General features: G+C 43.5%; 1 protein-coding gene across 3 annotated transcripts; it reads left to right on the top strand.

The window, feature by feature from the left end:
* Positions 1 to 30191: 30191 nt before the first annotated feature.
* Positions 30192 to 124527, top strand: LOC115658017 (amine oxidase [flavin-containing] B-like). Of its 3 annotated transcripts, none has more exons than XR_004002120.1 (16): positions 30192 to 30257; positions 63936 to 64030; positions 64517 to 64654; positions 92081 to 92185; positions 94046 to 94137; positions 99434 to 99575; positions 100795 to 100944; positions 101605 to 101764; positions 102855 to 102951; positions 104375 to 104428; positions 110673 to 110730; positions 111952 to 112049; positions 113304 to 113415; positions 115427 to 115489; positions 116387 to 116768; positions 117114 to 124527. XR_004002120.1 is itself a non-coding variant. In XM_030576473.1 (15 exons), exons 1-15 carry the CDS (start codon positions 30212 to 30214, stop codon positions 116540 to 116542), a joined length of 1566 nt encoding a protein of 521 aa, XP_030432333.1. In that variant the 5' UTR covers positions 30192 to 30211; the 3' UTR covers positions 116543 to 116933. The 3 variants fall into 3 exon arrangements, 1 of the variants encoding a protein (XP_030432333.1); XR_004002113.1 differs by lacking the exon at positions 117114 to 124527 and having other exon boundaries at positions 116387 to 116702; positions 116752 to 116933; XM_030576473.1 differs by lacking the exon at positions 117114 to 124527 and having other exon boundaries at positions 116387 to 116933.
* The last annotated feature ends 5974 nt before the right edge of the window (positions 124528 to 130501 follow it).

Raw genomic sequence — 130501 nt, 5'->3', positions numbered from 1 at the left:
TTTTATTTGGGCATAAGCTTTCATGGGTAATAAAACCTCACTTCTTCAGATGCATGGATGCATGATTCCATGCATCTGAAGAAGTGAGGTTTTTTACCCACAAAAACTTATGCCCAAATAAATCTGTTTGTCTTTAAGGTGCCACCGGACTCCTTGTTTTTGTGGAACAGACTAACACGGCTACCCCCTGATACTAGACACTGTTTACTTTATTCATGGATAGTCACAGCTACATAGCTTCTGAGGGAGAGAGCTGCCATTTTACAAAATACTGTCCTAGCTCTTTAACATTCCTCCTGACCTAATGGAAGGAAGTGTAGTTTTTTTCAGCAGGAACTCAGCATTGTTCCATGGAGTTTATCCAACAGGGCAGGAAACGCTTTGCAGGGCAGGAGGAATTTTAAAGAGCTAAGACAGGGCTATGTTAGATAACTAGAAACATGCTATTCAGACCCTACACATTTGGCCTGTTAAACCCAGGGTTAGGAGTTCAATCCTTGAGGCAACCATTTAGAGAACTGGGGTTTATAAAAAACAAACAAGCCTAGGGATTTGTCCTGCTTTGAGCAGGGGGTTGGACTAGATGATCTCCTGAGGTCCCTTCCAACTCTGATATTCTATGATTATTACTAAATAAAAAATAAAATTAAAAAAAAAATTCGCAGTCTAATTCAACATTGACCCCTTTGGGAATGGAGTTGCAGAAACTCATATGTGTGTCCTGAAAATTAGCTATTACTCGCAGAATTTTGGAATAGAACACCACCCACACCTGTGAAGTGAGGGGCATGCACAGGAATTTACATTCTCCAGCTTTTGGAAGGGCATGTTTTGTGGCCCTGGGACTGAGGAGCTGATTCCGCCTGCGGTGTCCCTAGGCTGGAAGAGTTCTGTGCCCCCGCCAATTATTGGGGGCGAGGGGAGAACCTGCCCCTGCTTGCCCCGACTTTTGCATGCCCCTGTGTAAAGTAAATGCTTTCTCTGCCACAAGATACCTTGAGAAGGATTTTCTTATTCATATTATTTCTTATACAAACATGAGGATTAATTGTGATTATCTCAGTGCTCCATGGCTCCCAGACTATGAGGTCTATTATTTTCCCATTTTCATATTTAAAATGTATCCTCTTAGATTACCCAGGATGGATTTTCTTTATGATGCATTTTGCATGTTCCTTTCCAGAACAGTCACGATGCAACACAGTTTCTACAATGTCTATATATATGGTGAAAGCACACATATCTTTGTGCAATTTAGATGGGATGTTTTATTCACAGAAATATGCATACGGAGTCAAGGGTAACATTTTCAAAAGTGCCTAAGGCATTGATTACACTGGGTGTGGCATGTAGGGTAGGTGTAGCCAAACACCACAGGCTGCCTCAGTGCTGCGGTGTGTAGCTGAAAGTGTTAGTGAAAGGCTCTGAGAGCTCCCCACTACCGGAGCCTTTCCCCACTGCTGGAGTCTTCCCCCTGTGTCAGGGAAAGTCTCCAGCCATGCCCTGTGGTGGGGAAAGGCTACAGCTGTAGGGGTCTAAGATGCCCTAATATTCTGTCATGTCTTTACTCTACTCACCTGAGCCATGCCTCACCACCTACATTGCTATTTATACCCGTGCTCGGGTGTATGTGCACAATGCATGTACTCCAGACCCCACCATCAATGAGTGTGTGGTATAGACACCGAAAGAGTGATTTGAAAATGACCTTAGGCTTCTAAATCTTAAGGGCTTGTCAACATGATGCCACAGTGTTCTCTACAGGGGTGTTAATTGTGTGTGTTGCACTCTAACTTCCCTGTGGAGACCCTGCTGGAATGAACGGAAAGGTACCTAGTTTGCACTGATGTAGTCCCTTTTCAAGCAAGACTACATTAACATCCATTAGGTGCCTCTTGGTTTGTGCCAGCAGAGTCTAAACGGGGCAATTAAGAGTGCAACATGTTAGAGCACTCTACAGTTACATCCCTGTAGAACAGTAGTTCCCACACTAGGGGCATCGCTTGTTCAGGGAAAGCCCTTGGTGGGTCGGGCTGGTTTGTTTACCTGCCATGTATGCAAGTTCGGGTGATCACAGTTCCCAGTAGCTGCAGTTTGCTGTTCTCGTCCAATGGGGGCTGCAGAGAGAGGCGTGGGTCGAGGGATGTGCTGGCCACTCTTCCCGCAGCCCCCATTGGCCTGGAGCGGTGGACTGTGGCCACTGGGAGCTGCAATCAGCCAAACCTGCGGACGTGGCAGGTAAACAGATTGGCCCAGCACATCAGGGTGCTTACTCCGAACAAGCTGTCATAAACAGATAGCTAAGGGTTAATGTCTCTTCCACCTGAAGCACCTGACCAGAGGACCAATCAGGAAACCGGATTTTTTCAACTCTGGGTGGAGGGAAGTTTGTGTCTGAGTCTTTGTTTTCTGCCTGCCTGCTTTCTCTGAGCTTTGGAGAAGTAGTTTCTACTTTCTAGTCTTCTGTTTCTAAAGTAAGGACAAAGAGATCAGATAGTAAGTTATATGGTTTCTTTTCTTTGGTATTTGCATGAATATAAGTGCTGGAGTGCTTTGATTTGTATTCTTTTTGAATAAGGCTGTTTATTCAATATTCTTTTAAGCAATCGACCCTGTATTCGTCACCTTAATACAGAGAGACCATTTGTATGTATTTTTTCTTTCTTTTTTATATAAAGCTTTCTTTTAAGACCTGTTGGAGTTTTTCTTTACTTCAGGGAAATTGAGTCTGTACTCACCAGGGAATTGGTGGGAGGAAGAAATCAGGGGAGATCTGTGTGTGTTGAATTGGCTAGCCTGATTTTGCATTCCCTCTGGGTGAAGAGGAAAGTACTTTTTGTTTCCAGGACTGGGAACAGAGAGGGGGAGTCACTCTGTGTAGTTTCACAGAGCTTGTGTCTGTGTATCTCTCCAGGAGCACCTGGAGGGGGGAAGGGAAAAAGGATTATTTCCCTTTGTTGTGAGACTCAAGGGATTTGGGTCTTGGGGTCCCCAGGGAAGGCTTTTCAAGGGGACCAGAGTGCCCCAAAACACTCTAATTTTTTGGGTGGTGGCAGCAAGTACCAGGTCCAAGCTGGTAGCTAAGCTTGGAGGTTTTCATGCTAACCCCCATATTTTGGACGCTAAGGTCCAAATCTGGGACTAAGGTTATAACACAAGCAGTGCCCCTAGTTTGGGAACCACTGCTGTAGAGTAACCTGCAGTGCTCTGTAGACAAGCCCTAAGGTACTTTGGAAATGATACCAAAAGATTCTTTGCAAGTTTCTGTTTCAGACAGAACCCTCCTCCCAATGGCTTCTATCATTGTAGAATTTCTTTCCTCAGAAAGTCCACATAGACCACAGAAAGAAGGACCTAGGTTTGTACCCTGGCTCCCTAGCCCACTTTATCCATAGCTATTTGGTCCCTCTGGGTCCCACATTTACCCCATACATAAGAGAGCTCCAAGCCTTTAGCCTCATCCTGGCACTGTTCTTATCATCCCACTATTTTCCATATGCCCCAACACAGCTCTAGTTTTGTTGCTCTTCTACCCTATTTGAGAAAGCTCTGGGGCCCCCACATCCCTTCCACACACACCCCAACTCCAATTTTTTTTATATCTCCCAAATGCAAGTGAATTTATCTATACAACACCTCTGAGAGATAAGGAACTAGTGTTATCGCCATTTTATAGAGTGGAAATTGAGGCACAGAGGTGAAAGCCAAAGATAGCAGCCACCTCCAAAAATTATAGTTAAAGTGACTTGCCCAAGATCACACAGGAGGGCTGCAGCAAAGACCATGGATGGAACCCAGTTCTCCTTGCTTCTCGTCCTTTGTATTAATCATGTGACTATTCTTTGTTTTCCCCTTACAGTGCCTCCTCGTTTAACTATTTTCAGGGATATCCTGGACCTTGCTTTATCTCTTCCTGTAGTCAAAAAAGCATTGTAAGAATACTGATTTTGTAAAATTAGGACATACTTTGAAGAGTTGTATCTCAGCTAAACCTTGAACAAATGGAATAAAAGATGCACCACAAGTTCTACGTCAATCCCTGAAATGACACTCTTATTTCCAAGTCTACCTGCCCACACACATTGATTTTAAAGAGGGTGCAAAATTCATATTTAAATAAAAACCACCCTGCAAACTTAACTGGTACATCTGTTGCTGGCCCAATATTGAAGAGCATGCTTTTTCATGCCATTTTTTTCTTATTTTCCTTTCCACATTTTCCCCTTAATTTGAGTTAAATAAAGATGTCACAGGAATGTTGGCAAAAGGCTAAACTTCATTTCCTGGCTCCAGTCACCATACACGGGTCGGGGCTGCAAAGGTTAATACCCTTTCACATGAGAGGGGTCACTGACAATGTTTATCATTACAGTAAATAATGATAGACTCTGTTGTTACCATATTATTCCATATTTATTGCTTTCAGCTGCTTTCCCCCAACCTCTAAAAACATGTGTCAAGCATGAATAAAAAAGTGAACACAGCATACTAACCTTGCCATTGGCTTGTGATCTGTCACTATACACTGAGTATAATGAGATATTACATCAGTAATTATTATTTGTATTGCAGTAGCACCTAGTACCCCCAGTCATGGACCAGGAACCCATTGTGCTAGGCGCAGTACAAACACAGGTCGAAAAGACAGTGTTTGCCCCAAAGAGTTTACAATCATAATATAACATGGCCCAGATCCTCTGAGGTATGTAGGTGCCATGAGAGTTAGCAGCCTCAATATCTTTGAGGGTCTGGAGTCATATGCATAACATCACATCATGATGATTTCTTAATCTGTATCACAAGTCGTGCAGGCTGAGCAGCGAAAGGGTCAGATAAACATTCAGACAGCAGGATACTTTATTATAGGGTGTATAGAGCATGGCTCAGCTTTGGCGAAGAGAGGGTCAGAGAAACCGGTTCCTGAGCAACGGAGTTACAAGTGTCTTGTCTCACTGCAGGGATTGCAGGGAAACTACTATTGAATGGGCATGAGCTCAGGTGATGATGATTCCTGTATCAGGAAGCAGGAATATGTATAAGAAGGGAGATCCAGTAGTGAATCAGTTTCTGAGGAAGCTGAGATAAAAGGATGGTAGAGATGTGATAACATTAAAAAGTGCTTCTACCACAGACTTATTGAACCTCAGGAGACTTGCTTTGTAGATTCCTTGCACCTTTTGCTTGTTTGCTTTGCTAGTGAATGGACTGAGAGAAGCTGTCTATTGGGTATTATATTTTGGCCACAGGAGGTCTGGTTTGAGCCTGAAGCTGCTGGGTAGTGAGCATGAGCCCTCAGTTTCTGCTGTAGATAGATAGCAGGTTGCCTATCCTACAATATGCTTAATGTACACTCTTTCAGGATCTTTAATCATGTCTTCTTGCACCTGCTCTTACCTGATTTTCCTTCTACCCTCTGACAGATGCTTAATTCTGTTCCAAATGACCTACATTTCCTTCTTCAGGCCTTTGGCTGTGCCCTGCATACTTTTCTAAGGTCTACAACACCCCCATCACATGCTGAGCAGGCTTATGAGTCTCTGAAGGCTTGACTTAATGGTTTCCAATTGCCCAAAAGGTTCTTGCTGCAATCGGTAACAATGATAGCACTTTTTTTACAACAGGGCCCAAGTAGAACAGTAGGCCATCTGTTTACTACGGTAACATGCAGGAGGGAAAAAATAAGACAGATAACTGTGTTCCTGAAGAAAGATACAAAGGTATCCATGCAAATAGCTGAATAAACACATAGGGGGAAAATACTTGGAATCCTCAGAAACAGAACAAAAATGTTTTGAGGTTGTAAGGCACAGGCCAGGCCTGTGACTCATAATCACACAATTCAAAGAAGAGGGAATGCTGGTTCAGTGGAGGATAGATAAATGGAATTACACGCAAAGTGAGGTTACTTGTTTTCTGGGAGTCTACCTAGTGAAAAAGAGTCTTGGATAAATGAACCAGTATTATGGAGCATTACCTCCTTCAATACTGGGCCCCTAGTGGAATTTTGGTGTAAGTTCGTTTACAAATATGTTATAGCTATGAGATTGTGGTTGCATGCTGCTCTGAGGAACACAAATACCAGCCTAAGGGCTTGGCCACATGTACAGCGCTGCACAGGTGTAGCTGCACCACTGTAGCGCTTTAGTGAAGATGCTACTACACTGATGGGAGAGCTTCTCCTGTAGGCATAGTTAATCCACCTCTGTGAGAGGCGGCAGCTATGTCAATGGGAGAAGTGTTTTTACAATTATTAATATGATATTGGGATCTGAACAAATCATGACAAGTGGTTAGGATGAGATCACAAAGTCACTTTCACTTACAACCTAAGTTAGGATTTGAACCTGCCAACTTTGCTATTTATGTAGTTTTCTTTAAAAAGGTGCACCAGGCAATGAAATACCTTTGGCTTATTTCTTTTAATTGCTATGTTGTACCTTTTAAATCTTGTACTGAAAATTACTGTGTACTGAGACCTAATTATTGGACACCTGTATAAACACTGTAGCCTCATGGGCCTGCAATTATAGTCGAAGCTTCAGTTTTTATTACAGTCTTAGGTTTCTGATTTCACTCAGCTGAGAATTATTGTTGCATAATGTTATCAGAAAAAACTACTGCAACTAGAATTGTGCAGAAAAAATATCTCCCGTTGGGCAAAGCTGCTGAAATTTACCCTATTGTTGCTTTTTGAAATAGGGTGAACAATTCACTTAATCCAGGCGGTTGCATCAGTTTCATGATAAGTAATTATCAGTCTGTCAGCAATTATAACATGTGCATCTCACCAGGGGAATTTTACTTCAATGGAAGAAGGATTAGACCAGGGGTCCGCAACCTTTCAGAAGTGGTGTGCCAAGGAGCTGCTAACAGGGAGTTTTGCAAGGGAGTTCTCCAGGTGAAGGAGGAGCACATACAGCATCTATGGGGTAAGTGACTGTCTGCAGTGTTTGGGTTTGTGTGTGTGTTTGGGGGTTACTTGCTGTGTGCTGAGCTTGTGTTTGTCAGTCTGTTTGGTTTGTTTGTTTGTTTGTTTGAAGGACCGTGTGCTGTAGCTGGCTGTTGGAGGTGGAGCTACTAGGAAGGTTTGAAAGCTAGAAGCCTCTGGTAATTGGCTGAACCTTAACCAGTGGGGCCAGGGCTTTATAAAGCTGCGCACAAGCGACCAGGGAGCTTAGCAAACAGGAGCTGCTAACAGGGAGTTTTGCAAGGGAGTTTGGAAGGGGAGTAGGAAGGGAGGGGGGTCCCTTGTTGGTCTCATCTGTGACCCATTGGTCCCCTGAACCCATAATCTGAGCCACATCGAAAACCTTTCTGTTTACAGCAGAGAGGAGCGGACAGGGAGCTGTAGACGAGAATTTGAGAGAGTTTGACAGAGGAAGGCTTATAATGGTGAGGAGGACCCGCAACACCTGTGGCAGCACTGCTTCTGTCTCCACCACCTGCGCCTGTAGCCAGACAGAGCACCAAAGCATGGATGCTTTTACCCAGATTCTGGTGTGGGCTTGCGAAGACTGTAATTTGCAATTTCCACTTACTGATATCCAGGCTGGGGGTGGCATCCAATGTGAAAGGTGCCTACTGGTGGAATCTCTCAGGCAGCAGGTGGAGGAGCTACAGGAGGAGGTGGCCAGGCTGAGGAACATCCATGTCCATGAGCAATTCCTGGACAGTATCCATGTGGAGACAGCTGATGGTGCTGTCCCAGTTGACAGGACTACTGACACTCCAGTGGAGGAGGAGATGCCTCAGGGTGTATCTGGCACACCAGTGGAGGAGGAGGCTCAGGGTGGACACAGCCAGCTGGTTACTTCTAGCAGCAGGCAGTGCTCCACCGCTTCTGCGAACCCTCCTGTTGTGGTAAAAGATAACCATTATGCTCTTCTTGATACAGGAGAGAAGAAATCACCCCCAACAGTTAAGGGGGTGAAGCCTCGTACCCCTAAGGCTGGGAGGTCTGCTGCCACCACTGATAAGAAACGTAGGGTAGTGGTGGTTGGAGACTCTCTGCTGAGGGGGATGGAGACACCCATCTGTCGCCCTGACCGTTCATCCCGGGAGGTATGCTGCCTGCCAGGGGCCCATATCCGAGATGTTACAGAGGCTTTGTCGAGGATTATCTGGCCTTCTGACTACTACCCCATGCTACTCATCCATGTGGGCACAAATGATACTGCGAGGTGTGATGCTGAGCAGATCAAGAGTGACTACAGGGCTCTGGGAGTATGGGTTAAGGAGTTTGGAGCGCAGGTGGTATTCTCTTCGATTCTTCCTGTTGAACGTAGGGGTCCGGGCAGAAACAGATGCATCGTGGAGGTGAACGCCTGGCTGCGAAGATGGTGTCGCCAGGAGGGCTTTGGCTTCCTCGACCACGGGATGCTATTTGAGGAAGGACTGCTAGGAACAGATGGCGTTCACCTTTCGAAGCGGGTAAAGGCCTTATTTGCGCACAGACTGGCTAACCTAGTAAGGAGGGCTTTAAACTAGGTTCGACGGGGACAGGTGAGCAAAGCCCACAGGTAAGTGGGGAACAAGACCTGGGAGATGGGTTGGAAACAGGAGGGAGCACGGGCTATAATAGCAGAGAGGAAGGAGGGTCAGGGCAAAGCTGGGAGGCAAGATCAAACCAGTATCCTAGATGCCTTTATACAAATGCAAGAAGTATGGGTAATAAGCAGGAAGAACTGGAAGTGCTAATAAATAAATACAACTATGACATTATTGGCATTACTGAAACTTGGTGGGATAATACACACGACTGGAATGTTGGTGTGGATGGGTATAGTTTGCTCAGGAAGGATAGACAGGGGAAAAAGGGAGGAGGTGTTGCCTTATATATTAAAAATGTACACACTTGGACTGAGGTGGAGATGGACATAGGAGACGGAAGGGTGGAGAGTCTCTGGGTTAGGCTAAAAGGGGTAAAAAACACAGGTGATGTCGTGCTGGGAGTCTACTACAGGCCACCTAATCAGGCGGAAGAGGTGGATGAGGCTTTTTTCAAACAACTAACAAAATCATCCAAAGCCCAAGATTTGGTGGTGATGGGGGACTTCAACTATCCAGATATATGTTGGGAAAATAACACCGCGGGGCACAGACTATCCAATAAGATCCTGGACTGCATTGCAGACAACTTTTTATTTCAGAAAGTTGAAAAAGCTACTAGGGGGGAAGCTGTTCTAGACTTGATTTTAACCAATAGGGAGGAACTTGTTGAGAATGTAAAAGTAGAAGGAAGCTTGGGTGAAAGTGATCATGAAATCATAGAATTTGCAATTCTAAGGAAGGGTAGAAAGGAGTACAGCAGAATAGAGACAATGGATTTCAGGAAGGCGGATTTTGGTAAGCTCAGAGAGCTGATAGGCAAGGTCCCATGGGAATTAAGACTGAGGGGAAAAACAACTGAGGAAAGTTGGCAGTTTTTCAAAGGGACGCTATTAAGGGCCCAAAAGCAAGTTATTCCGATGGTTAGGAAAGATAGGAAATGTGGCAAAAGACCACCTTGGCTTACCCTTGAGATCTTGCGTGACCTACAAAATAAAAAGGCGTCATATAAAAAATGGAAACTAGGTCAGATCACGAAGGATGAATATAGGCAAATAACACAGGAATGCAGAGGCAAGATTAGAAAAGCAAAGGCACAAAATGAACTCAAACTAGCTATGGGAATAAAGGGAAACAAGAAGACTTTTTATCAATACATTAGAAGCAAGAGGAAGACTAAGGACAGGGTAGGCCCACTGCTCAATGAGGAGGGGGTAACAGTAACGGGAGACTTGGAAATGGCAGAGATGCTTAATGACTTCTTTGTTTCAGTCTTCACTGAGAAGTCTGAAGGAATGTCTAGTATAGTGAATGCTTACGGGAAGAGGGTAGGTTTAGAAGAGAAAATAAGGAAAGAGCAAGTAAAAAATCACTTAGAAAAGTTAGATGCCTGCAAGTCACCAGGGCCTGATGGAATGCATCCTAGAATACTCAAGGAGTTAATGGAAGAGGTATCTGAGGCTCTAGCTATTATCTTTGGGAAATCATGGGAGACGGGGGAGATTCCAGAAGACTGGAAGGGGGCAAATATAGTGCCCATCTATAAAAAGGGAAATAAAAACAACCCAGGAAACTACAGACCAGTTAGTTTAACTTCTGTGCCAGGGAAGATAATGGAGCAGGTAATCAAAGAAATCATCTGCAAACACTTGGAAGGTGGTAAGGTGATAGGGAATAGCCAGCATGGATTTGTAAAGAACAAATCGTGTCAAACTAATCTGATAGCGTTCTTTGATAGGATAACGAGCCTTGTGGATAAGGGAGAAGCGGTGGATGTGATATACCTAGACTTTAGTAAGGCATTTGATACAGTTTCGCATGATATTCTTATAGATAAGCTAGGAAAGTACAATTTAGATGGGGCTACTATAAGGTGGGTGCATAACTGGCTGGATAACCGTACTCCGAGAGTAGTTGTTAATGGCTCCCAATCCTGCTGGAAAGGTATAACAAGTGGGGTTCCGCAGGGGTCTGTTTTGGGACCGGTTCTGTTCAATATCTTCATCAACGATTTAGATGTTGGCATAGAAAGTACGCTTATTAAGTTTGCGGACGATACCAAACTGGGAGGGATTGCAACTGCTCTGGAGGACAGGGTCAAAATTCAAAATGATCTGGACAAATTGGAGAAATGGTCTGAGGTAAACAGGATGAAGTTCAATAAAGATAAATGCAAAGTGCTCCACTTAGGAAGGAACAATCAGTTTCACACATACAGAATGGGAAGAGACTGTCTAGGAAGGAGTATGGCAGAAAGAGATCTAGGGGTCATAGTGGACCACAAGCTTAATATGAGTGAACAGTGTGATACTGTTGCAAAAAAAGCAAACATGATTCTGGGATGCATTAACAGGTGTGTTGTAAACAAGACATGAGAAGTCATTCTTCCGCTTTACTCTGCGCTGGTTAGGCCTCAACTGGAGTATTGTGTCCAGTTCTGGGCACCGCATTTCAAGAAAGATGTGGAGAAATTGGAGAGGGTCCAGAGAAGAGCAACAAGAATGATTAAAGGTCTTGAGAACATGACCTATGAAGGAAGGCTGAAGGAATTGGGTTTATTTAGTTTGGAAAAGAGAAGACTGAGAGGGGACCTGATATCAGTTTTCAGGTATCTAAAAGGGTGTCATCAGGAGGAGGGTGAAAACTTGTTCACCTTAGCCTCCAATGATAGAACAAGAAGCAATGGGCTTAAACTGCAGCAAGGGAGATTTAGGTTGGACATTAGGAAAAAGTTCCTAACTGTTAGGGTAGTTAAACACTGGAATAGATTGCCTAGGGAAGTTGTGGAATCTCCATCGCTGGAGATATTTAAGAGTAGGTTAGATAAATGTCTATTAGGGATGGTCTAGACAATATTTGGTCCTGCCATGAGGGCAGGGGACTGGACTCGATGACCTCTCAAGGTCCCTTCCAGTCCTAGAGTCTATGAGTCTATGAATATAGCAAGAGTTACAATATTTCTTTGCTAGAAACCCAGATGGCTCAGATTAGTCACAGGTATGTTTGTTTTACCCTGTAGTACTTAACTACCCATCCAGTTCTGGACTCCTGCAGTTTTTTGCCCAAAAGAAAATGAAAGTCTCTATTTCAGTTAAGTATCAGAGGGTAGCCGTGTTAGTCTGGATCTGTAAAAGCAGCAAAGAATCCTGTGGCACCTTATAGACTAACAGACGTTTTGGAGCATGAGCTTTCGTGGGTGAATACCCACTTCCTCAGATGCATCTGAGGAAGTGGGTATTCACCCACGAAAGCTCATGCTCCAAAACGTCTGTTAGTCTATAAGGTGCCACAGGATTCTTTGCTGCTATTTCAGTTAACTCCTCCACTGTGTTGTCAGAGGTGTGTTGTCAGAAGCTACCGGTGTAGTGCTCTGCTCTGCCCTCTCCTTGTTGGTATCACTCGGCTGCGTGCGTGTGTTCCCTCTGTGTGCTGCCCCAGCTCTGCGCAGATAGCTGACACAGCAGACCCGAAGAGAACCCCCAATGACCACAGAGTCTAGTAAGGTACGAAGGCACGTCGGCCAGGTTTATTGCCACATTGGATACAGTAGTAGTTCTCCGCAGATTACTTAGTCTACCGAGCATACTACAAATATGTACCCACGGTCAATGGACTCGGCTCAGTTAGTGGTGGGACTTTCCACTGCCCACAAATAGGCAATTTGTTTACCCAATTTGTAGTTACTATGTAACTTAATTTCCACTAGGCCGGACAAAGACATCGCCCCAAGGATGCATTCTTATACATAGGTACAAACAAGTTACACATCACTCCTGATGTATTGAGGTACAACCCTTCTACGTAGCAAGGTACAACCCCTCTACGTAGTAAGGTGCCGCCTCTCACCTTGTACATGTTGATTCGAACAAAACAACTCTATCCATCCTATTACCCTTTTGCCCCCGTCATTGGGATGGGTCAGTCTGTTCCTTGTTATCTGTGTGGAATGTGCAAGTATGTGAATGTTCTGATCTCTTGTGTTCAGTACCTTTTAGGTACGTATCTTCTTGCAGCATCAGCCCTTTCCTTGCCAGTTTCTGTGAGCAGGGCCTGCCTCTGGCTTACAGCCTCACTTTGCTTTATGTTAGCAAAGTCTTGGCCATTATTTTAGTTCAGGCCTCAGGCCTCATACTGGGCCTTTATCAGGGCCTTCACTTACTACACGCTGCATTACACATGTTGTGACCTAACAAATCAGCTTATCAAAACAGTGATTTCAAAACAACAATTAAGAGCACACAGTCTGAACCTGACAACCAAAGTTACACAGCACAGGATGACCAGAATTACTGGACCAATCAACTAGCAATGTGACAATATTGGTCCACTGAATACTCCATATTGTAAGGGTAACTTCTGACACATTGGTTATATGACTCCCATTGAAGTCCATGAGAGACGTGTTTTATTCCAGTGAACCTCAGACATCTAGCTGAAATCTCACTGTAATGGGAGATTAAAGAGACAACAGCAGAAACACCACACTTAGACAGTGAGGGTCCAGAAAGCCAAATATCCTTGGCACATTGTATGGCTTTATTCATGGTATCAAAAGGTTTATTACAGGTCAGGTGCAGCTAGATTAATCATGCATGATCGTTTTGCTATTGCCAGTCCATAGCTGGGCAATGTCCCTTCCTGACAAGAAGTCCGGTCTTCAGGGCTCCACGTGCAAGGACTTTGTTTCTGAGGTGGGCTATCTGACCAAAAAGTGCCTGCAATCTGTATTACTGATAAAATCAAACCAATTTATGCCCAGTAGTCACTACTACCAATGCATATGAAATGCCACAAGTCTCCTGATGTCTTGTTCAAGCAACATTCATATTTCAGATCCATATAAGAGGATCAGAAGCACACAGGTTTGATAAATCTGTACTTTTATATATAATTTCCTTTTTTATTTTAACTCTGACCCTATGCAGATCCTTCATAGCTGATGCTGCTAAATGATTCTCCTTAGGATGTCTGTCTGGCTGTACCAATTGGATAGATGAAATCACCCACTACTTCCACCATTTGTCTGACAACACAGATGTCTTCTATTACAACTTTTGTGCCAACACTCTAGATTTTTGTTCTTGCCCAATAAACCCTTAGCCCAAGGGCAGCTGCCATGTGCTTCTAGTGTGTCTTCAAGGTCGTTTGTGTCATCACTGAAGAAGACAACATCATCTGCATAATGCAGGTCAAGTAAATAAAACTGAACTGATATTTAGACCAGTATTTGTGAAAATATGTTCAAAAAGCCAATCCTTTGCAGGGCAGAATAAGACCGGGGGAAGGATGCATCCCTATTTCACCCTAGATCTAGTGTAAAACTTGCCAGATGGTGACCTGCGTCCCTTCCCCTCTGTCCCCCTGCCCATCGCACCCATTCCCCTGACATCTTGAATTAATCTTATGAGGAATGTCAGGAACAGAACATACTTTCACTTGAGTGTTATTGGTCAATGTCTGTACGCAATGGCAACTGGTCCTCTAGCAACACCTAAGTTAAATATAATGAGGAGACCATGTGGCACCTTAGAGATTAATAAATTTAGGAAAAATGGGCCACTCTTTTACCACTTCAGAAGTTATTTTTCCTCCCTTGGTATCCTGCTGTTAACTGTTTTATCTCTTTAGACTGACCTCACACTTGGTAAAGCAACCTCCATCTTTTCATGTATTTATATCTGCTCCTGTATTTTTCACTTCATGCATCCGATGAAGTGGGTTCTAGCCCATGAAAGCTTATGCCCAAATAAATTTGTTAGTCTCTAAGGTGCCACAAGTACTCCTTATTGTTTTTGCTGATAGACTAACATGGCTGCTACTCTGAAATAAGTAAAATATGTTGATTTTTATTGAAGATAGGGAGAAGATCTGATTATAAATGTAAAGTAAACCCCTCAACATAATTTTGCAGTAAGCAAGGAGACAGATGGCTGATCCTGTCTGCACTGTAGGAAAATGTTAAGAAAAAAACAAACAAAAACACTTTGCAAGTTAGGGTTACATTGTTTCAAGAAAAGCAGGATTTAAAAATGAAGGACAGTAATGTGAAGGTATAGTTATATATTTAGAAACACCAGATCTCATCATAAAGATAAGAACAACAAAAGGCCCTAATGGATTTTAAAATCCTGGTTCTGAATTTTTTAAAATACAGTACAGCTAATAAATAAAAACATGCTAATTTAGTTTGATTTTTTTTCAGATGAGGTTTTACTTTATTAAAGCTTTTTAAGGGAGGGTACAAAGAAATGTCCACAAGAAAATTAATTTGTGAATTGATAGGGTAATTAAAGATTTTAAAGAAAGACTAGTGCTTAAAAGGAATGAAACAGAGTATTCAATGGAAAGAAAAATGAATATGGAAAATCTCACTCATAACTGACTGAAAAACCTGAGCATAATTCCAAGGTCCTGACCCCTCTGTGTTTAGTATAGAAAGGTTTGAATTAGATTGAGTACATGAGGTGGCGTTCAGAATATTTAGAAAATACAGTGTGTAGAATGCAACTATAATGTAGGAAATTAGTTCAGGTCCAGCATGTGGCAGAGGTTGGCTATCTCTGTGTGTGAGAGCTTAAAATCCTCACAGGGGCACTAATACTTAATAACTAAAAGCCTAATCATCCTTCTGAGATCAGTGTGTAGCGGGGACCATGCACGCCAGTGCAGGAGTCCCTATCTGCATGGTTCCAGAGAGTTGGAACACACTGAACAGGGGGATGGGAAGTGTGTGGAGAGGCATAGGTCCTTTGCAGAGTTATCTCTGGTCTCCACCTTATCACTGAGGATCAGCAGGGCTTTGAGGCACAACTGCTTGCTGCTTCTGAGGAAAGAGGGAACAAAAACTCAGTCGCTATATAGAAGAATTTGGAAGGTTAATTCACTGAAGAGATCCTCCCAGAGTTGCTTTAATTGATTAACAGATTTTAAAGACAGAAGGGACTGTTGTGATCATCTAGTCTAACCTCCTGTACAGCACAGGCCAGAGGACTTCCCTGAATTAATTCCTGTTTGAAATGGAGCATGTCTTTTGTAAAAACAACCTATCTCGATTTAAAAATTTACAGCAATGGAGAATTAAATTGTTCCATGATTAGTTACCCTAGCCATAACAAATATGCAACTTAGTTTTAGTGTGAATTTGCCTAGCTTCAACTTCCAGCCATTGGAGCATGTTATATCTTTGTCTATTAGAAAAAAGAGCCTCTTATTATCAAATTTCTGTTCTCTGTGAGGTATTTATAGATTGTGATCAAATCATCCCTTAATGTTCTCTTTCGCACTAAATAGATAGATTCAAGGAACTCAGTCACTATAAGGTATGGTTGCCTAGCATTTAAATCATCCTTCTGGCTCATCTGTGAACCCTCTCCAATTTGTCAACATCCTTCTTGAATTGTGGACACCAGAACTGGACACTATTCCAGCAACAGTTGCACCAGTACCCACATCTACTCAATATTCCCATATTTATTTATCCAAGGACTGCATTGGCCCATTTGGGTACACCATCCCAAAGGGAGCGCAGGTTCTTGCCTCTGGAGTTCCTCCCTGTGGATTTCTCTGTAAGAGTGGGAAACTGGGCCCAGAGTTTAGTTGCTGGTGCAATTTTTGTTCCTGTGACTGGCAATGAGAGAGTAAGACGTTAGAATAATCATTGGAGAGATGACAATCTAACATGCTGAGAAGTGAGACAAATGCCAAAGTGGAAATGCTTCTGATTCCAGTTCAAGATAAATAATTTAGCAACAAACTAATAATAGGTGGCAATGGCTTGTCTAAAAAAAGATCTATCCTTCAAGACTTGGGTATAAAGTGGAAGATGTGGCTTTGGTAGTTGCTAAGCAGCAGCACCAGTATGATAAAAATGAAAGGTCGCACACTGTGAAAGCATTAGACATAACTGAGAGGTGAAAACTGTTTCTCTGTGGGAATTTTGTGAGGCAGAGGGAGAAGAGGAGTTTATTTTGTTAATTGGATGCAAATGTATTGTTCCATCAGAAGCACAGCTCTACCCCAATACATTTTATTTAGGACAATTTCAGCTCGGTAGCGGTGCCAGGCAGCAATTTCTCTGTCACTCTGCGGTTTGTTCTGCATCTTTAAACTTTACTCCTTAAATTCAAGGCTAAGACTGAGATCACCAAGGCTCTAGTGGGAGGGTGGGAAATGAAAGTGGCATTACATAGCAATGAGAGCCCTGAAAGCTCTCTTCTGGCCATTGCTCACAGAACAAGAATAGTATCTCTGGATTGAAAAATTAGACGTGGCTCTATCTCAGGGATTGGCAATGTCAACCTTTGGCACTCAGCCTGTCAGGGAAAGCCGCTGGTGAGCCGGGACGGTTTGTTTACCGGCAGCGTCGGCAGGTTCGGCCAATCGCAGCTTCCACTGACCTCTGTTTGCTGTTCCAGCCAATGGGGACAGCAGGAAGTAGCGACCAGCACACCCCTCAGCCCTCACCGCTTACCCTGGTAGGCCGTGTGCCAAAGGTTGCTGATTCCTGCTGTATCTGAAGCTTTTTGATTTCCATTTGGCCTGCTTTCTTCCACTCTGTCCCACTTGTCCACAAACTAGCATTCCCTTCTGCAGCACTCAGAGTTATTTTAGGCTTTTGTTACTCCTAACATTATCCATTTTTTTCTTAATCTCCATGTCTCTCCCCACCTGTGGCCTATCACATACAGCACTCCCCAGCTCCCTTTCATATGACAGAGAGATGAGAACGTAGGAAGAGCTGCAGGCTACTAGAGAGAGGACCAGCTAGGACACCTTCTGAAAGCAGCACTCTCAGTATCTTCCCCAGTTGCCCAGCCAGTGCTGCCAACTTTTTTGGCATTGCTGTTTACTTCCTGGGCCTTCTGTGGCTGCAACCTCCCTCTCTTGATGGAGACACCCCTGTTGGAGTCTCTGCTGGTAGAAGCTGGCATAGACCCTGGGTCAACTGAGCATTTATTCTGAAACTAGTTGAAGGCAAAGGGTGGCAGTGCCAGGAACCTCTGCTGCTGGGAGAAAGCAGGATACCATGGCAGACAGCATATCTCAGGAAACTTCTTCCAATGTGATTGTGGAGCTACTCTGGAGGGAAACATGAAAAAGAGATAAAAATAATAGGAACTTGGAAACTGCAGTGACTGTGGCCAGTAAGCAGAAAGAGGGTACAGGTATATGTAGTACCCATGACAAAGGAAGAACTGAAATCCTAAACTCCAGCAAAGAAAATTATTCTCACAACACCAAACCAGCCAAGGCCCCATGTACTTCTTTCTGATTACTGGCCACAGCCACAATCATTTCCAGTTTCCTACTACTTCTATCTCTTTTGCCTAGATTTTTCTCCAAATTAGCCCATAGTCACATTTGGGGAAGTTTCCTGAAATGTGGTATCTGCCATTGGTTCCTGAAATCACCTACTGCAGAGGGATTCTAGCACTGCCATATAGATAGCTATAACAAACTGGTGGAAGTTTTAAATAATCAAATTATGGAAATGAGGGGGAAATGAGCCTGCTGATGAAAAACTGAATGATTCAGCGTGTAACATATTTGCATTTACTCACCAATCCATCCATTTTATTTTGTAGGCTGTCTTGTTGAATCTGGTCTAATGTAACTGGGATCTAACTAATATTAAAAATAGTTTGATTATTATGTGTATTACAGTAGTGCTTATAAATTCAACTGAGATTTGGGCCCATTCTTCTGGGCACTCTACAAACACATAATATGAGACAGTCCCTGCCCTGAAGAGCTAGCAATCAAAATAGACAGAGAAATAAAGGGTGAGAGTAGAAACAGCTTTTGTAACCTGGAAAGTTACACACTTGTATTTATTTCATATAATATTAACAGGATCCTTATTTTGTAGACTTTTCTAATAACTAATCTGATAAATATGGACAGAGTCCTGTGGCACCTTATAGACTAACAGACGTATTGGAGCATAAGCTTCTGTGGGTGAATACCAACTTCGTCAGATGCATGTACGAAGTGAGTATTCACCCATAAAAGCTTATGCTTCAATTCGTCTGTTAGTCTATAAGGTGCCACAGGACTCTTTGTCACTTTTTACAGATCCAGACTAACACGGCTACCCCTCTGATACCTGATAAATATGCAAACCAGTTTGTGACACAGATCCTCGTATTAAAGTTCTGTGTTCTCAAGAGTTGTATGTGTTTGCATTCACTCATCACTTAATGGGCTTAATTTTAATCCTGTTGAATTTTTGCATTTAATTAAAAACCAGTCAAATTTAACTGATATTTGGTTGATGAAATATTCAGTTTTGGCTTCTTAGTTCTAGATTATATGTTAAATTCTCATATACTTGAATAAAAGTGTTCAGTATCAGCACCTAGCATCTGTATATAATAGTTTTCCTTTTGTTCTAAGTATACTGAGGACTTGGCAATGAGGTTATATTCATTTTATTGCACAATGTTGCCTTGGTGCTGGAATGTGCTTGTCAATTTTTGCTGTGATTGTTTTAGTGATCTGACTTTTGAAATTATACATAATATTCATATATATTTTGTAATATAATAAAGCATCTTTCCTGTAGCACATCTGTCTATCTGAAGCAAAGCTGTGACTGACAAAACTAGACTCCCTTGGTTTCAGACTATAGAAAGACAGGGATAGTTACTATGCCCGCATAGAGATTGTCCTGGGACTGTTAGTCTTGGTCTGATGATGAAATTTAAGCATAAAAATAACCTGTTGCCTGCAGGGGTGGCTTCAGGCACCAGCACAGCAAGCGCATGCCTGGGGCAGCAAGCTGCGGGGGGGGGGCAGCCTACCGGTCACCTTGAGGGCAGCGATTTTGGCGGCGGGTATGCCAAAGGCACGGGACCAACGGACCTCCCGGGCGTATGCTGCCGAATCTGCGTGACCAGTGGACCTCCCGCAGGCATGCCGACGAAGACTGCCTGACCGCTGTACTTGGAGTGGCAAAATACATAGAGCCACCCCTGGTTGCCTGAAACTGTTAAAATCATAGAATGCAATTGTGTTTCTGGAAGATAGAGAACCTTTAGATGTCCATGTCTGTCCCCTTGGCTAGCATTCTCCTTTAAAAGTTTCCTTGTGTGTGTGTGTGATTGGTACAAAGTATACAGCTAACTGATGAAGGAGAATTCCTTTCTATTGCTATGATTAAAAGCTATGCCAATATTTCCACTACATGCTGTTTTCTCTAAGGCAGTGGTTTTCAACCTGTGGTCTGCAGATTCCTTGGGATCTGCAGACTGTCTAAGATGCCCAAAGGGGTTTGCACTTCCATTTGATATTTTTCAGGGGTCTGCAAATGAAAAAAGGTTAAAAAACCACTGCTCAAAGGGATTTATTTCTCAGCAGTGAAAATTTGCTTCTTCGGTAGCTGAAACTTGCTCTCTGCATATAATCAACAAAGGCTGTAACACACAACAAAAGATGAAGTTTGCTGCACAAAGGACTGCCCCATAAAAAGCAGGAGCTGAGTGGATATGTGATTTTTAAATTGCTTGGTTTAAAAACATTTGAATGTTTCCATAACTAGTCAGGCAAGAAATTAAGTATTTACACAAATGTGAATGATATTCATGAATCAAGTAACTGAAATCTCCCAAAGAACCTCTGCAAATTTGGCCAATAGAATAGTTGTTTGAAATTGACTAGTCAAAATAAATTACCTACCCACTAACTTCTGAATATCTAGTCCAGAATGAGTTCAGTATGCTTATCCACTATCCACAGTTATTTAGGCCACACTCATGATCACAATATCACAGTGCCTGGCAAAAACAAACACCTCTCCCCTCCTGGTAAGCCCTATTCAAATATTGAAAGTTCTTTGTTACTCTGGTTTCTGTATCTCCTCTCCATCATCCACCCTCCCTTTTTTCTTCTTCCACATGTTTCTTCTTTCTCTTTCCCACATTTCTCCTTTGATAGCTTGTGTTAGTTCAGTTATTCTGGTCTCTGATAGGAGGTAGTTAGTCGTGATCCAGCCTACAAGAAAGCCATAAATGGTTAGTAACTTGCTCTGAAAATTTGCCTTTTTCCCCGAATGGTCCTGCTGCAGCATTTTCAAGGACAGTAAATTAAATCAAATTTTTATATGAAATAGGGTATTCTTAGTGTCAAACATCTTATAGAAAGATATGGCTACAAAGTGAATCTCTGATCTATAAAAAGACATATACTGTACAATTAACTTCATCTTGTGGTTAGGATATAACATAAGTATCTATCTAAATCCAAGTGCCAAAAGTTGAATATTCAGTGATTTCTGACATTCAAAAACTAAAAGCAAGTGAAGGAAAAGTCACAGGTTTTTCTCTTTTCCAGCCTGATGCCCCAGTTTCTGACAAATCTACTTGCATCATCACGCTTGAGAGGCAGCTTGGCCTTCCAGATGTTGACTTCACCCCTAACTGCCTCACTCTCCCCTTCCCACCTAAATTCTGACATCCCCTCCCCAAGTTCAAGCAAATGCTGATAATCAGAGTGAAAATAAAAAGATCAAAAGTTACAAAGACTTTCTCTGTATGAGTATCCTGGATATTAACACTGCAGTATAAGTACTAACCATTAACCTCTTGGTTAAAAAGTAACAAATCTATCAGGTGAGCCAAAAGAAAAACTCCTCCTATCTGAGCCCATAAGAGCTGTGCTAAACTAATCTGAGCTGGATGTTGCTCTCTATAGATTTATAGAATCTCTAGTTAATATTAAATAACCCACCTCTTCCCTTATCCTGAAATCAAAAGTTTCAGAGTTTGCCACCTGCGTGGGTTTACACTGGGAGAGCCAGTTATTTTAGTTCTCTGCTTTCTAATCTGCTCCTTCAGTTTCTGGAGCCATTCATTTATGGTGCATTTCTCTGACAGGCAAAACAGGCATCTGATGCCAATATTTTACAAGGCAAGAGAAGGAAAGTTGTAGTGCATGGTATGGAGGGGACTAGAGAAGGGTAAAAAGAGGAAAGGACAGATATAGAGAATGTCTAGGGAATGACAGAGCAAGCAGACATGGAAGGAAAGGGTGATGTGAGGAACAGGAGAAATACCCAGGTAAAGGAAAAGAGGACAGCAAGATGGTGCACCAGGGAAAGTGAAGACAATCAACCAAAAAATGGACAAGTCAGTTGCACAATTTGATTGCTGAGTTAATTAATACAGTCCCTGGGCCCATGGGGGAGTTTGTGACTTTGTAGGAGGGCTAAGAGAAAAGTTGGTTAAGTTTAATTGCAAGAGGAAGGTAATACTTATGCCATTTGAATTTCTTATATAGAAAAATTCAAGGAAAGGGCCAAATCAAAGACAATCTGTCCATCTATCCACCTTAAGTATTTCTAAAGGACCTTATCATGGTATGTGAGTGCTGAAGTATCCAGGAGTCTTTGCTAGGTGGGAGGGTGAAGCAGTGGGGTCTGCGGATCGGCTCCCATCTGCCCTTTGCAACCTGAGCCCGGAACGGGACACCCTTGGACCAGGGTAGAAGGCTGTAAGGGCCAAGGATTATCATTGATGAGGCTTTATTTGTGGCTAGACTGTAAAGGGCCCTGCATGTCCATCTCAGCTAGTGTTTTCCCCAGGAATTGAAATTGGGGGGGGGGGGTGTTCGAATTTACAGGGGAGGTGTCAGGGCCAATGAGGGGTGAGATTGTAAGGGTGAAGGTGGGCTGTATGGCACCATAGTAAAAACTGAAAAATGTTTCATGACCATTTTATTAAATTTAACTCATGTTTTTAAATTATCACACAAATTAAAGTTGGCTACTCAAGCCTTCTATGAAGCACTACTTCTACATCCTTCTTTGTTTCTTGTTATTATTTTGCACAACTCTGTTAATAAACTTATTGAATGCAATGCGTTCATCTTTGGTGGCTTCTCGTGGGTCTGGTAGTTCCATTCCTTCAATTGATATGCTCATTAGTTCATTTACATGATCAGGCAGAAGGCGACTTCTTTCAGAACAGAAAATTCTATTCAATGATGAAAAACAACACTCAACTGTAGCTGTTGTGACTGGGAGTAACATGAAATGAATTCCTACCTCTTTCATTCCGGGAAACATAGCATAAAGATTGGGTCAAACAATTAGGGATGATAAAAAAAGATGTTGAAGTCAAATCTTCATTAATTTGTCATATGATATTCCACTCTGTGTTCAAATTCTCTATTCTGTCCTGAGCACACAGCAGCCCCATTGCTGGTACTGCCTCACTACGCTCAACTGTCAGTGTTTTATAGGACAGGGATCTGTAAAAGCTACGTAGAGGTTGAGCAGAATTTAGAGGTTGCTGTTGTAGATCTTTAAGAATCAAGTCTCTGTACTTTTTCAGTTGTTTTAACAAACACTTCTTGTCCTCTTCACTTAAGGATTCAATATAAATGCCTTCATTAGTCAACTTCTTGACTGAAGTCTTTGCTTCTTCCAGTGCTTTTTCAATGGATAGCTCTCGGATTGATCCAAATGTAGCTTCTATTGCTGGACAAAGATCTACTACTGTTGTAGCAGATGCCTGGATTGCATTGTGTAATGACCCAAGTGGTTTCAACAGTAGACTTAAAAGAGAGAGAATGGCAATAGTCTTCTCTGAACATAGTAGCAAAAGTAATCCACCAGCTTCACTACTGTCATAGTATAATTTCCAATTCTGAACCTTAGCGTCCAAAATATGGGTACTAGCATGAATTCCCCTAAGCTTAATTACCAGCTTAGATCCTGTAGTGCTGCCACCAATCAGGACTTAGAGTAGAGTGCCTGATAAACTCTAGTCTCCCCCAAAACCTTCCCAGGGGACCCCAAGACCCAAATTCCTTGAGTCTCACAAAAAAGGGGAATAAACCATTTCCCTTCCCCCTCCTTTCTTCCTCCCAGCTCCTTTCCGCCCTGGGTACGCTAGGAGATCACCGTGATTCAAACTCCTTGAATCACCACACAGAGAGGAATGATACCTTTCCCCCCCTCCTCTTTTCCCTTCACCCAGAGGCAATCCAGATTCAAACTTCATGACTCTAAAACAAAGAGGAAATTCACTTTTCCCTTCTCCCCCCTGCTCTTTCCCTTCTCCCCACCAATTCCCTGGTGTACACAGACTCAGGGCTTGTCTACATCAGAAAGTTGCAGCGCTGGTGAGGGAGTTACAGCGCTGCAACTTTGAAGGTGTACACATCTGCAGGGCATCACCAGCGCTGCAACTCCCTGTTTGCAGCGCTGGCCGTACTCCCGTTTTGTCTCGGGTGTAGAGGATCCAGCGCTGGTGATCCAGCGCTGGTAATCCAATGTAGACACTTACCAGCGCTTTTCTTGACCTCCGTGGAAGGAGGAAGCCTCTGGTAATCAAGCTGGTCTCCTTTCCCGGTTTGCTCTCTCGTTCCCGGAACCCTGAGCAAGCAGGTCTCCTTCCCTGCGGTTTGCTGGGTGGCTCTGGGAACGCGAGAGCAAACCGCGGCGAAGCTGCTCTCCTTTCCCGGTTTGCTCTCTCGTTCCTGGAACCCCGAGCAAGCAGGTCTCCTTCCCTGCGGTTTGCAGGGTGGTTCGGGGAACGCGAGAGCAAACCGCGGCGAAGCTGGTCTCCTTTCCCGGTTTGCTCTCGCGTTCCCGGAACCCCGAGCAAGCAGGTCTCCTTCCCTGCGGTTTGCAGGGTGGTTCGGGGAACGCGAGAGCAAACCGCGGCGAAGCTGGTCTCCTTTCCCGGTTTGCTCTCGCGTTCCCAGAACCCCGAGCAAGCAGGTCTCCTTCCCTGCGGTTTGCAGGGTGGTTCGGGGAACGCGAGAGCAAACCGCGGCGAAGCTGGTCTCCTTTCCCGGTTTGCTCTCGCGTTCCCGGAACCCCCCTTGAAGCCGCCCAACAGTGCTGCAGTGTGGCCACATCTAACACCACTTGCAGCGCTGGTTGCTGTAAGTGTGGCCACTCTGCAGCGCTGGCCCTATACAGCTGTACTAATACAGCTGTAACAACCAGCGCTGCAAAATTTTAGATGTAGACATGGCCTCAGTTCCTTTGAGCCTTAACTAGGAGAAAAAAAATCAGACAGGTCTTAAAGCAAAGCTTTTAATAAAAAGAAAGAAAAAAGGTAAAAGTTTCTCTCTGCAATTTAGATGGTAAAAAGTGACAGGGTCTGTCAGCTTATAGAAACTAGAAAGAAGCCTCCCCCCGCAGCAAAATACAATTTAAAATACTTCCAGCAAACTACACATTTGCAAATAAAGGAAAACAAATAAAAAGACTATACCACCTTTCTACCTTTGTACTCACAAAATTGGAATAGAAGATTAGAGAGCCTGTAGATAAGTGTGGTCACTCTCAGAGCCCAGAGAGAACAAAGCAAAACCCAAAAAACACAAACAAAGGCTTCCCTCCACCGAGATTTGAAAGTATCTTGTCTCCTGATTAGTCCCCTGGTCAGGTGTTTGGTTCCCTGTTTGTTAACCCTTTACAGGTAAAAGAGACATTAACCCTTAACTATCTGTTTATGACAACTACTTAGATCCATCCCATCTTGGTAGATACTTACCAACACCAGTAATAACGGCTGGAGTAATTTTAAGACAACAGCCAAGGATTGTTCATGAGAAAGCCAGAGGGTTTTCCCAGGTTGGACTAATTTGAACTTCAGTCCCAGTGTATCTTCTATATTTTCCAAGATATTCAGTCTTTTTGGACTCTTGCTGAAAAATATAATGAAGACATTACATTTATAGCTTTTTTTAAAATGTCTTATGAAGAGTCTGCAGCTTGTATTAGTGCTAGTTGGAGTAGATGGCCTCTGCAGTATGTATAGGAGAGATCAGGGTTACACTTTTCTCTGAGCAAAGCTTGTACTCCACCATGTCTTCCAGAGAAGTTTACAGCTCTATGAAATGCACTAGCAGCCATCTGTTTGGGGTCCAATTATAGACTCATAGACTCTAGGACTGGAAGAGACCTCGAGAAATCATAGAGTCCAGTCCCCTGCCCTCTCGGCAGGACCAAATACTGTCTAGACCATCCCTAATAGACATTTATCTAACCTACTCTTAAATATCTCCAGAGATGGAGATTCCACAACTTCCCTAGGCAATCTATTCCAGTGTTTAACTACCCTGACAGTTAGGAACTTTTTCCTAATGTCCAACCTAAATCTCCCTTGCTGCAATTTAAGCCCATTGCTTCTTGTTCTATCATTGGAGGCTAAGGTGAACAAGTTTTCTCCCTCCTCCTGATGACACCCTTTTAGATACCTGAAAACTGCTATCATGTCCCCTCTCAGTCTTCTCTTTTCCAAACTAAACAAACCCAATTCCTTCAGCCTTCCTTCATAGGTCATGTTCTCAAGACCTTTAATCATTCTTGTTGCTCTTCTCTGGACCCTCTCCAGTTTCTCCACATCTTTCTTGAAATGCGGTGCCCAGAACTGGACACAATACTCCAGTTGAGGCCTAACCAGCGCAGAGTAAAGCGGAAGAATGACTTCTCCTGTCTTGTTTACAACACACCTGTTAATGCATCCCAGAATCACGTTTGCTTTTTTTGCAACAGTATCACACTGTTGACTCATATTAAGCTTATGGTCTACTATGACTCCTAGATCTCTTTCTGCCATACTCCTTCCTAGACAGTCTCTTCCCATTCTGTATGTGTGAAACTGATTGTTCCTTCCTAAGTGGAGCACTCTGCATTTATCTTTATTGAACTTCATCCTGTTTACCTCAGACCATTTCTCCAACTTGTCCAGATCATTTTGAATTTTGACCCTGTCCTCCAAAGCAGTTGCAATCCCTCCCAGTTTGGTATCGTCCGCAAACTTAATAAGCGTACTTTCTATGCCAACATCTAAATCGTTGATGAAGATATTGAACAGAGCCGGTCCCAAAACAGACCCCTGCAGAAACTCACATGTTATACCTTTCCAGCAGGATTGGGAGTCATTAATAACTACTCTCTGAGTATGGTTATCAGCCAGTTATGCACCCACCTTATAGTAGCCCCATCTAAATTGTACTTTCCTAATTTATCTATAAGAATATCATGCGAAACCGTATCAAATGCCTTACTAAAGTCTAGGTATATCATATCCACTGCTTCTCCCTTATCCACAAGGCTCGTTATCCTATCAAAGAATGCTATCAGATTAGTTTGACACGATTTGTTCTTTACAAATCCATGCTGGCTATTCCCTATCACCTTACAACCTTCCAAGTGTTTGCAGATTTCTTTAATTACCTGCTCCATTATCTTCCCTGGCACAGAAGTTAAACTAACTGGTCTGTAGTTTCCTGGGTTGTTTTTATTTTCCTTTTTATAGATGGGCACTATATTTGCTCCCTTCCAGTCTTCTGGAATCTCCCCCGTCTCCCATGATTTCCCAAAGGTAATAGCTAGAGGTTCAGATACCTCCTCTATTAACTCCGTGAGTATTCTAGGATGCATTTCATCAGGCCCTGGTGACTTGCAGGCATCTAACTTTTCTAAGTGATTTTTTACTTGCTCGTTTTTTATTTTATCTTCTAAACCTACCCTCTTCCCGTAAGCATTCACTATATTGGACATTCCTTCAGACTTCTCAGTGAAGACCGAAACAAAGAAGTCATTAAGCATCTCTGCTTCCAAGTCTCCCGTTACTGCTTCCCCCTCCTCACTGAGCAGTGGGCCTACCCTGTCCTTGGTCTTCCTCTTGCTTCTAATGTATTGATAAAAAGTCTTCTTGTTTCCCTTTATTCCCATAGCTAGTTTGAGCTCATTTTGTGCCTTTGCCTTTCTAATCTTGCCCTTGCATTCCTGTTTTATTTGCCTATATTTGTCCTTTGTAATCTGACCTAGTTTCCATTTTTTATATGACGCCTTTTTATTTTGTAGGTCACGCAAGATCTCGTGGTTAAGCCAAGGTGGTCTTTTGCCACATTTTCTATCTTTCCTAACCATTGGAATAGCTTGCTTTTGGGCCCTTAATAGCGTCCCTTTGAAAAACTGCCAACTTTCCTCAGTTGTTTTTCCCCTCAGTCTTGATTCCCATGGGACCTTACCTATCAGCTCTCTGAGCTTACCAAAATCCGCCTTCCTGAAATCCATTGTCTCTATTTTGCTGTACTCCCTTCTACCCTTCCTTAGAATTGCAAACTCTATGATTTCATGATCACTTTCACCCAAGCTTCCTTCTACTTTCAAATTCTCAACGAGTTCCTCCCTATTTGTTAAAATCAAGTCTAGAACAGCTTCCCCCCAGTAGCTTTTTCAACTTTCTGAAATAAAAAATTGTCTGCAATGCAGTCCAGGAACTTATTGGATAGTCTGTGCCCTGCGGTGTTATTTTCCCAACATATATCTGGATAGTTGAAGTCCCTCATCACCACCAAATCTTGGGCTTTGGATGATTTTGTTAGTTGTTTGAAAAAAGCCTCATCCACCTCTTCCACCTGATTAGGTGGCCTGTAGTAGACTCCCAGCACGACATCACCCATGTCTTTTACCCCTTTTAGCCTAACCCAGAGACTCTCAACACTTCCATCTCCTATGTCCATCTCCACCTCAGTCCAAGTGTGTACATTTTTAATATATAAGGCAACACCTCCTCCCTTTTCCCCCTGTCTATCCTTCCTGAGCAAACTATACCCATCCACACCAACATTCCAGTTGTGTGTATTATCCCACCAAGTTTCAGTAATGCCAACAATGTCATAGTTGTATTTATTTATTAGCACTTCCAGTTCTTCCTGCTTATTACCCATACTTCTTGCATTTGTATATAGGCATCTAATTGACAAGCATTTAACTCTTCTAAGATGTGGGTTGTCACAGATGCAGCCGATTTGTCTTCTATAATTTGAACATTTAGAAATGCATCTACTGGCCTACCACTTGTTAATGTGGTACAAGATAATGTACACAATGACTTAATACTTGATGCTGATTTGCATTGCTGCATTCATCAGCCAGGTATATAATTTTTTTGAATGTTGTGAAAGCGTTCTTTACTTTTTCAACTGTTGAGTCTTTCACTGTTGCACCACATGCTTCTAGCCAGTCAGCTGAGTTTCTTGCAGAAAGATAGTGAGCATTTGCTGGTCTTGTTTGGAACCAGTGTTCAATTTCAGGATGAACAGGTGACAGTGCACTTAACATTGGCCTTCAGTTTGTAATGTGTGGTATCCCTTGCTTAAATAGAAAGTATGATGCCCCAGCCACATTTGTTCACATGAACTGTATTGTGTCTCCAGTATTCTTAACAGCCTCATTAACACTCACCTATGTTGTTCTTGGTCAGTGGAGACTCAGAGTTCAGAGGTGCTTTCACATGAGTTTACATCCCAGGCGGGAGGTGGGGGGGGGCAAGAAGGCACCTTGCTCATTCCTCCAGCTGTTCGCTCTGGCCACTGTTGTTCATTATGCCACCGTTCACTTCATTGCTCTGTTGCCAATGGCTCTGTGCCATCACCTTCTGCTGCCACCTGCCACTGTGATCTCTATGAGTTGGTCTCTTGAGGTTCCACTCAGCTCTCAATGCTTTCAGCTGAGCTCTTAGTGGGGGAACCTCACTGCTGGTGCAGACTGGGCCATCTCTACCACAGAAACACTGTCCCACAGCAGGTCTAAGAACTCAGACCTGATTATCAGTGATTTCAGCTGCAGTGGTCACTTAACAAAACAAAAGACTATCTATGGAGCCTAATCAGCTCTATCTTTAAACAGTGGAGAGGGGCAGGTCAAACAGTACCATCAAGCAAAACACCTGTCCCCACCCTCTCTCGTGATGCCCTCAATCAGCACAGGCTAAATACAGTCCTACTGCCCTTTATTCATACAATAAGAACAACAAGGTTTCATTCCCCGCCCGTCCCCCCTGCATTCAAGTGATTTGTAACCCAACCCCAGCCAAAATCTATCACTTGGGCAACACAGCTCTGTTTGCTGGATACCTAGGTAGATGAGGTGTGAATGTAAATACAATCTAGTCCTGAAGCCTTCCCCCACCCCAGCCCCAGCTCATCACTAGCTGTCAGAGAGGGAGGGATCATTTAGACTTTGCTTACAAATTATCATTTGAAATTATTAGGTTGGCCAACATCACTGAAATGAATGGAGTGGCATTGTCATAAAAAACAACAGCTGCATAAGGAAGCTAGTCTATGTCCATACTTTTCAAATCTATTATACTTTTTCAGATACATGTATTTTATCATACACACTTTAAAAGCAAATCAAGTGTATTAAGGTTTCAATTTCAATTCAAATTTTCAAACAGTCACTAAATTGGTAACACGCATGTAACTAATTCACAAAACTGGGGGCGGGGGAAGAGGGGCGGTTGTTGGAACAATTCAGGGAGTATATACGCGGGGGGGGGGCAGGGATGTAGGGGATCCCTGATCCCAGCTACAGCAGGTGAGGTGCCGCAGCCAAGGGACAGGACAGCAGCTTGACCATAACCCCTTAGAGAGGGGGTTGCTGGGTGGGAGGGGAGCAGCGGGTGGGCGGGCTCCTACCTGCCCTTTGCAACCTGAGCCGGGGACGGGACACGCCGGTCTCGCTCTCTGCTCTCCAGCCCCGTCTCGTCCCCCCGCGCTGCCACTGGCGGGCGGAGCCGGGGCCGCCGCTGTCAGACGCGGCCGGGCAGCCAGGGAGACGCGAGCGGCAGCTGCTCCGGGAGCCCGCGCCGCGCCGAGCCGAGCCGAGCCCGAGAGCCGAGGCAGCGCCATGAGCCAGAAATGCGACGTGCTCGTGGTCGGGGCCGGCATCTCAGGTCAGTGCAGCCCCGCTCCGGGCACACCCCGCGGGGTCCCAGCCCGCTCCCTTTGCGCGCGGATGTGGCTGGGAGCGGGGCGAGGGCGGAGACACTGGTGCCCTGGCCGGCGGGAGGCAGGTGCCTGTGGCTGGGAGTCTGCTTTCCCGGGGTCAGCCCTGCAGGGAGAGCTGCGGCAGCGGGCAGGGATCTCTGCTTCTGTCGGTGTCATTGCGCGGCCTGGGGCTGGACAGTGCCTCCCTCCGCCGCTCCTCTGGGCAGAGCTGACATTTGTCAGCTGGAGGAGCCGCTGCCTTCACCCGCACGGCTCGCCCTCGTCTGGCCTAGCTCCGCGCCACAAGTGCAAGGAGGGCGGGGGTCAACGCTTGGTAGGAGAGCACCTTGTTTAATGGCCCAGCACACGAGCTCATTACCCAAACTAATGTACTAGAATTTAGCTCATTATATGCATATCATCTGAGCACCCAAACCAGCTACAAGCACTTTCTTCGTAGCTCAGCTCTTTCAATGGACTAAATTGTGCACTTTGCACAGAAACCAAACTGACTTTGTAGGAATTGCATTTCTGAAACTGGAAAGGCTTATTATTCAGGTTGGCTAGGAAAAAAACCAAGAGAAGAAATCTGTCACCAAATGTTTTCTTGTCACAGGCACTTGATGCAGCAGTGCATTCTGTCAGCAAATAGGGTGATCAGATGTCCCGATTTTACAGGGACAGTCCCGATTTTTGGGTCTTTTTCTTACATAGGCTCCTATTAGCCCCACGTCCTGTCCCGATTTTTCACATTTGCTGTCTGGTCACCCTATCAGCAAACCTAGAATACTTACACAGTTTATCACTTATTAGCTCACTAGAGCTAAGTTAATGTAAATAATACTTTTTGCAAGAATTAATACATGTAGGTAACAAAGAGTATGCTTGCTTTCTTCATGAAAGAAGTATAATTAGAAGATTCATTACCTCTGAAATGTGGCTGTGGTTGAGGTGGAGCATAGGTGAAGGGATGGGATTGCTTCTAGGTTTGCTTTGTCACTGAATTTCAGTAAATATTGCATTACAAAGGAAATGGAGCATCCATGAGTGAGATGATGATGATGCCTAACACAAGAGCTAATCTGGTATTTATGCAGCTTTTAGTCAAGCACACTCTCACTGCAATTGCTGCAAGGCCAGCAGGATTGAGAGGTCTGCTTTGCCACAGATTTAATAATCAAATTGTTTCTTAACACTGTTATCAAGTTCTAGTTACATTTTGAATCAAAATAGCACTCTCCTGTGGCAGGACTCTATAGAACTCAATAAAGAATTGAGAGTTGCCATGAAAACCACATAGCACTTATTTCTACAAGCTGTCTGGGGGGGGTGACCATCAACTACTCTACCCTCTACCTTCCCACCCCTTCCAGGATTGCATGCTAGTGCTTCCTCATGGATCTCTAATGTGCTACATACAATTTACTTCAGACGTTACCTAGGTATTTTTCTAAAAGCAGTTGGTGGATGCCCCTGTTATGTTGATTGAAGGCGATTGGAGAGCTGTTGGCATGGATCTTATGGATTAATGAAAAACAAAGTAGAGATGGATGAACTAGCTCTTATGAAATACAGAGCTGGCTCAAGACTTCTCTTGTTTTCTCAGTCAGACATTTCAGGATTGGCAAAGGGGACCCTCTGGTCAACCTCCAGTGCTCATACCGTCTAGTAGAGACCCGCTGTGGGGTACAGCTTGTTTGACCGTTGTTAATAGACCCCAAGCTATGTTGGACTCACCTTTTGTGCACTCTGAGATACCTCTGTCAAGGGAAGCCCTGAACATGCAAAAATGTAACTGTAGTGGTGCCCAGGGGGCAGCTAAGTGAATACCATGCTGTACCCTGCAAGGAGTTCTGAACATGAGGAGTAAAGCTTTCCTACAGCAGCAGAGTGAAACATACAGCTGAAAGGGTATTTACCATTGTTAGTATAGTCACTCCCATACTAATAATGCCTGTGTTAAATCTTCAAGCATGACCCATGTGAACTAGTTTTCTTCAGAAGCCTGAGCAGACTCAGCATGAGCCAAGTGCTCATGCAATTAATAAAATTGTCGTGCTTTCTCTAAACAGCTTGACTTCTTAGTTTTTACTAAATGTTACAACATAGACTATTCCTGCCTTCTTTGTTTGTTTTACTACCCAATCATGCATTTGTTGCACATGCAAAACTCCCATGTTGTCAACAGAAGTTTTATCTACATAAGGAATGCAGGATTTGTGTCTCATCCACTGATTTCAGTATTGCTGTGAGGAAGCGCAGGTCAGACAGTGCTAATTTTGAAACTTCTGGGATTTTACTTGTTTGGAGGAGTGAAAGGGAAAGTGAAAATGTGAACCGAAAGCCCTGAAAATGGGCTAAATTATTTTAAGGTATTCTAAGCATTTGTCCAGAAAAGCTCCTCAGTAGTCCCATTAAAATCAATGGGATTGCTCATGTGTTGAAAGTGAAGTACAGGTTTAAACCCTCAAATCATCCAGGAACTTAATCCATAACTAGGAATAAATAAATAAATCTGTGCACTTGTTACAAAGCAAATGAGAAAATCTAACTTTTTGCATGACATTTTTATTGCAACTACTTGCTTTTTATATCTTACCCACTTAGGATATTTTTTAACCATCATATTTAAGGGGTGTAATTTACAAACTGGGCTTCTTCCATATGTAGTGTCACTTTCAGAGGCCTTCATAAGTAGTGTTCAATTCATTTAAAAGTTATCTATTTGTACAGACTATTTTTTATGGCACTTGGCACTAGATTCGTTGAAAAAATTATCCAAAGCCAGTTCCGTGATTACTACATTTTTATTAATTATTGAAAGTTCCAAATACTTGATATGTCTGCAGCTTTCTGTTAGCTGATTTTTTTTAAACTGTCAGAAAAAAGAAACCACTAGTATTTTGTTAACTAAGAATGATTCTGAGAATTTGGCTAATTTTTAACTGATACCTTATTTCACACTGAAAGGCTATTATAGTACATTTTACTGTAGTTTCCAAATGAAACAGATTTCAGTAGCAAGTTTTTAGACAGCATCAGTGCTATGGGTCCCTTCTGCTTAATGAGTGGAATTGGAGAGTTCAGCACAACATAAATAGGTTATTTTAATATAACCTTGTTTTTCATTGTTGCCATGGGAACATTTGTGTGTAATTCCAGTACAGCTTCTGTAATAAATTCTGAAAGAGTGGTCAAAACCCAGACAGAGACGAGGTTTATACTGTTCAAGCAACGGCTTCTTTCTTTGCTACCTGCAAACAGAAATAAATAACGGGGGTTGCAAGGAACCACTTTGCTTTGTCATTATAAGGATAAAGTCAGTCCCTCTTGAAAACACTCTACCTTCTCTTGGCCTAATAACGCTAGTCCTACACTCCAGGAGATGTTAGCAAAATAACACACATGCACATCCACAAAGAAAGTGGAACCAAGCAAAATATTAAACACTTCCAATCACTCATTTATCTTCAGTTATTTCCTACTAGCCATCCTCCACCTATGAGTTTTCTATCTAGTTTTGTAAATTCTTGGGGCAGTGACCTTGTGTTTATACTTGTTTGAGAAGCACCTACCATACTTTTGAATGATAAAATAATAATGTCTCCATGCTCCTGTTGAGAACACCAAATAGAGAGTCATTTAGTGCCAGTTGTTATGTGGTTGTGTTGGTTCCATTGGGAAATAGAACAGATCAACTTTAAAGCAAGTCACATTACTGAGTCCAGATTTGTCCCCAGTCCAGATTGCATGGGTCATTCCTCCACAAAGGCATTGCCTTCACACTACAGGAACAGCAGCCAAGTCTCTTATTCTTTATTTTTTTTCATGTCTTCTGGTGAGACAGGGATCGTTAGACCCACTGAGGCAAAATGCTCAGGAAATCGTCAGTAAAAGTTTGAACTATCCTTGATGTAGCAGTTACAGAAACCAGCAAAAAAGAAGGCAAAATACAGATGGAAATGCATCATTTGCAGTGCTGATCTAGCAATGTGAGCAAACATACAAAACAGATTCCTTCCAATGATGTTTGTTATTTAGATGCATGCAAATGCTTTAAAGGAATGCCTATCCATAATGCTCTAGGCACCCTTGACAAGCAGCTCCATTTGTTGTGGCTTCTTCACATCCAGATTTAGATAGGAGATTCTCAACCTTTAGGGATGGAAAGGATCTGTTAGATCTTAGCCCACGTCCACACTACAGGGTAAAATCGATGTTATTAAAATCGATTTTATAAAGCAGGCTTTATAAAATCGATTTTGCGCGTCCACACTAGGGCTACTTACATCGATGTTGAGCGTCCATGTTCCCTGGCGTCCATGTTTTCCCTGAGCGTTGCACTCTGGGTACCTATCCCACAGTTCCTGCACGGGTCCCTGCCCTTTGGAATTATGGGTTACTAGCCCAGTGCATGATGGGATCAAAGTCCCCGTCCTGGGTGGTTCTGGGTACAGCCCCCCCCCCTTCCTGTAAACGGCACACAGTCAGTTCGCGCTGTTTTTACTGGCTGCAGTGAGGGAAACGCCATTTTGCAGCAAGCATGGATCCAGGTCTGCTCTTGTCCTTGATCGCGAATGCTGTAAATAATTCACGCATTCTCGTTCTATCACTGCTGACCCATGATGCAGAAATGCAAGAGAGAATGCTTGAATGCGGGGACGACAGCGATGACGAACTGGAGAACGAGTTTTCTGACACCCCGGGCCCCTGCACGTTGGAGCTCCTGACGGTTATGGGTGAGGTTCTACCCGTTCCGCGCCACTTTTGGGCACGGGAAACAAGCACTGACTGGTGGGACCGCATAGTCCTGCAGGTGTGGGACGATTCGCAGTGGCTGCGGAACTTTCGCATGCGTAAGAGCACTTTCTTTGAACTTTGTGACTCGCTTTCTCCTGTCCTGAAGCGGCATAATACCAGGATGAGACCAGCCCTCACAGTGGAAAAGCGAGTGGCAATAGCCATATGGAAGCTTGCAACGCCAGACAGCTACCGGTCAGTCGGGAATCAATTTGGAGTGGGCAAATCTACTGTGGGGGCTGCTGTGCTGGAAGTATCCAAAGCAATCATTAAGCTGCTGCTTCGAAAGGTTGTGACTCTGGGAAACGTGCAGGCCATTGTGGATGGCTTTGCTGCAATGGGATTCCCTAACTGTGGGGGGGCCATAGATGGAACCCACATCCCTATTTTGGCACCGGAACACCAGGGTGCCCAGTACATTAACCGCAAGGGGTACTTTTCGATGGTTCTGCAAGCCCTGGTGGATCACAAGGGACGTTTCACCAACATCCACGTGGGATGGCCAGGAAGGGTTCACGACGCACGTGTCTTCAGGAGCACTACACTGTTTAAACGGCTGCAGCAAGGGACCTACTTCCCTGATCAGAGAATAACAGTTGGAGATGTCCAAATGCCTATAGTTATCCTTGGGGACCCAGCCTACCCCTTGATGCCCTGGCTAATGAAGCCATACACAGGCAGCCTTGACAGTGCTCAGGAGTTGTTTAATTACAGGCTGAGCAAGTGCAGAATGGTGGTAGAATGTGCATTTGGCAGGCTTAAGGCGAGATGGCGAACGCTTCTCACTCGCTCAGATCTTAGCCAAACCAATATCCCCTTTGTCATTGCTGCTTGCTGTGTGCTCCACAATCTCTGTGAGAGCAAGGGGGAGGCCTTTATAGCGGGGTGGGAGACTGAGGTAAACCACCTGGCCGCTGATTATGCGCAGCCAGACACCAGGGCAATTAGAAGATCTCACCAGGATGCTGTGCGCATCAGAGAAGCACTGAAAAGTAGCTTCCTCATGGGCCAGGGTACAGTTTGAATGCTGATTTTCCTTTCAATTGATTGCTGCCCTCCCCGGCTATGCGGTGTTGCTGCTGCAAGATACTTTGCCTGCAGCATTCCTCAATTGCTTGCTTAGGTTACTTGCGAGAGCTGTCCATTGGAAAACATATAATTCTGTATTTCCCAATTATTACCTACCTCCACCATTAGCTGCTTCCGTCTGCTGCTAGGCACAGGACCTGCAACCTTCCTTAACTGCTTTTTTATTGAAAATAAAGTTACTACTATGTGTTACAAGAATTGTGTTCTTTATTTAAAATCAGATCCTTTCATCAATCAAGCATCATGCTTGTTGTTACAATACTGTGCTTGAAATTTCATAACTCAGCGTTCTATGGGGGACGGAGCGAGGGAGGTTTGGAGGAAGGGGGAGGGAGGTTTGAAAGAAGAAAGTGCATCAGAGTAGACAGAACAAGAATTCTCATGGACCAGGGTATGGTATGGCTGCTTTCTTTGTTTTCCCTTTATTACCCATATCCCCAATTGTCAAATCCTGATGCTGATAACTAGCTTCCGTGCAGCTTTCCAAAGCTACTTGCTTCAGTTCATTACCAAACTACAGTCACACTTCCTTAATAGCATGACCTGAGAGTAAAAATAGGCAAAGGTGCCATGGGAGAAGTTTGGATCATTAGAGGAGGGAAAAAACAGGACACAAAGGGCTTTTCAATCTAATGAAAGCCTTCTGGTTGGAGTGTCCGCAGCAGTGGAGGGGGCTGGTGTAGAGAGCCTTCCCCCACGCGTTCTTACACGCCTGGTTCTGGAAGGTGTGGGACAGGGTGAGTACTGAGGGAGGTTATACACGGGCTGTAGGGGCATTCTGAAACCACGGAGCTCTTGCAGCATATCACGGAGGATGTCAGTCTGATCACGAAGAAGATCCAGAGTTGCTGCTCGCCAGCGCTGATCTTCCTGCCACCTGACATCATTTTTGGCGTCCCTCCTGTCTTCGCGTTGACTGGCAGCCTCCCTGTACTTTGCGACCAATTGCTTCCAGTCTCCCTGCTGAGCTCTCTCTGTACGGGTCACTGCCATAATTTCGGTGAACATGTCCTCACGCGTCCTCCTTTTCCTCAGTCTTCTTATGATACCCCCCCACGTGGATGAGAAGCGAGAGGGAGGCTGGAGAAATGTGCAGCTGTGTGTGGGGGGGTGGGGTTTGGAAAGAGTGATAAAAGAATCATGAGACACATTTCACACAACCATTCATACAGTCTTTCTCCTCACTGACCTGTGCCTGTTACCGAACCTTGAACATTTTACTTTACCACAAGGTCACCTTAGGATTCCTTTAATACTTATTGCTTGTGGCTGAGGACAGAGAGTTCTGCTCAGACGCAGGTCAGGGAAGCACACAGACCTTGTCCGGAGAAAATGGGAAGTTAATAATGGCTAGTAATCCCTGTAGTAGATTGTACTGGTAATCAAGCTACTGTCCTTCCCTGCTTTGCTCTCGCGTTCCCCGAACAAGCAGGTCTCCTTGCCTGCGGTTTGCTGGGTGGTTCGGGGAACGGGAGAGCAAACCGCGGCGAAGCTGGTCTCCTTCCCTGGTTTGCTCTCGCGTTCCCCGAACAAGCAGGTCTCCTTGCCTGCGGTTTGCTGGGTGGTTCGGGGAACCGGAGAGCAAACCGCGGCGAAGCTGGTCTCCTTCCCTGGTTTGCTCTCGCGTTCCCCGAACAAGCAGGTCTCCTTGCCTGCGGTTTGCTGGGTGGTTCGGGGAACGGGAGAGCAAACCGCGGCGAAGCTACTCTCCTTCCCCGGTTTGCTCTCGCGTTCCCCCAACAAGCAGGATGGAGACTTTTCTAAAAACCACCTCATGGGTCAGTGTTTTAGGAAAGGTAAAAAAAATTACACTCACCAGAGGACGGTCCCTCAGCTTCATTTTCTGGAGTACTGCCTTGAGATGGCTGGCAGGGAACCTCAGTAAGGGTGAGGAAAAGATCCTGGCTGTTTGGGGGGATAAAATGCTCTGTGCTCTCTGCTGGAGCCTCCTCCTCTTGGTCCTCATCATCCTGATCATCGCCATCAAATAAATCTTCCGTAGTTGCAGGAATCACGACGCCCACCTCTGAATCAACAGACAAGGGGGGGGGTTCGTCGTTGCGCTGTTCCCCAATATTGCGTTAAGCTCGTCGTAGAACCGGCATGTTTTGGGGGCAGAGCCTGACCTGCCCTTTGCTGCTTTGGTCTTCTGATACGCCTGTCGGAGCTCTTTCACTTTCACTCGGCACTGTAACGAGTCCCTGGTATGTCCCCTCTCCCGCATGGCATTAGAAATTTTTTCAAAGGTTTTCTCATTTCTTCTGCTCGAGCGCAGTTCTGAAAGCACCGACTCTTCTCCCCATACAGCTATCAGATCCTGTAACTCCTGTGTGCTCCATGCTGGAGCTCTTTTCCTATTTTCAGGAGACTGCATTGTTCTCTCTGCTGCTGAGAGCTCCACGCTGTGCAAGCAGGAAATGGAATTTCAAAGTTCCCGGGGCTTTTCCTGTTTACCTGGCCAGCAGAAGAGTACCTTTACCTGTGTAGAGCGGCCACTAGAGCACTGTGGGATACGTCCCGGAGGCCATTAACTTCGATGGCCGTCCACACTATCATAAAATCGATTTTAAAAAATCGATTTTGGGGTTACTCCTCTCGTTTTGATGGAGTTCCAAAATCGATTTTAGGGACCCTTAAAATCGATTTTATGCACTCTGTAGTGTGGACGGTTACAGCTTAAAATCGATTTAAAGCTCTTAAAATCGATTTAAAGCTCTAGTCTGGACCTGGCCTTAGTGCATGACTTTGCCAGTTCCTTATAATTCAGAGCCATCACTGTCAGTGTCCTCTTAGTAAGGTGAGGAGATTCTAACCCAAGATGCTACTCGCCCAGTTTAATCATTTTTAGGCTCTTTTAGTATAGAAGTTTGTTAAAAAGCAAATAATAAAATGAAACAGCTGGATGATTCAGCTCCTAACTCAGTAATGAAAATCTGCTCTTCTCCATATCCTTCAGGTATAACTACAGTGCAGTGGGAAGCAAGCCTCCCAGCCAGGGTACACAGATGTGCGCTAGCTCTGGCTGAGCTACCACATTACAAAGAATAGGACAGATGTGGTGGAATAGATGGTGGCTTGGGCTTGCCGCCCAAGTCCAAGCCTGCCTGACACCTTAGGTCTGAGTTTGGGTGGCTAGCCTGAGTCACCGCCTGTGTCACAGCGTCCACACTGCTGTTTTTAGCGTGTTAGTTTGGGCGAAACTAGCCTGAGTCTGCCTATCTAGCTGGGAGGCTCGTTCCGAGCTGGTGTGTGGACATACCCTTAGAGGCTAAAGAACCTATTGTTGTGGCTTGTTTGAAGATTTCAGGTCATCTCTTAATGCGATTATTAAGCCAGCTAAGGAAGCAGAGGAACAGGAGGTATTAGCTCTCTGCCTGTGGGAAGAGGTAACATTCAAAATGCTATGGCTGTTCATCTTGCAGTTTTTAAGGGTCAGATTCTGTTCTGAGGGTAGAACTTCTGCTGAAGTCACTGGAGTTTCTGTGCATGGAGTGACTAAAGAAATGGGCTCTATTCAGGAAGAAACTCTCCTGAATTAAAAATGTATTTGTGAAAGCACCAGGCAGTACATTATATAATGCTGTTCGATATGAAACAAAAATTTCGCACGGGAGGTGTAAGGAAAGCTTAAACTGTCTTGGGGATAGATTTGTCTCTTACTTTAGACTCAGCTGTTTGCTACCTGCTGAGAGCCTTCATTTATGTGATACCAGTGGCAATAACTACTTTGCATGTTTTTTTTAATCTCTTCAGAGTGTAACAGTTTCTCTAAATTTCCCAGTAGTGTTTTCAGAACAACCTTCCTTTGCCATTTCTCGCTGTTCAGATTGCTTTAAGAATGAAATTTAGGTGGTTTCTTGGCTTTAAAAGAGGCTGGGTTAAAAGAGGTTATAAATCTTTAAGCTAACATCATGGCAGAGGCATCTTTTCTTTCTCAGCATGAAAAACCTGACATGTCCACTTTGTTTAAACCAAAAACTACTGGAAGAAAAAAAATTTAACCAAAATTTTGGATCTATAAGATAATTCTAGATATTTAGAGCATGATGGTACCATGAGACTATCCTCCTCTTTCTCCTAAGACTTGCTTACTGTTTATATGATGCTTGAAGTCATTGTGTACTTGCTATAGCTCTCACTATATCTGTGATCCAATAAAAATGTACTTTATGAAAGCAAGTCAGATGTACTAGAGGTAATATATGATGATGATCATCCCATTTCTCAGAAGACTTCAGTAGAGGACAACCTGTCACTGTTCAAGGATAAACTAGTGTATGTTGCAGCAGGACTATAGATGATCTAGGCTTATTTACCTCTTTTGTCCTGGAAAGTAATTTTAGACTTTCCTGATATCTCACTTAGTGGGGGTGGGAGGTGGGACGATGACATTTTTTGTCATCATTAAATATCTTTGAGAGCAGTATTAATGTAAATATCTCCAAAGTATAAATTATAAGATATTTATGCCAGATATTTCACTGTTTAAAAACATTAGGGTGGATGAAACAACCTTAAATGGGTGAAGCAGTCCCTGTGAGTGTAGTCCTTCAGAATGTCAATTAGTCCTTCAGAATGCCAATTATGTTTGCTCTGATACCCATTGATCCAGGGAATTTCTAGCATCATTAGATTTAATGATCCTCCCTACATCCACATTCCCACTGCTCTCTTTCATCAAAGGTTCTTCTTTTTGTCCTCAGTTACCTTCATTTTCCCTACAAAGTGAAATGAGACTAAATATCTGGAACCTGACATTTGGCCTCTCAATGGTTCCTTGAATATTCACAAATACGATGTAGTAACCAGCAATAAACCTTGACAGGAAACAGGACTATTATGTTGTATCTGGATGACTTGGTAATCATTCACATGTCAAACAGGCAAAATGTGTGGGCCTGTTAGTGGATTTTGAAAAAGTTTTCCACTATAACTGCAAAAGATATAATGTCTGGAGGCCCAGTTAAATGCATCAGCAGGAAAAGCTTTTATATTATCATCATCATCATGAGAAAACATTCAGAATATATGACATTATTAGACAATATTCATTGACTCTGCACATAGAAAATAGAAATTATTTCACTTATGATATATTTGGCATCTACATGCTATGGTGATTGGCACTTTTTTTTTTTTTTTAAAAGAATAAGGTAGAAGATCTACTCTTTGTATGAAGAATTCACTGATGACTCTTTTGGATACACATACTGGAAGAGTCCACATCTTTTGTTTATAATGACTGATGCCAATGTTATGGACTGCAAAAGTTCATAAAGGTAGAGAGATTACACGTGAATTATATAAGGAGGCTTCACATCATCAATCTGTTTAGGCTAAAAGCTTTTAATCAGTCTCACTTCAATTTCAAAGATCAGATATAGAACATTTTATTAAGAATAGACAACTCATCAGTGATGTCTAACATTTTATGAAATAGCGGATGAAGCACTATGTGGAATAATCCTTCACTGACAGTGGGATAGATTAAATGACATAATTTTTAAATTTCTGTGTTTTTATGCTACTGCATGACAGAAAGACCTTGCATTTCTCAGGTTTAAAGCACCTTTCTGCATTCTTACATATGTTTGACTAGCCAAGTCAACATTATTACTTTGATCCAGATTTGCTAACAGAGCAGGATGGATTGCTTTAAATCAAAGCCAGTCAATAATTTTAATTGTGATTTAAATAAGCAAGCAGGAAACATTGATATAAACAGTTGATTTTAATGTTGTTTTGCAGCTGTACTTTTTAATAATGTTCCTAAAGAAAGGTTCATTCTCTTTGGTTGGTATAATCATTAAAACATGTTTATTTGCAATTCAGTTTAGCCTTTACACTATATTTGGCACTTCTTTTTGCTTACCAAGAAGTTACATTATATTTATATACATTTATTTAAGGAATTATATTGTCCAATATACATTTTATTCAGAGTCTGAATTTTTACATTTCTTACTAAGTTAGAAAATGGTGACTGTTGAATTTCTTATTTATTAGATTTTATTTTCAGTTACTTCGGATTTTTGTCAAGCTGCATTTGGATGGAAATTGGCATTCAACTAAAAATGGAGAAAAACAGCATTTTAAAATTGTTTTCTATTAGGATAGTTAAATAAAGCTAGCTTAAATGTGTTGGATCACTGAGAAGAAAGTTTATCACAATAAATTTTGCATTTAAAACTAACTGATTTATTAAAGGAAATATGTATTGTAGTTGGTGAATCGATGGATTATTTCTGGTCACCATGGGCCAGATTTTCAGAGGTTTTTGGGTGCCTAAAGATGTAGATGCCTAGTGGGAGTTTTGAAAACACCTAAGCAGGTTAGGTGCCTAACTCTCATTGATTTCAATGGGAGTAACTGATTTTTATCCACATTGAACAGAGGTCATGTGTGTTCAATAAGACCTCTGGTGGGCCATGTGGTCTTTCTATCCGATTTTTTCTTTTCCTTCATCACAATATCTACTCACCACTACAAAGTTAGTATCAGTGTACATATGTATTTTATACCACATGCTCAACTTGTTACCCCTTGGACAACAGTCTCATTCAAATCAAGCCAAGAACTAACCAGTAATATTTATTCCCGAGGTTATAAGGACGCTGATCACTAGACGGAGTTTAGTTTTAATATTTTCTGAAAGGACATTTTCCTTACACAGCTAAATAGCTTGCAACACGGTACTTTAGTATAATATTAAAGACACACGGTGAAATCCTTGCCATATTGAAGTCAATGGGAGCTTTGCCATTTGCTTCAATGGAAGAAGATTTCACCCACAATGTCAGCAACCTATGGCATGTGTGCCAAAGGCAGCACGCAAGCTGATTTTCAGTGGCACTCTGCTGCCGGCCTGGGGTCCTGGCCGCCAACCACTGGTCCCAGGGATTCTGCTGCTGGTCTGGGGTTCCAGCCGCTAGTCTCTTGCCAGCTGGGACCCAGCTGTCTGTCCTGTTCAACCCGCTGCTAGCCTGGGATACCAGCCGCCAATCCCGCTCAGCTCGCTGTTGGTTTGGGGTTCCGGCCACTGGCCCCCTGCCAGCCGGGGTCCCGGCTGCCGGCCCCGCTCAGCCCAGTGCTGACCTGGGGTACTGGCTGCCAGCTCGGGGCTCTTCTTCTGGCCTCAGCCCGGCTCTCTGCAGCTGTCCCCAGCTGTGGCCCACTGGCCCCAGCCTGGGGCAGTGAGGGGTGCAGATAGGGGTAAGAGGGGGTACAGCTCGGCACCCCCACCTTAAAATTGTTCCAGGCTACTGTGATATTTTTAAGTCCCGGTTTGCTGCTTTTATCAGGCCACGTGGAATAGTGTACTGCGTTTGACCTTGTGCGTGCCCTCTGTCACCATATTTCCCCCCACTGAGCTGAGGGGGACATTTGACAAAATGTCAGCTCCTAAGAAAGCAAAGTTAGATGTCCGTTCATTTCAGCCTTCTTGGACAGACACATTTGGATATATTCAAAAGAAGGACCGTGCTGTGTTTTCTGTTGTGAAAATATTGTTTTCCTCATATCAAGTGTTCAATGACATTTTGAAACAAAGCACGAGAAAACCTTTCTTGATGAAGCAGACAAGACTGAATCGATCAAAAAGGCAGTAGCAGGATATGAGAAGCAAAGCAATGTTTTTAAATGCTTAAGTGTAAGTAACAATCAAGCTACACAAGGAACTTACAAGATTGCACAGTTCATTTCAAAAAATGGAAAGCTGTTTACAGATGGGGAATATATAAAAGAAGTTTTTCTCAGCACTTCAGAGGCTTTGTTCAATGATTTGCCAGATAAAGATGCGATCATATCTAGAATAAAAGAACTGCCTGTTTGCCAGAACAGTTGAGAGATGCATAAGCGAAATGGCAGAAAACATTAACAAAAAGCAGACGGTTGTATTAAAAGACACAGTTGGCATTGCAGTTGATGAAAGCGTGGATATAAATGACATTCCACGTTTGGCAGCTGTTGCAAGATATTGTGCTTCCGATGAAATTCAAGAGGAACTTTGTTGCCTAAAACCCCTGCATGGCACAACAAAGAGGGACAATATAGTGGAAAGTTTTGGAAACCATTTTGAAGAACGAGGAGTTGACATCAGAAAAATGTTTTGTGTGACATCGGAAGGTGCTCCTGCTATGGTCGGAAAACAGAAGGGATTTATAAAGTTACTTGAAGATCAAATTGGCCACCTGACAGTCAAATTTGACTGTATCATCCATCAAGAAAACCTGTGTGCTAAAATTTCTAATTCAGAGCTTAATAATGTGATGAATACAGTGGTGCAAATTGTGAATTTCCTTGTTGCTTGATCTGCTTTGACTCACAGACAGTTTCAAGCACTGCTAGAAGAGATGGACAGTGCTTGTAATGACATCCCACTTCTCAGCAACATTCGGTGGCTAAGTCGTGGCAAGGTTTTGGTGCGCTTTGTAAACTGTTTTGATGGAATCAAGGCCTTTTTGTCGGAAAAAGGACAAAACTACCCCGAACTGGATGATGTCAAATGACTGTAAGCTCATGTTTCTAACTGACATCACTGCTCACCTAAACAAACTCAACCTCTGTCTCCAGGGTGCAGGGCAAATGGTTCTGGATCTTTATGAAGCCTGGAAGGCATTTGTTGTAAAACTAGCAGTTTTTTCTCAGGATATTCGAACTTCTTCTCTCTGCTACTTCCAATACATAAAAGAGTTATCGACACTTTTCACTGTCAGTGTCGATGAGATTGGAATGTACATGCAAGAACTGGAATCAGAATTTTCTAGCAGATTTCAAGACTTCCAGCGATTTGGCCCAATGCTTTCTTTTCTAATTTAAACCTGAAAAGTTCAACGAAAGAGACTTGGATTTATCTGTATTTCAGTAGATGGATGTTGAAGATTTTGAAATGCAGCTCATTCAGTTAAAAAGCTCAGAATTGTGGGCATCAAAGTTTGGAGATCTGTGGAGCGCACTTGAAGCTACCGAGAGAGATCATGGAGCCTCTATTCTGACCTGCTGGATGTCCCTGCTAGAGAAATTTAACTGTTTGAAGAAAATTGTGTTTGCCATGCTTCAGTATTTGGATCCACTTCCCTATGTGAACAGGTGTTTTCACACATGAAATCCGTCCTTTGTCCCCCTTGGAGCCGGTTAACAACTGATCACCCAGAGGCCTGTGTGCAGCTTAAAGTATCCAAATACTTGCCAGACACTGGAAAACTCAGAAAGGAAAAGCAGGGGAAACAATCACACTAAACTGATGACCTGCATTTTAATTTAATTTTAAACGAAGCTTCTTAAACATTTTAAAAACCTTGTTTACTTTACGTACAATAGTAGTTTAGTTATATAATATAGACTTATATAGTGAAACCTTCTGAAAATGTTAAAATGTATTACCGGAACCCGAAACCTTAAATTACAGTGAATAAATGAAGACTTGGCACACCACTTCTAAAAGGTTGCCAACCCCGGTGTAGAAGCATAAAAGTCTGCATCTTTCTAGTGACCTACACTATTTTAAATAACACTTTTAACTGGGTCTCTGCTCTGCAGTAGGCAACTATGTACAAAAAAATGTGTGCGTACACATACGCTGAGCATGTGTTGCAAAACTGGGGAAAGCTAAAACCCACATATTGGGAAATTTATCTGTCAGCCTTCAGACTATAAAAGAGCAAAGGTAAGCAAGATGCGTTCCAAATTCTAGAGCTGAGTTTTATTAGAAAGTAGAGGTAGGCAGAGGAAAGACTGTCTCAACTTTGTCTCAAAGTTCAGCTTTTTATTTATTAAAGACCCAAATTTCAACACTAATTTTATTTCAGTAGATTTTCCAGACTCTCTGGTTCAGCTCTAATTCTGGGCTTTGGTATTAAAGGTTTCCATTTGATCAAGTGGTCAGCAAGTTTGGATTCTCAGTAAAACTGCCTTTATTATGGCATGTCTGTGCACAAACATCTTGCATATTTGCAGTCTTTAGAAATTCTAATTGTATTAGGGCTGACACTATGCTAAACGTTTTGGGATTTTTTTTGAGGGGTCTCAGAAATAGTCATAGGTAAATACTGTAGTAACTAATCTGAATGCTGTCTCCAGTGAGGTACATGTAAAGGCAATTTACTTTACCATCTTGGGCACAAATGAGTTCCAACGTTGTCCTGTCTCCCTTTCAACTTTCTTTCTCTTCCGTTTTCTCTTTTTCTCTTCTGCGGTTTTGATAAAAACTAAGAGAAGTCAAGAGGTCACCAACAGATCCAGTTCTGTGCCTCTGGGAACACCGATCTCTCTTTAATTTCTGGTTAGCAACAATAATTCTGTCAACCCCACTCTTAACTCCCAGACACTTAAGCACTGTGGTTCTCTATGATGTGTTCTCTTTGTGTGCAGTTGTAATGCATGTTGTTATGACAGCTGCAGACACCGAGTGCTATATTTATTTATTTTATATCTGGATTGTAGTAAAGTCTAGAGTTCCTAGTCAAGGTAAGGGCTCCATTTTGCTAGGTGCTGTACAAACACCCTTGCTAGGATTGCCGAAACAGATCTTGTTAGTTTGATAGTCCCCAAGATACAGCTGGTAAGTGGATAGGATGCAGTCCAAAGAGTGGAATTGTGGCCAGAAGCTGAGGTGGCTTGTTTGTTGTGCACATACAGAAAAGAAAACCTGAGCACTGCAGGTTCACGCTGCAGTGAAATCTCAGCAGAAATAAACTGCCAATACTTTTATGGTACAATAAACTATTCAGGAGTTTTACATGAATAGCTAAGGATGTGTTTGCATAATTTCAGCACGAGCTAATGATGGACTTGTCATATCTTCAGGATAACTGCACCTCTCCCTCATTCCATGACACCCCCTTAGGTCTCAAGCCTCCAGCCATCATCATCTCTCTATAGGCAGAGTCCCATGACTCTACTTCCAGATGGGGGATTTGCAGTCTCCCTTTTATTCACTATGATCATCCCAACAGATCTGAGCTAGCTCAGCACTTGCAGTTATCATTCTCTCAAAGGTTAAGACAGTGGTTTACCAGAGACCAAATATCCTGACACAGGGCACAGTACATTTATTTTAGGATTATGCAGAAAAACATATGATTAGACCTTTTATTGTTTTTTCATATGCTAAGCTTACCAGAAGTCCCCCCCTCTTCTGCATGGAAATGCAAGTAAATTCAGTCCTTTACGTCCTTCAGCAGGGTTTGCTTCCTCTCCCCTTTGGTCAAAGGGGAATGTCAGTTGGATGAAAATGAGGGCCTGTTGGTGAGTTTAAGCTGACACTTTATACCAAAAATCTTTCTTTGATCCCGGTGTCTCTTGAACCAGTCTGAGGTAGCATATGCAATTCATCCCAGGGGCTGGTATTTCTTTGGAGCTGACTACCTCTCCTATGATCTGCAGTAATTACCCCTTTCCCCCACTGATTTTAGTTCCTGGAAGGAGCTTGGTAGCCTTCCCCAACCAGACAGCATACAGCTCTGGCAAACAGAGGTAGAGATAATGTTTACAAAGTTTTTACATTAGTCTCAAAGCTATAACTGTGTTCGTCATATCTGGCTTAGGATTTGCAAGTGATTTCATCATAAGGTCAATGTTTCTTCTTATAAAACTACCAGAGTTTAATTAAGCTGGGTGGTATTGGTCAAATTCCAATTGTCATGGTTTGGTTCTGTTGTAGTAAAGCTTAAAGCTGAAAGCTGTAGTTTAATATTTCTATTTCTTAAAGATAAGATAGTGGTATTGTCCTTTCTGCTGGTTCCCTGAGTTGTAAGAATACACTTGTTCTAGTATTTCATCATAGTTTAATAGTAGTTACTGTACTGAACTCACTGAACTTTGATTTTAATGGCAAAATTCCATGTTGCCTACAAAACCATTACTCAATAGTGTTACAGAACTTAAAAGTGAGCGTGACGGATGTGAGACATTGGAAGCATGGAAACTTCAAAGACTATTATTTTGAGATGTGCCAGACACTAGGGGCACATACAGTATTCGTGGAGTCTTGTATCAGTAAGCATTATACATGTCTTTGTTTTCCTGGCTCACCAGGTGGGTTTCCTGTGGAATCTGGAATAAATAGGGAGTGATTAATTAAAAGTCCCATTACTGATTATGCAGCTACCAGCCTTTGAAGTTTTACCCCCGAGGGGAAAGGGGCATTGACTGGTTTTACCTGTTTTAAGAGCATAGGGAACAAAGGCCCCAAGTGTATAAAGTGTCAGTCACAACTGACTCCAAGATTAGGGTGACCAGATAGCAAGTGTGAAAAATCGGGACAGGGGGTAGAGGTAATTGGTAACTATATAAGAAAAAGCCCCAAATATCAGGACTGTCCCTATAAAATCAGGACATCTGGTCACCCTACCCAAGATGGGTCTTCATTTGATCTATAAACTGACATGAAACTTTAACCAAAGGGTAAAATCTTGCTGGAGCGGGTTGAAGGATTTTGGAAACTTGCCAGGAGCTCCCTGTAGAAGATGGGTGACATCTGATAGGCTTAGCATTTGTGTAGACTTATGTTGATGTTGTTGTTGTTATGTTTTTGTCTGAAATATATGTTTTGTGCTTTGTAAAAGCTGGCTGGTCACTGGTAACCCTGTCATAACCCCTGAGTGTTGGAGGTGGGAGCAGAACTCCAGGCACTGGACTCTGGTCAGATCTCAGTGGGATACGCACAGTGAATTGAACAGGGACTGCAATCCTAAAATTCTGGTATGGAGGGAAAGGAATGCAGGTACCTGCCCATAGAGAGGTGATGTCTGGAGGCCTGAGCCCTAAAGGGGCACCTTTGAGCAGACCATGGAAGGGGCAGAGGCGTAGTTAACCCCAGAACTGTTGACAGTATGTGAAAAACTTACTTCAATTTTACTTTGCACGGAATGTATCCTGGTGCACTGACAAGCACACAGTTAAGCTATCTGTACTGTCAGTGTATGGGCAGTGAGGATGTGCAGTGTGTGCTGGTAATGATCTAGCCATGCTGCTAAACTGATTATACAGTGTATTGTGCTTCCTGTGGCATAAAGTGGATTTTCATGTGGTGTAAACTCTTGTGCAAAACCAATAAAAAGCTAAATAACACTGAGGTCAGTGAGATTGTTACCTGTGTAAGGACTAAAAGATTTAGACCTTTGTGATTTAAACTGTGGACATTTAGGATTCTTTTAAACAAATTGTCCACATTTTTGTACTTTAATGGTCACAGATCATGTTTCCCAAGATTTGAAGCGTTTGTGTTGGAATTCTGCACGTGGCTCAGTGGAATGTAGGAGAATTAGCTGGGCCACTTGTAAAGACTTTAATGTCTAGAAGTTATGGTTGGGATTTTTAAAGAAGCCTAAGGGAGCTAGGACCCAAATCTCATTCACTGGAATTTTGATGCCTTAATCTCTTAGCCCATGTCTAGATTAGGAGTGCTTTACTGGTATAATAATGCTATTATACAATACCAGCACAGCGCTCCTAGTGTGGACACAGCTATACTGGCAAAACTGCTTTGTTATGGTATAGTAAAACTAGCCCCCCCCCCCCCCCCCGAGTGAAACAAAGTACACTGGTAAAAGAACAACTTTGCCAATTTAACTGCATGTGCTTCTGCTGCCCTAGGGGCACAGCTATATCATTTGGGGAATCGCATCTCTTCCCATCCCTGACTAACATAGCTACACTTGCAGAAGGCTGCAGTGTAGACATAGGATTGTGGCTCTTTTGACAAATTGAAAACACTTGGCAAGACGTCTCAGGTCGTCCCATATATCTTCACAAAGGCAGTACAAGCCTTTTTTGTGATGTCAGTTCAGACAACTTGCTTGATAATAATGTTAGTGTGTAGTTTCTGCAAAAATTGTGTTTGCTCAACAAAATTGTATCATGATTGTTTGTTTGGCACAGAATGCATTAAAGGGCAGAAAAAAAAAGACATGGCCTCGATAGTACTTGGTTGTCCAGAACCTGAAATCTAGCTAAAACAATGAGGAATCTTTGTAGCACCTTAGAGATTTACAAATTTATTTGGGCATAAGCTTTCATGGGCTATAACCCTCTTCATCAGATGCGTGAAGTGGAAAATACAGTAGACAGGTATAAAAATACAGCATATGAAAAGATAGGAGTTGCCTTACCAAGTGGGGGGTCAGTGCTAACGAGGCCAATTCAATTAAAATGGATGTGGCCCATTCCCAGCAGTTGACAAGGTGTGAGTATCAACTGAGGGAAAATTATTTTTTGTAGTGACCCATCCACTCCCAGTCTTTATTCAGGTCTAATTTGATGGTGTCAAGTTTGCAAATTAATTCCAGTTCTGCAGTTTCTCTTTGAAGTCTGAAGTTTTTTTGTTGAAGAATTGCCACTTTTAAGTCTGTTATTGAGTGTCCAGGGAGATTGAAGTGCTCTCCTACTGGTTTTTTAATGTTACATTGTACATTGGCCAAACCGGATAGATTCTATACCAGGGGATCTCAAGCTTGGTTCACAGCTTGTTCAGGGTAAGCCCATGGTGGGCCAGGATATGCTTTGTTTACCTGAATGTCCGCAGGTACAGCTGCTCGCAGCTCCCAGTGGGCGAGTTTTGCTGTTTCTGGCAAATGAGAGCTGTGGGAAGTGGTGGCCCGGCCCGCGCCGCTTCCTGCAGCTCCCATTGGCCGGGAATGGTGAACTGCAGCTCTGGGAGCTGTGAGCAGCTGTACCTGCGGATGCTCAGGTAAATAAAGTGTCTTGTGGCCCCCCAGGGGCTTTCCTTGAACAAGCCGCAAACCAAGTTTGGGAACTCCTGCTTTACACAGTATAACAATTCCATGAGGTGCAGGGCAATAGAGTGGAGAATCTGGCCCTGTAGAGGCTCTTGGTATCTCTCCACTGTTGTTGGTTTTCAGAATGATTATTGCTATTTGATTCATGTTATAATTGGGCAAAAAGTTCTGATAAGTTTTAACCAACTCGAACCCTTTTGTTCATTGTACAAATAATATATTATTCCTCTGCTAGACAAACTTCTTCCATTATGTTGTTTAGTTCCTACCTTGTAATTCAGTTGGAAGAGATAAAAAAGATGTCTTTGCAACCTCCTGCTTGTCAGCCAGATGGTCTTTATATGCTGTTTAGACCATCGAGATCAAATATTGAATGCAGTCTGTTTAGTCCATTACACACTGTGAAAGCTGATCAAACAGCCAGTTCATGCTGTACTTTCTGACTACATAGCTTGCATATAAACTGAATGTTATGTTTGGTTTGGGGTAGATAGCTGGTTGGAACACATTAAATATTGAATCAAGATACCTCTTTTGTACACTATTAGTTTATTCTGCTTTACAAAATGACTTAACTGATGACTTAATCAGTGGGGACTGGTACCTATGGGATGTAAATGAAGCAGGAAAGGGGTATAAGTCATGTTGGTTTATACCTGTCTGTTAGTTGCTTCTCCTGCTATAACCTATCTACTCCCTCCTTTTGCACACTACTACCAAATTGTTGCGAACTATGCTGTAACAGTTTTGATTCAATCTTTTATCCAGGGAGCCCCACCTGAGCTTTGCTGGCTGACAGGTCTGTTTTTCGAATGATCAGTTTTAAGCCACGCAGCCCTATCTCAGCTAGGGAGCAACCCATCCCCACTTCTACATCGAAAACACTCCTCTTCTGAAGCAATCACTGATTAAGTATGTAAATGCATTTCCTCCCCTTCTCCCACCAAACCAAACACCTCCGTGTTTTTCCCCATGATACTATGTGAGAATGTGAAAAACTCACCGACAAAATTAATCAAACCATAACTTTATCTACCTTTAAATCCCTCTTTAAAATTAATCTCTGAGGTGATGTCTTCAGAAAACTACCATCTGAAAATGACACTGGAGGCGGGAAGCTAGGACTAATGCTAGCACATGCCTGTGGAACTCCTTGTCGGAGGATGTTGTGAAGGCCAAGACTATAACAGGGTTCAAAAAAGAACTAGATAAGTTCATGGAGGATAGGTCCATCAATGGCTATTAGCCAGGATGGGCAGGGATGGTGTCCCTAGCCTCTTTTTGCCAGAAGCTGGAAATGGGCGACAGGGAATGGATCACTTGATAATTATCTGTTCTGTTCATTCCCTCTGGAGCACCTGGTATTGGCCACTGTTGGAAGACAGGATACTGAGCTAGGTGGATCTTTGGTCTGACCCAGTATGGCCGTTCTTATGTAATGCTCATTGTGCTAAAATATGCTTGCTTTACTGACACCTCATCTGCCACTTCTCTTCCCTCCACCCTCTCATTTGTTTGTTTCATCCACCTCTTCTGTTCTGATTCAACCTAGATTATGAGTTATTAGACACAGGGATTGTCTCTCTTTTTAAAATAGGTGCTAGTAGGGTGCCTAGCAAAACAGGGTCCTGGTTGGAGCCCTCAGGCACTATGATGACGACTACTACTACTAGTACAAATGTATCTTCTTTTCCCAATATATCCTTGGGGCTCTATTCATAAGAACGAAGTAGAGAGCATTTAAACTCCATCGGTGTTGATTTTTTTTTTTTTTTTTACTTCAGCAGAACCTACAACTGATTGTATTTGAAAAAATTGAAAATAAAAATATTCTCCTGAAGCCTTGAAGGCCCAGTTTTAGCATCTGAAAATTTGCACCTGAGAATAGAAAACACAATGGAACCAATAGGAAGCCTTTACTCCACTGTTGGGCACTCCCAGAGTAACTAGATGGTCCAGTTCTGCCCTCAGCTACCACCGCCTTGATTTTGTACGGAATTTTACCCATATAACTGGAAAGAAACTGCACCCTAAGGCCCTGATCTGCATATGTGCGCACAGTCGCATCAAGTAGAGACTCACTGAAGTTGATGGAGCTCCACACAGGTGCAGTGAACTGCTTGCATGCCACAATTTGCAGGGGCCTAAGATAACATAGCTGTGCTTAAAACTGTCCAGATTCCATAATATCTAGCAGATACCCTGCTTAGAACAAATTCAGCTGGAATGATTTCAGTGACAATTGTTACCTTCACCCCCCCCATACTGCTATCTGTGCAGTACATGAATTGCATAAAAGTATTATACTAGGAGAAGAGTCATTGATAACTGTGGGCCAGATTTGATAAACCTGTCTCATGTTAAGCAATATTAACTCACAGAAGTACTCCCATTGAGGTCAATGGGAAAGTTATAGAATCAGGCCTGCTATGGAGCAGACTCAGTATATGCACTAGTCTGTGAAATGTCAGCAAAAAACAAATTGTGCTTACATATCCCAGGGAGAAATTCTTTATCCCTGTACAAATATTTTAAACAAACAAGCGCATTGACAGTCTATGCACCTTAGTGTTTCAGAAATTGTCACTTCTTGAAAGCTCTCACACTATTACAGAGTGATATTCATTTTAATAGCATTCAAAACTGCGTTCAGTGCATGTACTATAGTGACCAAAAGTATTGCTCTACTTCTGCAGAGCTATTTCCTGCAGAGAAGTTTATCTGCCTTAAAATTTTCTCAGGTGACTCTAACTGCAGTATCTAACCACTAACATCTAAAGTATTTAATATAATGCAGATTCCTGAAGAATTAAGGCTAACAAACTAGCTAACATGGCCCTCTTTTATTTGATTGAACCATCATATAAAATGGCATGATGAAAGGACTGTCCTCTTCCTAAAAGCATATGTGTTATGTGAGTGTTAGTTCAATAAATGGCATCAGATAGGGCATGGCTTCTCAGCCTCATAGTATCTAGGCCATGCTGTGGCACATCACTGAAGTTCTGAATAGCATCCTGGCTGAGACTGTACCTTGGGATTGCACTTTTGAGCAATACCGTCGTCTAGAAATGCAGGAGCAACTTGGATGTTGAAACAAGCCTCTCTCTTCAGCGGTAAAAGTGAGACTATCTATTATGTCCTCATTTGCCTTAGCAACATCACTGTCATGTGTACTGATTTTCGGCCAGTTAACTCTCCACCATCACTGTTGCTTGCGTACAGATCACAGTGTGTCTACTGAAAATATAATGCACACTTGTAACCTTCTTTGAAAGAGCAAAAAGCTCAACCTTTCAATAAAGTCAATAAAAATTAAAAAGTGCCCGCATAACCCACTTCTCCCGTCAAATTGAAACTGGGCCAAGTTTAGGGCTTTAAAACTAATATATAATGTCTTGCCGGTGATGGTGTCACAAGCCATTATTGCCATGAAAACATTTCTGTTGACTAACAATGAGCGAGCACAGAGGTAAAGGTGATCAGTGCCAGGTTTAATCTCTCAGTTGCTGAGTGATAATTGGATTGTGTTCATTAGAGCAGTCAGCAACATAAAATCAATGTTATTAAATACCAGTTTCTAGCACAGTAATGCAATAAAGATGATGTAGGGGATTGCAAAGAAAAACAAAACATGGGAAATTGCTGCTTAGCTGTGAACAAAAAATGTGTGTTCTCTTCACTTCTCTGCCCTAGGGTCTGTTGTTTTTAATATTGTAGTGAGCTGCTCCATATATCATGCTGCTGAGACTAAACTTGGAGGGTGTTTTAAAGAAAGTGCTAAAAAGTAGGTCAGGGAGCCAAAAGTGTAACCAGACAGACTTTGTATTTTAATTTTAGAGTAATGCAGTCTGAACAAAAGCTGCCATATTTTCCATTAGCAGAGCTAGATTTTGTAGCCTGTGAAATTATCATAGAGGGTTGGTTCCTCTGATTCATGGAGCCGTGACTGTTTTTCCCACCATCCCCACCTCACCTCTTGCTCTGTAACTTCAACTGTAATCAAATTAATTTATTCATATTGCATATATTCACTCTGTTGTCTGCTGTTAGCTCCCGACTGAGAAGTAGAGCATCAGAGATAATAGATAATGACTATTGTGGTGAAGAAGTGTATGCCTCATTGCAGTTTCTTTCCACACGTGCCGTCCTCCCTCTCCCCAGCAATGTTGACAACTCCTAATTTTATAGAAAGTCTCATATTTGGTGTTTTTTCTTAAAGTTTCAGCTCTTGAAGTTGGTTGATTTTGTGGGAATGTCAGCTTTCATTAGAAAAGAGAAAGTAAAGGATGGGCGAGTGGTTAAGGCAGTAGTCTGGGATTCTGGAGACAGGAATTTGAGTTTCTGCCCTGTGACTGTGGGCTAGTCACTTAGGCTCTGTGTGCCTCAGTTTCCCATCTTACAGATGGAGATACTAACACTTCCTTACCTCGCAAGGGATTTATGAGGATAAATACATGACAGCTTGTGCAATGCTCAGATAATGACACTGGGGGCCATCAAAGTGATTAAAATAGAATCCATGCTCCTCCTCCGTGTTGCAGATCTCACCCATCTTGTGGGCTGCTGTGGCAAATGAAATCTTGGTAACCCGAGAGCTGATGTTGATGGACACAAGGGCTCCATGCAAGTGGCCTTGTTTTCCTGTGGATGCCCTGAAAATCCTCATGTTCTGAAGAGATAATCCAATGTTTGGTCTGTGGAGGAAGAATGTGTGCATGTTGACCCCTCTTCAAATTGTCAAAATGTCCCTGTAGGAAGATCTTTTTATTTGCTTTCCCCAGGAACCCATTTCCATGGGATTTTCTGCAGAAAGAGGTAAATGAACCTGAAGAGAGTGGTTTTTTTTGTTTTTTTTTTTTTTTTTTAAATGATCCATTTACTCCTTCAAAGACAATGATGGTACTCAAGTATCAGAGGGGTAGCCGTGTTAGTCTGAATCTGTAAAAGCAGCAAAGAATCCTGTGGCACCTTATAGACTAACAGACGTTTTGGAGCATGAGCTTTCGTGAGTGAATACCCACTTCGTCAGATGCATGTAGTGGAAATTTCCAGGGGCAGGTGTGTATATATATGCAGGCAAGCTAGAGATAATGAGGTAGTTCAATCAGGGAGGATGAGGCCCTGTTCTAGCAGTTGAGGCGTGAAAACCAAGGGAGGAGAAACTGGTTTTGTAATTGGCAAGCCATTCACAGTCTTTGTTTAATCCTGAGCTGATGGTGTCAAATCTGCAGAGGAACTGAAGCTCAGCAGTTTCTCTTTGAAGTCTGGTCCTGAAGTTTTTTTGCTGCAGGATGGCCACCTTAAGGTCTGCTATAGTGTGGTCAGGGAGGTTGAAGTGTTCTCCTACAGGTTTTTGTATATTGCCATTCCTAATATCTGATTTGTGTCCGTTTATCCTTTTCCGTAGCGACTGTCCAGTTTGGCCGATGTACATAGCAGAGGGGCATTGCTGGCATATGATGGCATATTACATTGGTGGACGTGCAGGTGAATGAACCGGTGATGGTGTGGCTGATTTGGTTAGGTCCTGTGATGGTGTCGCTGGTGTAGATATGTGGGCAGAGTTGGCATCGAGGTTTGTTGCATGGATTGGTTCCTGAGCTAGAGTTACTATGGTGCGGTGTGCAGTTACTGGTGAGAATATGTTTCAGGTTGGCAGGTTGCCTGTGGGCGAGGACTGGCCTGCCACCCAAGGCCTGTGAAAGTGTGGGATCATTGTCCAGGATGGGTTGTAGATCCCTGATGATGCGTTGGAGGGGTTTTAGCTGGGGACTGTATGTGATGGCCAGCGGAGTCCTGTTGGTTTCTTTCTTGGGTTTGTCTTGCAGTAGGAGGCTTCTGGGTACATGTCTGGCTCTGTTGATCTGTTTCCTTATTTCCTCATGCAGGTATTGTAGTTTTGAGAATGCTTGTTGGAGATTTTGTAGGTGTTGGTCTCTGTCTGAGGGGTTAGAGCAGATGCGGTTGTACCTCAGCGCTTGGCTGTAGACAATGGATCGTGTGATGTGCCCAGGATGGAAGCTGGAGGCATGAAAGTAGGCATAGCGGTCGGTAGGTTTTCGGTATAGGGTGGTGGTAATGTGACCATCACTTATTTGCACCGTGGTGTCTAGGAAGTGGACCTCCCGTGTAGATTGGTCCAGGCTGAGGTTGATGGTGGGGTGGAAGCTGTTGAAATCGTGGTGGAATTTTTCCAGAGTCTCCTTCCCATGGGTCCAGATGATAAAGATGTCATCAATGTAGCATAGGTAGAGAAGGGGCGTGAGTGGACGAGAGCTGAGGAAGCGTTGTTCCAGGTCGGCCATAAAAATATTGGCATATTGTGGGGCCATGCGGGTGCCCATAGCGGTGCCACTGATCTGGAGATATAGATTGTCATCAAATTTGAAATAGTTGTGTGTGAGGATAAAGGCACAGAGCTCAGCACCCAGTTATGCTGTGGCATCATCAGGGATACTGTTCCTGACAGCTTGTATTCCATCTGTGTGTGGGATGTTCTTGTAGAGAGCCTCTACATCCATGGTGGCTAGGATGGTGTTTTCTGGAAGGTCACCAATGCACTGTAGTTTCCTCAGGAAATCAGTGGTGTCACGGAGATAGCTGGGAGTGCTGGTGGCATAGGGTCTGAGTAAAGAGTCCACATATCCAGACAGTCCTTCAGTGAGAGTGCCAATGCCCGAGATGATGGGGCATCCAGGATTTCCGGGTTTGTGGATCTCGGGTAGTAGATAGAATAACCCTGGTCGGGGCTCTAAGGATATGTTGATTTGTTCTGCTGTTAGTGTAGGGAGTGTCCTGAGTAGATGTTGCAGTTTCTTAGTGTATTCCTCAGTGGGATCTGAGGGAAGTGACCTGTAGAATTTGGTGTTGGAGAGTTGTCTGGCAGCCTCCTTTTGGTAGTCAGACCTGTTCATGATGACAACAGCACCTCCTTTATCAGCCTCTTTGATGATAATGTCAGGGTGGTTTCTGAAGCTGTGGATGGCATTGCGTTCTGCACGACTTAGGTTATGAGGCAAGCGATGTTTTTCCACAATTTCTGCCTGTGCACATCGGCGGAAGCATTCAATGTAGAGGTCCAGACTGTCATTTCGAACCTCAGGAGGAGTCCATGTGGAGTCCATGTGGAGTTCTTCTTCTTGTGCTGTTGGTGGGAGGGTACCAGATCGACAGAGCCAGACGTGTACCCAGAAGCCTCCTACTGCAAGACAAACCCAAGAAAGAAACCAACAGGACTCCGCTGGCCATCACATACAGTCCCCAGCTAAAACCCCTCCAACGCATCATCAGGGATCTACAACCCATCCTGGACAATGATCCCACACTTTCACTTGGGTGGCAGGCCAGTCCTCGCCCACAGGCAACCTGCCAACCTGAAACATATTCTCACCAGTAACTGCACACCGCACCATAGTAACTCTAGCTCAGGAACCAATCCATGCAACAAACCTCGATGCCAACTCTGCCCACATATCTACACCAGCGACACCATCACAGGACCTAACCAAATCAGCCACACCATCACCGGTTCATTCACCTGCACGTCCACCAATGTAATATATGCCATCATATGCCAGCAATGCCCCTCTGCTATGTACATCGGCCAAACTGGACAGTCGCTACGGAAAAGGATAAACGGACACAAATCAGATATTAGGAATGGCAATATACAAAAACCTGTAGGAGAACACTTCAACCTCCCTGGCCACACTATAGCAGACCTTAAGGTGGCCATCCTGCAGCAAAAAAACTTCAGGACCAGACTTCAAAGAGAAACTGCTGAGCTTCAGTTCCTCTGCAGATTTGACACCATCAGCTCAGGATTAAACAAAGACTGTGAATGGCTTGCCAATTACAAAACCAGTTTCTCCTCCCTTGGTTTTCACGCCTCAACTGCTAGAACAGGGCCTCATCCTCCCTGATTGAACTACCTCATTATCTCTAGCTTGCCTGCATATATATACACACCTGCCCCTGGAAATTTCCACTACATGCATCTGACGAAGTGGGTATTCACTCACGAAAGCTCATGCTCCAAAACGTCTGTTAGTCTATAAGGTGCCACAGGATTCTTTGCTGCTTTTAATGATGGTACTGGAGATTTAGTATGCTGCTGAGTTGTTGTGCTTAGTTTGAGGGAGAAGGAAAGTCATGACTGACTTGTTGTATGCAACTTTAACAATCCTAGGAACAACAATAGGCTTTTCTCAATACGCAGAAACTATTTTGAAATGCCGCAAGTATCATTTAGAACGTATTGGAGGTTCAACTTATCCTGTGTTTTGCAATACACTTGTCATAGAAATACTAAGGTTTAAAACTGAAAGAGTTTTACAATCCTAATGAAATGTATACTGGCTCTGGATAGAGTTGGGTCTGAGCTCTAAAATTTGGATCCACTTTAGAACACCCGAAATTTCAGGTTGGCCCTAGGGCTTCTTTTTATCTCAGAATACAGAGTGGGGGGTGGTGGTGGAAAAATTTGGATCAGATCTGAGTTTGGATTCTGCACTTGGACAAAGTCTGAGCCTGTCTCTATGCTTTTGAACAACTGACAAAAGATCACAGATTTTGTTGTCTCACTTATCATTCTTCTTTGTCTTATTTTAAGGAAGCTGGGAGGAGGATATTGGTGGGGAAGTTGTTATTTAAAGCTCTATTCCAGGATGTTCAGCAGGTACACCAACAACAACAATGAAAAGGACTGAAATAAGCTTGGATTTTATATGAAATAATTGTTACGATTGAAGATGCTTCAGTAAAACAGTCACTTGAATGCAGATTACTGTCTGATGGAGAAACAATTTCCATAGCTTGAACTAACAGTATAAAAGCCCTTAGAAGACAATCTCATCCCAGTATCTTGAAATGGATGCATTTTGATATCAGGTTGCCATAGTAACTTCTGAAGGCTTGCTGCTTTTCCCTTGTTTAACCTGTTCTAAGCACAACTGTATCCTCAGTCTGAAGCTTCAGATAAGACCTGTCCTCTTTGCTTCTGTATTGTTTGCATTAATTTTGTAGGTATTGATTCTCATGGAGGAATCAGAGTTAAGGCTACTGCACTGCCATGACAGCACTCAGCATGTCTTTTTCATTATATGAATTGGACGTAGATATAACTCTCTCTTTTCCTTTGAAGTAAGCAAATCTGTAATGGACATTGTACTAAATTATTGTCCTCTGAACTGGTGACAAAAGATAGCTGGTGCTTCTTTTTTCCATAGGTGAAATCTGCAGTGTTCCTTACATAGCAATGAGTGTGTGTGTAGAAATATCTCCGGAAAGAATGCCATTTTGATAAAAAAATATCCTGCAGAAGAAATCTGAATGATAAGGGCAGTAATCATATTTGTTGACACATTCCTTTATGTTGATCTGTTTGCCTAAACTCTAAAATCTTAGGCAAAGTTAGAGGGATTGCATTCTGTTTGCAATCCAAGAATGCAAACAGAAAGACAGGCAAACCAGCAGCTGTGCTGAAATGTGTACAGTTCTGAACAGCTGACAAGATTTCACACCATGTAAGAGCTTTTTTCCTGGACTTTGCTTTATGGAGTCAATACTTGCTTATTCTGTTCATAAGAGTTTAAAAAATAACCTCCGAGTCCCCACAAAAGGTATAATTCTGAATTTGGTCCAGGGTTACCATTTGTATGCTTTTCCTATTGCAACTCTTACTACATTTTTAAACCGCTTTCTCCCATCCCCCGCAAAATGTAGCTAACAAAATGGTGCCATGTTAATTAACTATGTTTAATTTATATCATTGTCCCCAACCCTTTGGCTATAAATGTATCATTTAGGTTCTAAGTTCTCTGGGCATGGAATTGCCTCTTCATTCAGTGTTATCATTATTAATAAAATCTGGGTAATTTATATTTACCTTCTTTTGTAAAGTGCTTTGAAATCTGTTAATGAAAAGTGATCTATAAGAGCCAGGTGTAATAATTATTATAGGGGCATCTAGAGGCACCCATCATGGATTTGAGTCATGTTATGCTAAGTATTGTACAAACACAGGAGAAAAAGATGATTCCTGCCCCAAATTGGTTAGAATCTATTTATGAGATGAGAGACAACAGGGTGGATGCAACAAGTAGATGGGGAGAGAGAAGAAGGCAACAACAGACATTACTGACAGCACATCAGCATTATAAGTGGATTAAGCCCCATTCCTAATTGGAGCTTTTGGGTGCTATTGTAATATAAATGGTTAATAATATCATTGACTCTTGCTTTGGCAGATTTAATAATGGTCTGTTATGATGGACACTGCATTTTTCAGAGCTCCAATTCCAGAAGGATCTTTAGACAGTAAAACAATCTCTGAATGGAAAGTGTTTGACACTCTGGCAAGCATTTGAACATACTGAATATTTTTTACTCTCAAAATATGCTGTTCCTGCCTTATAGTCTGCTCCTTTTATGAGAGAGGTCAGGTTTAACTGCATTTCGCAGACTCTCATTTGTGCTATTATGGGGTATGAAGAGCCCATTGTCTCAGGGTTGTTTGAAAGCTTGCTGTTCTTATTGGTATGCTGAAGTGAAAAGTTGAGGTAACCTTCAGACCGGTGTAGGCAAACTTTTTGGCCCGAGAGCCACATCTGGGAATGGAAATTGTATGGTGGGCCATGAATGCTCATGAAATTGGGTGTTGGGATGCTGGAGGGAGTGAGGGCTTTGTGGTGGGTTCAGAAATGAGGAGTTCAGTGTGCAGGAAGGAGCTTTGGGTTGGGGCACGGTGTTGGGTTGAGAGGGGGAGTGAGGGTTCTGGCTGGGGGTGCAGGCTCTGGGGATGAGGGTTTGGGGTGCAGGAGGGTGCTCTAGGCTGGGACCAAGGGGTTCGGCGGGCAGGAGGGGGATCAGGGCTGGCGCAGGAGGTTGGAGTGTGGGAGGAGAGTGGGGTGTGGGCTCCGGGCAGAGCAGAAGCAGCGGCATGTCCCCCCTCCAGCTCCTACGTGGAGGCGTGTCCAGGCAAATCTGCATGCTGCCCCGTCCACAGGCTCTACCCCTGCAGCTCCCATTGGCCGTGGTTCCTGGCCAGTGGGAGCTGTGGGGGCAGTACTTGAGGCGGGGGTTGTGTGCAGAGCCCCTTGGCTGCCTCTACATGTAGGAGCTGTAGGGAGGACATGCCACTGCTTCCAGGAGCCGCACTGAGCCATGGGACACGTGGAGCAGGGCAGGCCCCGGACCCTGCTCCCCAAAGGGTGCTCAAGGCCTGGACTGAAATGTCTGAAGGGCCAGATGCAGCACCCAGGCTGTAGTTTGCTCACCGCTGCTTCAGAAGCTACTCCACTGTGGCTGGAAGTAAACACTGTTGTGTAACAATAATTCTGAGATCTTCCATCATGCTTTTCATCAGTAGGTCTCAAAGTGCTTTACAAAGGAATTCAGTATTATTATTATTACCATTTTACAGATGAGGAAACAGACACAAAGGGGAAGTGACTTGCCCAAGGTTACACCACAGGCCAATGGCTGAGTTGTGAGTAGGATCCAGGTCTCCAGAGTTCCAGTAACACTCTTTTGATGTTACTGTATAAAGGTATTCACTGTTGAATCCCTGGTGATAGGTTAACCACATGTGCTGGTTCTCGGTCAGGCCTTCTGGGGAATTCACAATGAATTGAAGAGGGACTGCAAGCCTAAACCCCTGGTCTTGAGGGAGAGAGATGCAGGTCTCCACCTGAGAGAAGTGATGGCTTGGACCCTGAAATTTAAAATTAGTGCCCTCAAGAAATACCAGATGACTGGGAGTCAAAGTGCAGTTAACCCTGAAAGCTGTAATGGCACCAATGGGAAATTACCAGCTGATAATGAGAGAGAATGAATTGTCATCAGCTCCAGCTACCAACATCACCTATACTTAAAGTTGCCTGACACTTCTTATTGGCAGGGGAGTTACCCTGTTAGGGATGTGCCTTTTGCTGCCTCCCTGATAATTTACCCATATATGGCCGAGTCACGAGCCTCTGAAAAATCTGTTTTTACGTGGTGAGCAGAGACTTGTTAAAGTTTAGCAACTAAATTCTCTGAAGATTCTGTTTGCACTAAGCATGCTTCCCCCTCCTTCACAGCTACTCCTGTATGCCAGCTGGACTGTGCATATGCCATTGCCACAGGGAGACTGGGAATGCTGAAACCTAGGGCTGCAGAGACTGAATCTGGGTTTCCCTGCAATTCCTCCTCCTGGCTGCAGGGCACCAAATCCGAGTACAAGGAGACCGTCTCTCCTGTGCTCTTGATGGTGTCTCTGCTGGTGTCCAGGCAAGAAGGAAGAGAATGAAGAAGTGGTTGTATATAATGCAGAGAGGCAAGGAATGGAACGTCTTCTATTGGTTACTCACCCTCCATTTCCCTCCTACTATTTGCCACACTCACTAGTTCGGTTTAGTATTTGGTTAAAGTACCTTACAGCTCTTAAGGGCAGGGAACCTGCCTTCTGACTTCTTCTAAACATTAATGGACTCTAAAATGATTTAGCTTGGAAAGGAGGCAGCTTAGAGCAGGCTTGACTGAATCATTCAAAATGAGGACAGGCCTAATGTAAACTTGACTCCATCCATTTGACCTGGGGGGAAGAGCGGGGGTTAAAGAAAAGACAATACTTGCAGAAATTAGAGAACAGAATTAGAGAATAAAATACTTCTCCTCCTACTCCCCCCAGAGAACTGCATGTGTATGTGTGTTCCGTGTACAACAAAATGACACTTTCTCTCATTGTTACCCAGCTAGGGCTGCCTTACAGAGGGTCTAAGCTCACTCTGCTCCAGTTGAAGCCAGTGGGAGCTGAAGGTGCTTGGCACAGGTGAAAATGTGACCACTATCTTGTTTTATATTTACCTTTAGTTGCCTTTGGGGATCCCCACCACCACCACCACCTTACAAGCTCTTTATAGTCAAAATTCATGACGTCTCTTACTAAGTATCTGACTATTGACTGTCTAGAAGCCACACAGGCTACAGAATCCACTGTGTGGAGTTGTTCAGTGTTGTTTCTCATTTGTCCTTTAGGTCTGTCGGCAGCCAAATTGCTGACTGAGTCAGGGCTGAGTGTTGTGGTGTTGGAAGCCCGTGACAGAGTTGGAGGAAGAACTTTCACTGCAAGGGTAATTATCCCCACAAATAGTATCTAAATTATTGCACTGATTTTTTGAGCAGAGCTGCCTGCATACTGAAGAACCCCTCATGAGGGTAGAATTCTAGGGCGGTGGCACATAGGGAAGTCCTTGACAATGCTGAACCAGGGGCAAGAAAAAGTATGGAGTGTCTGTGGTGACACAAAATTTTCCAGGATATTTGCAGGTTCTGGAGTTATCACACCTTCCCTCCCACCTGTTCCACATGGAAGGAAAAGATCATTATGTAGGTAGCAAAAACTGCCCTTGGAGAGATGCTCTGGATAAATGTCTCTAAAGAGAACTAATGCAGAATTTTCACTTCTGTGGCTTCCTCTTGCAGGTTTTCTCTGGGGTGGGGAGTGGGGAATCTGGCCTCAAATACTCAATTAACATAAATAGTTTCTCTAGATTACATTGTTTATCTCATGATGAATTGCAAAGGGCTTATCTTTCTTTTGTCTTTTGGGAAACCAGAATAAGCAAGTCCAGTATGTGGACCTTGGAGGAGCATATGTGGGGCCGACACAAAATCGCATCCTGCGGTTGTCTAAGGAGCTAGGAATAGAGACGTATAAAGTGAATGAAGTAGAACATCTTATTCACCATGTCAAGGTAAGGTAGAATGGATCTCTAAAACACAGTGATGTAGATGAGTGTAGATTGTTGTTAGTTGCTTTTTTTTTATTTCTGTGGGGATGTCACTAGTTTAGAAGTACTATCTCCTGTATTGCCTCTTCAAAAAAATTGGTAGCAAAGTACCATAAACATGTCCTGCTAATTAATCCATTTATGAAGTTTTAATGTAACAATTTGTGCTTACATACTGTGCCTTCAGTTAAAAGATAAATGCGTCAAACTCTAAGGTCAATGTTTTTGATAGTGATCACTGATTCTAGGTGACTTTTATTTGTGCACTGGTTGGGCTGCCTGGAGCCTGACTTTCAGAAGTGCTGGAAACTCACAACTGCAGCTGAAGTTAGCAGAAGCTGTGGATGCTCAGCACTCTTAAAAATCAGGCCTAAGGGGTGTCAAGTTGGGCTCAGCTAAGAGAGTAGCTACTTTTGAAAATTTTGGACTAAGAATTAAACTTTACAAGTCAAATATTAGGCCGATTTTACCAATAGGGGAACTAAAATACAGAGTAAATAATGCTCTGATCTCACAAGGGGCCGAGTGCCCTGGGACTTCAGGGTGCTCAGAAGCTTGTGCAAACACCTCCCAAATGACTTGTCCAAGATCTAAAACAAGACATCTATGTGGCAGATCTGGTAAAAGCCCAGATTTTCTGAGTCCTTGTCCTATGCTCTGACCCAAAAGAGCATCCTTCCACCTGTTAAACATGGAACAATAGTGCATCTTCCCAGAGGAGAGAATTTCCAAGTTTTGCAGCAGCCTCTGTGGGAAATAAGCTTCAAATTCAATGTTACACACATGAGTAAAACATTGTGAAAAGCTGTTGCTATACAGTCTTGTGACAGGTGAAATATGTCAGCCAGTCAAGTTTCAGGATTTCTGATGCTTAATCAAAATTTAAACAAAAATTCAAGGGACTTAAAACAGGAACTGCAACAAAAGATCTGCACTCTCATAGATTTTTCTCAACTATTTTTCCTGCTTGACTTTTATGAAAAATAAGCCTCTTCTCAAAGCCAATGATGCAGTTTTTTATGCTGACATTAAACAGTTGTTACTACTGAACTGGAATCCGTGAGACTGTAGGACAGAATGTACGTAATGTATCTTTTATATTAAGAATAAAATTGATGAGATATCAAATGCTGTCATGGGTTAAATATTTCTTTCTTTAAAAGTAAATGTTTTGATTTCACCATGATTATTTTTTTCATTCACCTCTATATTTATCCAACAATGAGAGAATATTGTTATAATATTATTGTCGCAGATTCACAGAGCAGGATCTGCCTCTGGTCTTTAAACAGTTTTTCTGGAAGAGTCTCTCTCGGTGATAAGCCCTCGGCTTCCACTTTTCTCAAGGAAGGGCCGTGATTCTGCTACTTTGAGATTGGGTCTGTGGCTTCAGCGCCGCTGTGTCTCACTGTGGCTTTTTCAGCAGATCCAAAGTAGCTTGGAACCCTGTGGGAGACTTCCCCTCTTGGGATGTATGCAACCAGCAGATGTTTTCAGTGACACAGGACAACCTTTTCAAAACAAGCCATTATTAATTAGAAAACAGGAGTATAATATTTAGGCATGCTGGGTCAAGAAAATATATCAAAGCCAAAATGTATAACTGTCGCCTAACTTGATCGTTGATCCTTGTTTAGTTAGAAGAGTCCATCTTTGCCCTTGCAGCTAACCTTCCCCTGTCTCTGTGATTGCCAACCTGTCATTTTTTCACTAACACCCTGGAAAGTCCCTTGCAGCTCACTCAGACCCCCTCCTTTTTCTAAGGTCTTTTGAGGTTTTCTAATGTTGTAGTTTTCCCTTTGATTTCTCTGTTCTCAGCCTTGGCATAACAGCTGTGTTTCCGGGATTTGGCAGAGGAGTTGCCTTTTCAAAGCTTTGAACCCGGCTGTTGTGTTTGAATTTTTGCTGGGATGTTCCTTATTTAGACCATTGTTTTACATCTTCTGCTCAGTTTCTCTAACAATCCCTCTTGATCTAACTCCATAGTAAGTAACCCATCATAAACACACACAGAGGCATGCATCATACTCATAAAAATAATACCATTTGTCACAGTGTATCATAAATAGAAACCTTAATTACAATTAAATAGGCTGGATCCTTTACATGAGACGGAAAGCACATGCACTGGCCAGGAGCTTCTCTGGTGCAGCTAAATCTATTTCAGAATCTTGGCTTCCTGCAACTGGATTTCTTGGTTCTTATTTATACAGCGACTAAGTATACTCCTTACAGATCTCTTGTCTTTTACCATACAACCTGCTAAAGTGTTTATTATTATTTCAGAAGCAATGCAAGCATTGGAGGCCAGTCTAGATCGTGACAAATGGAGAATATACTTGTCTGCACCCTGGAATCTAGGTGATAATATTGAAACTTTTGACTGGAGTTCTATCCTGTAAGCTCAACTCCAAAAGTTGAAAGTGTCCAAAAGTCTTCAGCTCTAAGTGGGTTCAGATCCAAATACTAACCCAGACTTTGTAGTGCAGGTCAAATCTACTCAAATTCTGGAAGATGTGTCTCTTGAGAAATGGAAGAAATCTAATTTTTTCGATTCCCTTTCCAGTATTCTAGCAAGGATCCCTGTGCATCTTTTAAAATCTACTACTGCCTTTACATATACCTAAGAGCAAAATCAAGCCTTTTAAAGTCAATTTAATTCATTTCAGATGCTTTTTAAATTCAAATAATGTATGGGTCTTCCTTTGTACTACAAAATGAAAAGACTGGGTCTTGTTTATCTCTGAGTGAGTCCCTCCTCATTAGGCTTTGCCATCTAGATTGGCTTCTATGTTTATTTCTCTTTAATCTTTTTTAAGTGCCCAGATCTACTGCTGGATTTTTTTCCTCCTTGCTTTTGAATTGCTTATGATATTATTTTCAAACTTCTAGGAAGATAATTCTTGCCCTGCATATTTTGTTTTGATGAAAAGTGACCTGTCTCTTCACTAGTCTTCTAAAGGAGATTATATCAACATATTTGTTTTTGCTTGCTGTTGTGTCAGCCTTACTGAGAAAAATAATCACAGCTCTGGGACTAGTGTTTGTTAATTTAACTGCTGCAAAAAGCCAGAACAAGCAATGTGTACTTGTAGGCCAAAATTTTCAAACATGCATGCCTAAATACATGCTTTTTATTTAGCTGTTTAAATAACTGGATTTTCAGAGGTTCTAGGCACTTGCAGATCCCATTGACTTGAGCTGTGGGAGTTAAGCACTTCTTAAAATCAAGCCATTTTTATTTAGGAGCCTAAATATGGATTTAAGAAAATTTTGTCCAGAGGTTTTATTTGCCTTACCAAAATGTTGGCTGTTGTGTTCTACTGTTGGTCAAATGTTGGATTTTTAAAAAAAACAACCAGAAAAGATATTTATAATCTAGATAATATTTACCACCTGATTACATCACTGTTAATTTATATCAAATATGGGACCTAACCATTTAAGTATCCCTTTATAGTAACGTAATTAAATATGGATGTGGGTTTACCATTTGTCAGGATCAAATTATCAACAGATCTGCCTGTTTATTTAACTATTATTGTATTCCAGACTTGGTCTAATCCTATTATCGATGCCCTTATGATCATGAAGATTTGGTGTTTAAAACACAGTTCTGCAATTTTTATCGTGTACAAAATAGAAATTGATTTGTCAAGTGTAATGTCTGGAATTAGGAGGCTGTGCTACATAAAATCCATGTAAACATTCTATGTGTTTGAAAGTAATGATCCTCCAACTTTGAATTTAAAAATGTGCTTCTTTCATGTAAAAAGAGAACAGTCTACCCTTGCACCAATGCGTCTCACACCAGCTGCACTTGCTCATGTCTGTGGCCTTGTCTTTCCCATTCTCACCTGCAGAGAATTTCCTGATGTACTCACCAGAATCACAACATTCCATTTACACTTGTTTTTCAGCAGCCTGACGGATCTCACTTCTCTAAGTCCATCCATGAGACTGGGGTGGACTCACTAGTGCTATTTTTATGTTTCAAACTCATGTTCCTTACCACAATCAGAGCTTTTCATAATATCATATTTCTCATTTTGCCCCAGACCTGGACGTCATCAATATAAGTAGAACAACACATCTATTCCTTTTAAACTTCCTCCTGTCTTATTTTGGTGTACTGAAAATACCAAGCAGTAACCACTGAAAATGGTATCTGTCTATCTGTTCTGAAATATACTGTACCTGGAACTTTCCTCATGCAGTGACAATTGCCAAAATCCCACTGGATGTTTCCAAAACACTAAAGGCTGGACAGACCATGTCCTACACAAGTTCATGGAAGGCCATCAATGGAACAAGGAGCGTCCCCTTCACAGGGTTGGGACAGATTCTTGAGAGCAAGTACAGTTCCTGTTCCTCTTTAGCACCCTCACAGAAGCTATGTGCCCGACAGAGAGGGGGATGGAGCTCTGACCCCACCTATGTATTAGCCAACAGTGCTGGCTGGTTGTGGATCAGGTAGTGTGTTGCATCCTATTCAAGACTGAGCCAGCACTAACACTGGTGTGCACAGCCTGGGAACTCCTAGGAGGAATTCCAGGTGAGCCAAATTGTCTGGCATGTCACTGAAATCGCTAGATGGTGAATATTTACTCTTGTCTACATAAAACCTTTCACTGAAACCACCAATCTGCGTTCATGAGAATGCTCATCTCTGTCTGTGTAGAAAGTCTTTGCAGTCCTCCTGGGTGTCATTCATTTCTGATATTATCGTAGAACTGACGGTGTTATTAAAATGCAGTTTGCTATGGTCTTGTTTATGAATTATAGATATGATACCACTGTTGTACTGGGGATTTAATTGGCAATGGGATAAATGATTACTGTATCCCTAGGTACATAGTTCAGTGGTGTTTGTGTATTTCTGTGGTATCAGTGATATATGTACGTACATTAGAGTTAAGGAATATGATTTATTTACAAAAATTAATGGCAGTTTCTGATAGCATAGCTTAGAGTATAATGGCTTAAATGGATTTTAAATGAGTAGATGAAATTGAAGCAATTTTTCTTAGTGCATATCTTCTTTCTCTGAATGCATTGTAATTAAAGTATGTGAGACTCTTAGTTGCTGTTGGTGACAGGTGACTCAAAATGTCATCATCCCTCCTTCCCCTAGCCTTATTTATTGGGGATTGTTTAATTCAAAAACTGATAGCTGTGTGCAAGTGTGAATTAGACCACTGAATAGAATCAATTTGCATCTTTTCAGAAGTTGAGTCTCTCATGGTTTGGAAATGAAGTCAAATTTAAAGTCACTTTTTAAATTACATGATCACAGAGGGACTTGGTGGTTGAATGTGTTGGTAATGGGGTATGGAACTTTTTGACTTCTAGGTCATCAGCTCACATTTTTCCCAGCTATAAAATGGTCTCAAGAGTGGGGAGAGGTAGCAGTCCACATCATGAAAAACATCCTTGTACAGTCAGCCTCATTGGCCTCTCTTTTGAGAACGTCAAAGACTGAATGGGGAGAGAGACGAAAATATGGTCTGATCTCCAGGCTTGATTCTCTCCGTGTTGTAACTGAGGTAGCAATCAGTGATGGGCATGTGAAGAAAGCTTGCTCTTGTGCTGTCTCCTTTGGCCCTGCCCTGTGGATAAATGGACATCTTCACTTCCGAGAGCCGGCCATCTGGCAATGATTGCAAAGGGTGAATTCACAGTTAGATTTTTTTTTAACAAATGAAATTATTATAGCAGAGGTAAAAGATGCTACGTGATGTACAGACAAAATTGCAAAAGCAAAGTTGTACAGTACGTGGTCCCTTCTCCCAGCGCTGTCTGTAGAGCAGGTCTGGTCAGAGATGCTAAATATCAGTGAAGTTCACTTGAACTCTGGCAACTGTGCCCTTATGGTTTGTATGTGGATGGAAGGAATAAGAAAAAATTACATGATCAAGCAAGGTTTTTTGATTAATTAGAATTGGCAGATGAATGGAAGGAACCTTTCCGAGTCCTTTCCTTGTGTTTCCTAGGAGATAAGGATAAGCAGCCATAGTACCCACTCAGCTTGTTTAATCCAGGCTGCTTGGAGCAAAGCCTAAATTGCACTCGATTGTAATAACTGTTCTTTTTTCCTTATATTGCTGATTGAGAATCATCATAGAAATGGAAACTAGACATGCGTATTTCATACAGGAACAGCTGCTTGATTCCCGTGAGTTTCACACATGCCTGTTAGAGCCAGTCTGGTGTCATGCATCACTTTTAAACAACAAATTTCAGAGCCTGGAGCATCATAAAAATTTGAGTAATCCCAACATTCTCTTCTGTTTTAAATAAAATATATTTTCTGGTTTTGCACAATGGCCCTATCTCTTTACCAGTGAGTCAAACCTGGATGATTTTTTCCGCAAGCTGAAACTCCTCTCCCCCACATTTTCTTTTTCTTTAAAAGAACAGAAAAGAGGAAAAAAAAAATCCCAAAACACTCGCAAAGGTTTTTATGGAATGAAATAGCAAACATTTTTAATGGGTTTAATTTTGTAAGCATTTTTATTCAAGTATAGAAAGGCGCAAAAAGGAAGGCTTGCAATTCCAGATGCAATGATTTGTAGTAACACTTCTTCCACTGATTGGTATTAATTCCCTGCACTTCAAAAAGCTTATTATAAAGCAAGGCCCCATAATCCTGTTGTAGGAGGCAGGCAAATATCCTTTCCCCTATTCCATCTTTTGCAGATGAGATAACCAAGGATCTGAAAGATTGTCCTAGGTTACTTGTTAGCACAACAGGGAATGGAACTCAGGTCTATAATATGACAGACCCTAGTTTAAGCCACTTAACTCCACTGCCTTTCAGAATGATTGTTCCAAGTGTGTGTGTTTGGTTATGTTGCATGTAGAATGGAGATACTCTTGCATATCACCATTTACAAAACACTGACAATCATGGTGGGCTAGAATTAATATCATTTGATCAAGTAATTAAAAGCTGTTCTAATGCATAGGTGCAAGAGGGCCAAAGTAAGGTTGCATAGACGACCTTATTTCCAACCTTATTTCCTACCTGAATGCTTGACCTTCGCAACTTCAGTGGTCTTTGTGGTTCATATTTTTATATGGAATTTATATATATATATTACTCCAGCTGTATATTTATAGCATACAGATGAGTATGGTAACTAATTATCTCAACATATGGAGTCCAGAACAAGAAGAGAGAGAGAATGGAGCTTGTAGTTCAAACTGGCCTTTTTCTAATAAGAAATAAAATTCTTTGACAAGTCTAATACGATTGTATGTGTAGGTCTAGTTGTTCATCACAGCAGTAGATGGCTTGGTTTGCTAGCCAGCATGCTTTAATAAGAGTTATGTTTGCAAAGGAATTAAGTGACAAATTCTGCACAATTCTAGGTGTCTTACTCATTGTGTAAGTGAGTGCAAATCTCCAGATATATTCTGTAGAGCTACAGCTGAGAAACAGTGTGGTTTTTATATAGATTAAATTTCATACTGACATAGCTCTTTACCATGTTTCTCTTGCACCTTGTTGTGATGGAGTAGGGACTGTCTGTGTGGGGAATGGGATAGCAGGGGAGGATTTTAGGGGATGGACCACACCGGAGCTGTAACCTGATCTAGGTAAGGGAGGGGAAAGGTCAACATCTTTGCCCAGGAAGGGGGGAAAAAAGGAAGGGAGTGGCAGGAGGGAAGCAGTTTTGAGTTTGGGCTTGGGGCTGTGTGGGCGGAATTCAGGGTATCCTAGCTAGGATCCAAGCACCCTGAAAGCCCAGAAGGACTCGATGGAGGGATCCTGACTGTACCTGCAAGCTCTGCTGTAACCTGTGTTCCTGTTGTCCAATAAACCTTCTGTTTTACTGGCTGGCTAAGAGTCACTGTGGGTCCCAGGAAGAGGGGTGCAGGGCTGAACTCCCCCACACTCCGTGACAACTGGTGCCAGTGGTGGGATATACTGCACCCCGTGGACAGCGCTTCCTGTAGTAAGTGACTGGGGAGCAGTAAAACAAAAGGGTGATTAACGCCTGGGAGTGTGTGCCCAGTGAGAAGGACTTTGCAGTAACAGGGTCCCCCGGGGGATTGCAGCGAGCGGTCCAAGGGGCGGAGGAGTCTACAGCTCAACCCTGGCAGAGAGGTGGTGACCTCAAGAAGGGCTGGTGCACTCGGGGTCCCCCTGGAAACCGTGGGGAGCGGCGAGCACCCCAGCCTGCGAGTGCCCAGCAGGAAGATGTATGCCAAGCGGCGCAAGTGCGACCTGCTGGAGCTGTGCAAGCAGAGGGGGCTGCGCCCGGGGAGGCTCAGCAAGGACCAGCTGATTGCCCAGCTGGAGGAGGGAGACCACATGAATGAACGGAGCCCTGTCTCTGAGGGAAGCAGCCAGGCAGATGCAGCACAGGCACCAGTGTCTGTCCCCACTGGGAGTGGTCAGCCGGCGGATGAGGGCTTCCTGAGACCCCCCCTTCCTAGGCCTAGGGGAAGGGCGAGGAGGAGCCCAGTGAATACCGAGGGCACCGTGACCCTCCCGGCCAGCAGGGGAGCCTCCCGGCGAAGCTCACCCCCCAGCAGGGGATCCTCCCGGCGACGCTCGGCATCCGTGGAGCGGATGTGGCTGGAATATGAAAGGGAGCTGAAACGGGAGGAGCTCGAGTTAAAGAGGCGAGAGCTGGAGGAGAAGGAGAACCAGCGTAAACATGAGCTGGACCTGGCCCAGCTGAGGAGAAGTGAGGCCCCGGCTGCGGTGAGTGAGGGGGGACCCAAGCCTACAAAGAGCTTTGATAAGCACTTGCTGCCCCGGCGTAAGGAGGGGGAGGACATAGATACCTTCCTGACGGCCTTTGAGAGTGCCTGCGAGCTGCACAGGGTTGACCCTGCAGACAGGATCGCAGTTCTCACCCCCTTACTGGACTCCACAGCCGTGGAGGTGTACAGCCGACTGAAAGGGGTGGAGGCAGGGGACTACGAACTGTTCAAACAGGCCCTGCTCCGCGAGTTTGAGCTGACTCCTGAGATGTACTGGAAAAAGTTCCGGAGCCAGCGTAAAACCCGTGAGGTCACATACCTAAACTGGTCAACCGGGTGCAGGGTTATGCCCGTAAGTGAACAGCTGGGGCCCAAACTAAAGAGGACCTGCTTGACCTATTCATACTGGAGCACCTGTATGAGCAGTGCCCGTCCGACCTGAGGCTGTGGTTGATGGACCAGAAGCCGGAGAACCCGCAGCATGCAGGCCAGCTGGCCGACCAATTTGTGGACAGTCGGGCAGGGGATGGCAGGGAGGAGTCTCGAAGGAGCAGGCCTGCCTCAACGCAGAGAGAGTGTCATCATGGGACCTCCCAAAGGGGGCCTATGGAGAACCCCCCCCAAAAGGGGAACATCCAGCGGCAGGTCCCTCCGACCCACTCAAGGGGACCCACGAGACATGGGCTGCTATCGCTGTGGCCAGCAAGGCCACATATGGGCACAGTGCCCCAAGCTCAGGGACAGACCAAGCAGACCCAACCCGCAGAGGGTGGACTGGGTAAAAACCCAATCGGAGGAGGGGCTATATTCCCAGGAAAGGGGGGCTGGCAACATTCCACCTGTGGATGCTCCAGGCTCCGGGTTTTTGGTTTACTGAGTGGGCGTGGGGCTGCCCCTCCAGAAAAAGTGCATTGTTTCTCTGGAGGTAGATGGGAGGAAGGTCACTGGGTACTGGGACACGGGCGCAGAGGTGACGCTGGCTTGGCCCGAGGTGGTGGCCTCAGATCGGATGGTGTCCGACACCTACCTGACCCTGGTGGGCGTGGGCGGGACCCCATTCAAGGTGCCCGTGGCAAGGGTACACCTGAAGTGGGGGGCCAAGGAGGGCCCCAAGGATGTGGGGGTACACTGATATTTGCCCACAGACGTGTTGATGGGAGGGGACCTCGAGGACTGGCCTAGTAACACCCAGAGTGCCCTGGTCGTGACTCGTAGTCAGAGTCGGCAAAGGGCACTGCTCCCCGACAACGGGGAAGGTACTCGACCCGAGGTGCAGGACCCTAACCCATGGAGCGGGGAATGCCCAAGGGCACAGTTCAGAGAGGCTGCGGCCTCAGACCCAGCCAGCAAGAGAGAGCCGGTCCCCATACCTGTCCCAGCTGCTGAGTTCCAGGCCGAGCTGCAGAAAGATCCATCCTTGCGGAAGCCCAGGGACCAGGCTGACCTTAGTGCAGTACAGATCCTGAGGAGAGGTTGCAAGGAGAGGTTCCTGTGGGAGAAGGGGTTCCTGTACCGAGAATGGGCTCCCCCAGGGGAAGTAGAGTCATGGGGGATCAGGAGGCAGCTGGTGGTCCCCCAGAAGTTTTGCCACAAGCTGCTGTACCTGGCCCATGACATCCCTCTCGCAGGGCACCAGGGAATCCGGCGCACCAGGCAGAGGCTGCTACAGAACTTTTACTGGCCTGGGGTCTTTACTCAGGTCCGACAGTACTGCCAATCCTGTGACCCCCTGCCAGAGGGTGGGGAAGGCCCGGGACAAGGGGAAAGCGGCTTTGAGGCCTTTACCCATCATAGAAGAACCTTTCCAGAAGGTGGCCATGGACATAGTGGGACCCCTCAGCAAGATGACCCGGTCAGGGAAGAAATACATCTTGGTGGTGGTGGATTTTGCCACTCGCTACCCCGAGGCGGTGGCCTTGTCCTCTATCGAAGCAGACACAGTGGCAGATGCGCTGCTGACAATTTTCAGCCGGGTGGGGTTCCCCAAGGAGGTCTTAACAGATCAGGGGTCCAACTTCATGTCGGCCCTGCTCCGGTCCTTATGGCAGAAATGTGGGGTCCAGCACAACTGGGCCTCGGCGTATCACCCCCAGTCCAACGGGCTGGTGGAAAGGTTCAAAGGGATGCTGAAGATGATGCTAAAAAAATTTATGAACCAGCACCCGCAGGATTGGGACAAGTACTTACCTCACTTGCTGTTCGCATACAGGGAGGTACCCCAGGAATCTACCGGGTTTTCACCTTTCGAACTGTTGTATGGAAGGCAGGTAAGGGGGCCCCTAGACCTGATGAGGGACGAATGGGAGGGGAAGGCCGCTCCCGAGGGAGAGTCAGTGGTGGAGTATGTCCTGACCTTCTGGGAAAGACTGGCCGAGCTCATGGGCTTGGCCAGGGAGAATCTGGCCCGAGCCCAGAGGAGGCAGAAGGTCTGGTATGACCGAACGGCACGGGCCCGTGCCTTCGCCACCGGGGATCAGGTGATGGGTCTCATCCCCATGAGGAGAAACAAACTCCAGGCCACCTGGGAAGGGCCCTTCAAGGTTATCAAGCAACTGAATGAGGTAAACTATGTGGTGGAGCTGTCAAACCGGGCACATCACCGTCGGGTGTACCATGTGAACATGATGAAACCATACTATGACAGGGGGAATGTGGTGTTGGCCGTGTGTGGACATTGGGAGGGGCAGGGAGAATGACCCGTTAGTGGATCTATTCCCTGGGACAAAATCTGGTTCCCCCCTGGAGGCAATTCCCCTCTCTGATCAGCTGACCCCGGGCCAGCACGCTGAGATCAGAGGGCTGCTGCATCTGTACCGACAGCTGTTTTCCAACCAGCCTGGACGCACTAATTTGACTGTCCACCGGGTGGAGACCGGGTCACATCTCCCTATAAGATGCTCTCCTTTTCGGGTCACTGGTAAAACTGCCCAGGATCTTGAAAGAGAGGTCAGGGACATGCTGGCTTTGGGGGTGATCCAGCCGTCTTCCAGCCCTTGGGCCTCACCAGTGGTGCTGGTCCCCAAGAAGGATGGGTCAATCCGGTTCTGTGTGGACTATCGAAAGCTCAATGCCATTACCGTATCTGATGCCTACCCCATGCCCAGGCCTGACGAGCTCCTAGACAAGCTGGGAGGTGCTCGGTACCTCACCACTATGGATCTTACAAAGGGCTACTGGCAAGTGCCGCTGGACGCAGATGCCAGGCTGAAATTGGCCTTTATCACCCCTCTGGGGCTTTACGAGTTTCTGACCCTGCCCTTCGGCCTCAAGGGAGCACCAGCCACCTTCCAGCGCCTGGTAGATCAGCTACTGAGGGGGGTGGAGAGTTTTGCCGTGGTGTATATTGACGACATCTGCGTCTTCAGCGAGACCTGGGAGGACCACATGTCCCAGGTTAAACAAGTCCTGGACCAACTCCGAAAGGCTGGGTTAACCGTAAAGGCTGAGAAGTGCAAGGTGGGGATGGCTGAAGTATCTTACGTGGGCCATCGGGTGGGGAGCGGCTGCCTGAAGCCGGAACCAGCCAAGGTGGAGGTGATCAGAGACTGGCCTGCTCCCCAAACCAAAAAGCAGGTCCAAGCCTTTATTGGGATGGCGGGGTACTATCGAAGGTTCGTGCCCCACTTTAGTGCCATAGCCGGCCCCATCACCGAACTGTTCAAAAAGGGGAAGCCAGACAAGGTGATCTGGACTGAGCAGTGCCAGGAGGCTTTCCGGGCGCTGAAGGAGGCTCTGGTTAGTGGCCCAGTTCTGGCAAACCCAGATTTTGACAAACCCTTTATGGTGTTCACGGACGTCTCAGACGCGGGACTAGGGGCAGTGTTAATGCAGGAGAATGAAAAGGGGGAGAGACACCCCATCGTGTACCTGAGTAAGAAGCTGCTACCCCGGAAGCAAAACTACGCGGCCATCGAGAAGGAATGCCTGGCCATGGTGTGGGCCCTTAAGAAGCTAGAGCCATATCTCTTTGGGCGACACTTCACCGTGTACACCGACCACTCTCCCCTGACCTGGCTGCACCAGATGAAAGGAGCCAACGCCAAGCTCCTGAGGTGGAGCCTGCTCCTGCAGGACTATGACATGGACGTGGTCCATGTGAAGGGAAGTGCCAACCTGATTGCGGACGCGTTGTCCCGGAGAGGGAGCCCTGAACTTCCCCAGGTCACTGGGCAGAGTGACCCCACTCAGTTCAGTCTCGAAGGGGGGAGAGATGTGATGGAGTAGGGACTGTCTGTGTGGGGAATGGGATAGCAGGGGAGGATTTTAGGGGATGGACCACACCGGAGCTGTAACCTGATCTAGGTAAGGGAGGGGAAAGGTCAATATCTTTGCCCAGGAAGGGGGGAAAAAAAGGAAGGGAGTGGCAGGAGGGAAGCAGTTTTGAGTTTGGGCTTGGGGCTGTGTGGGTGGAATTCAGGGTATCCTAGCTAGGATCCAAGCACCCTGAAAGCCCAGAAGGACTCGATGGAGGGATCCTGACTGTGCCTGCAAGCTCTGCTGTAACCTGTGTTCCTGTTGTCCAATAAACCTTCTGTTTTACTGGCTGGCTAAGAGTCACTGTGGGTCCCAGGAAGAGGGGTGCAGGGCCGGACTCCCCCACACTCCGTGACACTTGTTCCTTGCTGTATCAGACATCACTCATTTTTAAGCAGGGAAGAGAACTGGTATGATTGTGCACGTGCTGTAAATCAGTACAGGGCACCACATACTTACAAACATACATAGCAATGAATCAATTTATAGGGTGACATTTGTGGTGGGATTAGAACCTCTGTCTTCAGTGTTGAGACGGTTTAGCTAAAAGAATAACTATGGTAGCATGATGCAGAGAATGCTTTGCACATTACATGCAATTTCTTAGAGCTGTGGTTTTCAACCTTTTTTCATTTGGGAACCCCTAAAACATTCCAAATGGAGATACAGACCCCTTTTGGAAATCCTGGAGGTAGTCTATGAACCCCCTTGGTCCGCAGACCACAGGTTGAAAAACGCTGTCTTAAAATAAGAACAGATTATTTTTATTTAAGATAAATGGGTATGGTGTTTTACAGACGAATGGGACACATGGTTTCCACTTCTAATATCTTACAGACAAAGGGCTGCTTCATCATTTTTTAACACTCTACTCTTGGTAGGGGTGGTGCATAAGCACCAGGAGGCATTGTGCCTCAGAGATGCATAGTTTCATTTGGGGTCCCCTAGCTGCTGGCAGGACTGGCTCCAGGGGGTTGGCCGCCCCAAGCAGCCAAAAAAAGAAAAAAGCCGCGATCGTAATCTGTGGCAATTCAGCGGGAGGTCCTTCGCTCTGAGCGGGAGCGAGGGACCCGCCGCCGAATACGTGAAAGTGCCGCTCCTCTCTGGAGTTGCCGCCCCAAGCACCTGCTTGATAAGCTGGTGCCTGGAGCCGGCCCTGGCAGCTGGAAGGGGACAGTAATAAGCAACACCGCTTTGTGGGGTGCAATAGAAAACCCTCCCGTTACTCTCCCTTGTAACCTGCAAGCTCTGCTGGTTGGCATGTGGGGGAAAGGGCAGACTCATAGCGTCCTTCTTCCTGCTCCATGCGCGCGCTCTCTCTCTCCGTTTGCTCCCAGGAGAAAGCACCTGGAACACAACCTCTGCACCCCCAGTTCAGGCACCCCCAGTGTCTGTGCTACATTTCTGTGGTTCTAGCATGACTACAATTTTTTCTCTTTGTGCTATGAGTTTAATATAATCTAAGAATGGGTGTGCACAGGAGGCTGACACCTATAGCCTTTATATTAGCTAAGCAAGGCATTATTTGTAATGGTATTTTCCAAAGCAGGTGCATGGAATAATTTCCTTTTAGAGCCCCAGTTGGGGTTGTAATATCTGGTGAGACTTTACCTTAAGCTCTTTGGTGCTCTTTTTGTTTGTGTCTAAGTTTGATGGTTTGCCTGGTTTTGTACATCAATTTGCCCTTTGTACAGTCAGCCTCTTCAACATCCTCTATACTGTATAACGTGGCATTAACCTTTCAGAGCAGCCAAGAGTCCTATACTGAAGCAGGTCCAGCTTCTGATATTCTCTCCAGGGTTCCATTTTTGGCAAAATCACAAGTGAAGTTACGAATAAAATGCCTTTGAAGATCCATGCCTTTGGGCATTTTGGTACTGATATTGAGAAGTGAAATTAAATGTGCAGCTGGAGTAACATTTAAAGTTTTATATTTCTGATGCCAGTCTGACTTGATCATATGGTTATATATAAAGAAATGGAAAGAAGTAAAAAGTTTGCACATCCTGGCACATGATTTTCATCTGTGGGCCTGGCCTTTCTTTGGAAAGCCTTTGGCATCAGTAGTCATGGCCCTACATGGTAAGGTAAAACTAGAATGACTATAGCAGTGCACGTGTAATGCTGACACCCCTGGGTGGGTTGTTGGCAGCAGGGTTCAAACCTAGGACCTCTTGATCTTAATGCATAAGCCCCTACTGCCAGGGCTAGAAGATGTATTGCTCTTAGCCAGGGCTGTAACAGTCTCAGCAATCTCTCTATCTGGCCTAGCCACTACTAGACGGAGGCAGAGTGTCACACTGAGCGGGCATGGCTTACACATACGTTTACATAGCTTGCATCCAAGGCATCTTTAGTTCTAGAATTGTTGTTCTTTATCCAGACTGGAAGATCCTTGTGCTATATGAGAAATCAGGGATCACAGTTTTCTGCACAGGAGACACGTCTGAGTTCTCCCTTTGTGCTGTTCAAATGCACTAAAAGAGTAGAAGAATACCAAAACAAGAATTTTTTAAGTGTATTGTTAGTCAACAGAAGCATTATAGGGAACTCATGAGACTTGAGTTAATTCAGAGGGGATAACTCAGAAATGCCTCAGGTGGAGAAGGAAGCACAGAACAAAATCAGTTAGAATAAAGAGAGTGCTGTCTGCTTCTGTCTTCGGGTTTTTTTTGAGCACAGCATGCATGTGTGTTTCATGCTTGTAGGCCTGGAAAATGTAAGGTACTTGAAACAGAACAGTTTTACACTTTCTTAGGGAAGACTGGTACAAGATTTACACTTGTGAAATGTAGCCCCACCATTCCAAAATCGTTTAGGCTCACGGTCAAGTTTGTCTTCGTTGCTGTAAAAATTATTTAATAGCCATAATGCTTGGCATTAGCCTTTCCTGAGAGGCTAAAAGAAATTGTCAACATGTTTCAAATGCAGCTTCTTTTGGATGAAAAGCGTTATCTAGTGTCACTGAGCACCTCTGCTGGAACGCCCTCCTGCTGCAGGCTGCAGCATAGGTACGCCTGCCTCAATTTCCCTCTTTCAGATTCCCCAGAAATAGTTCAAAGCATCTTTTCAAGTTTAAATATAGACCTTGTTGGGTTCATTTATTACAAGAGTCCTGTGCACACAAGTCATAACGAAAGTCCCATAGTCCAGAATTCCTCCAGCATAAGCCAAACAATACATGCAACACACCACCTTAGCATCTCTCTCACCACACTCTGGCTCTTCAGTGCAGTCCTCTCCTGTCCTTGTCCCATGAAAATCACCCCAGCCATCCAGCTGGAGGGCAACCCTGCTCTTTCCAGTAGGAACTTGCCTGGGGAGCATCCATTACTCCCCCAGGTCATCTTAAAGTTCCTATGGATCCTGCTCTCCAAATCTGGCAAGGTCAGTGGCTAAGCGCCTCTGCTGCTCCCCTGCCTTCAGAACTCTCTGGCCCTTAGCTCTGGCTTAGAGCTACCAGGCAGTTCCCTTCGCTCTTCCTGCCTTCAGTCCCCCAGCTCTGGCTTGGGGATGCAAGCTAGCAAACTCCTCTTGCTGCCTTCAACCTTCTTGCAGGAACCACCTTCTGCTTCTTTCTGGGACTTCTCCAGTCCCCTGCTCTCTAGCAACTCTCACCTGCCCCTGACTGAGCCAGTCTGCTCTGAGTCACTGGGACATCCTCTCGTTGCATCTCTTCCTCATCCTTCATAGCCCACAGCGTCTGTCCCACCCTCTCAATTGGCCAAACAGGGGATACTTGTTCTGGCACAAGGGAACTGGACCTACTTCATTTACAGGGGCCAGCCACCCTGTGACACCTAGTTTATGTAATAGTGCAACTTTCTTGTAGCTATGCTAATTTTCCTGCAAAACTCAAAGATGTTTCCCATCTCAAAGGAACAATTAACAACTGTAGCAGTATAGACCAAAGGTCCATCTAATTCTGGATCTTGTGTCTGGCCAATGGTGGATTTTTAAAAAAAAAATGCATAAACTTACTGTGATGCTCTGTACCTCGGGGGAACACCCTAAACACCCATGTTCATCTTTATAAAATGATTGTGTGGCATCCAATGCAAAGTTTGTCATGTTGGGTGTCTTTGGAAGGCTCATAATGCACTGAGCATGGCTGTTATAGTAATTGTTACAGTAATGTTATAGTAAGGTTACAGATTATAATTTCATGTATATAGTTAGGAGACTGAAAATGTATCCTCATGGCTTAAAGCAAGCCCATGCCAAAAACAACACTTTATGGAGAACACACTTCTCAGCAGTCTCCTCTTTGTTAAACTTGCAGGAGGACTGATTGCAACTGCAACATTTTACAACGGGATAAGAGCCTCCCTAAATCCTGGAAAGATTTGGTAATCTAAGGGCAAACTTTTTCAATGAAGGGCAAGGTGATAGTGAGAGTTTGATCTTCCAAGTGTTTCCCTCTTGAGCATCATCTCATTCTTGCCCAGGTTCATCTTCAGCCAATTACGGTGCAGAAAGAAAACAAATGTTGAAATCTCAAAGATTACCACAAAATGGAATTGTTGTCCTCCAGTCACCACCAAAATTTATTTTATTTCCCTTTGGAATAAAATCAAAACCTTTTAAAATGTTTTAATGAAATAAAACGGCGTTGAAATAGCATTTGTCAGGTTGAAAAGGTCAAGTTTTCCATTTGAGTCTCTCTCTTTTTCTCTAGAAGTGAGTGGACAATCCACCCTGGAGCTCAGAAACCTTTTTAACACAAACTTCATCAAAACTGACATGTCTTTGCAAAACATTTTGGCTTTGAGGAAACAGCATTTTTTGACAACAAATTCCCCACATGCAAGTTACTGTGAAAGGACATGATGTTCTCAGGCATCCCTAGTAATAACTGTTATGTCCATATGTAAAATAAAATAAAAAAACCCAAAACTCCTTCCACTGCTTTCCTCCTATTTGTATTGCTTTGGTTTTGCTTACAAGCCTTCCCAGCTGTCTTCCACTAGGCTACCTGTGTCCTTACAAACACTATACTGAAAACAGTCTCTCTTTCATCTTATCCAAAATGGCATTGTGTCTTTTGTTGTTCTGTTAGGTAATAAAGCAAGTCCTCACTCACCTCTCCAACACCCGAGGTTGTGCGGAGTTGGAATATGGGCCCACAATTCTGTCAGAGACCAGACACAAATGCGTTGATCAACGGGCTCACACTAACCCCAAAGCTTTAGAATAAGTGTGGCCCCTTTATTAGGGGTGGGCATCAATATTTATACACAGAAGTAAACAAAGTGATTAACAAAAGATAATGGTCATGCATAATCAATCAAGATTTTACAGGAAGAGCAAGTTTAAGAAGTAAATGCATAGAGATAAAAGGCTAATGGCTACTTGAGGAAGGGGGTGTCATGAGTAGTTTGCAGGTCAGTGCTTTGTTCAAAAAAAGGTTCAGAAAGGATTATGCAGAGACGGCCAGTCTGGGTGTTTTTTTGGCTCCAAAGTTCACCAAAAGTTTAGACCCAACATTCCTCCATTTGTAGCTTTGAGATAACTATTAATCAAAAAGCTACACCCTATTTCAAGATCTCAAGGGCCGCTTGGCAATTTCAGCCTGGGCCAATTCGAAGAGAGTAAGGCTTTTAGCTGAAGTGGGAAAAGAATAAACTGACTTACATGAGTTTATGAGGGAGGGGACACACTGAATACAGCAACACAGTATTATAAGGACTACCATGGCCCCAACAACACCCACCAAGAGGTTTTTAACCCACCCAAATCCGGGCAGCCAATTCCATAAGGCTCCCCACCAATCATAAGGTGGCTGGCCAGAGGAGTAGTTTTTAGCCATTTCCCTTAGGTGTTTGGTACGTTGAAAAGTGTCAGAGTAGGTGTCATTTACAAAAACACAGCATTCTTCATTTATGAGGGCGCAAGTTCCTCCCTGGGCTGCTAACATCATATCTAAAGCCATTCTGTTTTGCAAAGCCAACTGGCGCAGCTGGGACATTTCCCCGGCCTGGTTCTCAAATAGGGTTGCAGTTTCATTGGTCAAAGATTCTAATAGTCCCTGTAGACGGATGATGGCACCCTTCAAGCTAGTGTGACCAGCCCACCGCTGCCAGGACAAACCATCACGGAGATTAATATCTCTGTCAGTTTCACGGATGTTACGAACGTGGGGAAAATGAGGGGGGGTGAGGGAGATCCGAGAAGGCGGTGCTAGCCATGCCAAATAACATGACCCTGCCCAATCAGGGGAGAGGAAATAATAAGCCTTGGGCCCGCACACCCAGTATGTTCCATATAATGCGTTTTGGGTATTCCATTTCTCAAAGTAGGAGGTAACCCACCGCCCGTTGTACCACTGTTCCCCTGGTAACGCAGAGGGGTCGTTGTGTGAACTGCAGAGGCACAATTTGGTAGTGTTGTCCTCAAAGGGCAGTGTAGTACTGCTTGAGCAGTTGTAGAAGGCAATTGTGTATCCTTTAACAATTAGTTGGACACCTTCGAGATCTGAGCAGGGCTTTTTAAAAACTGACTCTGAAAACCTGCCCCTCCATGAAAAAGTTGAAAAGGTTGGATCGGGGTGAGGGATCCACATATGGGATAAGTGGGATGCGCAAGGCTTGAAGCCAAGATTTTTACTAAAGGCGGTGCCATTAAAATATATGTTGCATTTACTTGTTCCCACAAAAGTTGACCCTTTTTCTTTAACAAAACACAGTGATCCTGTTTGATTGGTTACCCTGAGATATTTGTTAATTGGCACTTCTGTTTTGTCCCATGTAAGATTGGGTTGGACTGGATCTTTTATTCTAGTCGGTGGCATCCAAGTCATATTAGCAGTGGTTAGGGGAATGGGTGTGAAGGGGAGTCCCTGTGCTGCATTTACTGGAAATTGAGTACATACCCAGCAATCACTTCTATTTACTAAAATACGAGTTTTAACCTCATGGGAATATCTAATAAAAGCATTATCTTCATAAGCAGAAAATAAACTGAAAAAGCATAAAAAACATACAGTTGTCAGAATAAAGGGTCCTCTCATTTTTTTCGAGTTAATTTAAGTCTAATGTCTGAGAGAGGTAAGCTGGTCCACTGGTCGAAGGCAGTGTCCTCAGTGGTGACAAGAGCTGCTGGTCCGTCACTGTGGTCCGCTACGGCTGGCTTGACGTGGGAGTGGTGGATCCAAGATTTGCGTCCTTCCAGGAACACTGCAGTCTGGGTTGTCAAAAGAACCTGGTGGGGTCCAGTAAACCTTGGCTGGAGGGTGTCGTCACGAACGAACTTTTTGGCCCAGACGAAGTCCCCTGGTTGGAACGGGTGGATTTGTTCCTCCAGCGGCACGGTCTGGGAAAACTGCGAGGCTTTCCAAAGGGTACGGAGGCGAGCCTGTAGGGAGAGAAACTGACACGCAGTCATATGATCCCCTCCCAATAGTGAAACATCAGCACGTGGTAGCGCCCCGCCTTTGAAAGGGGGGTGTCCATAGAGCAGTTCAAAGGGGGATAATCCCAATGCGCGGGTTGGGCGAGTACGAAGGTGAAACAGGACCAAGGGAAGTACCTGAGGCCACTTTAATCCTGTTTCCTGACAGTATTTAGCCAATGTAAACTTAAGTTCCCTATTCATACGCTCAACTTTCCCGCTAGACTGGGGGTGGTAGGGTGTATGAAAGGAGTGTGAAATGCCCAGTCCTTGTTCTAAATGGCCAAGGACATGACCAGTAAAGTGAGGTCCGCGATCTGAGTCGAGCACAAGAGGGATGCCAAAACGGGGTACAATATCTCTAAGGAGAATCTTCGCCACTGTGGCAGCAGTACAATTAGCAGTAGGAAAAGCTTCGACCCAGGAAGTCAGAGGGCAAACCAAAACAAGGAGGTGCTTTTTCCCAAAAGCCTTTGGCATATCTACAAAATCAATTTGAAGATGTTGAAATGGAGCAGCAGGCGGAGGTCTTCCACCCTTAATTTTGTTAAGAGGTGGAGCAGGTCCATTACGCTGACATGTGCTGCATGCTTTCACTATTGATAGGCAATAGGGTTGAATGCCTGGAGCATACCAAAAGCGAGCGATAGTGTCCACGAGGGCGTGCGTGCCGTAGTGACCCCCTTTATCATGGTGCCAGCGAACTGCCACAGGGTATGTGGAGCGAGGGAGGCAGGCTCGGCCATCTGGCATAAGCCAGGTCCCTTTGACCAGAGTGGCCCCGAGGCTTTCCCATGATTTTAGTTCAGCAGCGGGTACTGGTACGGGGTGCGGTGGAGTAAAGGAGGAGGTTGCAATAGCCAATGTGGGCATGGCTAAAGGTAAGGTGGCAGCCTTCTTGGCGGAGGCGTCAGCCAGGGCATTCCCACGGGTAACGGGGCTGCTATCTTTAGTATGGGCCCGGCAGTGAACTACAGCCAGGACGGAGGGTTTTTGGAGGGCGTCCAAAAGCTTGTGGATGAGGGGGAGGTGCTGAATGGGTTTACCGGCAGCTGTCTGGAAACCTCGAAACTTCCAGAGGTGGATATGACAATGCACAACTCCAAAAGCATATTTGCTATCAGTAAAAATGGTAACGGTCTTACCAGCGGCCAACTGGCAAGCTCGGGCCAGGGCATAGAGTTCAGCGGCTTGGGCTCCCCAGTTGCCTGGCAGTGAGGCGGCCTCTTGAATGTCCCATTCAGAGGTGACAGCATAACCAGTGAAACGCTTGCCATCAACATAGAAGGAGCTTCCGTCCGAGAAGAGGATGCAATCGGGGTTGTCCAGTGGCACGTCAAACAGGTTGTCTCTTATCTGTAAGATGCTGGAAACTACTTCCACACAGTCGTGCTGGTCCTGGGGGACTGGCAGGTCAGGAAGCAAGGTAGCTGGATTAAGGGGTCCACACCTTTCAAAAATTAGGTTAGTGTCTTCTAAGAGTTCGGCCTCTAGCTGTTGCTGACGATGGGCCGAAAAGACTTGGGTTGTGCCCCTACGCAGAAGGGCTGACAAGGCATGTGAGGTCCAAACCGTGGTAAAATGACCCAGGGTTAGGCTCTTTGCCTTTGTGATCAGCAGGGCAGCTGCTGCCAGAGTCCGGGTGCAGGATGGGGTTCCCTGAGCGACAGGGTCGATTTGCTGAGAGTAAAAAGCAAGCGGGAAATGGTGGGGCCCGCTCAGCTGGGTAAGGACACCACTAGCAATTCCGCCCCTCTCGTGGACAAAAAGGTGAAAGGGTTTGCTGTAATTGGGGGGGCGGAGAGACATGGAGGAGGCCACACTGTCCTTGAGTAACTGAAAGGCTTGAATAGTGTCCGGGGACCACTGCAAAGGGTCAGGAGCAAGGTTAGCAGTGAGTCGGTGGAGCGGTTTGCTTAACTCCCCGCAGGACGGCAACCAGGGGCGACAGAAGCCAATTAATCCTAAGAAACCTCGAAGTTGTTTCTTGGTGTTCGGTAGAGGGCAGTTTTGAATAGTCTTTATGCGGGCTGGGTCCATCTGTCTTCCTTCTGGGGTTAACAGGAAGCCCAGATATCGGACCTTCTGTGAGACCCACTGAATCTTTTTAGGGTCTACCTTGTGGCCTCTGGTGTGTAGGTATAATAAAAGTGCCTTACCATCGATGCGGAGGGCAGCTTCTTCGCGATTACCTAATAGGATGTCATCTACGTATAGGACCAATGTGGATCCCTGCGGACTGGTGAAACCTTCCAAGTCGTGGCGGAGGCACTGGCTGAAAATCGTGGGGCTGTCTCTGTAGCCTTGAGGAAGTCGTTGCCAGACATAACTTTGTCCCTCCCAGGTGAAACCAAAGAGATACTGAGAGTCTGGGTGCACAGGAATGCTGAAAAAAGCTGATTTTAAGTCAATAACAGTGAACCACTCAGCATCCCAGGGGATTTGGCTGATGATAGTAGCTGGGTCAGGAACTACTGCATGAAGAGGGACCACATACTGATTAACAACTCGTAGATCCTGTACAAAGCGCCAACGAACAGGGTCTCCGTCCTTTTTAGGAGGCTTTTTGACAGGCAGTATAGGGGTGTTACAGGGAGTGCGCTGAGGGCGGACTAGCTTTTGTGCAATGAATCCCTCAATAATGGGGCGGATGCCCTCCCGGGCTTCCAGCGACAGGGGGTATTGAGGGACTGACGGGGGGGTTAAGGAAGGCTTTACCTGAATCCTTACGGGCTCTGCCGAAAGGAGCAGGCCAACATCAGTGTCAGAAATTCCCCAGAGGGTTGAAGGCAAGTCAGTGAGGTCAGGGGAGAGAGAGGGGGGTGTTTCCCAATTACCCTGAGTAGGGGCCGAATCTCCTAACACTGTCATCAATAATCCTACCCCTTCAGGAGTGCAGGTTAAAGTAGCCTCAAGCTTACAGAGTAAATCCCGGCCCATCAAAGGGATCGGACAAGCTGGGGAAAAAAGAAAACGGTGAGAAAAACATTTATCAGCATAAATAACATTCAAAGGCAAAGTGAGTCCCAGAGACTGTGGGTTGCCCTCCACCCCAGTCGCAGTTTTAACCTCAGAGGATAGCCAGGGAGAGGGGGCATGATTTAAAAGAGAGAAAGTAGCCCCAGTATCAATGAGGAAAGAGACAGGCAGTCCCTGGACTGAAAGGGTTAAACGAGGCTCTTTGCTGGGAGGGCAGAAAGTGAGAAAGGAGCCGGCTAAAGACATTAAGGAAATAAGACCATCACATTGTTTGCCTTCGCCCCCGGGGTACCGTCATTGAGGAGGCTGAGTTTGCTGCGGCTGCTGCTGTTTCCCGTAGTTGATCCAGGCCTGGGGGATGGGCTGAGCTGGTGGTGCAGGGGTGTATTCCTCACTTGTGTAAGCATCTGCGGATGCAGCCAGACCCTCTGGGCGTCCCCAGGGGCATTCACGTTTAAAGTGACCAGGCTGTCCGCACTGAAAACAATTTCCTGATGGCTGGGGTCGCCAGGACCCTCTTCCCCGGGCACCCTGGAATCCCCTGCCACGGCCACGGCCTTTGCCTCGAACACCACCGTGAAAAGCTAAAGCCATCAGCTTATATTCTTCCTTTTTCTCTTTCTTTTTACTACTTTCCCTTTCTTTCTCCCAGGCAAAATCAGCTACTTCCAACACTGAAGTGACTGACTCACCTCCCCAACCAGGGCGAAACTTTAAGAAGTAATCCCTTACAGGGGGCACCGACTGATTCACAAAAAATGAAATAAGAGTAGGGTGGTCTGCTTCTCTCTCAGGATCCATCTGAGTGAACATTCGGGTCCCCTCCAATAGCCTCGACCAGAACTTTCTGGGCGGCTCATCAGATTCCTGCCGAATCTGCATGAACTTAGCCTGATTAGGCGAGCGGCGAGCCATTTCCTTGAGTCTCTCTAACAATCGCTCTCTATCTGTTCGCAGCTGAGTCAGCCTTAGCTGAGTCCAGTCTAGGGGATTCCAGCCAGCGGCCAGATCCCGCCTATCCATCCAAGTAACATTAGCTGCATTGCTATCTCCCCATGTCCTTTCTGCCATCCACAATCTACTACGTTCTTCTCCAGTCAAAACTCTACTTAACAACTGATCCACATCCGTATAAGTAGGATTATAACTTAAAAACAATCTTTCTAGAAGTTCTATGATCTTTCGGGGATTTTCCCCAAAAGACCCTGACAACTGTCCCCACTCTTTCAAATCCCATTCTAGCCATCCTTTATATTCCACAATACTAGCATGTTGCAATCGTCCATCATTGCTCATATAAGGTTGATCGTGCACCTGTAAAGGCATCTCTATAACCATACTTTTATTATTCGCAAGAGATTTGACAGAGACATCCTCTGAGCTATCCTCAGGGGGGGGGCATGCACCCTGCTGTACCTGCTTGGACCTAAGCCTAGTAACTACTCCTCCCGAGGTTTGCCCCTCCAATTCCTCCTCATCCTTCTGCACAAATTCCAATCTGGGATCCTGCAGATTCCCCTCTGCTACAAGGAGAGAGTTCCCCTGCGGAGGAATAGGGGCAGGTGCAGAGGGGACCAGCTGACGAGTCAAAACACGCCGTGGTCTACACCCTTCATCGAAATAACCTGGAGGGGGTTCACTCTCGGGAGAGTACCTGACTGCCATAATTTTTAAAGATTTCCACAGCTCTGCTGCTGTGTCCCAACAAAACCAGTAACATAACTGTCCCGGATGGTCTTTTTCGATCTGGCTCTTTACTCCTCTTAAGGCAGCCTGCTCGAAAGAGCCATACGAAGGCCACCTCATCTCCGAGTCGGCCAATACCGCGGTATACCCAGTCCAATTCCTTACACATAGTGTGTACAACTTCTTCCTAGACATTCCTGTCTGTACTGGGAGTTTCCCTTCATTCCATAACTTATTTACAATCCCCAATGGACTCTCAAGAGGCACGCTAGTCCCTTGACCCATGGTGTCTGACAGGAGCCCTCCAACTGGCGTTTACCCTGCTGTCCAATACACGACCCCTCAATATTGAATTGGCTAGGAGAAATCTCCTGTGGCGCCTTGCCAATTCATATATGAGTGGTCCGACCACTGGACAGAGGTACCGCACCAGAAGGAATCCCGGACGAGCCCCCAAATTGTTAGGTAATAAAGCAAGTCCTCACTCACCTCTCCAACACCCGAGGTTGTGCGGAGTTGGAATATGGGCCCACAATTCTGTCAGAGACCAGACACAAATGCGTTGATCAACGGGCTCACACTAACCCCAAAGCTTTAGAATAAGTGTGGCCCCTTTATTAGGGGTGGGCATCAATATTTATACACAGAAGTAAACAAAGTGATTAACAAAAGATAATGGTCATGCATAATCAATCAAGATTTTACAGGAAGAGCAAGTTTAAGAAGTAAATGCATAGAGATAAAAGGCTAATGGCTACTTGAGGAAGGGGGTGTCATGAGTAGTTTGCAGGTCAGTGCTTTGTTCAAAAAAAGGTTCAGAAAGGATTATGCAGAGACGGCCAGTCTGGGTGTTTTTTTGGATCCAAAGTTCACCAAAAGTTTAGACCCAACAGTTCTATCTCATTACAAATTGATTTGCAATTTGCTATTACTATCACCCTTTGGTTTGTTTTTGACATTACTACTGCTTTCTAAGTAGCTCCCTCCCTTTGAATTAGATTTCCTCAAAGGTTGTTAGCTTATTTTTTTCAAGGCTGTATTTCACTTTATTTCCATCCCACTTTTCTAATCTCTCAAGATCCCTTTGTGTTGTGTTGCGTTGCTGCACCCTCTGGTGTCTGCAACAGCTGCAGATTTAACTAATTTGCATCTTATCCCCTCTTCCGGACTGCTGATAAAGAGGTTAAATAAAACCAGGCCTAAGACTGCTGCATACAACAGTCCAATAGACGCTTCTCAACATGATACATTGTTGTTTGTTATTCATTTCTTAACATTTTAATCATGTTATAATGCTTATATACAAGTCGATTTGATTTTGTTTCCAGTAATCATTTTGTGGGACACTGTATGAAATGTTTATTACAATTTAATATTATATCCATTGTATTCCTGTTGCTGCAATACCATCTTAAATGCATGAGAGTGATTTGTTTCCCCACCAAGGCTGTATATTCTTGCAACATTAAATAACCTGTAGTGTTCTTACCAGAGAATATTCTCAGTAGGCCCTGGAATGTGTTTTTTGCGAAAGGAATAACTAAGGGCAGTGACTTTTAGTAGCTTCACAAAGCTATCAAGTCTGCCAGCCACAAAAACAATCAGGGAAATCCCCTGCAAACAAAATAGTACCTACAAATTAGCCATCTTCTCACTCCTTCCATGAAGCCAGACTTCCTTAATTCATAGTAATAACTACATGCAAAATCAAATACTTATATAGCCAATGAAATAATGACTTCCATACTGGTTAGCCTATCTCCATGAAACTTATATATACCAAAAATATTGTGGAAAATATGGATGGCTAATAAAGATTAATGATTCACAAATGTTACCTTTCTAATTAGTCTTTTTGAAACTATAAATTGTTGTGTTTGTTTCAGGAAAACCTCTGAGCTATGGCCAAGATAGTCTTCCTATCACAGTCACTTTGCTTTTTAAAATGAATAACAATATAGTATCTTCCAGTCTCATTTAGGAGAGAAAATGTAATCAAACATAAATATTCAGCACAAAACTGATCACCCCAAATAAATGCCAACACTCCAAAGCTGCCTGCTTATTGTGTTGACCTTAACCTTACTTTTTGTCTTGGTTGGAGGTGTCAGTTTAAAACCTACTTACTCAACTTTTAAAGATACAAGGTTATAGCATTCTTATCATTTGTTCTTCCTATTAATTCTACTCTCGTGCAGCGGATTAACTAATCTGTCACATGATTACTGTTATGTGTACTGGTTGGAAATATCTGGTGACTGTTTAAGTCTTGGGTATTAACTTGCCTACATTGAGGTTGTGGTCATTCAAGTGAATTAGTAGTTTTAAAAATTGTATTCTGATTATGCTTTTTTTTTCTTTTAGGGTAAAAGTTATCCCTTTAAGGGTGCATTTCCTACTATGTGGAACCCTTTTGTCATCTTAGATTTCAACAATCTATGGAGGACGATGGATGAAATGGGAAAGGAGGTGTGTAGAGACTCAGCTGTCCAATTCAGTTAGCCCTTGTATGAGATTCAAAGGTGTGATGTTAGCACATGTTAAATGACACATACTAACTAGCATGTCTTAATAGCCTTGTGTAGGCAAGGCACACTGCCTTTAACATATGCTAAACTCCTTCCCCAGAGGCTTTAACTAACTTCACCAGCTAAGTATGTGTTAAAGGTGATGTACACTGGTTCTTACTATACTGTTGAGCTAGGAGTGTTTAAAAAGGAAAGTGCAGGTTCTTCAAAACCATAAACAGGGGAGCTATAGATTCTAGCGTCAGAGGGGACCAATGTGATCATCTAGTCCGACCCCCTGCACAAAGCAGGCCACAGAACCCTACCCATCCACTTCTATAACAAACCCCTAACCTATGCCTGAGTTATTGAAGTCTTCAAATTGTGGTCTGAAGACCTCAAGCTGCAGAGAATCCACCAGCAAGTGACCCATGCCCCACACTGCAGGGGAAGGCGAAAAACCTCCAGGGCGTCTACCAATCTGCCCTGGAGGAAAATTCCTTCCCGATCCCAAATATGGCGATCAGCTAAACCCTGAGCATGTGGACAAGACTCACCAGCCAGCACTCAGGAAAGAATTCTCTGCAGTAACTCAGATCCCATCCCATCACCAACCACTGGGCATATTTATCTGGCGATAATCAAAGATCAATTGCCAAAATTAGGCTCTCCCATCATACCAGTTTATCTTGGCACATTACCTATTCCCGTCTCCCCTCGCCAGTCACACACTGCACATCTACTGCTCTGCTCACAGACTGCAAGGATGGATATATTTAACATTTTTGCTACGAGATATGAGTTGCAGTGTTTGCTAAAGGAACTGAAACCACTAGATGAGTGGCCCGCCAACAGCATGGACAGAATTGCACACTTTGCTCCAGCACAACATTTTACCCCACTAGACAATGTTTTAGTCTATTTTTGTAAATCTTCTGCTAAATCCACTTTATTTCTATTTAGAAATTTGTGCAAATTTCCAGCAAGAACATTTAGCAGCATTCTGTAGTGCAGGTGAGCTTGTAACTGTGGTCTTGCATTGTTATAATTTAAACTGAATTAGTGCCCCCAAAATAATACATGTTTTTATTACTCGGTTTCTAAGACTGAGTCTCTTCTCAGATATTTTTTTCTACCCATAAGAGTTGCTCTCTTGCCTTTAAAAACCCCCTCAATGTTTATAGAATAAATACTAAAAATAATAGCAAAAATTTGTACTGATCAGAGAAAATTATTCAAATATGTCTTTTCTTTAAACGATTTGTTTTTAAAAAGTCTTAAATCAGTCTGTATCTTCTAATTTTAATGTGAAATCAATTGACAGTTAAAAATTAGTCTGTGTTAAGAGACAAGGGAGAAGGGCTGGGTTTTTTTTTTCAGAAAAGCAGAATTTTGTGCTAAGTGTTCTCACTGAAAATGTATGTAAGAATTCTGCCTATAAAGTTAAAATAGAAGTAGTCTTATCTGGAATAGAAAGCTCAGGTAAGTGCTGAGAAGAAACCTTTTGTCCCAATGAAAATGACTGGTATAAATCTGGGAAAGCATAATTTCTGGATCACTTTTCTAGTCCCGTCCTTTATACCATTAAGACAATTCCTGAAGAAAAATCATAGTGTGTTGATAGAAGAATGCATCCATTCAGGGAGGTGGTGTTCCTGCACAAATAGAAAAATCATTTTGTCCGTGTGTGCTGCGTCTACGCTATGGGGTTGTGCCAGCATAGCTCCACAGTGTAGCTGTGCCAGTCTAGTGTATGTAGTGAAGACATATCCACAGTGTGTAATTTTGTTACTGAACATTTGCTGTTCTTGTGTTGTCATAGATTCCTAATGAAGCCCCATGGAAGGCACCACATGCAGAAGAATGGGACAAAATGTCTATGCAAGATTTCATCGACAAAGTTTGTTGGACAAAGTAAGAATCACTTTAATATTAAAGTGTATAAGAAGTTATAGTTAGATAGTGCTGCAGGCAGAACTGTGCAGAGTACAGCTAAGTACAGGAAGTGAGGAATACAATGTCCCATTGAAAGTGCCAGGGGTAATTGGAGTAGGTGGATTTTAATTATCCCCATTGAAATTTGACCACAGCTAACACTGCTTTTTCAGAAATATGCTAAGAGGTTTAATGACCACAGATGAACAGGATATTGGTTTTACATCTTAATCTGAAAGACAAAACTTCCAGCAATATAGAGTTCACTGACATTATGATGGGGCATTGAATCAGTGCTAACTCAGAGAGAGAGAGAGATCTACCAAATCACCAATAGCACTTCTTGCAGCACTTGATATTTTTCTCTGGATGCGTCCCATCCAAATACTGCCTTGGCTTGACACTTAGGCTTGAATGTCCATGGCTCATCCTCATTAATATGACCTTCAAAGTTCACTTCACTGGGAAGAAAAGCAGAGGATTCTAAATAGTGATCAGGTTTGATAACTATAATAACTGAGCAAATACACAATGCATCCCATTATTTTCCATACGTTATTTTAACTCAAATAAAGGTCAGATGAAAATGTAATGTTTGCTAGCATTGAAACCATGGGTAACATCTCTGCTTGTTATATACTAATTTATTTCATTTGCTGATGACCTGCTTATAACTGGATTCAGCTGTCTCTGTATCAGGCCTGTTTGGACAAACTGAAAAATATCTGCAAAAAGAACAGGAGAACTTGTGGCACCTTTAGAGACTAATAAATTTATTGTAGCATAAGCTTTTGTGGGCTGCAGCTCACTTCCGAAAGCTTATGCTACAATAAATTTGTTAGTCTCTGAGGTGCCACAAGTACGCCTGTTCTTTTTGCAGATACAGACTAACACGGCTACTACTCTGGAACCTGCAAAATATCTGCTTGCCTCACGCACTAAACTTGGAAATTATGTTGTATGTATCTTGGGCATTCCAGAAATCTGAGATAGTTATGTTCTCAGATACGTAGTTTTTAGATATCTATTGATAGCTAACAGCACCCTTAAATTATGGAATTTAATCTGGCAGCATAGCATCTAGTGATACTGTAGTTTTAAGAGCAAACAAACAGCACAAAGCAATTACAGGCTTGAATCTTCATAGTGGTATTGCTTCATGGTGGCAGATTTGTAGCTTTTCTGTTGTTCTTGTAAATAGTTTTTGTGGACAAAAAGATTTGCTTTTTGGTTAGTCTAGTGTAATGCTTCCAGGTCAGATGACAGGAGATTTAACAAAAAGAACAGGAGTACTTGTGGCACCTTAGAGACTAACACATTTATTGTAACATTTGTTAGTCTCTAGGGTGCCACAAGTACTCCTGTTCTTTTTGCGGATACAGACTAACACGGCTGCTACTCTGAAACAGGAGATTTAACAAGACTTTGATTTTGTAATTGGTTTACTCAGAAGTTCTGAATGTTTGGCAATAAAACAGATATTCTCTGGTGTAGCCAGGTTCCTGTATTGAACTTTTGATGAGATATTGCCTTCAATTATTTAGTGTTAGGCCAGCTGATTTTCTACAGTCACTATAAGAATTCAGTATACAGTCCTGAGACTGCGACTGAATTACCTGAACACCTAAGTGGCCCCTTCTGTTACCACTGTACCATATATAACACAGAGGTACTGACAGTACTGCTTGTTGTTATGCATACATCACATGAATTTTTATTTTGCCTGTAACTCAAGAACAGTTTGACTAGATTTTTGTCATACATAAGAAAATTACAGCGTGGTGCTGCCATTTCTAGAAGTACACTCAGAATTACTAAATAAACTACACCCAGGAGCTAGAACCAGGATGAGCCTACAGCTCTAGAAACACAGACCTGTGCCTGCTTAAGCTAGAGGAAGTGATTTGCTACCTTTCACCTATAAAATGAACACTTAATGTTCCTTCTAAGCTTCAGCCAGCCACTAGTGGCCACGTGCTCACTGTGAGTGGGTGGAATTCCTACCTTAGTCTTCCACACAATACAGTTGCAACAGGCTGTTGTCCAAAACCTTCCTATGGTTTTTACCTTTATTTATGCCTTTGGAAATGTAACATAAATAACAAAATCTTAAGGTGTCTAACTGTACTGCAATCAGTTATCCATAGACCTTGCCAAAGGAAGTCCCGAAGGGGAAGATCCCTGGAAATAAACCATTTTAGACAAATTCTATGGAGAACACGTTTGAGCAACAATAGTAAATGCTACTGACTTAAGTGTGTATGCACTGTCTATAAGAAAAGCATTCAGGTATCCAGTAGAGTATACTATGGCATAAAGGCCTTCAGAGAGTTTCTCATTGGTATCATCATCCATGACAACTGAAACAGAATAAGAATGAATGAAATGTTACTTGAATTGGGCAATGTGCATTTTCAAAATCTTTGCTAGGTAACTTCAGCATAGTGTTTGTTAATGCATGGTGTAGCTCAGCCATCTTTGATATACATAGTTATAGATGATCCAGCCTCTTAAATTGGAAATGAGACCCTGTACAATCTTGCACAATATCGCACAGCGCCAGGCAAGGAGAGTCACATCTTTCTAATCTGTGATGGAATATGACTTGACATTTTACCTGAATTTTGATGTAATTGTCAGCCTGTCTTAATTCCAAGATGCTTTTCAGATTTCATTGTGCATCTAAACTTGATCTGCAATGTGCAATCAAAAGTTAGGTTACATGCCATAGCAGTTTTCCAATCCCTAGAATGCAATGGTCCAGAAGAGTAATCCTCCATTCTTTCCTTTTGTCTGACAGATTGTGCAGATTTGCTTTAGTTTGGCATTTCATGCTGAAATAGCATTGTGTGCTAATGATTGAAACCAAACAGCCATTTCCATGTGAAATAAAAGATGACATTGTGGCGCTGAAATACCAAAAATAATGGGGAAAGTGGGAAAATATTATGGAAAAATTAGATCATTGCCTAAAAGTATTATATGTCTGTAAAATATTAATATACATGTATTTATTCCTCCACTAAATATAATAAAACCTCTTTCAGAGCTGATCATATTTACAATATATGTAAATAAGAACTGAATAAACGCCTGATTCATCATAGCCTTTTTATGGCTCTAAAGGAAGATAGGTAGAGTCTTTTTATAGGCACAGATTGCATGCAATTTCTCAGTGGCTAACAGAGAGGAAATAGCATGAAGCCACTAAACATGCACACATGTGGTAGTATCACATTAGCAGGGGTGATCAATCACTACTTCAAAGAGCTTCAGAGTCCAACACTCCCAGTTTACATCTAATCTTCTCAAAGCTGTATAGTAACTGATTATAATAAAGGATTATAACAATACTGGCACAAGGAATCTTTCTACTAAACTGAAATGTCGGGTTTCATCTTCTTTGAATTGCTGCCTCCAGAAATGGCTTTCTTTTCAATGACATGGATATATCATGGACAAGTATCTAATCAATAGCTTAAAATATCACATAGCACTAAAAAATCCCCCACTCGTCCCTACAGGATTACTTCTTTTATTGGCAAGCGCTGGGCACCTAGTTAAGATGCTGATAAATAGCTGAAATATGGTGGTCAAAACATGCAAATGATCCAGCATATCAAATTGTAGTGTTGCTATTGCAGCGGTTGCTCAAATACAAATATTCCCGAGCTGTCAAGGACATTCATAAAAGCAGATCAAAGGTTAAGCCTCCTTTCAGGGCAACTAGGTTCTTAGCCTTTTGCTTCCATGGAAACGTCTGTTCATTAAGCAGATAAAGAAGATGCTGTTTCTGTGAAGAATTAAAACTCTGAAGAATTGAATTTAAACTTGCTTAAATGCTTATATTTTTTTAAAAGCCTTTTTTGCTTTACAAAATGTTTGACTAAACAAAAGAGAAAATAGTTTAAAACCAGGACTTTTTACTGACTTTGGAGGCTATTTGCTGGGAGGCAGTTGACAAAAGCAGTAACCGCGGAAACCCATTTGGTGTTACACAGCTAAAATGAGCATCTTCTGCTTGGAAGACGTGGGACTTCCTTCCTATGGCTTTAATACACCTATACAGATGTGCAATGTGAGGATAGAGGGAGTAACTGAAGTTCAGTGAAAGAATGTTTGTTTACTTCTGCCTGTATTCACACTTCTTTTAACCCATCATGAAACCTTGTACAGGTCTTTCATCTGTAATAGTTCTCAGTAGATTTGTCATCTCTTAAATCAAAGCACGAAGAGTAAGAGAAAACAACTATCAGACTTCAGACACAGCCCACTTTTAGGTGTGACACTTTTTCTACATGTATGCTCGTCAGCAGAGGCCATTGCACATGGCCAGGGTCTGATGCACAACATAGTTACATGGCTGTGCAAATGGCATCACAATTTCTCTTTTATTGTCAATCTGCCTCATAAATCTTTACCAGTTCTGCTCAAGGCCTGTTTGCCATTCTGCTTTTTTCCCGACTCCTCCCCAGGCTGTTTCTTTGTTCTGTGTGTCCCCATAAAGGGGAATTCTGACTGATTTCCTGCATGCTGCTACTCTTAAAAGGACAGAGGAGGAGGCATCTTGATGGTAATCCATCCAAAATGTGGACAGAACAAGGATGAGAATGATCATACCCTCCTGGACCTTCTCTCACAGTCTCTGCTGAGCTTTATTGTCCTCATAAACTCCCCTATTCCTGAAGGGTTCTGACACTTATACAGTGGAGGAGACTGTGGCTGGCTGAAGGAGTGGGGAGACAGGTACCAGTCTGCAGCAGAAAGGACTGTAGGTCTCATGGGTGACACGGTGCGGGGGGGTGGGGGAAGGATTGGAGGAGTAGGTAGATGACGTGCAGAGCTTCAAAACCCATTAGAGCTGTCTGGCCTTGCTCCATTGTTCCCAGAATCTTGAATGTCTGATAGTTGTCTCCAAATGTTAGCAGAAGAAAATATAATCTCCCGCGGAGTGTGTCACCCAGAAAGGTCACTTAGCCACTTTAAAACAGGGATAATACTAACCTCACTGGGATGTTGTAGGGCTTAATTAATTTTTGGCAAGCTCTTTTGAAATTATCCTATGTAAAGCACTATATAAGAGCAATTATTTTAATTACCACGGGCCATTCCTGGTCCCACTGAAGTTGAGGGCAAAATACCTGTTAACATCACTGGCAGAGGAGGATTGCGAGGCTCCTTTCTTTCGCTGTTGCTAGAGAACAGGACTAGGCGATGGATATCATCTTACTGCTTTTATAGTAACATACTATCTTTACTTTGATCCCATGTGCAGTGCTAGTAAGAGGTTTGCAACACTGTTTGTGAATGTGGATGTCACCTCTGAGCCTCACGAGGTCTCTGCTCTCTGGTTCCTGTGGTACGTGAAGCAGTGCGGGGGGACAGGCAGGATATTCTCCACCACCAACGGTGGGCAGGTACAGTAAGCCATCAGCTCTTATTTTTGGAAGAACACAGCACGCTTCTTGGCAGAAGCCCTTTAACTCATTTATTTTGTTTGTTTTTAAAAGGAAGGACAAGAATCATATAGACACTGTTCACTGCTGCATTAACGGCAGACAAACTCCCATAGTTTTTACTTTATATAGAAACAATAGATGCCATTGATTTCATTATTAATAGGGTTCAGGTTGTATCAGTGGAAGGCCATTCTTGTGGTTCAGGCACTGGACTGGGGATCAGGAGATTTGGGTTCAGTTCCTGACTCTAACTTCAGGCAGATCAGACCCTTTCGCTTAGTTCATCCTCTGAAAAATGAGAATATTAGTAATACTTCCTGTCCTCACAGGCTAAATATATGAGAGGTACTTAAGTAGTGTAAGATGATGGGAATTGCAAAAGTGCCTAGATAGATACAGACTAATATTTGAAACACAACTACCAATAGCTGGGTAACTAAAATCAAATCTTTCCTATGTTTGTAGTTCATAAGACTGTCAGAGCAATCTGATGAAGATAAATGCCTGTATTTATGTGTTATATAACCCTGAAATGTGTGCGAAGTGATATATTTAATGCAAGTAACACACACGAAGAAAAGGAAGAATCGGCTAATGTTCTTGCATGAAATGAATATACGTTTAATTGCACTCTACTATATTGAAATGAACCTATTTGGCTCACCTCTGATATGTGTGAGAGAGGGTTTTTTAAAAATTTCTAGTTATAATTAATACTACTGGCAGATTTCAGGACCATGCTACTTGTTTTTTATAGCTTGTTTATGTATAATTATGGCAATCGTTGTTACTATTACTGGTGGGCAGACCTCCAAAAAGGATGAGACTGACTTCAGCTGAGCATTCACAGGTTTGAATGCTTATCCAAACCTTAGCTGAACCTCTGGGATCTCCAGAATTGGTTTGGAAGTCACATGAGAACAGCTTTCTCATGAGATTTCTGGCACGTTTTGTCCCATTGGTGAACAGACCCAGCAAGCTCAGAGGTCTCTTCTCTCAAAAGGGTAAAAAATAATAGGTGTATGGTCTCCAAATTAAGTCACCTAACTTTCCAAAAGGTCAAAAAGGAGTTGGGTTTATTTTGAGTGTTGAGAACAAAAGTCCTGTATGATTCTTCTTTTATCCAAACCAAGTTTGTCCATTTCACATTGTTGAACTGTCTCTTTTTCTCTTCCAGGAGAGGAAGTTTGTTGGAGGTTCTGGTCAGATTAGTGAGAAGTTAATGGAACGCTTGGGAGGCCGAGTGAAGCTAGAGAAACCTGTAGTCCGCATTGATCAATCAGGTGAAAATGTCATTGTGGAGACCTTAGACCATGAATCATACGAGGTAATTCAATACCTTACATTAGAGCAAATATTTGTAGCGGTGTGTTTTTAAACCTTTAATTGCTCCACTCGTCTTCTCAATAAGCCTGTAACACAGAGGCACAGTGTAACAAAGAAGAAAGCCACAATAACCAGGAATCACATTTTCTGCTATTCCCTAAGTAATACCAATGACACAGTTGGAATGGGCACCGGAGAAGCAAAGAATTCTAGGATGTGTATTTGTGTCATTCCTTTGCTATTTCTACTCCTTTGCATTCAGTTAGCTTCAGAATAAAAGAATATCTCCAGGGACGATGATAGAAATTCAGTGCAAGAAAAACATTTTGCAGAAACATTTCAGAGTTAGCTTCCAAGCCACAAAATGGAAGGTCAATCAAAAAGAAGCCAAGTGTAAGAGGAATGGTCTTCTGACCAGTTAGAAAAGAATAGTTGCCCAACTGGATGGTCATTTATACAGTAGTTGTTGTCATTTTACAGTTTTTCCACAACCAAGACATCCTGAGAGGTCTACTTTGTAACTTGCATGTTATGGGTCAAACTTTCTTTGCTTCGGAAGATATTACTGTCAGCACACATATTGTAAAGCTTCCCCAGCTGTAATAGAGAGAGGCTCAAATACTGGATAATGTATTTCATTTACGTACTATTTCTTTTCCAGGCCAAGTATGTTGTTAGTGCCATTCCCCCAGTTCTTAATTTGAAGATTCATTTCAACCCACCATTACCACCAATGAGAAACCAGCTCATCAGCCGGGTTCCCATGGGCTCAGTCATCAAATGCATGGTATACTACAAAGAACCTTTCTGGAGGAAAAAGGGTATTACATTTTAATCCGGGGTTTTCTTTTGTATTGTATTATGCTAATACAAGCGTCAACATTAGAAGGGGATTTCATCTCTTTTCAGCTACTTCTCTGAGAGTCCTAAAAAGGGGGGGGGGGGGGGAGAGAGCGTCTAGAGAATATATAGGACATGAGGGAAGAAGTTGGGATACGTTAACTCTTGTTCCTTGTTGTTCTCCTTACCCCAGTCCACCATTTTTCTTCAGTGGCATCTTGGAATGAGATCTATATCTGTCATTAGTTACCTAAACATAATGGTGGAGTTGGGGCATAATGGGGAGCGATTTTATGCTATATACTGCATGACTGCAACAATTTTGTCTGGAGAATAGTTTGTAGCTAAAAACATATAGCCATATGTCTTGGCCAGCTAGAGATCCTAAGAGTGCGGAAGTTGAAATATTGCCCAAACCATTTAAAGTGACAGCACTGAACACAGTGCCTCTTTAATTCTTGCAGGAGTACACCATACAGTCTTTGTTTGCCTTTAAGCTTTTGGGTAGATTTGCAACAGGTGACTGTAAAGCTGTCCAGAGTGCCCTGGAAAAACTGGTGCTTTGAGAGCCATGTTTTTAGTAACAATTGTACTCTGTGTTTCCAGAACATTTAGTAAAAGCGTCCTGAAATCTTTTGTATCTGGCATATGCCTGTCATAAAAACCTAGTATACTTGCCAAAATATTAAACACCGGCAATACTCAAGAACAGTGCATTTCTGTGCAATTATTTGGTACCCCAGTCATGTTGGTTATAACACCATCTTTTTGGTCAGAAATTCAATTTTATGAATATACTTACGTTGTCCCTGCTTTTTAAAGGTGCCTGGAACAGATTGCTAAGAGTCTCAGGAGCCCATATCTAAAATATCTCACCAAGGTAGAAAATAGTACTTCCCAGAGCCTGAGGAACAGGGCACACAATCTCTGACAGAACAATTCCGTGGAGCAAGAGAGTGGTGTCATATTCTTTGTCACATCACTCTGGTGGTTTCACCTCTTTCTCTCTCATAGTTCTCCAAAGTACCTGGATTAATAAAATCTGTGTTTTTTCTCCTCTCTGGTTTCTAGACTACTGTGGTACCATGCTCATTGAAGATGAGGAAGCTGTCATTGGAATGACACTTGATGATACCAAACCCAATTGCAGTGTTCCTGCCATAATGGGGTAAAACAGAAGAGGGACGATTGCCCATTAATTTTTGTGGGCCTGGGGTTTGAGGAGACATGGAAACCTACCATTGGGGGAAAATATCTGAAAATAGTAACAAAAAAGTAGAGCTGGTCAAAAAGTGATGAATTATTTTATTTCATATAATATATTCAATATTTTTCTCCCCAAATTTTGTCTTTAAAAATTTTTCACCTTTCTTATTTATTTATTTGAAATTTTCAGTTCTTTTGGTGTGGACAAAACTGGAAAAAGATGTTTGTTTTATTTCTGTTTCCCTCCCTGCCCCTGTCCCTTTTGTCCCTGGCCTCCTCAACGTCAAAATAAGAAAAGGAAAAGGGGAGAGAGAGGAGTTAAAAATGTGAAGTGAGTTGGTGGTGGCCAGGGGAAATCCTCCAAAATCAAACATTAAAAATAAAAAATTTTTTACAATCCCTCCCTCCCATTTCTTTGAATGAAAATTTTCAGCCAACCCTATTAAAATGGATTTCCTTCCAATAAATGTGTTTTTCCTCCTTGTCCCCAATAATCAAAAATGAAATGCAACATTTCCTTATATAAGGCTATTGAGCCATACCACCTAATTCCACTCTAGTCTTGGTAATTTGCTATTACTATACCAAATTCTACAGCTGTCATGAGCGGGTTTACTATGCCATGAAAACAGCTGCTATGAATCTTCTGACCCTGACCAGAGTATGGGTCCCTGCATGCAGGGACCAAAGCAAGAGGTCTGTACATCGCCAATGCCATGGCACACACCTGTGGAGGAGGTGTTTGGGGATGAGCCTGGAGCTGTGCTTAATTTATAATAAAAGAGGTGCCAGGGCTCAACCAATTAGGTGCTGGGAGCTTAAGTAATTTTTTTACATTCATAACTTTGCAGAAAGCCCAGAGGTGCTGGGGCTATGAACTGCCAAGCTACAGGTGCCAGGGCTCTGGCCTGGCACAAATTAAGCCTTGGCCTGGAGAAAAGTGACTTCATAGATCCAGCCAGCCAGTCTGTCCCTGATGCCCTCCCCACAGGAGAGAGAGTGCACCAGATGCAGTGGCTACTGTTGCCCTGTGGCTATTTTCCCCTCTGCTTCATGGGAAAGGATGTTTCCTCTTTTTCCATTAGTGTAACTCTAGTAAATGTCTCCAGCAGACAGCCTGAGATAAAGATTTGACCTTTAGAAACTTTCTGAAAGCTGAGCTTAAATCCTGCAGAACTGAAGAAAAGTGTATAGCCACATTTCTCAGTAAGAATTGAAAGGGTTGGAAAGTGGCCACCAGGTAAAGACTTAAAGACCTAAAGATAAGAGACAAATGTTAGAAGCTGGCATCATCAAGCCACCAACCGATAGCATTTTAAAGGGCGCTATATATATATAATGGATGCCATCATTCCTTTTGTGTGTGTGTGGTTTTCTTTTTTCAGTTTTATTCTCGCTCGGAAGTGTAGAAGACTGACACATCTCACAAAGGAAGAAAGGTAAAAACAAAGTTCCATAGTTTACACAGGATCTAATTTAAGTTTTTGTTTTAAATTCTCAGTCTCTCTCTCTCTGTATCAGACAAAACATTTCCTGCTTGCAATAATTACAGGGATGTTGGCTATTAACTAAGCATGGTTCGCAGTGCTGTCACGTCAAACGTGCAACACTTAAATTTTGTTTCCTTAGGAGCCATGTGAAGCCTTTATCCAAAATGGCAGTAATCATGGCAGCGTCTACCTGTCCTTTGTAAAGCCAAGTCCTCAAGCTCCCATTTGACTGCTTTAAGCTGTTTAGGCAGTGGAAAGCATCCAGAAAGCTTCACTTAGTGGGCAACTGGGGATTCCTCTTGTATTCGGGAGTGCCTGGGTAGCATAAAGCCAGAATAGCCAGCTCCATGCTCCCCACTGCTGCTCCTCTGTCCTCACACAGTGGAGTGGGTGTGTTCAGAGAGTGCCAGAAGTGGGAGCGGCTGAGCCAGAGTGCTCAGCACCCTAGTGGTCTTGGATCAGACCCTAGAGAGCTGTCTCAGCCTTTGTAAGTTAGCGCAGCCTTGAGGCTGCTCCAGTTTGTCATAGGATGAACCAGCCCTAAGGAGTAGGGGGTAGAAAGGTGACAGAAAGCTACCTTTGACCCTGTGCTCAGAGCTCAACACACTTGAAGATCTAGTCCACTATTTTGTTATAGCAGTCTCCTCCCTGCTATTGTTTAAAAATAGGTTTTAAAGGGTAGTAGAGTTTTGTCCTCAAAAATATATTCCCAGCATTTCACTGGACAAAGCTAAAGTTATATGGCAAGGTTGGGGGGGGGGGAGACCTTTTGTTTAAATGGGGACATGATATTTTCAAAATTAAAAACGTGGGATGCTCTATGTTCAGGTACATATTTTAACAGTGATGGTCAGCCCAATTAGAGACGATATTGGTGTCCTCAAATCAGCGATATGTGAGCTCTCGCAGCTTTTGTAAAGTGGGATCATGTGCAGCATTACTCCACCAGCTCTTAGAGCAGCAGCACTGTTCCACCGTGCCTCTTTAGTTTTTCAGGAATAGACCAGGCATTTAATCTTTGGGCTGGAACTACAAGAGGTGATTGTCACAACAAAAGCCGGGCAAGCTTGAAGTCCATTGTGTTCAGCATTTCAGGCTATCATTAACACCAAATGCCATGTTTCACCGTGTGTCAGCATAGTAAGTGCAATTGAACATTTGCAGCACTTGAGAACAGCTTATGTTTCTGTGCAATAAAAGGACACCTTTGTTATTTATAAGGGTGCCATAAAAGACAGACCAATTTATCAATCAGTATCAAAAGCATTAACATGTTTATCTGACTCTCGAGATTAATTTTTATACAATGGGACTTGGAATATTTATTGAATGAACATTACACTATTGATGACTCTCAGTGGTAAAGAATTGTTCTGACATACACTGTGCTTAATGTAGTATATTACGTACAAGGAGAAATCCATCCCATACACTCAATTTAAGCCTCACTTTAGTTCTACGCAGGGAAAAGGGGCAGACTGAGTGACTGGCCAGGAGGCGTCTCCACACCCAACTGTAAGCTAGTGAGGCAGATACACCAAGTATCTGATGTTGGGACTGGGTTTCCAAGGATCCAGAAACTGTGTTCCAGGGGTTGCATGCAGGGACGGCTTTAGGAAGTGCGGGGCCCAATTCGAACGTTTTTGACAGGGCCCTGGCAGGGATGACTTTTTAAAAACAAACAAACACGTAAAAAACCCCTATCATTTCTTCCATGTATTATTTACTTTCCATAACTATATAAATAATAACAAAATTATATATTACGTACATTGCGTAATGTATGCGGATGCATGTTAACCCCACCTAAAGTTCTTGACACCCCCCCAGGGACCCCTGCCCCATCCACCCCCCTTCCCTGTCCCCTGACTGCCCCCTGCCACCCGATCCAACCCCTCCTCTCATTCCTGATGCCCCCCTGGAATCCCTGCCCCATCCAACCACCCCTTCTCTCTGTCCCCAACTGCCCCTGGAACCCCTGCTCTTGACTGCCTGCCCACCGCCCCATGCAACCCCTGCTCCTTCCTGACTGCCACCCCAGGACCCTTGCCCCCATTCAATCCCCTTGTTCCCTGCTCTCTGACCGCTGTGACCCTTATCCACCCCCTACACAACCCCCTAAACTCCCCTGCCCTCTTCCAACTCCCCCTCCCTGCCCCCTTACCGCGCTGCCTGGAGCTGCTCAGCTGAGACTGAGGATAGGGCTGGGCCGGAGCCACTCAGCCAGGACCAGGGCCGGCACTACGGGGCCCGAGCAGCACCGCTTGGCCAGGGCCAGGGCTGAGCTGGGGCTGGGGGCGTTCAGCCGGGGGGCCAGGCTGGGGTTGGGGGGCCAGGCTGGAGGGACCGGGACCGGGGCTGGAGCCGGGCCGGAGGGAGCTGCTCAGCCGGGGCCGGACTGGGCCGCGTCGTGCCTCCCTGGAGCCCTCCTCGCGCCCCCCACCCCAGCTTACCTGCTCCTGCTTGTTTCCAGGCTTTCTGCGAACACCTGATTCACTGGAAGCAGGGGAGGGGGAGAAGAAGGGGGTGGAGCGTTCAGTAGAGGAGAGGAAAGTGAGCTGGGGCCGGGGGTGGGGTGGGGTAGACAGCTGCAGGGCCCTCTTCGACACGGGGACCAATTCAGAGGAATCGGTTGAATCGGCTTAAAGCCGGCCTGGGTTGCATGTAGGGGCTATGGCCACTACACTACCCCATTGACTGGAACAGGAGTCACAGTGCAGCAGTGCTGCAGCTGCCCACCTGTTGTGCGAGTGAAACCCATCTCCACCTACTACCTGAGATTCCCCTAGACAAAGACCAATCACTAATGACAATGGGTTAGATTGTGGCCCAGCTTGCACAGCCAGTCAGTGGGGCATCTGGTGCTCCCTTGTGCCAGCTGTCCAGACTGAATATTAGTGCAGGGAGGAGAACAGCCTCCATTGACTGCAACAGTGCCGCCCCTGTCTCCTGTGGAGTGCAACAGGGGCAATACAATACCTGCTGGTAAGCAGAGCTACACTGTGCACTGGGGAAGTGCCCTGCACCAGGTACTTCCTCCACAGAGCAGAGGGAATCCAGGACGACGCTTAGAGTCACAATATGCTTCCTTGGCTGCGTCTGGAGCTACGCAGCAACACGTTCCCTTTGTTCAAGGCTTGTGGGAAACCATGATTGAGCACAAGGCCTGGAGATGAGGATTTTGCCCACAGCGCATGTAGATGTATGGTACGCTCTGGACAGAGTATTAGCAATAGGCCATTTAAATAAAATACTAAACCGTTCCAGGGCAAAAGGCACACCTGTGTGAGCAGCAGGCATATCTGCAAAGGTTCACCCTTGTTGTGGGGACCACTCAGATAAATCTCGTCAATAAAATGTTGTCACTGACCCCATTCAACCATTTTGAAATGGCATATTTGTTATTGAGAATTAAAGCTATATAATGCCTTCCTATGCATTTATTTGCTTGGCTGTCTGAAAATGCCATTTTCAGATTAATACACCTCTACCACGATATAACGCAGTCCTCGGGAGACAAAAAATCTCACCGCATTATAGGTAAGCCCATGTTCCCTGACAGCCTCCTCCAGAGACACACCCCCCCCCGCTAATCATCCCCAGGGCCTCACCCCCTACTCAACCCCCCTGTCCCCTGACTGCTCCGACCCCTATCCACCCCTCACCCCCTGACAGGCACTCACCAGCAGCGGGGCCTCCAAAAGTGCCCTCCCACAGCTCGTGCCCCCCAAACCCTGGGGGGGGGAGCCTCTGACTGCCCCCAAGACCCTCTGCCCCTTATCAAACCCCTTGGTCCCGGCCTGATCTGGCACCCTTAACACGCTGCTCAGAGCAGTGTTTTAGAGCTTTACCGTGTTGTGTGCAAACCCGTGTTATATCGGGGTAGAGGTGTATTTACTTTTGATTTTGCAAAGTCATTTTGTCTTTGCAATTTAATTATCAAATAGTGGCACTTACAGCTTCTCAGAACCAATTACTCTCTTCCCGCAAGGACCTCCACCTGCCCTCAGCAAAGTTGGTTACCTCTGCTACGCAATTTGCCTTCCTAGGACCCTGCAGTGAGCTCTCTGGAGGTTCTGTGATCCACATCGGGGAAGAAGGCAGAGCAGACCCGGGCTGGGTTTAGAGGGAGGCTAATTATTCCTACCACAATTCTGTGAGGAACAGTCAGGACAGTTAATACAGCCTGAGGTTGTATTAACTTTTCTGTGGAGCTCCTCTGTGTGATGGAGCCACCCAGGATGAGTCCAGGAACATCTGTAGGGTGAGCTGTCAATGGCCATATGGTCCAATGGACTGCAGTGTTAGAGAGCTGCGGGGGTAGGGAGCAGAGTGTCCTATGCATAGTCCAGTGGCCTGTGACTTTTGGAGATTCCTGAGAACCCCGGGCTTTCAGGGCTGAGCCCCTGCTGTTTTTGCAAGGTTGGAAACCCAGCCTCCAGTGGAAGAATGCAGCATCCTCTGGCACTTTTCTGTGAATTGCCTTGCTAGAGCACCTGAGCTGGGCCTTTGTCTGAGATGAATAGAAGGGACTTTCTTTAGGGTGGATAAAAGAAGAGGTAAAAGCAAAGAGGTCTTCTTCTAATCATTGTCACTGGCTCCCTTTCTCTGTCAACTGCAGTGTGACTCCCACATTGAGTTTTTGCAGCTTTCTGAGCTCCCCCTAGTGTTACTTAGGGGTGCTTGGCATGTCTGTGGACTTGAATTGACAAGGGTTTGGAAGAGCTTGTGTTTTGGCTCACGGTATGTGACAGCACAATATTAAACTGAATCAGCACAGTCAGTGTGTGACTCTCTCTCTCTCTCTCTCTCACACACACACACACACACACACACACACACACTCTCTCTCTCTCTCTCTCTCTCTCTCTCACACACACACACACACACACACACACACACACACACACACACACACACACACACACACACACACGCGTGTAATGGGCACAGATCCAGCAAGTCTCCAGAAGCCACAGGCACTTACCTGAACCCAACTCTGAAAATCCTGTGAGAACAGTGAAACTCGCAGTCTGTCACATTAAGCATTTCTGCTTCCAGAACAGGTGATTCCTCAAAGGGCAGAGGGGAGAGGAAATATAACAAAGGACCAAATCTTTCCTCCCTGTCAGAAGCCCAGGTAACTGGGCTTGGCACGGCAGGGTCCTGCGATGGTGGAGCGGGATAGAAATCCTCCTCTGGGCACAGACCAACAGCCCAGTCACTCCATGGCCGCTACTGTAACTCTGGATGTGTAGTAGTCGCCACTCCTTGCTGTTTCCACATTATGCAGCATGGAATAGGCTTTGGAGTTGCATAGCGGGGCATCCTCTGCCTCCACGTTTCCCCAGCTCACTGCTGCAGCACCCCTGAAATCTGCTGCACAGGGAAGTAGCTGAACTGCCACAAACCTGGGCTCCCTAATACCTGGGGGTTGTGGTCCACTTTTGTAGATTCCCTATATACCCTGCAGTCCTGTATTTCTGCTGTGTCTGGGGCCCTACATTTCTTCTATGAATGGGACAGGATTTTCATCCAAAATGGATTGAGCATGGGTTTGTTTTTCCTTTTTGGTTCTTAACTGGTGCACTTGTCTCATTCTGATTGTCTCATTTTTCTTTTGGGAAATGGTGGGATATGTCTGGTACTAGACAACAAGGGACAGAAAATCACTGGGAAGTGGGAACAGACTCCATTACTATTGCTTTGTTACCAAAGGAAGTACTGGCCCATACAAATAAAGTGAAAAAGGAAGAGGGACTTCTAAAATTCATACTTCGTTCCCTGAGATCACAAGCAAAGTGTCTGTTTCCCTCATCGAAATTCAGCACAGGCTGTCTGCCAGGAGACAAAAGTACATAACTTCACTTCTCTCTTTCTCTGGCAGATTAAATGACTTTTGGATAATATACAAATTTGAGATGATCGAGATCAGTGTCTTAGGGAGTGATTTGCAAAACTGCTCGTAAAGTTAGCTCATATAAAACAGAGCATGTCAGTACATTGATCAAGTTTATTGACTCATTTCTGAAGTACAACTCCTGGCCTCTAAACTTTCAGTAATCAGAATAAAACCAAAAGAGCTGAAACCTCCAATTTAGACACAGAATAATCTTTGTTCTCTCAAAATAAGAACATATCAGCGGTGTATTGTTTTCTTTCTTGTCTTTAAATCTTTGCATTTCTCCCATAGGAAGAAGAGGATCTGCGAGCTCTATGCGAAGGTTTTGGGATCAGAGGAAGCCTTACATGTAAGAACATAACTTACAACATAACACATCTTGCTGATCTCATTATTGTAATTGGGAGGCACAGGGTGAAGTTGGAAAATAGCAGTAAAATCAGTGTTCTTGGCACTGTGTCCCACGTTTAATCAGGATTAGTGTTCTTCACTATGCTTATTAGTTCGTACAGAAGAGTGATGAAAAATACTGACGTGCTTTACATCCCATTTGAGAGTGATTAACACATGGTTGTGTGAAGCAGTTAAAAATACAGGAGCTCATTTTAAAATGAGCCACTAAAGCCTCAGTGCGGAGTGTTACCTTCATTATTATTATACGCTAAATCTTGGCCATTTTCAGCTGCTGCGCCACGGCTTGCCTCCCCATCCAACCTAGGCCCGGCATAGTGTTCCGTTTTGTCTCATGATTGCTCCCTCCCATAGCAACATCTGCTTTTGTTTCTTTCTGTTTTTCCCTTCTTAGTAAGGGAAAGTGGCTGTTAGGATTTGTATGCTCTCTCAGTTTCTGAAAACTCGTTTGCTTTATATTATAAACATCCTTTATTTTATTGAAGACAATTTTAGGTGGTTGAAATGTTTAGACTTGGATCACAATAGCATGCCATTTTACATATGGCTCCCACATACTGCATTGCTACAAAAGTGGCATACTTTGCAGACTCACTGTATAAGAACATAAGAATGGCCATACTGGGTCTGACCATTGGCCCATCTAGCCCAGTATCTTGTCTTCCAACAGTGGCCAATGTCAGGTGCCCCAGAGGGAATGAAAGAACAAAGCAATTATTGAGTAATGTATATAAGTAAGGATGGGTTATGGGGGTCCTTTCCAGTCGTGATTTTGGGGCCTTAGGCAGCCTGGGAGTAAGCAGGTGCAATTTATACTGAACACAATGGGAAATTACACCTGCTTACACCAGGGCTGAATTTGTCTCCATGTTGTCTCTGCTGTCTGAAGCACAAGTCTACATAAACGAGAATTAGGAGGATCCAGTTCTACAGTGTCCAAATTAACCAGTGAAAAGGGCCAGCAGTGTCTGAAGTTAAGGCTTATGTCTCATCCACGTTGCATTAAGAGACTTGTTAAATGTGCTCATCTATAGTCAGGCATTGTAAAGTGATACAATAAATCATAAGCTGTTCTTCACTGCTGTTTTCTCAGTTCTTGTAATAGATTCATCCTTAGGGGTTTTCTCCCCTTCTGAGGTTTCATTAACTCTGTTTACAGCCAGTGCATTATGAAGAGAAGAACTGGTGTGAGGAGCAGTATTCTGGCGGGTGCTACACAGCTTACTTCCCACCAGGGATAATGACACAGTTCGGAAGGTACAGTATCTCACGAAGGGACTCAACAACAGAAAGATAAGAATGACCAGATAAATATCCTTTGTAAGGGCTGTAAGTCCTCTGTGAACAAATTTTCTTTATACCTGGAGTATTGCTTAGGGAATACTTCAAACAGCCTTGTGAAATTTTACTTCCCCACTTGCCTGGATTAGGTAGTTTTGATGGATGAGTCTCATTATTAGTATTTTCACTTTCATCATTGACTACAGGGAAGAGTAGGTGAGTAGATTGCTTGATTGTTGGGTGGGGAGGAAGGTGGGGTGGTTGGTGGTTTTATTTTGTGTGCCCGAACTGGTAAATTTTCATGACAATTTTGCTTTTCAGATTTGGGATTGGTATTACCATTTCCTTTGTGTTTTTTAATATATTTTATTGGTATTTTAAAAATAAAGTAAAAAGGCCTGATCCTGTAAATATTTATGAACATGAGTAACTTCAGTGGACTATTCCTATTAGCAGACAGGGCCTAATCATAGACTATTAGGGCTGGAAGGGACCTCAGAAGGTCATCTAGTCCAGCCCCCTGCTCAAAGCAGGATCAATCTCCAGACACATAATGCAGTAACTACTGTGCCACCATGTATTGTCCTCCCCGATTTCAGGTTTTTGAAAGAAGACAAGAGTGACCCTAAAAAGCAGCAGCTGCCAACCTGGCTGTTGCTGTTCAGTCATGTTCAGTTAAGTGCTCTGGATCCTTTTTGAAATGTAAATTTCTGCAATTCTAAAATAGCGAAGAGCGCTAAAGAAATCCTGATTTATGACTATATAGTGCCTTCAATTTTTAAAGTAGACAGAGCTTACCTTAAAGTAGATGATTGCAGATCCCAGCAAAGCTATATGAGCCAGGAAAGTGTTATGAGGGCTACAGCATGCCATTCAGAGTGCTAGCAACTCCATCTTTCATCTAGAGTCTTGGCTATGCTAACAAGTGAGAACAAGCCTTGTCTCAGTCTAGTTCTCATTTAGATGTCCATGAGCCCCAGAATCACTCTCAGAAATAGCATTAGCAGGATTGCAGTAATACTTTCTGAGCCTTTAGAAAACATAAGGAGCACCAGGAAGTGTCTAAGGTAAGAAATGTAATGAAAGGCTGAGTATCCTAATAGCCTGCTGCATTGCTAACTCTTAAGTGTTGATTGATATTTAAAGCACCCTTCTCCTGTGTTTTACCCAAGGAATTTTGTCATGCTTTCCTGATCTTGCTGATACGACCTATTTTTGTCCATTTTAAAGGATCATTCGCCAGCCAGTGGGTAGAATCTACTTTGCTGGCACAGAGACAGCTACAGAATGGAGTGGGTACATGGAGGGGGCTGTGCAGGCTGGAGAGAGAGCAGCTAGAGAGGTATAGCCCCACACTTATGGCATGCTGCATGGGGAGAACATTTAAGTGTGTTTTGCAAAATCAAGGCTGAGATTCTCAAAGCTATGTAAGGGATTTAGATGCCCAGTGGGAATTAATGTTAAGGAAAATTCAGTATTGCCAATCTCAAGCATTTAAAAATCATGAGATTGGATTAAAAATGAGATTTGAAAAAAATTAAAATTGGGTTCTTTTTATTTGCAATTCCATTTTTGAGCCTTTCAGAGCACCCAGGTCACGTTTTCAAGCTTTCCTCTGCAACTGTGAGGGCTAGACATTTAATTTTTTAAAGCTGAGATTCTTACCTAATCACGTGTCTCTAGGAACTGGAGCTGTGAGCTAAACATCAAATACTGTCAGACCTGCAATAAAAGGACAGGAATTGGCAACAATGGTGTCCAAATCCCATAGACAGCTTTGAAAAGCTCAGCCCCAAAGTTTATTTTCAAGAATGATAGTTGTGCTGTGGGCTTGGAGAACAAGTTAGGCCTCGTGCTCAGTTGATTCTGAATAAAGATAATTCATAGGAACATACACACTTCATTGTCTGTAAAAATGCCATTTTCCTAGCTATTTTTATAAGCATTGTGGTTTATGGGCAGATACACTTCAACAAAATAAACCTCATATTTGTTTCATAAGAGGCTAAAGCAGGGGTCCCCAATGCGGTGCCCGTGGGCGCCATGGCGCCCATGGGTGCATCTAAATGCACCCGCGTCCTGGCCTGGAGTCAAGCATCCAGCATTTCGGCGGCGATGCCTCTAGATGATGCCGCTTGCCGCCGACAAGCGCCGTCATCGATAGGCGTTGCCGCCGAAATTCCGCGGCATTTCGGCAGATGCTTGACTGCCACAATGGTCCTTCATCTGGTGCCTGCCAGACAAAAAGGTTGGGGATCACTGGGTTAAGGGGTCAGCTTTGGGATCTCATATGAGGGAGGTAATCAATAAAGTATCATCATGTGTCAAGTGATGCAAGCATTAAAGCAGAACCTCTAGAGATCTCTGCCCAAGACAAAGCTAAAGAGCTTAGATGTTGGGCAACAGGAAAGAGTTGTATCCTGGAGTGATGTATACTTAAGAACTAATCCCCATAACACTGTTAATTATGCAAACTCATAGATAGACCTGGCCAGTCATCTTAGGTCTATCTGAAATGAGACCACATCTCAGGAGACATCAGATGTTGTTAACTCTGCAAAGGACTGGGATAGAATAACAAGAAATTAAGATATCCACATCATATTTCGGAAACATACGCATTAAAAGAATATGACCTTACTGTCATACTCTTCTCCTTGTTTCATATAATCCTAGCACTTATGTCCCCAATAGACACCAACTAATTTTTTAAACATATATTTTGCAATTCTAGCACTGAACCCTAGGCTCTGCCTCCCTCACATGACTTCAATCCTATTCCTGTGTTGGGGCAACATTTTTCAAAATTAGCTTCCGATACATTTTGCATGCACCTTTTTTACATCTACATGTCTTGTGTGCACTACTTTGATGTCAATTTTATGGGCTATAGCCCACAGATTTGTGGTTAATATGAGGCCCTAGTTCAACAAGATCTTTAAGACTGTGCTTAATTTTCAGCCTGACTGACTTCAGCGGGTCTACTCACATATGAAATTAGGGATGTGCTGAAGTACCTTGCTGAGTTAGGGTCTGAATGAGTTAAGAAGGCTTCTTCCACTCCTTCATCCTGAACCATTATCTTTCTTTCATAGAAAAACCACCATCACTCACACAGGAGTGATTACATAGCTAGGAAGGAGGTGCTTCTTTGGGAGTATGTCAGTAAATAACAGCCCCTCCCAGCAAACTGATGTGCAAATATCAGATTTTCTGTTAAATCTGAATACACACAATCTTATTTGCTAAGCCCTTATCTTGATTATAGCAGCATCAGCTTAGACCAAAAACTGAACGTCAAATGTTTTGCCCTTTAAAAGAATGAATGGAATTGATCAGTTCTTTATTTTCAGATACTGTGTTCTATGGGGAAAATCTCAGAAGGTGAAATTTGGAAGTCAGAACCAGAATCAGTTGTAAGTTTTCCTTCAGTACCTGTGAACTTTCCTTTGATATTAATGATGAGATAAAATATGTGTTGCCTTTACGTTCATAAACTACAGCAACAATTACTATTCGACTGCCTGCCAAAGCTGTCCATGGATAACTGGGAACATGACAGGTACCCAGAGAGGGGTGAGAGTGTCTAAATACTCTGTAAACGTGGCACGGGAAAGAGTATTCAACTTTTAATAAGGTTAAAAATCCGTACAGATATCTTTTACAATGCTTACCTTACATTGGTGAGAACGCTTTGGGCCTTGTATTTTTTCCACAACCTATTGTAGTTTTGGAAGCTTTTCAAGCTCAGGTATATTCACTGCTCACAGCCACCTTTAATTGCACTGGTTGATTTTTTTTTATTTTTTTTTCAATTTGGATAAAAAAAATTGCTGAAATTTTGATGAGAAAAATAAGGAACAATCTGAGTAAATTTTGGCAAAAAATGTTTCCTGCCTTTTAAGCAGCTCTTCTTTTTATTGAAGTGAGTACAAGGGAATGCAAATGACTAGTCTTGGTCTCTTTCTTTAAGAAATGTTAATTTCAGGTTTTAGGGACCCTCAATAAACATGTCCTGTTTAATTTGCTTTCTCAAGTAGAAGCTATCTACCCTGTTCTGGTTGTTTCCTGATTCATCAACAGGGCATTAATAGCAACAGAGTGCCAGACCTTGCCTGAATATACTATACTTCTGTTTAAAAGAGAAAATATGCATCTGAAGAAGTGAGTTTTTTACCCACGAAAGCTGATGCCCAAATAAATTTGTTAGTCTTTAAGGTGCCACCAGACTCCTTGTTGTTTTTGTTGATATTTATATTCTCCTTTCATAGCGGAGGTGATCCTACACTAATACTGAATGTTCTCCCATCCAGGATGTCCCAGCCCGGCCAATCACTACTACCTTTTGGGAGAGGAACTTGCCGTCTGTACCAGGACTGCTAAGGCTGGTTGGATTTTCCACTTTCTTCACTTCAGTGGCTGCTGTTGGGCTGTTTGCCTACAAAAAGGGGCTGCTAGTTCGAAACTGAGAAAGGTGCCAGCATAAAGCTGCATACTTGTGTTCTTTTTCCAAAGTTTGTTTTGACGTGCACTTATCTGTCTTCAAAAGCAGATCAGGACTGGTAATGGGGGTGGGGGAAAGTAGAGATGCACCTTTAGAGTGAGGATGAGTGGAGGGGTTCGGATAAGGTAAGGACCCCCTGAATATTGACCTATTTTTAGCACCAGTTCAGATAAGGTAAGGACCCCCTGAACGTTGACCTACTTTAAGCACCATTATTTGAGGTTCTGAGACAATGGTGGGCAACCTGCAGCCCGTAGGCCGCATGCGGCCGATCAGGGTAATCCGCTAGTGGACCACCAGACAGTTTGTTTAAATTTGCACAGCTGCCCGCAGCTCCCAGTGGCTGCGGTTCACTGTTCCCGGCCAATAGGAGCTGCAGGAAGCAGCGTGGGCCACACAGACGTGCTGGCCACTGCTTCCTGCAGCTGCCATTGGCTGAGAAGGGCGAACTGCAGCCCCTGGGAGCCACAGGCAGCTGTGCAAATTTAAACAAACTGTCTGGTGGCCCACTAGCGGGTTACCCAGACGAACTGCAGGTTGCCCACCACTATTCTGAGATGTTCCACTGTGTGTTACTTCACTTTGAGTTTCTATCCAGGTCTGCAAATGAAAATGCCAAAATACTGTGAGAAAGCTGTTCTTACGATATTTTCAGCCTTTTGTACGCTTGTATCTGACCCAACCTGAACTCTGAACATTTAAAGGCACGCCCGTCCCTAATTATAAGTGGAATATTGCCACACTCAATTTCTGGAGATCTAAAAGACTTCAGTTGTAGCTTAAAATAATTTCTGAATAAATGCAAATTGCAGGTGAGGGTCTTCTGATATATTTTTTCCCAAAATGCCTCGAGCCCAAACAGCATTTACAAAAAAATGTAAGGCTAAATTTTGAAATTTTGTTCCAAACTCTGCAAGTGCTCATGAGTTTGTCAAGAGTATAATTCCTCACTTTACATTTCCAATCGCATGTTATAGACTATGGACCCAGTGGCACAAGAGGCTATAAAACTGGCTTAAGTGGCCTCCTGAGGATTCCCCCTGTCTAGCAGCTCTACAGCACCCTTATCCCAGCTCGGTTCCATAAGTCTGCTATAGGTAGTACCAGGGATCAAATTAACCCTCCTGCTGACCCCAGGGAGCCATGAAGTAACTTTTACAGCACTTACTTTTCTGCACCCTTTTCTAAGCTTTTTGGGGTAGGGGCTCTCTCTCACCTTGTTTGTAGGGTACAGTGGGCCCTAGATCTCAGCTGGAGCCTACAGGCACTACCATAATAAGTAGACTCATAGACTCATAGGTCAGAAGGGACCAATATAATCATCTAGTCTGACCTCCTGCACAAGTAATAACTTTATCCAGTGTTGAAAACAGCTTATCTGGGCCAGAGAATCTGAGCTAATGTCTACACATTTTCCCAACAATTAGTCCTTGAAATATAAATGGAAATCTCTAAATAACATTTCAATGTGTATTTCTTGGAATTTATGTTATGTTGAGGAGTGCACCTGGAACTGCGAGGGTGATTTCTCTTAAGTTCTTCTGCTCTACAAAAATAAAAAAAGCCCCTGCTCAGCTTTGCTTCTTGAGTCATATCACTCTAAATTGGACTCTTTTATATGCACAATTTAATAGAGTTTTCTCCAGCACACCTATAGTCATCTAAGATGTGACCTGCCTCTCAGTCCTCTGTATTTCACTTAGGAGGAAAGGTTATTGCGGTTCTGCTGTTTTGAATATAATTTCCAGAAGAAAGGAATCTTACTACTTTACCTTAGCACCATCAGTCATCATTATTTTTTGTAAAAAAGAAGACAAGGCAAGAGAAGAGCTTGAAAATCCTTCCAAATCACTATAAAGCTCTGGTGTTAGTGAAAAGTATCCAATCCTTGTATGTACCAAAGGCCCAGAGCAATGGAATTCAGTGTAAGTGACAGCAGCATGGTTTCCCGGGCTGTATAATCATCTTCTTGTCCTTCAGTTCTTTTCTGGACTGTAATTTCTTCCAAGGAGAAGTAGTTTCTACTTTCTGAGAGTGAGAGCAGCCAAACTGTGCTTGTTAGTCAGCCATTCTTTGACAAGATCTTGTCTTAAGCTCTCGGACCTGAGTTTCAGCCTGCTAGCAAAATGGAGTACAATTTTTTTCTACCACATCTCTAGTCAGATCTAGTTTTCGCCTTTTGTGTACCTTTGAAAACTATATTATTAAAAAATGTACAATCCTGTAGTGGGAGTTTTGGAAGTCCTATGAGCAAATTCTCTGCTGCTGTAAATGGACACGGCACTACTGATAAGAGTGAAACGCTGAGCTACCAACATTACAATATTTTCAATTGTCCTTTTCTATTCAACCTTCAGTCAAAGACTTTCTGGCTTTACACTAGTTAATATGAAGCTATTATTCCATGCTACATTGAATGCCATTCTAACTATGCTCCATAAAGTCTTCTCTTGGTGACATTTCACACTGCTTGGCTCGCAGTTTTATGAGGAGAAGTTGTGAATGATTAAGCACAAGATCGTTGCTTGCCCTACATGCTTGCACAAAGGAATGAGGGGGCATCAAATATCTTGCACAGGCTACCTGCATTGCAGCTCTCAATGCAGAAAGGAGAGCAGCCTCTAAGGAGTCACTACTCCTCCTCCCGCTCAGGTGTGCAGAATGGGGATGGGAAAGGTGGAGCCCTGACTAAGCCCCACAGCAAACCAGTCAGCATAGCTGAGGCAACATGAAGAGAGGGAAGTAATCTGTATGTGGTTAAAGACTGGGGCAGATTACTTCTCACTGGAGTAAGGGAGGAGCAGGGGACTGAATTGTGACTTTCAACATTTGTCCCTAGGGCAGTGCAGCTTGCACATGGTAGACTGCTAAGCAACAACCTAGTCCTGTGCTATCACCTCCAAATCCATATGTCTGGTGGGAGACTTCATGATCTAGCTAGTTAAGATTTTGTAGGATCTTTAAAACAAGCCCCCTGAAATCAAGATTCGGAGGACAGCTCATCAGCAGGGTGTTAACTGTAAAAGGGTCAATTGCTAAACTATGCAAAATGCAGTCAGCTCTTCCACATCAGTAGGAATGCAGTACAAGTCCAACAGACGTTCCCAAGATCTTAGTAACTATTCAGGGGCTTGAATCACAAAGAGATCAAATGGAGCCCTTAAGCTTAAGCATGCACTGGTGCTTCTGTCCTCCCTGTTTTGGGGCCTTTGAAACAATGTACACAAGAATGAAAAAAAATTGTTGTCTGTTATACACAGAGTGTCACAGTTCGGGTCAACTGCACCTCTGTTTCCTCTTATTGGTTCAGCAAGTGTACCCACTCTTCAGCTTCCTTTCCCCTAGCCATTGCCTTTCTTGGGTGGATAGCTGTCTCTCTCTCTCTCCTGACTGGGGTATTTCCAGGTTGAACAGTTCCCTGCCTTCACAGTGATATTCCCAGCAAACAGCAGTCTGCCCAGACAGGCCTGCTTGCTTTCTCTTCAGAGACTAATAATACAGTGATTGCCAACAGCTAGAAGTTACTACACAGCATGTCCTATGCAAGTCTCTTTTACTCTTAAGGTAAAAGCACTTCAGAAAAAACACATTAAAACAATACAAATCTCCATGCATACTATATGATATTACCAGAGATCCTCTCCTCCAATTGTCTCCAGCATGATTTCTAGCAAGTGAGTCCTTTACACCCCTCAAATGAGTCTCTTTTTTGGGCACAAGTTCACAACAACCTCAGCTCAGAACTAGCACACTCATGTGGTTGGAGGTCTTTGAATTGGAGTTTTCAGAAGCAGGTAATCCAGTATACAATTGGTTTCTCTCTCCAGGGCATAGTTTCAAAAGGATGGATTTGAGGTGGGTCTCATAGACTCATAGACTTTAAGGTCAGAAGGGACCATTATGATCATCTAGTCTAACCTCCTGCACAATGCAGGCCACAGAATCTCACCCTCCATTCTACTGCAACAGAGTCTTTTCTTCCTTTACCAGCATTCCATCTACCTTACACTCATGAAGCCCCACAGATGGCAACCCTCTTCCCAGCATCATTGGCCCCAGCACACAAGTTCCAGGGCATTCTAATTCATAGCCAGGGCTCCCTGAATTGAGGAAGCCTTCCTTTCGGTGCAGAATACAGGGAGCATTGCTCCCTCTCCCTACACTCTTCCCTCAGTGCTTCTGTTTGAGAACAAAATACTCACAAGAGGTTCTGTAGGGCCTTACACACAAACGGGTCCTTGCATTCTCCTTGCCCCCCAGGTATTTCCTAGGAAATCCATTTAACATGTATTGTCCCCGAAATCCTTTGAAGTTCCTGATATATCTAAGAGATTACCTTAATCCCATTTTCCTGCTAAAAGAGTTCCGTACAACCCACATTAGTACACAAACATTTGCATTTTTAATAGAATGAACTCCAGAGCTTAATTCAGTTACGTTTGTCCAGGACATTGCCTAAGTGTCACACAGTGTACTTTGCACCAAATTCTTCTCTCCTTCTCCTTTCAATGTAATTGAGAGCACAATCTAGTCCAGTGCACATAGAATTCTAAGAGATCTAAACTGATCAGCCAGCTGGAACTATTTTCAGCCTATTTGCACTTTTTGCTCCAGTTGACAATGATTTAAACTAACTGCAATTGCACTGCAGTAAAACATGGAGTGAGGCAAGCAAACAGTGATCTCAATCAGCAGCTGGAGCATATGTAAGGCAGAGAAATTGTATAGTCAGCTTCATGGAGATCTTCAAGGCCGGAGTCTGATGCCCTGGGCTCACATTCTGCTCGTGGTCCCATTGAACTACTCATGGAGTTGTTGTCATTGTGAATAAGGGTATCAGAATCTGGCTCTTAGATTTCATTCTGTGTCTTTGAATTGGATGCACCAGACAGAAAGCCTCTTGTGATAAAATCCAAGCTGCTGCTACAAGTGTGTGTTCTCACATCAGCCTTTAAACTAAATAGGAGAATTCTTCAGATGCCAAGTTCTTGAAGTCAGAGGAACATGGTACAGTAGTAGATGTGACCTTTCTCACTTTGTCACACAGAGAAGCAGTTTGATAGGGTACTTCTAAGACCTATTCTTCTAGACTGATTTGTAATCTATCCCATTACTCCCCTTCTTTGACCAATTCATGTCTCCGGGAATTGATGGGGGTGTCAGTCTACCAAAATGAAATTATGTTGGCCTTTGGCTTGATAGCTTTTGCTGGCTCCTCCTGCTTTATATTCTAATCTTCTTTACCTGGGCACACTGGCCTGGTTTTTCATTCTTGACAGTCAGACTCCCTGGAAGGCACAGCAGAGAGCAAGTTTGGTTTTTCTTCTTGGCTTTTAACAGCTAGCTATTCACAAGTCCATTCTGGCACCCAGTGACTTTTCAGTATCTCTTATGCATTTACTCAGATCACAGTCTTTCTCTTTCTCCCCACCCTAAAGTTGGCAGTCCTCTCAGGCTCACAGGCAGCTCACTGGAAGATTTTTTTCCCTAAAAAGGACAGGACTGTAAGAGGAGCTGAGCAATGTGAGCCGTGCAGACACAGCAAGCTTAAGAGAAAATTACATCAATGAGAGCAGTTTGTTGTAAATAGCTTCTCTTCAGTGTTATACAATCTGAAAGAAGCTAAACCCAGTTGTACTTTGTTAGTAACTGATGGCTCAGATTTTTTTTTCCAAAAGGAGTAGTAGGATACTCAGCATTTGTGAAAATCAGACCTCTTACGTAGGGGCCTAAATACAGACAGACAAGCTTTATTTTAGGCACCCATTTTAAAAAATCTTGGCCTGATATTTATAAGTCTGACCATGAAAACATACTTAACACACAGTGTACTGCTACTTTTTTGGAATAATAACAGTGCCCTATTCTTTCCATCAGTAGATTTCAAAGTGCTTAACAAAGGTCAGTCTCAGGGCCGAATGATTTTGCTGACAAAGGTGTTTGGGGTATGAGTGTTGGTGCTATCCTAGAAACATTTGGAAGGACTGGATAGGGGATCTACTAGTGAGGCTCATACAGGCAAATAGCTTTTCTTCATGTCCGAAAGTTATCCAGCTTTTTCTCATGCGCTGGCTAGAAATTTCCCAGTCAAACCAGCTTGTGTTGTGTCTCATAGAAGCAGAGCAGTCAAGTGAGGGAGAACTGATTTGAATAAAATTAGAACTGGTCTGAACCATCACCAACACTTCAACCCAGCTCTGACTTTCCATGAGCATGATTAACTTTTTGCAAAGAATTATTTTTCACTGCTCTTAAATTCTTGGTTTCCATATAGGGTGAAAATTGAAATAATAAAAGACAACTCTCCTGATCCTTCTGGCCCAATCAGAAGTAGAAAGCACTTGATATCTCATGATAAAACTGGATTCCATGAGATTTCCATCCCCATTTTGCAGACTTATGGTGTTTAGAATGATATGTTTGTATAAACACTTGAAGTTTTGGAGTTTTTTTTTTTCATTCTCAAACCTCTCAGGCTTTTGAAATATACTAATTGCCGCTACAAATTATTCTTGTTATGAATAAGTTGTGTATCCTAAGAACACTGTGTGATTAAAGATAAGTACAGTCAGTTGTCCTTTTTGTTTATTAAATATTTTATGAATAAAATTAAGTGACATTGTGTATGTATGTACATCATGATGTCATCAATAAATTGATCAGATGTGGTTACAGAATCCATGCCCCTTTGCACACATGGAAGGAACTTAGCACTAACTTACCTCTTTACACTCATTCTAACAGACTGTTAAAGGAAAGAAATTTGAAAATCAGGTTTGAAATGGGATTATCAGTATAGTATTCTTAACTGATCGATGTCTAATGGGAAATATGCCCCCACGAAAAATCCTTCACTGTACTGATCTAATCAGATGTATTGTATGAACTGTGATGTTCATAATTTGTATTCTCACATATATTTTTGATGATCTTAAGGTCTGTTTTTAAAAGCAGTGTACTTGTTTGTATACTGTATCTATAACTATGTATTAATGGGACTGGTTTCAAAACATGATATGTAAATCTGCTCATGGCAACCACAGTATTTGGCAGTGATAAAACTAAAAGCCAATTATACATGTTACTCAACAGCACAGTAAAGTGAACAGTGAGAGAAAGCACAAGATTTTAGTTCTTTAACTGGTTCATTACTTCTCAACACAGACCCAGATTCAAGAAAGCACCCTATTGAGAATAGCACTTAAGCAAGTACTTAAGGTTAAGCAAGTGTTTTCCTGATTTAGGGCCTAAAAGCTGGAGGACAAGCTAGTGACTTTTATTACATGAATCATGGTATTTCCTAGATGGGACAGTGATGTTAATTAAGGCAGAAATTATAGAGGTCCAAAATTCTTACCATTTTATTTTCTCAGATGAAAGCAAATATTTACATGTGAGAAAGAAAGTACTGTAAACCTCCACCAAATGTTGGTGCTCAAAAGGAAATTGGAAAGAAATCACAGCAGAAGTGCCAGTACCTCTAAGCAACAACGAACAGTGCAGTTCAAATGTAGATTAGAGTGCTCACAAAATAGACTCTGCCTGTGGTTAGAGAGAGTAGCATTCCCTCTAGCATCTCCACCTCAAGACCATCTTGATTCTGCAACCCTCCCTCTGATGAAGCTAAAAGTAAAATAGCCAAAGTAATTTTGTTTTCAGAGTATCCCCACAGTCAAATCGTTTTCACAGCTTATAGTTTGTCTCCTGTGGTCACATGCAGGACAGCGTCAGTTGTGTCTGTCTCAGTGGTCTGAAAATAAAAATGACTTCCCTTTGCAGGAATATGGATCCTGTGCGCGTGATTCATTTGTGCCTTAACTAATGGTAGAATTTTCTAAAGTGCCTCTGTGTTGGCTGTCTCACTTGGTTCCCTTCTTACGTTCTGCTTTCAACAGGCTTGTCAGATATTTTTATCTATCAGCTGTGAACCTTTCTTTTTAAACATAATCTAGAATCAATAAATATTGTTCATGTCAAACTTGTGTGTGTGCATTTCTTTTGTGACTCCAGAAACATGTTTTTGATCTCTATGTGATCTTGATTATTTTGTGGTAACACAATATTTCATACTAACATTTGTGAGAACTTTGACATTTGAGAACTTTGTAATGCTGTTGCAAAAAAAACAAACATCATTCTGGGATGTATTAGCAGAAGCATTGTAAGCAAGACACGAAAAGTAATTCTTGCACTCTACTCCGCACTGATTAGGCCTCAGCTGGAGTGTTGTGTCCAGTTCTGGGCGCCACATTTCAGGAAAGATGTGGACATATTGGAGAAGGTCCAGAGAAGAGCAATAAAAATGATTAAATGTCTAGAAAATATGACCTGTGAGGGAAGATTTGAAAAGATTGGGGTTGTTTAGTCTGGAGAAGAGAAGACCAAGAGGGGACATAACATTTTTCAAGTATATAAAAGGTTGTTAGAAAGAAGACGGGGAAAAATTGTTCTTCTCAACCTCTAAGGATAGGACAAGAAGCAACGGGCTTAAATTGCAGCAAGGGCAGTTTAGGTTGGACATTAGGAAAAACTTCTTAACTGTCAGAGTGGTTAAGCACTGGAATAAATTGCCCAGGGAGGTTGTGGAATCTCCATCATTGGGGATTTTTAAGACCAAATTGGACAAACACCTGCCAGGGATGGTCTAGATCAGGGGTCGGCAATCTTTCAGAAGTGGTGTGCCGAGTCTTCATTTATTCACTCTAATTTAAGGTTTCGCGTGCCAGTTACACATTTTAACGTTTTTAGAAGGTCTCTTTCTATAAGTTTATAATATATAACTAAACTATTGTTGTATGTAAAGTAAATAAAGTTTTTAAAATGTTTAAGAAGCTTCATTTAAAATTAAATTAAAATGCAGAGCCCCCCAGACCGGTGGCCAGGACCCAGGCAGTGAGTGCCCCTGAAAATCAGCTCACGTGCTGCCTTTGGCACATGTGCCATAGGTTGCCTACCCCTGGTCTAGATAATACATAGTCCTGTCTTGATTGCAGGGGACTGGACTAGATGACCTCTCAAAGTCCCGTCCAGTTCTATGATTCTATGATTTCTAACAAAATGCAGCCATGTAGAGCAGAAAATAGCATGTGGGGAAGACTTGCTCTGAAAAAGGAGGTGACCTATTTTTTAAAATGTAAGAACTGGTCAAAAATTCCTAGGAATATTTCAACTATTTGTATTCATTATTTTATTATTACTTATTTATTAATATGTTTTTTTATTATGGCTGTGTTTAGAGGGTCCTCCTGATATCAGGGCTCTATTTTGCATGTGGTAAGAGTGATTGCTTGCCGCAAAATGCTTACAGTATAAATAGACAGGACACACAAGGGGCTCAGGAGAAAGCGAGGCACAGAGAGGTGAAATGTCTTGCACAAGATCACACGGAGCAGGTTGGTGGCAAAGCTGGAGAAGGTCTCGTGAGTCTCCATCATGTTGGATTTACCAGACTGATTAACGGACCAAATTATTTTCTTCTCATACGTAGGTCAGAAGCAGTGGAGCTGCCTGGGTATGAGTGAAGGCAGAATGGGGTCAGAAGGAACATTTGTTTCCTGTAAATACAACCTATTAACATTTGAGTTGTTATAAAGCTGCATATGGAAATGCACCACATGGATACAATACTGCTTTTACATACATACCATTCAGTAGTTCAGTGTTTCATATAGTTTGAAAAGAAACACGTTCCATGAATGCGGATGATATGCTCAACCAGGGCCAGCCCACAACATTTTGCCACCTGAGGCGGGGAGCTCAAATGTTGCCCCCATGCTCCCTCACTTGGGCCAAAACTTTGTAAGGTCTCAGTTTTGCCACCTTGCTGTTCTACTCCTCTCATGGTACTGCTCTGCTACATACCCCAATAACGGAGAACTAACAACTTAAAATGCCTTGTTCAAAAATTTTAAGTAACACAACTTTCAAATGTCTGAACAGCAAATGTAACTTTTCTTGTCTGCATAGTAAACACTGGCATTTTTGTCTGTTTGAATAATCAAAGTGGTGCTTTCTGTGCCTTGGTTGCAAAGATTGCGGACCTTCAGGAAGCAGTTCAAATCTGGGTCAGCTCATGCTCTATTGAGATGGTTGCAAGGCCAACCAGCCTCTCCTGTGTCATTGTGGAGCACAGATGTGTTTTTATTAACTTCAGCTTGGAGAAGCTGTGTTCTCCACTGGCAACTGTTACAGGAAGTGTTAGAAGTATGAGCAGAGCAACAAAAGCATTTGGAAATAGGGTGATCATCTTATTTGTGCACATATATTCCAGAACAGCCTTTGAAGCTGATCCTGCTGAAATGTATCTTGAAAGCGCTTTCAGTTCATCACCTAAATCACTCACATCAATATCGCGCATGTCATCATATGTCAACACTGTCTCTAGTGCTCTGCATTGCTGATGTAGGTCGTCTTCAGGTATAGTGAGGAGTTTTGGAATATCATACAACATCCCAAATATACTGCTGTGTTCCTTGAGCTACATGAAACTTTCTTCAGCTGACTGTATTGCACAATCTAGCACCTGGTTAAAGAATTCAGCTTTGAATGTTGTTTGGGGTCTCTTATGGGATTATGCCTTGGCTCATAATCAAAATGTCTTCTTCGGTGACTCTTGTATTCTTGAATGGGTGGGAAAATAACTTTAACATGAAGTTCCTCTGCCAGTTTCTGTGCACTCTTCAGAACATTTTGAAATCCCTCATCTGACCAGTAAGACTGTAGTTCTGACTTTGCTTTGTCCAGTTGTTCCATTTCTCCAGATACGTCAAGGTGAACGCCTTGGAGTCTCTTGTTTACAGTATTTATTTCAAACAGTATGTCATGCCACAACACTAAGCCAAACGGAAATTTGAAGTTATGTATGTTTCTGGTGATTCCATTTCCCTCTGCCACTGTTCTCCCAGGAACAGTTCCTGTCATAGCATTATCCTCCATAATGGCAACTATGGCATCATCTATCTTCCCAGTTTGGTATTTGATAGGCTTTATCGCCTCCACTTGACTTTCCCATCGTGTGGCACTCAGTGGTTTCAGTGCCAGAGAGGATGTTCCCAGATGTTGCTTCAAAATTTGCCATCGATGAGTTGATGCAGAGAAAAATACATAGATGCTTGGAATTACATTAAAAAATTCAGCAGCCTCACTAGAAGCTGATGCTACATCACTGACTACCAAGTTCAATGAATGAGAACTGCATGGGACAAAAAAAGCTTGAGGGTTTAACTCTTAGATCTCTGTCTGCACTCCGCTGTTCTTTCCTCTCATGTTGGCACCATTATCATAGCCCTGACCTCTCATGTCAGCTATCGCAATTTCCCTATCTTCTAGCTTTTTAAGAAGGACATCTGTCATACCAGCTCCTGTAGTATCATCAGTGTCAATAAATTCTAGAAAATGCTCTCTGACAGTCACCATTGCAGGGACATTTTCACTAGGTTCTGTTTTTGTTACAAAATGCACCATTAAAATCATTTGTTCCATATGGCTGATGTCAAGTGTGCAGTCCAGAATAACAGAGTAATATCTTGCTGACTTCACATCTGCCACAATCTTCTGTTTGACTTTTGTTGCCAGTAACTCTATGATCTCATTTTGAATTGTTTTTCCAAGGTAGTGGTGTGCATACATTTCTTGGGTGGTGACTCTTCTTAGATGCTCCTGGAGTACAGGATCAAACTCAGCCATCAGCTCCACAATTTTAAGGAAGTTTCCATTGTTTGGCACGTACAGCTGATCTGAAATGCCACGCAGTGCTAGGTTTTGGGTAGCAAGCATTCTTACAATGGCAATGAGCCTTTTCAGAACATTTTGCCAATAAAGAGACTCTGATCCAATCTTCTCTCAATGCTGATCATCTATGGTGGTCTTTAACCTTAGTCTCATCTTAAGCTCTTTCCACCTATGGAATGTTCTCTGGTGATTTGCTGCCTTCTCCTGGCATGCCAGATTTCTAGCCAGATTTTTCCAGTTCTTTGTTCCTGTAGAACCCAATGTGGCTAGAACATTAGACTGGAAGAGTTTGCAACAAAAATAGTATGCAGTATTCTGGGCTTTTGAGTACATAAGTGGCCTCTCCACTTTGTCACCATTGGGGATTTCACATCAGTAATGTGTTGGATGGAAACTTCTATTTTCATTGTCTTTGGGGAACATGAAGTTTTTCACTTGCTGTGGCCCATGCAGTACAAGGAAGTCCTTCAGGCTACTGCTCAAGTGGGTCCACAGTCCTGGATCATCTAGACTTAAGGAACTAAACTCAGCAGCAGCTGTTCCTTGCGCCTCCACCACACTCTTCTCTGATCTACACTTTTCTTCAGGAATGTGCCTGGTTATATCCATTTGAGATGGAGATATGGATGTTGCAGTAGCTGCCAGCTCACCTGCACTCTGACTAATTGGAAGATCAGGCATCTCCTCACCACTCTCATCCTCAATGGGGCCGGAAGGCTCACTGAGAACATTTATGTTTGTGTATCTCAGGAGAGCTCCTTCCTGCTTAGATAGAAAAGCTTCCTTTGCTTTCTTCTGTTTTCTGAATGCTGCCCCAGAGGGGTGTTTTCTTCTTTCACTCATGACTGCTGTTCTGTGCCAGCTCTAGTGGCTCTCAACACTCAACTGAAGGGGACAAATAAGCAGGCTGGTAGTAGGGCCTGAGTGAGGGAAGATATCAACATCTTAAGGGCCTAATTGGCTCCTACTACTTCACTTGACTACCTGTCCTCCTCAAGTGGGTTCAGAGAAGCAGCAGGAAACAGGAAGCTCCCTGAGAAGCTGGTGTTAATCAGTCCTGGCTCCTGGGATGCTAAAGGGGTACATAAGAGGCTCCTCCTCCTCTCTCTCCGTGCAGCTCCTGTTGCTTTGTTATTCCCTCTCACCTTTTCTCCTGCCTGCCTGTTATGTCTCTTGTGCCCTCCTTCCTTCAGCACAGCACTCCACCATCTCTGTGATCTAGAGCAGAGAGAATACATATGCACGAGCAGCAGACACAATTTTCTACACTCTGAGTCCTAGTGGATCTGGGTCCCCATACACACAGTCTGGTACCTGAGGCGGTTACCTCAGTTCACCTCATGGTAAGGCCAGCCCTGTGCTCAACTGAGCTAATGAATGCTATAAAAATTTGTGTCCACCAAGACTACAACTGAGCCTGTCAACACATTTCACACAGGCTCCAAAATAGTTAAGAAATGGTTCTGACTTTCAGGCATTATACTCTTGGGTTGGCTTACAGCCAGCTCTTTAACCCAGTATCAAACCCCAGAGGCAGCCTGTCCTACTACCAAATTGTTATTTAAATATTTCATTTTTATTTAAACATCAACATGTAAGTCAAGGAGACACTGTCAGTGGGCATATCACTGAATAGTCTTCAATAGAAAGAGCTGCTGAAAATAATGAAGTGTAGGAAAAATTGCGCTGGATGCTATAATACAGTAGAATAGAGGCCTGCACGGAACTATTTTGTTCATCACGCTCCCAACCTGCCCTGCAATTCCCACCCATTCCCACATTGTTTCTTGCAGGGTCCCTGGGATCCCAGTCCCGCTGCAGGGCTGTACAGTAGAACTCTATTTTGTATAGCATCAGTAGAAGGATAACTAGCCATTTCCTGAGAAACCAATCAACAAGCCTTCTCAAGGTTGAGGGGAAGCTGCAACATCTGCACGTTTTGTAAATTATGCTAGTAAAGACACCTGTAAACCTATCTGGAGAGTGAGAATGAAGGCCATTCTCCACCTTGTGGGTCATAATTATCCCAAGTTGCCAAAGTTATGCCTTTTAAAACAAATTCCTAAAACATGTAGGGGGCTGATTCTGGTCTTAGGATTAATTTCCCTGAAGCAAGCGGAGTTAGACCAGTATAAAAGCTGAGTAAAGGAGAAGAGAAACTGGCCCATAGTTTTAGAGAAAGCAGTGTAAACTA

This window comes from Gopherus evgoodei, chromosome 1, assembly GCF_007399415.2.
Source record: "Gopherus evgoodei ecotype Sinaloan lineage chromosome 1, rGopEvg1_v1.p, whole genome shotgun sequence".
Taxonomy (NCBI): Eukaryota; Metazoa; Chordata; order Testudines; family Testudinidae; genus Gopherus; species Gopherus evgoodei.
This window is presented reverse-complemented; position numbering and strand designations above follow the sequence as displayed.

Excerpts from the sequence above, each read along its gene's own strand:
- LOC115658017 (XM_030576473.1), top strand. The coding sequence starts at position 30,212 with ATGAGCCAGAAATGCGACGTGCTCGTGGTCGGGGCCGGCATCTCAG. Across the intron at positions 30,258-63,935 it reads GGTCGGGGCCGGCATCTCAG|GTCTGTCGGCAGCCAAATTG; the intron begins GTCAGTGCAGCC and ends TTTGTCCTTTAG. Across the intron at positions 102,952-104,374 it reads AGTGTTCCTGCCATAATGGG|TTTTATTCTCGCTCGGAAGT; the intron begins GTAAAACAGAAG and ends TTCTTTTTTCAG.